This window comes from Microtus pennsylvanicus, chromosome 2 (assembly GCF_037038515.1).
Source record: "Microtus pennsylvanicus isolate mMicPen1 chromosome 2, mMicPen1.hap1, whole genome shotgun sequence".
Taxonomy (NCBI): Eukaryota; Metazoa; Chordata; class Mammalia; order Rodentia; family Cricetidae; genus Microtus; species Microtus pennsylvanicus.
Genome location: NC_134580.1, coordinates 66620189 through 66741082, shown reverse-complemented (window position 1 = coordinate 66741082; position 120894 = coordinate 66620189). Strand labels below are relative to the sequence as shown.

At 40.0% G+C, this 120894-nt stretch overlaps 2 protein-coding genes across 2 annotated transcripts; both read right to left on the bottom strand.

Moving 5' to 3' along the window:
• Positions 1-5165: 5165 nt before the first annotated feature.
• LOC142844845 (olfactory receptor 4F6-like) lies at positions 5166-6104 on the bottom strand. Its single transcript, XM_075963645.1, has one exon. The coding sequence runs from the start codon at positions 6102-6104 to the stop codon at positions 5166-5168; it is 939 nt and encodes a 312-aa protein (XP_075819760.1).
• Positions 6105-26587: 20483 nt separating this feature from the next.
• Positions 26588-78114, bottom strand: LOC142843613 (uncharacterized). The gene is made up of 21 exons (XM_075961241.1): positions 78002-78114; positions 75921-76037; positions 73841-73957; positions 71762-71878; positions 69682-69798; positions 67603-67719; positions 65523-65639; positions 63446-63562; positions 61370-61486; positions 59291-59407; positions 57212-57337; positions 55111-55236; positions 53012-53137; positions 50913-51029; positions 49965-50090; positions 48281-48403; positions 44418-44596; positions 39049-39202; positions 29512-29597; positions 26938-27043; positions 26588-26715 (listed from the first exon to the last, which is right to left on the bottom strand). Exons 1-21 carry the CDS (start codon positions 78104-78106, stop codon positions 26668-26670), a joined length of 2475 nt encoding a protein of 824 aa, XP_075817356.1. The 5' UTR covers positions 78107-78114; the 3' UTR covers positions 26588-26667.
• Positions 78115-120894: the final 42780 nt, after the last annotated feature.

Below are 120894 nucleotides of genomic sequence, written 5' to 3'. Positions count from 1 at the left end.
ACAGAATGTGCTCCAGTACAGACAGAGCTACATAGCAAGACACTGTCTCAAAAATCCAAAAGCCAACCAACCAGTCAACCAACCAAAAGATAAGAATGACGATGAACAGTTGGAGTAGTTTCTTTCTTGGCTCACAGAAATTGAATACTGCTAGTTATAAAACACACATAGACATATTTGCGTACATGCACATACATACATGCATGCATACACACAAACGCACACACACCTGCATACAAGTACATACACACAGACACGCATAAATTCTTATATATACATGCAAATATGTCTGTATATGTGTGTGCATATATACATACACACACACACACATATATATATACACTGATACATAGTCAGTATCAGTGCAACCAGACATACATAAGCAGGTACACACATGCATACATATATGCATGTACACACATATACAGACATATTTGCATATATATGCACATGTTCACACAGACATATCTGCACACATGCACCCACATGGATGCTTATACACATGTATATTGATTTATGTGTATTTAAAGAACTCTATCACTTGAAAATGAGAGCAAAAACATGATATATGTCTTTTGTCCTTCTCTGTCTTTTTTGTTTAATATCATGATGGCCAGTTACATCTATTTCCCACTAAATTGCCTAATTTTATTTTCCTTTATGGCTAAATAAAAGTCCACTCTCTATATGTACACGTTTTCAAATTCTTTTTTATTTCCTGTTAACAGACACCATGGCTCAGCTCTGTAATTTAGTGTGCTAGTTTGGGTTCTGTTGCTGTGATAAAACATTGAACAAAAGCAGCTTGGAGGAAGAAAGACTTTCTTTGGCTTACAGGTTACAGTTCATCATAGGGGAAAGCCACGGCAGGAAGTCAAGGCAAGAAGTTGGAGGCAGGAACTGTAGCAGAGACCATGGAGAAATGCTGCTTCCTGGCTTGCTCTCCACAGCTTCCTCAGCTTGCTTTCTTTTATAAGTGCGGATCACCTGCCAAGGGAAGACACGCCTGCAGTGGTCTGGGCCGTCCCACCTCAATCACTAATCAAGAAAAAGCTTCACAGGCATGGCCACAGGCCAATCTGATGGAGGTAATTCCTCAACTAAGGTTCTGCCTTCCCAGGTAATGCTGACTTGTGTCAAGTTGACAACTAACCAGCACATGAAACTATTGTGAACAAACAGTATTGCAGTATGTATGATGGAAAGGCATCTTGATGGAGATTTGTCCTATAGTCTTTGGAGTGTATATACTCAGAAGCGAAATACCTGGGTCATAGGGTATTTGCCTTTCTAGTGTTCTGAGGAGCTGCCATAGTTCCTAGAACAATCTATACACCTCTTTCTCAGCATTTTTTGTTTGTTTTTCTAATGATAGCCATTATAACTGGGGAGGGATGAAATCTGGATGCAGTTTTAATTTGTATTTCCCCAATATCTAAGGATGTTGAACTTTTAAAGAGCATTTATTGGCCATTTATTTGTACTTGATCTTCTGAGAACTGTGTGTTATTTGTCCCACTTATTGATTGAATTGCTTAGTTTAGTGGGGTCTATATATATTTTGGACATTATTTCTTCGTAAAATGTATGGGTATTGGCTAACTTCTCATGGGTGTGTTGCTCATCTTTCTCCATTTCCTTTTTTGACATCCTCTCACTTCTTTGTTCTGAAGTTCTTTCTCTCACTCTTTGGAATAGCATCTACTTTTTCTTTTCTTTTCTTTTTTTTTTTTAACTTTGTCCTCTGTTAGTTCACATGGAGTCAGCGTCTAGCCAGTCATACTAATCTAAAATTCTCATGGTTGTGTATTTTTAAGCATCATGAGACATTGGCCCTCTGACCCAGTACAATTAAGAAAATGATTGACCCAAATGATTGAGTAAATTTCCACTTTAGAAATTATACTACAGAGAAAAAAGGCAAATTTCTTTCTATGATTCTTGATCTACATTTGAGGTCTTTAATTTATTCATGTAGATATAGTGTTGCATGTTAAAGCTTCATGACAAAACACTGAAATGTCCACTAACACGTAATTAGCCTAAAGGCCCCAGGTGAAACAGGAACATGAGGATCTTGGTAAGATATTTTCCGGCCAAGATAATTCAGTGAGCTCTGTGAGACTTGTAAGTCAACTGATAGGCTTGAAACACAAATGTAAATTCTAAAGGCATAACTAGAGTAATAAAAGGGAGGGAGGCCTAAGTTCTGTTTGGATAGAGGTTTACATTAATAGTGAGAGAATGAGCCAAGAGTACAAATAGACACCATGTATACATTTCCCCTCAATATCCAATCAAATTGGGATGAAGTTGAAATTAACCTTTGCTTGTACTCAAAGTATCCAAATGACAATATTTAGAAATTATAATTCATCATCAAGTTTATAGACATGTTGGGAAGAGATTGATGATCTAAATAGGAAGAAAGAATGCAGATGACATATAATATCTAAGAAGTCACCTCTCCTCTTTAAGGTTGTTAGGCCAAATTCTTTTTATGTGATTAGCATGAATACGACATCATATGGCTGTTATGAACTCAAATATTATCCAATAAATAGTTTTTTCCCTTAGTTTTCCTTGCAAAATCCAGAACCCAAGTCTACTTATGATGAAAAAATTTAGAGAAACTCAAGTATTTCAATGAAGTTTGAAATGTCCAAATGTTCTAAAAATTCACAGCTATGGAAAGAGTCAGATTAAATACTGTCAGGTGAAACTCAGAAGAGATGCTAAGCATGACAGAGTATCTAGAATTGAATATGGACTAAAAATAGATATAAATGAAAAAAAACCCAAGATGAGTGAAATATGAATAAGCTGTAGAGTTTAGAATAATGTTGATGTCTCAGTGACTGGAAAATATGAATAATGTTAATGTCAGGGGATCTAAGTTTAGTTTGGGTAAAAGGTCACAAGGAGACTCTGGTGCCAACTTTGAGTGCTGATGAATCTGAAACAATTTCCAAAAAAGGCTTAAAAACAGAATGAGCAAAGGAAGAAACATCTAGCTGAATATCAGTAAAATCCAAGTAAAAAGCCAACATGAACGTTTGTTGAAATTCACTATTCAAATTAACATGAAAAACACAAGGAGAATAATATACATGGTCATGTCAATGAAAAAGCAGTTGGAAAGCACACCAGACAACTAAGGGAACATGATCTCGAATGACAAATGCCAGGAAAGGACCAGCAATCTGTCAAAATAGATTAACTTTTCTAAGGAACTGCACAGTTTGCAGAATCTTCCTACTTGAAGGAGCTTTCTTTTTTTTTCTGTGATAACAACAGGTGATGGGTCTGTCAACTCCCCCCCCCTTTTTTTTGGCAGTTCCTCCTTGTAGACTCTATTAAAAGGTTCTCAACCTTCCTAATGGCATGGCCCTTTAATATACTTCCTTATGTTGTTGTTACTTACAACCATAGAATTATTTCATTACTACGTCATAACTGTAATTTTGCTACTGTTAGGAATTGTAATGGAAATATCTGATATGCGATCTCTGTAGGGTTTGCGATTCACGGTTTGAGAGTCTCTGTTCTATTACAACTGTATGTCACCTCAGTTTTCTTAATTCCATCCCAAAGGAGTAGTCAAACCTTCCTCATAGACATGTACTAGGCATGGTACCTCCTACTCAGGGTTGTGTCCTGCCCTGTAGCTCTTTCTTTAAACTGGCACACTGGCATCATCAGACTGCCCAATCCACCTGTCCTTCTTCCAAACTTCTTCTTTCTGTAGCTTCGGAGCCTGTCCTGGAACTAGCTCTTTTAGACCAGGCTGGCCTCAAACTCGCAGAGATCTGCTTGCCTTTGCCTCCTGAGTACTAGGATTAAAGACATGTGCCAATACCGCCCAGCTTTCTTCCAAGCTTTTAATCATTCTGCTGATTTACTTTAAATTTTAATAATTCTGATATTTTCTCTTTATTTATTTTGCTATCTCTATGTATGCATTCTGTTTTTAGCCTTTCGAAAAATGCTACTTCTGTGATCATAGATTTATGTCTCTTTCAAATAACTTGCTCAACACTGTTAAAAACAAAAACATCACAAATGTTTTTGGATTTTATTAGAGACATAATTGGTTTTTATTTGTGATTCTGGAATTTGGTAGCACCCCACTTTGAAGTTGAATGAGTGATCTGTTGATCTAAATGGAGAACGTTAGCTTCATGAGGAGAAAAATCCTGAATAAAATATGACTCAAAGGAAAAGGCAAATTTGGAAAGAGGATGCTTTTCATTTCATTTGCTCCATATTTTTCCTTTCCATCTCCTTGCTTTTGTTTGTTTTGTTTTTTTTAAACTGAACTGTTTAGAAATGGAGTTTGAAGATGAAAGGCTCCGTTAGCACTGAGCCCTCTTTGGTCTGGTCTGTGCCACTGGAAACTCATCTGAAGCAATGGCTTCTCGTGAAAGCCATTCAGTGGAGTTTTATATTGAGTCAACAGTTCTTCATATTAAAGTTTGTCTTTAAAAAAAATGATGCAGTTTCAGTCTTACTGGTCTTTGAGGAAGCAGATTAGTAAATAAATGATTGATAAACTGAAGGGGTAGAAAATAAATTATCAGAATAGTAAGAAAAATAAGTTGTAGTAGACACTATAAGTAAGAATTAAATTTGAAAGCAATCTCAAGATTGGAAAGATAAATAGGTAAAAATCACATACCGATTTTTACAAGTTTATCATTATTGCATTCATCATTATACCCATGCAACATCTTTGGTGATGACTGACATGCACAAACTTTAGCTTTTTAGTATGTATATCTTTATTAAGAAAGTTTTATTTTATGTGTATTAATGAATTGTTTACAAGTATGAATGTATACTAATGCATGTTGGTCTCTATCATAGGCCAGAAGCGGCGATTTGATTTATTTATACTGGAATTACAGATAGTTGTGAGCCTCCATGTGAGTTCTGGAAACCAAATCTTGGTCCTATGTAAAAACACTGACTGATCTAAACAACTTAGTCATCTTTTTAAGCCCATCAAGTCTCTTACAGAAACTATGTATTAGTTGGTATTTCACTTTTGGGGAAAGCAAGTGAAGGCATATCAAATTTTGGTACAAAAAACATTCTGGATAAATACAACACAGTCAATGTAGCAATATCCATATGAAATTCTAGTATAATTTGTGTGTTTTATATTAAGAAATTTTATTGTAATTAATAAACTGACTGCATAGTCTTCTCATTGCCACCTTCATCTCTTTATTCCTAAGTGTATAGATCACTGGGTTTAGAAAAGGGGTAATAACTGCATCAAAGAGCGCAAGAAACTTATCCAGATGTGATGTTGGAAATGGCCACATGTAGAAGAAGATTATTGGTCCAAAGAACAAAATGACCACCATGACATGAGCTGACAGAGTGGAGAGGGCCTTAGATAAACTACCCAAAGATTTCTTTTGAACGGTCATCAAAATAAATATGTAAGAGATGATCAGAATTAAAAAGGAGGCCACAGAAATGAACCCACTATTGGCAGTAACCATGAACCCCAAGGTGTATGTGTCCATACAAGCCAGTTTAATAAACCGAGGGAGGTCACAGAAAAAGCTGTCTAGTTCATTAGGGCCACAGAAGGGTAAGTCTATGACAAAAATCAACTGAGTCACTGAGTGGATGAAGCCAATAATCCAGGAAGCAACTAAAACCAAAATGCACTTTTTTGGACTCATGATAGTCAAGTAGTGCAGAGGTTTACATATGGCAACATATCGGTCAAAAGCCATGGCTATGAGCAGCACCATCTCAGTGCCTCCAACTGCATGGATTAGGAAGATCTGAGTGATACAGCCCCCAAAAGAGATGGTTTTGTGCCTTCTGAAAAGGTCGTAAATCATTTTTGGTGCTGTGGAGGAGCTAAATATCAAGTCGAGAAAGGAAAGATTAGCTAAGAGGAAGTACATAGGGGACTGTAAATGGGGGTCTGAAGTCACTGTTAGCACAATGAGAAAATTCCCCAACAGACTTGCCACGTAGAACATACAGGAAAAGAGGAAGAGGAAGAGCTGGGTTGTCCATGAGTTGGAGAGTCCCAGGAAGACAAACTCAGATATCACAGAGCGGTTTGCTTCACTCATTGCTTCTGTTGGCTGTGACAACCCTCATGTCATCTGAAACAGGAGAACGATGAGAAACTGGTTTAGGACAAGCAATGCTCAACTGACAAAGTCACATGAAAGACTAACATGCCTTTGGCGATATTTTAAGTAAAATAGCAATTATTTATCTACTGAAGAATTTTGAGAGCAAGAGAAATAGTCTACTCCATGGAAAAAGTCCCCAGTTGTTGACCCAGTACCAAGTGGTCAGCCCTGAAATCATGTACATACAATACATACAAGTAACAATATATTGACTGAGTGGATTGTACTTATGTATTTATGAACATATATATATATATATATATTTATGTAGAAACAATGAAAGAAAAAGATGTCGGGGGCTTGAAACAAAGCAGGGGGGAAATACATGGAATCAGAGGGAGGAAAGTGAAGTAAATATAATTTCAAAATATAAAAAAAGTCATGCTTCTTCCAGGTCAAATAAATGCAATTAATATTCCTCACATAGATCATTGTTAAAATATACTAAAATAATTAACTCTTTTACTTACTTTGATAACATATTCGTTATATTTTAAAAATATAATTTTGTTGGCATATCTTTGAGATGACTCTAAACTAAAGGTTTTTGGGATATTAAATGTGAAGAAATTATTAAGTGATGGTAGTATCCATGATTTGGATATTCCTTAATATATATTAATATTAAATATATGATTACATTAAATGCCCATATACATATTTCAGGACTAGAGATAAACATTTCTCTTTTCTCTACATTGTGATGACAAGGTGACAAAATGGGGCAGAGGATGCAGGTTTAAGACACTTACTGTGTGACTTGGAGAAATTAAAAAAGTCATGGATACTCTGGAGCAGATTCTGTCTGATCCTCAGTAGAGGAAATAAATGAAAAATATCAAGTGAAAAAGGCAACCAGAATGAGGGCAGTGTGTCATGATCCTCCACACAGAAATGAGAGTGAATATGACCGAGAATGTGGTGAGGACCTGTGTCCTCGTAGGTAAAGATTCTTAAGTTTATTCAAAATTAAATTAAATGCATGTCAAAATATTAATGTAACTGCCATTTCTTAATAATTAGCCAGGAGTTTAAATATTTGACAAAATTCAAGGTTTGGTGGTGGGTAGAGAAGCAAGCATTCTCACATCTGGTTGCAGAAAAGTCAAGAAGTTAGGTTTCAAACACCTTCTAAGTTTTTACTTTGGTGTTTGCTTTGGTTAAGCACTTCTGTCTCTATGACTGAATATTATTGAGTATACTCATATGTATTTCATGTAACTATGTATTTCAGGTAGACAATGAAATAACAATTTTTGTTATTTTTGGATAAAGCACTGTTTTCAAGCTCAATGTCTTGAAAATGCCTTCAGTTTAAGTAGAGGGAGAACACTGACTAGCTGGACAGTCTACAAACAATGCCCATACCTGCTTATCTGAGTTTTACAAACTATAGCAACTTATTTACTTTTAAACCATTGTTAACTTGAAAGTCTAAAAAACACAATTCTAAGAAGAGTTATTTACCTAGGTCCTGTGTCACATTAAATTTAATTTAAAAATCTGGAAATCAGGTGTGGACATTGTTGATGGACTGTCGAGCTGGTTAATTCTCTGCCTCTATTTAAATCTCAGTTCCCCAGGTGTGAAACTTGCTATTTGTTTCTCAGAATGACTATGCTTTAAAGGAGGGCAGAACTGGGACTGAAGCTGATGCTAGGACAGGGGTCGCTCTTCTCAAATTGAAAATGAGCATCATTGAGAGGCCAACATCCACAAACTCACCGAATGTAGAGAGTTTGAGCTCGTGCCTGTATGGAGCCTTCACTCGTATGTTCTAGTCTCTCTGGTGAGGGAAGGTACTCTGAAGGGTACTGAAAGAGAAACATGGACACCAAACCAGTCACAAAATCCTCAATGTAAAATCTGTCCTGCTTGCCAGGTGTGCTGGGGCCATGGTGGCACAGAACTTGTGAGAAGAGCCAACCAATGTCTGATGTCAATGCCATGAGAGAGAGTCAATGCCTTATATTGTGTGGGATGGTTAAGAACCAGAGACTTAGGGCAGAATCAAAATGAATGGGGAAAATATCATTAAAATGATTACTAATAATATTCTTCTCTAATCATAGATTGATGCCTTGTTCAGTCAGTATCTGAGAAGCTTCCTCTGGTAGATGAGAGTGAGTGCTCAACCACAGCAGACAAAACGCAGGAGGAAGAGTCTAAATTGAGGGCCTCCATCAGGTCCGTCCCCTCTGCACTTGGGGAAGGGAAGAAAGATTGTAGGAATCAGAGAGGCTGGAGGATGCAAGGAGAGCATGAGCCACTGAACCAACTAAGTGGATGCATATGGCCTCAGAGAGACTGAAGTGGGAAGTATGGGGTTTGCACGGCTCCTCACCAGGTTCTCTGTGTATGTTAAGGTGTTTTTGTGGGACTTTTAACACTGAGCGTGTATCTCTGACCCCTTTGCCTGCTCTTAGGACTCTCTTCTTTCACAGGGTTGCCTTGTCCAGCCTCCATTTGAGGGCTTTTGCCTCGTCTTATTGTACCTTGCTTTGTCATGTTTGGTTGGTGTCTCTTGGAACCTACTCCCTCCTGCAGGGAACCAAAGGCAGAGGGGACCTAGTGGAGAGGACCTGGGGAAGAAGATAGGTGAGGGAGTGGGGAACAGTCGAGGGAGAGGAAACTGTGACAGGTTGCATTGTCTGAGAGCAGAAATACATCTTCATTTAACAAAAGGGCAGAAAAGTAGTTTAAATCTAATACTTCAGTGAAAACAGATTGAAGACTGAATAGTGTTTATTAATGAGGATTCAGACCTCAGTTCCACTGTCTTACCTGTGTTCATCTGAGTGCAAGAGTCTGTGCTCACACTTCCGCTGCTATGTGTGAAGTGTAACAGGAAAAGCCTCAGGGTTCTCTACAGAGTAGGGCATTCCCTCCTGTGCTCAGGGCAGCTCATCCTTTCCTGGGCCAACATCAACAGGCAATGGACTTTAAATCATGTGAAATTAGCATCGATGGAGCAGCTTGATAATGCTAGAGTTTTTGTTAAAATCACAAGTCAACATTTGAAACAGATCACGAAAAGACTGGCTATTTACTTTTTCTTTTCAATTATTAAAAAATGTTGAAGTAAATTAGAAGTTTCTGGATAGTGCTGAAAAATTTCCTCAAGAGTTCAATATAATCACCAGAAGCTTCTCCACTGTATCCTCTTCCTGGGATGTACAGAGAGAGGTCAGGACATTGCTCAGTGTCCTAGAAGTTATGTAGAGAGGACATTAGACCTGCATGCTTTTACATGAGTCCTTAGTGCTCCTGGAACAGACTGGAAGGCTACTATCACCCCAGTGAAACTTTGCTGCATGTTTGTGACAGTCTTTTGATTCTAAACTAAGATAACAAAGGTCCACGAAGGGTGAGGACTCTGCTTAAGCCTTAGAACAAACTGTTGGAAAATCTGAGTAAGTGTGTTTCCCTCTTGGTCTCATCAGTCCAGATTTATTTATTATTTCATTCCACCCCCTTATTTTTCTATGATTGTCCTACACTTTGTGTCCTGCCTGTGGATCAAGGAATCACAATACATCACTTGGATGAAATTTTAAGAAGAGAAGGTTTTGAAGGTTTTATCACATAGTATAAATCAAGTTTTAATCAATTGTTTGCCAATCATCCCATATTGATGATACAATATGAGTATGTCTCTTAACAGCTTATTGTATATCTATATAAATATTGTATTTACAGTTAGAATTCAGCCCTTCAACATATCTATCTATCTATCTATCTATCTATCTATCTATCTATCTATCTATCTATCATCTATCTATCTATCTAGCTATATGAACCCTAGCTTCTTTACTGTTTTCCAAAATTATTGATATTTTTCCCACCTGGCTACACTTCAGTTCTTATTTTATTCCCTTTGTGGAACACACATGTAAGACTTCCATGAAAATGCCACTGGAGGAATATCTACCATGTTGAACACCTCATGGCTTTGCTCATTCCTCTGATTTGTATATTTTACTTGATATGTTGCAATTTCCACATTGAATTTATTTTTATAGTTGATTAGGTTTTTCTTCTGCTCAATGTGTTTCCATTGAATTTCTGATTTTCTTCAAAGATAGTTCTATCAGTGGGATAGACAGAGGTGCAAGGAAGTGCTGGATAGGTAGGTCAGAACGAGCAAACACACACACACACACACACACACACACACACACACACACACACACGTCAATATAAAACTTAGAATGTTGTGAGCTAACTATAGAAAATAACGGAAAGCCAGCTTCCATCCATCTAACCTACCTGAATCAGTGTTGGGAAGATCACAAGTTAGATAACACAAGCCTGCTGAGCCCCAGGCTGTGCCATAGCTTAGCATAAAAAGTCAAGTGTTGTACCTCCACTGAGGAAAGGCGACTACTTATCAACATGGGAAAGACACTGAAGTGTTGCCATAGAATTTTGGGATTGTTATTTTGTGTACATTTGCCAATGGGAATTGTTTCCAAGGACCACAGAAATTTGGCCAGAGCCAAAGGAAAAATTTGGTAATGGGTCACCTGAGGAGAGAGAAGGCAGACTACAGGGATTTCGTATTTGTGAACAGCACAATCTTTTGCTTAATTTAAAATCCTTTTGATCTATTGCTTTTCTTATTTATAAGAAGAGAAACTCTATAAGATTTAAAGTATATACTTTTAAAAAGTAAAAAGTAATGTATCATTTCCACAGGAAGGTAGGAATGGAGAGATAAAATGAGTAAAATGTCCCTCAGTGTTTACTGTATGGTATAATCTATGTCCCATGACAATGACTGACTGAACTAGATTTGATAAGAGGTACAGCTGTCTGGTTAATATTGAGCCAATTTATTATTATTATTATTATTATTATTTGAGACAGGGTTTCTCTGTAACTTTGGAAACTGTCATGGAACTAGCTCTTGTATACCAGGCTAGCCTCAAACTCACATAAATCTGTCTGCCTCTGCCTCCTGAGTGCAGGGACTAAAGGCATGTGCCACCACCACCTGGTGGCCAATTTGTTATTGATTATTTGATATTCAGAGAAAAAACAGAACTCAATTAGAATAGCTCAAATTGAGGAACGGATAGACCTGGTGGATCAGGTAAAAGGCAAATCATTTACAGTTCACCTTTTCTAGAATAGGATATTTTTTCTTAAAAATATCAATAAAAGCTTAAATTTATAGGTAAAATTTGTTTCTTTATCTAAAACATATGTAGAGAATCGATTATAGGGCCACTGTAAATTAGAAACTTCTTTTGTTGAGAGTTCTCTGTTCAGTACCCCATTTTAATTGGATTAATTAGAGTTTTAATGTCTAGTTTTTTGAGTTCTTTATATATTTTGGAGATCAGACCTTTGTCTGATGCAGGGTTGGTGAAGATCTTCCCCCCTTCAGTAGGTTGCCTTTTTGTCTTAATGACAGTGTCCTTTGCATTACAGAAGCTTCTCAGTTTCAGGAGGTCCCATTTATTCATTGTTGTTTTTATTGTCAGTTTAAATCTTGATAGTACAATAATTTGGTCACATGCTTTTCTAGATTCATTTGTGCTTTTGTTGCTGAGGCTTCTGACCCTCAAATAAATTTCAGGAACATAAAAGAAATGCAGCCTGGTTTCTGAAATGGAAGGGATCCTACTCTATTGCAAAAAAATTCTCAGAATCAATGAATCAGATTATGTATACAAACATATATGTTTTCTTTTTAAAAAATATTTATTTATTTGTTATGTATACAATATTCTGTCTGTGTATATGTCTGCAGGCCAGAAGAGGGCACCAGACCTCATTACCCATGGTTGTGAGCCCCCATGTGGTTGCTGGGAATTGAACTCAGGACCTTTGGAAGAGCAGGCAATGCTCTTAACCACTGAGCCATCTCTTCAGCCCAACATATATGTTTTTACATCATATGTACATGTATATACACACACTTTTATTAGCTGAGGTGTTTACAGAATGGAAGTTTGGAAGATATAAGACAAAAGCTAATGAAGGAGGGTCATCTGTCTATCTGTTGCTTTCTTTGGTTAATTAATAAAGAAACTGCTTGGCCTGATAGGTCAGAACATAGGTGGGTGGAGTAACCAGAACTGGATCCTGGGTAGAAGGCAGTGAGGCAGACGTGATGGAGCTCCAGCCCAAGATGGATGTAGGTTAGAATCTTCCCGGTAAGCCACCACTTTGTGGTGCTACACACATTAATAGAAATGGGTTAAGCAAGATATGAGAGTTAGCCAAGAAGAGGCTAGATATAATAGGACAGGCAGTGTTTAAATGAATACAGGTCATGTGTTGTTATTTCAGGTGTTAAGCTAGTTGTGTGGGAGCCAGGCGGGATGAAAAGCAGGCCTGCCAGCAGCTCTGTCTACAAAAAGCCTTTATGAATCCTCTTGGTGCACTTTTAAATTGATGCATATGAAGTGTCCTTCCCCATCTCTTTTTATTAATCTTGGTTGGAATTTTATTTTGTTAGATATTAGAATAGCTACACTAGCTTGGTTCTTGGGGCTGTTTTCATTTCTTTTTTTTTATTGAAAAAAGGAAAAAAAAAACAAGTTTCCACCTCCTCCCAGCCTCCCATTTCCCTCCCCCTCCTCCCACCCTTCTCCACCTCCCCCCACTCCTTTCCCCCTTCCTCTCCAGTCCAAAGAGCAGTCAGGGTTCCCTGCCCTGTGGTAAGTCCTAGGTCCTCCTCCCTCCATCCATATCTAGGAAGGTGAACATCCAAACTGGCTAGGCTCCCACCAAGCCAGCACATTACGAAGGATCAAAACCCCGTGCCGTTGTCCTTGGCGTCTCATCAGCCCTCATTGTTTGCCATGTTCAGAGAGTCCAGTTTTATCCCATGCTTTTTCAGTCACTGTCCAGCTGGCCTTGGTGAGCTCCCAATAGATCAGCTCCACTGTCTCAGTGGGTGGGTGCACCCCTCGTGGTCCCAACTTCTTTGCTCATGTTCTCCCTCGTTCTGCTCCTCATTGGGACCTTGGGAGCTCAGTCCAGTGCTCCAGTGTGGGTCTCTGTCTCTATCTCCATCCATCTCCAGATGAAGGTTCTATGATGATATGCAAGATATTCGTCAGTATTGCTATAGGATAGGATCATTTCAGGTCCCCTATCCTCAGCTACCCAAGGAACTAACTGGGGACCACGGCTTGGGCACCTGGGAGCCACTCTAGGTTCTAGTCTCTTGCCAACCCTAAGGTGGCTCCCTTAACTAAGAATTGTGCTTCTGTGCTCCCCTATTCAACCTTTCTTTATCCCAATCCTCCTTTTTCCCCAAGTTTCCCCCATCCTCCCCTACTCCCTTTCCTCTCCCCATCTCCCCTTACCCCTATCCCACCCCACCCCCAAGATCTCAATTTTCTCCCCGGCAACTTTGTCTATTTCCCATAGACAAGAGGATAACTATATGTTTTTCCTTTGGTTCACCTTCTTACTTAGCTTCTTTAGGATCACCAATTGCAGACTCCGTATCCCTTTATCTATGGCTAGAAACCAATTATGAGTGAGTACATCCCATATTCATATTTTTGGGTCTAGGTTACCTCACTCAGGATAGTGTTTTCTATTTCCATCCATTTGCATGCAAAATTCGAGAAGTCATTGTTTTTTACCGCAGCGTAGTACTCTAATGTGTAGATATTCCACAGTTTCTTCATCCATTCTTCCATTGAAGGGCATCTAGGTTGTTTCCAGGTTCTGGCTATTACAAATAATACTTCTATGAACATAGTTGAACAAATGCGTTTGTCATATGGTAGGGCATCTCTTGGGTATATTCCCAAGAGTGGTATTGCTGGGTCCAGGGGTAGGTTGATCCTGAATTTCCTGAGAAACCGAAACACTGATTTCCAAAGTGGTTGCACAAGATTGCATTCCCACCAGCAATGGATGAGGGTATCCCTTCCTCCACAGCCTCTCCAGCAAAGGCTATCATTGGAGTTTTTTATTTTAGCCATTCTGACAGGTGTAAGATGATATCTCAAAGTTGTTTTGATTTGCATTTCCCTGATCGCTAAGGAGGTTGAGCATGACCTTAAGTATCTTTTGGCCATTTGAACTTCCTCTGCTGAGAATTCTCTGTTCAATTCAGTGCCCCATTTTTTAATTGGGTTAATTAGCATTTTAAAGTCTGGTTTCCTGAGTTCTCTATATATTTTGGAGATCAGACCTTTGTCTGTTGTGGGGTTGGTGAAGATCTTCTCCGAGTCAGTAGGTTGCCTTTTTGTCTTGGTGACAGTGTCCTTTGCTTTACAGAAGCTTCTCAGTTTTAGTAGGTCCCATTTATTCAATGTTGCCCTTAATGTCTGTGCTGTTGGGGTTACACATAAAAAGCGATCTCCTGTGCCCATCTGATGTAGGGTATTTCCCACTTTCTCTTCTATCAGGTTCAGTGTTATCGGGCTGATATTGAGGTCTTTAATCCATTTGGACTTGAGTTTTGTGCACGGTGATAGATATGGGTCTATTTTCATTCTTCTACAGGTTGACATCCAGTTATGCCAGCACCATTTGCTGAAGATGCATTCTTTCTTCCATTGTATACTTTTAGCTCCTTTATCGAAAATGAGGTGTTCATAGGTTTGTGGGATAAAATCCGGGTCTTCTATACGATTCCATTGGTCGACTTCTCTGTTTTTATGCCAGTACCACCCTGTTTTCATTACTGTAGCTCTGTAATAGAGTTTGAAGCCAGGGATGGTAATGCCTCCAGAAGATCCTTTATTGTATAGGATTGTTTTGGCTATCCTGGTTTTTTTGTTTTTCCATATAAAGTTGATTATTGTCCTCTCAAGATCTGTGAAGAATTTTGATGGGATCTTGATGGGGATTGCATTGAATCTATAAATTGCCTTTGGTAGAATTGCCATTTTTACTATGTTGATCCTCCCAATCCAAGAGCAAGGGATGTCCATCCATTTTTTGATATCCTCTTCAATTTCTTTCTTCAATGCCTTAAAGTTCTTGTCAAATAGATCTTTCACTTCCTTGGTTAAATTTACCCCAAGATATTTTATGCTGTTTGTGGCTATTGTGAATGGAGAAGCTTCTCTAATTTCCCTCTCTGCTTCCATATCCTTTGTGTATAAGAGGGCGACTGATTTTTTTGAAGTTGATCTTGTATCCTGCCACATTACTAAAGCTGTTTATCAGCTGTAAAAGTTCTTTGGTGGAGTTTTTGGGGTCGCTTATGTACACTATCATATCATCTGCAAATAAAGAAAGTTTAACTTCCTCCTTTCCAATTCGAATCCCCTTGATCCCATTATGTTGCTATTGCTAGAACTTCAAGCACTATATTGAAGAGGTATGGCGAGAGTGGACAGCCTTGTCGTGTTCCTGAGTTAAGTGGGATGGCTTTGAGTTTCTCTCCGTTTGAGTTTCTCTCCATTTGAGTTTCTCTCCATTTGAGTTTCTCTCAAATTGATGTTAGCTGTCGGCTTGCTGTATATAGCTTTTATTATATTTAGGTATACCCTTGTATCCCTAATCTCTCCAATACTTTTATCATAAAGGGATGTTGAATTTTGTCAAATGCTTTTTCAGCATCTAATGAGTGGATCATATGGTTTTTTTCATTCAGTTTATTTATATGATAAATTACATTGATAGATTTTCGTATGTTGAACCAGCCCTGCATCTCAGGAATGAAGCCTACTTGATCATAATGGATAATTTTTCTAATGTGTTCTTGGATTCAGTTTGCCAGTATTTTGTTGAGGATTTTTGCGTCGATATTCATGAGTGAGATTGGTCTATAATTCTCTTTCTTAGTTGAGTCTTTGTGCGTTTTTGGTATCAGAGTAACTGTAGCTTCATAAAAGGAATTTGGCAGTGCCTCTTCTGTTTCTATATTGTGAAATACATTGAGGAGTATAGGTATTAGGTCTTCTTGGAAGTTCTGGTAGAATTCCGCATTGAAACCATCTGGCCCTGGGCTTTTTTTGGTAGGGAGGTTTTTGATAACAGCTTCTAATTCTTCGCGACTAACAGGTCTGTTTAGATTGTTCACCTGGTCCTGGTTTAATTTTGGTAAATGGTATTTATCTAAAAAAGTGTCCATTTCTTTTACATTTTCCAGTTTTGTGGCATACAGGCTTTTGTAGTAAGATCTAATGATTCTCTGAATTTCCTCTGTTTGTGGTTATGTCCCTCTTTTCATTTCTGATCTTATTAATTTGCAAATTTTCTCTCTGCGTTTGACTAGTTTGGTTAGGGGTTTGTCAATCTTGTTGATTTTCTCCAGGAACCAGCTTTTTGATTCATTGATTCTTTGGATTGTTTTCTGTGTTTCTATTTTGTTGATTTCAGCCCTCAGTTTGATTATTTCCAGTCTTCTACTCCTCCTAGGTGAGTCTGCTTCTTTTTTTTCTAGAGCTTTCAGGTGGGCTGTTAAGTCTCCAATGTGAGCTTTCTCTGTTTTCTTTAAGTGGGCACTTAGTGCGATGAACTTTCCTCTTAGGACTGATTTCATAGTGTCCCATAAGTTTGAGTATGTTGCTTCTTTATTTTCATTGAATTCCAGGAAGACTTTAATTTCTTTCTTTATTTCTTCCTTAATCCAGGTATGGTTCAGTAGTTGACTGTTCAGTTTCCATGAGTTTGTAGGCTTTCTGGGGGTAGCATTGTTGTTGAATTCTAACTTTAATCCATGGTGATCTGATAAGACACAGGTGGTTACTAATATTTTTTTGTAACTGTGGAAGTTTGCTTTGCTACCGACTATGTGGTCGATTTTCGAGAAGGTTCCATGAGCTGCAGAGAAGAAGGTATATTCTTTCCTCTTTGGGTGGAATGTTCTATAGATGTCTGTTAAGTCCATTTGCTTCATTACCTCCATTAATTCTCTAATTTCTCTGTTAGGTTTCTGTCTGATTGACCTGTCCATTGGTGAGAGAGGAGTGTTGAAGTCTCCTACTATTAGTGTGTGCAGTTTGATGGCTGCCTTGAATTTTAGCAGTGTTTCTTTTACGTACGTGGGTGCTTTTTATTAGGGGCATAGATATTCAGGATTGAGACTTCTTCCTGATGAATCGTTCCTGTTATGAGTATAAAATGTCCCTTTCCATCTCTTCTGATTGATTTAAGTTTGAAGTCAACTTTGTTAGAAATTAGTATGGCCACACCTGCTTGTTTCTTAGGTCCATTTGCTTGATAAGCCTTTTCCCAGCCCTTTACTCTGAGTAGGTGCCTGTCTTTGTGGTTGAGGTGTGTTTCTTGTAGACAGCAGAATGTTGGATCCTGTTTTCGTATCCAATCTCTTAGCCTGTGCCTTTTTATAGGTGAGTTGAGCCCATTGACATTAAGTGATATTAATGACCAGTGGTTATTAACTCCAGTCACTTTTTTAGTAGTAGGGTTTGTGTGTTTCCCTTCTTTGAGTTGCGCTGGTGAAGGGTCTCTAGATGTCTGAGTTATTGTGGTCATTGTTGGACTCCTTGGTTAGTGATTTTCCTTCTATTATTTTCTGTAAGGCTGGATTTGTGGCTACGTATTGTTTAAATTTGTTTTTATCCTGGAAAATTTTGTTTTCTCCATTGATAGTGAACGAAAGCTTGGCTGGATATAGTAGTCTGGGCTTGCATCCATGGTCTCTTAGTTTTTGAAGTACATCTATCCAGGACCTTCTGGCTTTCATGGTTTCCATAGAGAAGTCAGGTGTAAGTCTGATAGGTTTACCTTTATAAGTAAGTTGGCCTTTTTCCTTTGCGGCTCTTAATATTCTTACTTTATTCTGTATATTTTGTGTTTTGATTATTATATGGCGAGGGGATGTTTTTTTTTTTTTTTTTTTTGATCCAGCCTATTTGGTGTTCTGTATGCTTCTTGAACCTTCATAGGTACATCCTTCTTCAGGTTGGGAAAGTTTTCTTCTATAATTTTATTAAGTATATTTTCTGGACCGTTGAGCTGCACTTCTCCTTCTTCTACTCCAATTATTCTTAGTTTGGTCTTTTTATTGTGTCCCATATTTCCTGAATGTTTTGTGATGAGAGTTTGTTGGAATTGCTGTTTTCTTTGATCAGTGCGTTTATTTTCTCTATGTTATCCTCAGAATCTGAGATTCTTTCTTCTGTCTCTCGTATTCTGCTGGTTATGCTCGTTTCTGTAGTCTCTATTCGTTTACCTAGATTTTCCATGTCCAGCCGGCCCTCTGTTTGTGTTTTCTTCTTTGCCTTCATTTCAGTTTTCAAGTCATGAACTGTTTCCATTATCTGCTTGATTGTCTTTCCTTGGTTTCCTAGGGTATCATTCACTGATTTACTCAATTCCTCGAACTTTCTGTTATACTTCTCATACATTTCTATAAGGGCGTTTTTTTATATGCTGTTTAAGGGTGTCAATCCCTGTCATGAAGTCAGTTTTTTCTACTTCTTCTTGATTAAGGTGATCATGTCCTCCTTTTGCGAGGTTGCTGGCTTCTGGTGGTTTTGTGTTGTTTTTCAGATTGTTGGGTGAATTCCTGCCTTGGTGTCACCCCATCTCTTCCTCCCAATACTCTCCTATGGATCTTCTTTTACAGGATCAGGTCTTCTTGCCCACTGATGTACCTTTCCAGTGATGTCACTCCCCAGTGATGTTTCTCCTGGTGTCCAGATCGGATCTCCTTGCTGCTTCGTTAGCTCGCAAACAAAGGGCCCACCCTGCTTGCTGCAGGCAGGCTATGGGGACAAAGGAGCTACCGCCCTCCCCTTTCCCCTAAGCTTCGGGTTTGGTTCCAGTGCCCAAGCAGGCTGAGCTGGGAGGCGCTCTGCAGCCAAAGAGGGGAGGGAAGGAGGGAGACAGGGGGGGGGGATCTGGATGTAAGCTGGGTGGGATAGGAAGAGAGAGGAGGTATTGGGCAGTATAGCCCCTGTAGGATGACCAGGAAGGGTAGGCGGGCTGTTCCCGGGTGCCGCAGCACTCACTCACCACAATGGTGTTTCACTCGGTCGAGAAGGAAAATCTTAAACTGAATATATTGTATGAAGAAGATTTTCATATACTTAAAAAGGATAGAATCATAATACATTGTGTATATTTTGGAATATGCTTTTGAAACTTAGAATGTTACTGCAGGATCATTGTTATCAAGTCATGTTGTGATGATTTATGGAAGATTATGAGTTTTCAGGGTATCTTCTACCAGTATTAAATACAGATTTTTTTTTCTACTATCTTAGCACATTCTAGTGGTTTGTAGAAGCTTTTGAAAGCAAGTGTGTAGGACACAGAGAGCAACGGCTTTAGAGGAGTCTGTGGGAGGAGACTGATGTTCTTTTTTTTTCAAAAGATTTATTTATTATGTATTCAGTATTCTGCCTGCATGTATCCCTGCAGGCCAGAAGAGGGCACTAAATCTCATTACAGATGGTTGTGAACACATGTGGTTGCTGGAATTGAACTCAGGACCTTTGGAAGAGCAGGCAAAGCTCTTAACCACTGAGCCATCTCTCCAGCCCCGAGACTGATGTTCTTACCCTGCTTTGTTGCTGTGTGCACAATCTATTGTGAAGCATTTATGACTTTAAAGGCAGTGTTATGAATTAATGTGCTCTTCTTGAAACTAAAATTCATGCTTGGACAAATGTATCATGAGTTATTGTTCTCTTATTTTTATAATCCGAGTTTAAACTATTTTAATTATTTCTTTTTTAAAAAAATATTTATTTATTTATTTTTTATGTATACAATATTCTGTGTGTGTGTATGTCTGCAGGCCAGAAGAGGGCACTAGACCTCATTCCAGATGGTTGTGAGCCACCATGTGGTTGCCAGGGATTGAACTCAGGACCTTTGGAAGAGCAGGCAATGCTCTTAACCACTGAGCCATCTCTCCAGTCCTTAATTATTTCTTTACACCTGATTTTAGGACTAATTTTTCAGTAGTTATGCAGTTTTGTTTTGTCAAACAGGTATTCATTGGATGTTTAAATCTTGACAGAAACTTGTGGATGTATAGTTATATAAGGCAATGTTCCTTCCCTGGAAAATTTTCTATTATTTAGAGCAATAAAGTAAGAAACAGAGTTCCAGTGTTAGTAGTTTAGCGTGGCAGAGAAGCATATACAAAAAGTCAAGAGACCACAGAGTGGAAGACAGCAGAACACACCTGTGTATCACATTACCTGAGGGACTTGCAAAAATACAGAGAAAACATTTAACATTTTTCAAGAAAATAAAATGTTCAATATATGAGAGTTTTAATTTCCAGAGACAAAAGGTATGAGTTAGCTTAAACAATCCTGAAAACTAAATGACAAACTCTCAAGTAGATCACAGAACTTATCAACCACAGGAAACTACAAAGGAAAACAGAATAAGAGAGTAGGAAGGGATATGACATTGAAGATGGGAGACTTTTGTGCAGTTTCCTCCTCCTAGCATTTTCAAATGGTTAAAATTCTACTTCTAATTCATATCCATCTCAGATTCTTTTATAAACAGTTAATTTCATTTTTAGATATGATATGGATAATTTAAAAACAAAAGAATATCTAAAGTTCCGTGGATTTATATTTATTTTTTGATTTTCTCCTATCAGTTATAGGTTATGTTTGTACTAATTTTATTTTTGAACAGCAACTAGAAAAAATACTGGTAAAGAATTTTGAAAAATAGAAAGTTTTAAAGTGTGGTGTAAAGTGAGAAAGAAAATGAGAAATCATGAAAAGGATTTTTAAGCTATTTGGGCATGTTGGTACACAGCTTAGTTGACTGAGGCAGGAGGATTGCCAGGAGGCCAACCTGGAATACACAAAAGGACATTGTATCAAAAGAACAACTAAACATTTAGTTTATTGAGTCCAGAAAATTTGAGGCTACAAAGTCATTTTCTTTTATTTGTGTATGTATTTATTTGAAAAGGACACAATCATTTAAATTTCCCACAATAATAATTAAAAATAGAGATTTTCCAAACAAATTGAGAAGTTTCAAATATGAAGTATTTCAATTGAGTGTGTGAGTAAGCTTGCAATATTTCTAGACTGAAAAAGAAATAAACATGGAGGATGGTTTACATGAGCACTGCTCAGTGAAGATATTGAACTTGATGACTCTGTATTAGGAACGTCAATACCAAACACCTTGTCCATCATTAAGGACTGAATGTCTTGGAATATGTATTCCTTGGTTCATACTTTTGTATAGGCCAAGGAAAAGCATTAATTACTACACTAGGCAAAGACATGGGATGGTCTTTCTCATCCTGGATATTTCAATAGTTATGAGTGTAAAGAATGTGTTTATGAAACAGCACTTTCAAGTAGGGCTAATGTGTAAGTGAAGACAATTCCAAACACCAGTCTTAGGAGTTTTCTCTGTGGGTAAGTATGGATTCCAAGTAAATGAACATCTTGTCCTTGTGTACAATCTAGAAACTTTTTTAATGTTTGTATTTCATACCTATATTTATTCATTGAAAAGATTCTTCTCTCATACAACACATCCCAACTACAATCTTCTGCCTCCACTCCTCATACCTCTCCCTACCTCCCCTCTCACCTAGAGCCACTCCCTCTCTGTTTCCTCTTCAGAAAGAATAGGTCTCTAAGAGATGAGAGATGACAGCCCAAATCGGACAAAGCAAAATACAATAGGACAAGGCAAAAGCCCTCAGATGAGGCAGGACAAGGCAACTCAACAGAAGGAAAAGCACTGAAGGAGCAGGTAAGAAGAGCCAGAGACCCCCACTCCTGTTAGGTGTCTCACAGAACACGGAGCTGACAGTCATGACATATGCAGAGGACCTCCTGCAGACACATGCAGGCCCAGTGCCTACTGTTTCAGTCTCTATGAGCTCATGTGAGCCCCGCATAATTGATTCAGTGAGCCATGTTCTCCTGGTGTATTCCATCCCCTTTAACTCCTACAGTTTTTACTCCCCCTCTTTGTTGGAGGTCCCCGATCTCTGAGGGGAGGGAGCAGACAGAGACCTCCAATTTACACATTCTCTCCACATAATGTCTGGCTGTGGATCTCTTCACCCACTCACATCTGCTGCCAGAGATGACTGGACAAGACACTGATCTATGACTATAGCAGAATATTATTAGGAATCACTTCATTGATCTTTTTTCCAATTGTGTTTGCTTCTATCCCAAGTCTTTGGGTTATCCAGGCCATCCAGGCACTGTAGGGAATGAGGCTCCCTCTTGTTGCATGGACCTCAAGTTAAACAGGTCTAGACATATTTATATAACTTTCCCTGTACTAAAAATTTAGCTGTTGGCACTGTTGTCTTTTAATTCTAATCTTCCTAATTTATCATATATGATATCTTCTGGTATTTTTGCTGTACTTATATCTCACTCTTCTCTAATTATGAGTTATCATTTTAGGCTAAATTCACTTTCGGTAAATTTTTAGTTCTTACTAGATGAAGGGCATTGCAAATAAAAAAGATAGTCAAATTCACAACTGATAAATTGAGAATGTCTTCAAAGAGTTTTAGAACGTAAAACCCAAAAATACCGTAATAATAATTGTTATCTTATACACATTCAAAAGAATCAAAAAAGAGAATGGATTTATGAAATTTATCACTGTGCAATGAATATATGCAAAATACTTATATATAACATACCTGAAATTATTGTATTTTTATTGTTCTAATTTTATGGTTTCTGAAGGATAGCTCTGAAAATCACTGCTTATCATTCCTCATAAAATATCCATTATTTTGCTACAGGAAACTGCTTTCTTTTTCTCTTTCTAATTGCACAAATGCTGTTCAATTTTCTTAGTTCTTTTAAAGATTTTTTCTTTATTCTTATTTATTTCTACTTTTTCTCCAAATCTTTAATTCTATAATCTTTTATTTTCTAATCCTCTATCACTTTATAATTCTGGTCAGTCTCTTTGCATACCTTCTTTGGCTATATAATAACATTTTAATGTGGTCTTTTGTAGGCTCATACTTTTATATGCTGTGGCAGCCAGGCTCTAAAGCCATAGGCCCCACTTGAGGTAGTCAGGTAGCCTTCCAGACAAGCTGCCCCTGCCCTAACAAAGGGTTAGGATGTTGTTTTGCTCCTTGCTTTGCAATTTGGAGGATGCCTGATAGAGATGCTGAGTCAAGCCTACATGCCAGCTAGCATAGAGAGCACACAGGGAGTTGTGGACATGACTAAAATCCATTCACCTGGATACCTAGGAAACAGAATGCTAATATATTTCCCACTCAGTTTATGTTTTGGAATAAAAAGCTGTTTGGAAAATAAATGAGAGGAATTCTTCAGGATGTGAACTCGGGAATTCATGGGGGATCACTGAGAATCTCCTTCCCAACAAAACCATGTGAGTTGTGTCTTTATTTCTGCACCTCCACGCCAGTCCAGAGAGAGATAGTTTATATTGGAGTCTGGTTCAGAGAAATAATTGAAGGTCCGGGCTAGCATCAGTCTCTGACATAATGGCACCCAATGTGGGGCTGATCTGCAAAATCCAAAAAAAAAAAAAAAAAAAAACAAGGAATAAGCGACCAGATGTGAGGAACCAATGAGAAAAAAGTTGGTGGATATGTGAATATTGAGCACTCAAAAATAGAGATCAGAATTTAAAAAAGTGTAGACAAACGGGACAAAATTTAGATCTGGAGCAAAAATTTGTAAATAATAGAAAAGAGTATTCAGTTACATATGTTGATAGCTAAAGGGAGTTATAAGAGTAGAAGAAAAACAATGGCAAAGATACTTAAAATCTGTAAGTGTGATAGATGCAGAATTGCAACTTTTATCACTTGTTAAAGAGGTAGGAAAACAGCTTTTGGCCCAAGAATCACCTAGGTTACCACTGAGACTGAGACACGATGTGAGCACAGTAGTCACCTGATTCTAACCCACCTTTGGGTATAAGGCAAGCAGGAGCAAAAGTAAGTTTAGAGAGCAAATTTAACCTCCCACAGTCAGTACCCCAGAGTCAATCAATAAAACAAAGGAGAGAATTCAAAAATTCTCCTAATTTTATGATTTACAAGTTAAAATAAAAAAAAGATATTTAAAAATCTGCCCGCCAGAGCTTAGAAAGACAGGTTGGCAGACCGAGAGAGATTGTGTTCTTCCCCCTGCCATGCAGTGCAATTTCAACTGAAAGCTGCAATACAGGTTTAAAATAAGAAGCCTCTGAGAACTACAACTTCAGGTGAATTAAAAGTAAATAATAAGGTTAAATATGTTTCTTTTCCATTTCACAATTTTGCTTCTTTGTCAAAAGTCAGCACTCATTGTCAGCCACATTCAGAGAGTCGGGTTTGATCACATGCTCATTCAGTCCCAGTCCAGCTGGCCTTGGTGAGCTTCCATTAGATCAGTCACACCATCTCCGTCGGTAGACGCACCCCTCGTGGTCGTGACTTCCTTGCTCATGTTCTCCCTCCTTCTGCTCTTCATCTGGACCTTGGGAACTCAGTCCAGTGCTCCAATGTGTTTCTCTGTCTCTATCTCCATCCATCGCCGGACGAAGGTTCTATGGTGATATGCAAGATATCCATAAGTGTGGCTATGGGAGAAGGCCAGTTCAGGCACCCTCTCCTCTGCTGCCAAAGGACCTAGCTGGAGAAATCCCCTTGGACACTTGGGAACCCCTCTAGAGCCAAGACTCTTGCCAACCCTAAAATGGCTCCCTTAGTTAAGATATCTTCTTCCCTGCTCCCATATCCACCCTTCCTCCATCTCAACAATCCCATTTCCCTAAGCTCTCCCCATCCTCCACTTCTCCCTCCCCATCTCCCCTTCCCCCAAACACACCTGACTCCTCTGGCAGCCTGAGGTCCTCAGTGACAAACAGACAGCAAAGAAGTCCCAAGATAATCATAAGAATTTGTTATTGAATCTGACCCAGGCTCTTCTGACCTTGGTGGGCTATGGAATTGTGACCTGATTGGCTTAGAGATAATGAACCCAGAAAGGGTCCCAGACCGGTTTCTCTAATCTTGGACTGAAGAGGCATTTCTACAGAAGAACAGAGCTTTTCTGCAGGAGAACAGACAGCTCCTAAGGTCCCTTCCAGATGGACACTGGACTCGGGACATTTCATTTGTTCTGTTAAAGCTGTTTTAAAGTAGAGACAATGTAGAAAGGGGAAATCTTCTAGCTAACCTGGAATTCTAATCCAATGTCAGAATTAGAAGTATCAGAGCAGACGTTATAACACATCATATGGCAATGCTGTTCTCTGGAGAAACCATAGGACTTTAGAGATGAGACAGAGAAAACTCATTTCCCCTTTACAGATATCCACCGTTCGTCCCTTGAGTGGAGTGTGACATGCAGGAATAGCTTTGAAACCAAAAAGATTTGGTCTGAAATCCACTTGTACAATGAGATAGCCAGCCACCTTTTCCCAAGCAGCAATTTCGTACAAAAGCATAATTATACCCACCCAACCTGCATGAGGTATGAAACTCCTGCACTGCGTGTCCTAGGTGACTGATTTGCTGTTGTGCTGTTTTCTTCTTTGACAGTCTTGCTATGTACCACACGCTATCTTGAACTTAACTAAATGGACAAGACTGACCCCGAACTTATGATCTCCTGTCTCGGCCTTCTGAGTGCTGGAGTTGCAGGCAAGTGCCCAACATTTTCCAGTGTTCTCTCAGAACAATACACAAGGCTTCAGGACTTCACCCCGGCACTCTGCTTCTTTAACTCAGTCTCGGGGTGGATTTCTTCCCCCCACCTCCTCTGCTTTGGCTTCAGCAGCTGAGGCTAGAAGGATGCTCACAGCCCTCTGAGGCTGGTCAGTGAGAAGGGAGGCTTTTCAGAACTTTAGTACTCTGGGAACCATCCCTCCTCCACTCTCCAGAGAGCAGACACAGGTACGTAACAACTGTGCTGACAGACAATCTCACACAAATCTTCATTCCGAAAATAACGCTTTATTATTTTACAATAGTTCAGGAAAGTCCTTGGGAGGTTGTGACTAAAATGGAATCACCATAGAACATAGAGCTGATCGGTGAGCCCATCAGTCTCCCTCTTCAGGTGATGAGCACAGAAGGGAAGATGTGATGTCGGCAATGAGAAAGCCGGCGGCTAGCAAGGGGGGGGGCACAGGCACAGTGGTGTCACTCGAGACCACTGCTCTCAGGTCTGGATCAGGAGTTTCGTCTTCTCTTCCCATTGTCTCAGCCCTGTTCACAGAGCCGGGTGACAATGGCATTGAAGACAGAATAACTTACAACCATGAGCCGTAGCTCAGGGGTTCTTGAGCTAGAAGTTGTGATGCTCCGGCTCCTGAGTGGCTTCAGGACACGCACACATGCCCCAGCCCCAGTGGAGGGACATCCAGAAAACAGGATGCACCAGGCCTTGAGTCCCAACCTGTCCTCTGTTGTTATGGGAACTTTCTAAGATACGGAAGGGTTGGAAGTGGGAAGGCTGTTCTAAAAACTAAAATTCTGACATTAGAGATGAAGGAATTACAAGTTCTGAGAGCTGTTTATATATATAAAGTGAAAAGTTTATTTATAACTTGTGAAAAACAGGATGAGGAGCACATGAGCCATCAGGAATAGATGTTACAGTGAACGCGGAAGAATCCTCTTCCAAAGAGCAGTACTGGGGGTCTGAAACAAACAAAACAAAACAACAACATGAGGAAGTCAGCTCCACCTGAGGCTCTTTCTCTTCACCAGTAATTCTGCATCTTAGCCAGCTGATCCCATCCTCACAGCAGAGGGGCACTCCAGGAGAATGTTTCCTCAGGGGCTGAACACCAATAACATTGCCCATCTCCATACCTCAGCCTGTTCCCACAGCCGAGTTCTCCCTGCGTCCTTCCCTCTTACCCTTCCGCAGCTGCTGTCTGAGACATCTATCAGTATAGATGTTTCGGGAGAGCCACCGGTACCAATCGTAGAAGTCCGGGGTGGATTGACTTCACTGTGCCCCAGCCTGTGTGGAGAGAAAGATACAGCACACATCCCCTGCATGAGCATCTTCCCAGCCATCCTGGGAAGGTGGCTTGGGGACTGGCAGCAGAAATTTCTCCCATAGGCCAGGCCCACACAGTAGTAAAGGAACTGCTTATTGAGGATGCTGGCTTGGGTGCTTCCGGCTGGGAAGCTGGTTAGTGTCTGACCCATGGAAGCACGACTAACAAGGGAACGAGAACCCAATGCCCGTTTGTCTTTATGCCTCATGTTCTCCCCCCCCCCACACACACACTACATTTCATTCAGAAACTCACTCATTTCTCTCTCCCCTTCCGTCTCCACCCCACCCTGGTTTTTTCTTTGTTTTTGAGCAAGGGGCTTACTATGCAGCCCAAACTGGCTTTGAACTTACGATTGTCCTGGCTCTGCTCCCCAGGGCTGGGATTACAGGCATGCTCCATCACGCTCAACATTTTTTTTTTTCAATTTATAATAGGCAAAGAACTCAAGAAATTTTGTAGGACTCTTAGCATGAGGCTGAGCTGCAGCCACTGCAGCGCCTGCAGCTTCTGCTCTGATTTCTGCTGATGTACTTATTACTTCATTCTGGAAATTCTCCATTTAAGGAGAAGCTGCCATTACTCAGTGGCCTCTGTGAACAACAGGGCAAGGCCTGTCTCGTCACTCAGGGCAGACATTTTAACTGGAGTGGGGGGCATGCGAAGCCCCTTCCTCTTCATGTTTCTTCCCCACACAGGGAATCTCCATCAACTGGACACTTCTCTATGGGTTGCTGTCTTCTTCAGCAGAGAGGAAATACCTTAATCTGAACCTGGTTCAGGTGGGCCATATTTAGTGGCCCTGCTCTCCATTCTGGGTTTGTTGTTATCATTGTTTTGTTTTCTGAGACAGGGTTTCTCTATGCACCTAGGGAGTCTGCCCTGGAACTTGCTCAGTAGACCAGGCTGGCTTCAAACTCACAGAGATCCACCTGCCTCTGCCTCCCAAGTGCTGGGATTAAAGGTGTGCATCACCAACACCTGGCCTTCATTCTGCTCTCAGTCCGAAGGAAAGGGGGGAGGGGCTAACCTTAGGTTAACGTGGTCCAGACACAGGCTCCAGACTCATCCTGACTAAGCTGTCTCAAGTGGTCCTGAGCCTCCCCACGGACCAGGTTTCTCATAAGTGGCAGAGAAACGGCCATGAACAAATGTGTCTGAAAGTCTCTGCAAGGCCACTACACAAGCTGCACTGTGTTCCCGTAGAGCCTACCCTCAAGGCTACCTAGACGGCGTTGAGAACAAAAGCTGTATGGAAGCTGGATGGGAAAGAAGGAAATCTCAGCTAAGACCTGCTCCCTGGGGAAGGCATTGCAAGAAGGCACAAACACCCCTAGTGCCGTTCATTCTGAGGGAAGAGACGGCAGACACAGTGACTCGCCCTTACACACATAATGGAGGTGTCTGCTGTTTCTTTCCACGTAAAGGGGATCTCAGCAACAGAACGCTTGCAGCCACACCACCTTCTCACACACAGTGATCTCCAGTTTCCTTGATGTGGAATAAGTAATGAGCAGGACACAGCTGTGTCTTTCCAGTCACATTTGTGGTAGAGTACCCACAATATCACACACATTCATGCCCTCCTAGATGGCCAAAAGCCGGTGACTGGCAAAGGGAAGTTCAGGGTTAGGTAGTGCATTTGCCAATAAATCAAGCCACACTCCTTCTTAAGTGCTCTTCTATTTCCCCTAGGTTACAATCTTTAAAATTTCAATTGGCTAGCTAGGTGCGGTGACATATAGTTTTAATCACAGCACTTGGGAGGCAGAGGCAGGGCATTGCTGTGACTTCAAGGCCAGCCTGGTCTACAAATCAAGTTTCAGGCCAGCCAGAGCTACTCAGAAAGAACTTGTCTCAAAAACAAACAAACAAAATCTGGGAGTCAGACAGGTGATGAGAATGCGTTCATTTGGCCCTTTAAAAGCTCTGACGCTGGGGTCCTGGAGATGGCTCAGTTGGGAAGAGCGCTGGCTTTGCAAGCATGAGGATCTGCATCCCCACCCCCGGCAGCCATGTGAGAGCTGCCTGATTGTGTGCACCTGCAGTCCCCAGGGCTAGGGAGAAGACAGAGGCAGGAGGATGGCTAATGACCCCTGGTCACTGAAAAATGGCAAGTGCCAGGTTCAATGAGAAACTCTGTCTCAGGGGACAATGTTAGAAAGGGTTACACAAAGACACCCAACATTGTCCTCTGACCTTGCCCCCTGCCACACTAAGAGCATATGGCGAACTCTACTCCACCAAGATTACAACCCAATTTCATTAAAATAACATACACTGGCCATACACAACAATAGGTTTCATTACGATGTTTTCATACACGTAGATAATATAGTTTTATCATATTCACCCATCACCCTCTCTTGTCTACCACCCAATTTCTTTGCACACAGTGTATGATGGAGGGCGAATCACGCTCCTGTACCTTGGCTGTGTCTCCCCTGTGGCCTCCGGATCCCTCTTTTCATTGCTTTCCTGGGGCACGCCTGGATTGAGTCCATTTGGTGGCCCCTAGAAACAACAACAGTTGTGAGGGAAGCTCTTCAGACACCATGTGTGTGCAAACTGAGAGCCTTCCACCGTGTAGGGAAGCGACAGTCCCTAGCTATCACTCTGAGCACTTCCCGCCGCTGCCTTACCACCTGCAGCTCCTGCACCTGCTTCTCCAGGACAGCACAGTACTTGAAGAGGTCATTACAGGGGTGCTGTCTCTTGAGGAGACTCTGGCTGGCATTGCTGAGGTGGATGGAGAGGGTATTCTCCTCCTCTAGCAGCTGAGAGAATCGCAGCAGGGGTGAGGATAAGTGCCAGCCCAGACCACATCACTGGAAGCAGTGCTTAGGCAACTGGCCTGAACTTGCAGGACCTACCTGATTTGCAGTGCAGAATCTACCTTAGAGTCCTACCACGGTCTGCTTCTATAAAGGGAAAAATACCTAAGTGTTTCAGCCATGAAAGGAAACTAATTCTGGAAGAAGAGCAGGAAACTGGTTTATTTTTACTGGTTCCAAGGACTATGAACTGAATAACGATTAAAGAGAACCAACCCCCTAACAAAAATTCCAGTAGAACAGGCTATTCCAGGAATGTATGCAAAGCGCAGAAGGTTGGTTCCATGCTAAAATTACTAATAAATAACAAGCCCTAGAACTCAGTATAGACAGAGAGCAAGCTCACACTTAAAAATGTGTGTCATAGTATTACTGGGTGTGCATGTTTCCAAGGGAGCAGACAGAAGTTATATGTCTCTATGTGTACTTGTGAAGCGGAAGTGAGAGCCCAGATGCTCACCAAGTAGAAACAGTATGCCAACCTTTTCTCTAGGTCCCGAGGGATAAGCCACAGTCAGATATGTCCCTGCACAAGTTCAGTCAGGGTACCCACTACCTGGCAAAGCAATCTAACTGCTGGTTTCTAAACCAGAAAACATTTTTACTATGAGTGAAAACATTTAGCTGACTGGGATGGACTCCTCTTGAACCAGAATTGGGCTTCTTCACTTGTGGACTGTCATTTTAAACTTCAGTCACGATTAACACCCAGATACATTGGTAGCCATGGAGACGTCCTCCTGAGTACCCACCACGGAGACACGGGAAGGCTTGGGTCACAGGAAATGGATGGATCTGGCTATGAGTCTTGTGTTCTCTTGATTCTCTTCTACGTGTTTGTTAAGAAAGTTCATCAATGTTTCAGAGAAAACAGTTTTCTAGAGACATCTGGGAAAACGCATTGAATGCACACAGATAGCACACATGATCACAACGTGCTCTGTAACTGAACGTGGCTCCAGATGACTGTGTGTGGTTGTTACTCTAAAGATCAAGTTTCAGTTTATAAAACATTTGGACAAATTCCATCTTCATTGAAAGAAGCAGAGAAAGCACCTCCCTCCTTTTTTACAGATGGAAAAAGGAAGTAAGTTTACACTACTCAAGGCCATGGCAGCAGCAGCTCCCAGAGCAAGGCTTACAGGTGTGGATCTCAGTCTTGAGTCCCACCTACTTTATGATGCTCCCCAATCTAAACTACAGTAAGGGCACTGGAAAGGCATGGGTGTGGGAAGAAAGGCTGTTACTGGAGAAAAGGGTGCGAATTTTGGGGGAGCTAAAGTTATTTGAGGGTGGTGGGCTGAGTACAATAGAACTCCAGGGTGAGGACTAACCCCATGCTCTCCCACCACAGGAGAAGCAATCCTAGCTGGAATGAACAGCCCCCAGGTACACCAAACACAAGTAAACGCAAGCAAAACAAATCTCCCCATTTTAAAATTGTTTCTCCCAAGGTCCCAATGAGGAGCAGAAGGAGTGAGAACATGAGCAAAGATGTCGGGACCACGAGGAGTGCACCCACCCACTGAGACAGTGGAGATGATCTACTGGGAGCTCACCAAGGCCAGCTGAACTGTTACCACAAAAAGCATGGGATAAAACTGGACTCTCGGAACATGGCGAACAATGAGGGCTGATGAGACGCCAAGGACATTGGCACGCGGTTTTGATCCTACGCAATGTGCTGGCTTGGTGGGAGCCTAGCCAGGCTGGATGTTCACCTTCCTAGATATGGATGGAGGGGGGAGGACCTAGGACTTACCACAGGGCAGGGAACCCTGACAGCTCTTTGGAGTGGAAAGGGAGGGGGAGAGGAGTAGGGGGAAGGCGAGAGGGGTGGGAGGAGGGGGAGAAGAGTGGGAGGAGGGGGAGAAGAGTGGGAGGAGGGGGAGGGAAATGGGAGGCTGGGAGGAGGTGGAAATTTGTTTTTCTTTTTTTTCTTTTCTTTATTCTCCTTTTATCAATAAAAAAAATTTAAAAAAAAGTAAATAAAATTGTTTCTCATTTTGTCTCTAGTAAATCTAGAAACAGAAGTCAGACCCATAAACTTGTTGGAAGCAAAGGCTTATGAACTACAAAGACAAATAGTCGATCACTAATCAGCCACTCGTAACCCGTCTTGGCTGTCTGCATTCTGTCTAGGTTTCTGGGGTTAGGAGCAGGCATAGGATCCAGGGGCACGGCCCTCCCAGTGTACATGGAGTCTCACTGGAGCAACCACTGCTCATAGGAACGGCTGCTGTGGGGCTGCCACTACAGAGATGTGCAGTGCACAGACCACTTAGGCTCCTCAGTTTCTGCCGCTACTTTACTCACAGGCTAACTGAATTCAGTCCACTAAGGCTAGACTAACATTATACCATTAGTCACGTTTTAAGGTTTCTATCACATTCCTACACTGCACAGAGACATTGAGCTAAGCAGGTAGAACTGTGTAGAACACCTTAGCATTTAGCAAAGGAGCGAGGGCAGACAGGGTTAGAGAGAAACACGTGTGGCGGCCCCTCAACTTCATCTCAAGTGAGAAGCTGGGACCCACAGGGAGTGAGACTAAGCTCACATGACTTAAGGTTTTATGTGTGTCCTCAGTGCCTACCACATGACCAGACTCTCAGCCGGCAAATGACAGTTACTTGTTAACGAGTGGATGAGTGAGGCTAGGGAGGTGCCTTCCTTGTAGCCAGATTCCAAAGAGAACTATTTCTTATCCAGAGTGATGATGGACTATAGCAGTATGTTCATACTGCAAACGGCTCCACTTAGTTCTAAGCCTGTGATTAGAAGAGGAATGACGGACTTGCCGGGGTGTGAGACATCCTGGTTCTTTATCTTGACTGCTTGTAACACATCTCTTTGTGAACACGTAGCCTTCTATGCCAATGATCTGTTACTTTTGTGTGTTAACTGTTGTAGAATATTACTTTAATGTGTGTGACTTTAGTTTATGTTGCATTTGTTTAACTCCGTGAAGCTGTGATTCTTGGCCTGTCTAAAACAACTGATGGTCTAATCAAGAGATGAATGGCCAGTAGCAAGGCAGACGAAAGGACAGGCGGGGCTGGCAGGCAGGCCGAGAGAATACATAGAAGGAGAAATCTGAGGGAGGATCAAGAGAGAATAAGGAGAGGAGGATGGCAGAGGCCACCCCCCACCCCTACATAGCAAGACGCAGAGTAAGAGGGAAAGTACGGTACACGGAAGTGAGAAAAGTAAAAAGCCCAGAGGCAAAGTTAGTCAGAATAATATAAGTTAAAGAAAAGCTGGATACACCCAAATAGGGAAGAATATACCTTCTTCTCTGCAGCTCATGGAACCTTCTCAAAAATTGACCACATACTCGGTAACAAAGCAAACCTTCACAGTTACAAAAAAATATTAGTAACCACCTGTGTCTTATCAGATCACCATGGATTAAAGTTAGAATTCAACAACAATGCTACCCCCAGAAAGCCTACAAACTCATGGAAACTGAACAGTCAACTACTGAACCACATCTGGATCAAAGAAGAAATAAAGAAAGAAATTAAAGTCTTCCTGGAATTCAGTGATAATAAAGAAACAACATACTCAAACCTATGGGACACTATGAAAGCAGTCCTAAGAGGAAAGCTCATAGCACTAAGTGCCCACTTAAAGAAGACGGAGAAAGCACATATTGGAGACTTAACAGCCCACCTGAAAGCTTTAGAAAAAAAAAAAGAAGCAGACTCACCTAGGAGGAGTAGAAGACTGGAAATAATCAAACTGAGGACTGAAATCAGTAAAATAGAAACACAGAAAACAATCCAAAGAATCAATGAAACAAAAAGCTGGTTTCTGGAAAAAATCAACAAGATTGACAAACCCCTATCCAAACTAATCAAACGGCAGAGAGAGAATATGCAAATTAATAAGATCAGAAATGAAAAGGGGGACATAACCACAGACACAGAGGAAATTCAGAGAATCATTAGATCTTACTACAAAAGCCTGTATGCCACAAAACTGGAAAATGTAAAAGAAATGGACACTCTTTTAGATAAATACCATATACCAAAGTTAAACCAGGAGCAGGGGAACAATCTAAATAGACCTGTTAGTCGCGAAGAATTAGAAGCTGTTATCAAAAACCTCCCTACCAAAAAAAGCCCAGTACCAGATGGTTTCAATGCAGAATACTACCAGAACTTCCAAGAAGACCTAATACCTATACTCCTTAATGTATTTCACAATATAGAAACAGAAGAGGCATTGCCAAATTCCTTTTATGAAGCTACAGTTACTCTGATACCAAAACCACAAAAGACTCAACCAAGAAAGAGAATTACAGGCTAATCTCGCTCATGAACACCGATGCAAAAAATCCTCAACAAAATACTGGCAAACTGAATCCAAGAACACATTAGAAAAATTATCCATTATGATCAAGTAGGCTTCATTCCAGAGATGCAGGGCTGGTTCAACATAGGAAAATCTATCAATGTAATTTATCATATAAATAAACTGAAAGAAAAAAACCATATGATCATTTCATTAGATGCTGCAAAAGCTTTTGACAAAATTCAACATCCATTTATGATAAAAGTCTTGGAGAGATCAGGGCTACAAGGGTCATACCTAAATGTATAAAAGCTATTTACAGCAGGCCGACAGCTAACATCAAATTAAACGGAGAGAAACTCAAAGCCATCCCACTAAAATCAGGAACAGGACAGGGCTGTCCACACTCTCCATACCTCTTCAATATAGTGCTTGAGGTTCTAGCAACAGCAATAAGACAACATAAGGGGATCAAGGGGATACGAATTGGAAAGGAAGAAGTTAAACTTTTGTTATTTGCAGATGATATGATAGTATACATAAGCGACCCCCAAAACTCCACCAAAGAACTCCTACATCTGATAAACACCTTTAGTAATGTGGCAGGATACAAGATCAACTTCAAAAAAATCAGTCGCCCTCCTATACACAAAGGATAGGGAAGCAGAGAGGGAAATCAGAGAGCCTTCTCTATTCATGATAGCCACAAACAGCATAAAATATCTTGGGGTAAATCTAACCAAGGAAGTGAAAGATCTATTTGACAAGAACTTTAAGGCATTGAAGAAAGAAATTGAAGAGGATACCAAAAAATGGATGGACATCCCTTGCTCTTGGATTGGGAGGATCAACATAGTAAAAATGGCAATTCTACCAAAGGCAATTTATAGATTCAATGCAATCCCCATCAAGGTCCCATCAAAATTCTTCACAGATCTTGAGAGGACAATAATCAACTTTATATGGAAAAACAAAAAACCCAGGATAGCCAAAACAATCTTATACAATAAAGGATCATCTGGAGGCATTACTATCCCTGACTTCAAACTATATTACAGAGCTACAGTAATGAAAACAGTGTGGTATTGGCATAAAAAGAGAAAAGTCGACCAATGGAATCATATAGAAGACCTGGATTTTAACCCACAAACCTATGAACACCTCATTTTTGATAAAGGAGCTAAACGCATACAATGGAAGAAAGCATCTTCAATAAATGGTGCTAGCAGAACTGGATGTCAACCTGTAAAAGAATGAAAATAGACCCATATCTATCACCATGCACAAAACTCAAGTCCAAATGGATCAGAGACCTCAATATCAACCTGAACACACTGAACTTGATAGAAGAGAAAGTGGGAAGTACACTACAACAGATGGGGACAGGAGATCGCTTCTTATGTATAACACCAGCAGCACAGACATTAAGGGCAACATTGAATAAATGGGACCTCCTGAAACTGAGAAGCTTCTGTAAAGCAAACACACTGTCACTAAGACAAAAAGGCAACCTACTGACTCGGAGAAGATTGTCACCAACCCTGCAACAGACAAAGGTCTGATCTCCAAAATATATAAAGAACTCAAGAAGCTAGACTTTAAAATGCTAATTAACCCAATTAAAAAATGGGGCACGGAACTGAACAGAGAATTCTCAACAGAAGAAGTTCAAATGGCCAAAAGACACTTAAGATCATGCTCTACCTCCTTAGCAATCAGGGAAATGCAAATCCAAACAACTTTGAGATATCATCTTACACCTGTCAGAATGGCTAAAATCAAAAACACCAATGATAGCCTTTGCTGGAGAGGCTGTGGAGGAAGGGATACCCTCATCCATTGCTGGTGGGAATGCAAACTTGTGCAACCACTTTGGAAAGCAGTGTGGCGGTTTCTCAGGAAATTCGGGATCAACCTACCCCTGGACCCAACAATACCACTCTTGGGAATATACCCAAGAGATACCCTATCATATGACAATAGCATTTGTTCAACTATGCTCATAGCAGCATTATTTGTTATAGCCAAAACCTGGAAAAAAACCTAGATATCCTTCAATAGAAGAATAGATGAAGAAAGTGTGGAATATATACACATTAGAGTACTACTCAGCGGTAAAAAACAATGACTTCTCGAATTTTGCATGCAAATGGATGGAAATAGAAAACACTATCCTGAGTGAGGTATCCCAGACCCAAAAAGAGGAACAAGGGATGTACTGACTCTTAATTGGTTTCTAGCCACAAATAATGGTCATTGAGTCTATAATCTGTGATCCTAAAGAAGCTAAGTAAGAAGGTGAACCCAAAGAAAAACATATAGTTGTTATCCTGCGTATGGGAAGTAGACAAGATTGCCGGGCAAAAAATTGGGAACTTGGGAGTGGGTTGGGAGGGGAGTAAGGGGAGATGGGGAGAGAAAAGTAAGAAGGGGATAATGGGGGGGGGGGAACTTGGGGAAACGGGATGATTGGGAGAAAGGAAGGTTGGATAGAGGAGCAGGGAATCACATAACTTAATTAAGGGAGCCATCTTAGGGTTGGCAAGAGACTTGAACCTAGAGGGGCTCCCAGGTGCCCAGGGTGATGTCCCCAGTTAGCTCCTTGGGCAGCTGAGGATAGGGAACCTGAAATGACCCTATCCTATAGCCATACTGGTGAATATCTTGCATATCACCATAGAACCTTCATCTGGCGATGGATGGAGATAGAGACAGAGACCCACACTGGAGCATCGGACTGAGCTCCCAAGGTCCCAATGAAGAGCAGAAGGAGGGAGAACATGAGCAAGGAAGTCAGGACCACGAGAGGTGCACCCACTCACTGAGACAGTGGGGCTGATCTATTGGGAGCTCACCAAGGCCAGCTGGACAGTGACCGAAAAAGCATGGGATGAAACCGGACTCTTTGAACATGGCAGACAATGAGGGCTGAAGAGAAGCCAAAGACAATGGCACTGGGTTTTGATCCTACTTCATGTTCTGGCTTTGTGGGAGCCTAGCCAGTATGGATGTTCACCTTCCTAGACCTGCATGGAGGGGGAAGGACCTTGGACTTTCCACAGAGCAGGGAATCCTGACTGCTCTTCGGACTGGAGAGGGAGGGGGAGAGGAGTGGGGGGAGGAGGAGAGGAGTGGGAGGAGGGGGAGGGAAATGGGAGGCTGGGAGGAGGCGGAAATTTCTTTTTTTTTCTTTCAATAAAAAAAAGAAAAGCTGGATAGAGACAAGATAAGGTTGGGATTTTATAAGTAATAATAAGCCTCTGTGTGTGTATTTATTTGGGAGCTGGATGGTGGGCTCCCAAAAGAGCTAGCATAAAAAGAGTAGAAGACAACCAATTACATTTTACTTTGATAAATCATTAAAAAATTTCAGCTGTTATTATCTACCAAAATAATTTATTTCATCATCTATAAACACCTGTTTCTGTTTATATGTCATATAAATATGACATATAAATATGTCATAGGAGGAAAAGCCCCGACAGAGCTACAGACTAGCATTTAGAGAGGGACAAGAGCTGAGGTGTGACCGGAAGGAGTCACTGGGTCTTCACAGCCACAGAGCTACAAAGGTCAGAACCTCTGTAATAGGTAGGTGAGAGGAGACCCCTCCCCACCAAACAAAACTAAGCCATTTAGTTTATCAGTTCATTTGAATCCAAAGCCTATGGAGTCTGACATTCTAGTGATGGTTGAATTTATCCCTCTAACAAGTCCCTTGTATGTGTGGTAAACACACTAGTCACACACATGACCACTGACTTCAGAATGACTGCAGCCTTGAGCAAGTGGGCTTTTCTCCTCATCAGGGAAAATCATCTCCTGATTTTTATGATTTTTGAATCACAATGTAATTAGTATTTGCGTGTGTTTGTGTGCATGTGTGAAATACACATGCATGAGTGTAGGAATGTTCATTCTACAGCACACATGTAGAGAACACAGAAGAGCGGCGCTCAGGAGCTGATGCTATCTTTCCACTGTGGGATCCAGAGATGAAACGGAAGTCATCAGGATTGTGAGGTAAGCACTTTCACCCGTGTTCTGTGACTTCCTGTGAGAAGATGCACGCACCCACCCCACACTGTGCAGACATTTGCGGGCATTCACAACTTTTCTCACAGACCCCTGGACTCACTAACCACTAGCTTCATGCATGACGTCTAATTTTGGCAGACCCTACCTATCTATGTTTCTCTGAAGAGGGCAGGACTGGGAGGAGCCATTGAGAACACTTGGACCAGTCAAAGCAGCAGGAAGACAGTGACTGATGGAGATGCATGAGGAGATGCTGACACATTACTAACACGTGATAAGATGGGGTGAAGTTTCTGCATTGGTTTCCCCAAGTCACTCTCAAAGACCGGCCAAGGGCGAGGGGAATGTGGCCTGTGTCCTCTGCTCTGGAATAAACACTCGCTCTTATAACTTTTGTTCCTAAGTTCTGCTGGAGCTGGTGCCTGTGCTGAATCTTACCACCAGGAAGAGAAAAAAAGAAACTGAATTTCAGTCTAGCACAAAACACGTACCTTGCTGTTCAGCTGCTCAGTTCTTGATTCTTTCTGGTGAATTTCGTCTAAGCTGTTATTAAGCTGAGCCCTGAGAAGTTCTGTCTCAAAGTTTTGTGAGCCATCGACGGAGACTGATGTTTCTGGGGATGCTTGCCAGGAAACAAACGTCCGTGGCATTGTCTCCTCAGACAGTTCATACTTAACTCCTCCCCCTAGAAGAAATCATGCCCACTGTAGAAGTTGAGAGATGGGCAGTTACTTATAGGAGGAGGATGTTTTTCTGGATCGTGGCACCCTGCGCAAACTACATGATCTCCTCACCTGTCTCTGGTACTGTGCAGAGAGAATAGGGATTTGTGAGGAAGACCGCAGGAGACTCTGCAGATGACCGAGCTTCTCATCTTTATCTGCGATTGCCATAATGTACTGCTCCTTCATCCACTTCTCATGAAGTTCCCAGGTATTTTTTTCCATTCTACACCATGAAAAAAATGGCTCAAATATACTCATGGTGCAAAGAAGAAAAATTCTATATTCCAAACATTCTTAGGCAATGTTAGCAATGTAGCAAAACTAATACATATCAGAGTAAAATTTATTTTGCAAGTGGAAGCACCCAGTAAGGGGTGAGAGCGGGCTGTGACAGAACTGGAGGAGGAGCTCCTATTGGCAGGACTGGAGGACCTTCATAGGAAAGAGCTAGGTTTCCAAACGGGAAACACAATTCAAAATTGGCAAGAAAACTCAGCAGAATGAATGCAGAGTGATGTCCAGAACTGCAGGAGTCAGTGTGTACAACAGTGAGTACGGATGTGGATGGCGAGACCAGGGAGTCAGTGTGTACAACAGTGAGTACTGAATGTGGATGGCGAGACCAGGGAGTCAGTGTGTACAACAGTGAGTACGGATGTGGATGGTGAGACCAGGGAGTCAGTGTGTACAACAGTGAGTACGGATGTGGATGGCGAGACCAGGGAGTCAGTGTGTACAACAGTGAGTACTGAATGTGGATGGCGAGACCAGGGAGTCAGTGTGTACAACAGAGAGTACTGAATGTGGATGGCGAGACCAGGGAGTCAGTGTGTACAACAGTGAGTACGGATGTGGATGGGGAGACCAGGGAGTCAGTGTGTACAACAGTGAGTACGGATGTGGATGGTGAGACCAGGGAGTCAGTGTGTACAACAGTGAGTACTGAATGTGGATGGCGAGACCAGGGAGTCAGTGTGTACAACAGTGAGTACGGATGTGGATGGCGGGACCAGGGAGTCAGTGTGTACAACAGTGAGTACGGATGTGGATGGCGGGACCAGGGAGTCAGTGTGTACAACAGTACTGAATGTGGATGGCGAGACCAGGGAGTCAGTGTGTACAACAGTACTGAATGTGGATGGCGAGACCAGGGAGTCAGTGTGTACAACAGTGAGTACTGAATGTGGATGGCGAGACCAGGGAGTCAGTGTGTACAACAGTGAGTACTGAATGTGGATGGCGAGACCAGGGAGTCAGTGTGTACAACAGTGAGTACTGAATGTGGATGGCGAGACCAGGGAGTCAGTGTGTACAACAGTGAGTACGGATGTGGATGGGGAGACCAGGGAGTCAGTGTGTACAACAGTGAGTACGGATGTGGATGGTGAGACCAGGGAGTCAGTGTGTACAACAGTGAGTACTGAATGTGGATGGTGAGACCAGGGAGTCAGTGTGTACAACAGTGAGTACGGATGTGGATGGCGAGACCAGGGAGTCAGTGTGTACAACAGTGAGTACTGAATGTGGATGGCGAGACCAGGGAGTCAGTGTGTACAACAGTGAGTACGGATGTGGATGGCGAGACCAGGGAGTCAGTGTGTACAACAGTGAGTACGGATGTGGATGGCGAGACCAGGGAGTCAGTGTGTACAACAGTGAGTACGGATGTGGATGGCGGGACCAGGGAGTCAGTGTGTACAACAGTGAGTACGGATGTGGATGGCGGGACCAGGGAGTCAGTGTGTACAACAGTACTGAATGTGGATGGCGAGACCAGGGAGTCAGTGTGTACAACAGTACTGAATGTGGATGGCGAGACCAGGGAGTCAGTGTGTACAACAGTGAGTACTGAATGTGGATGGCGAGACCAGGGAGTCAGTGTGTACAACAGTGAGTACGGATGTGGATGGCGAGACCAGGGAGTCAGTGTGTACAACAGTGAGTACTGAATGTGGATGGCGAGACCAGGGAGTCAGTGTGTACAACAGTGAGTACGGATGTGGATGGGGAGACCAGGGAGTCAGTGTGTACAACAGTGAGTACTGAATGTGGATGGCGAGACCAGGGAGTCAGTGTGTACAACAGTGAGTACTGAATGTGGATGGCGAGACCAGGGAGTCAGTGTGTACAACAGTGAGTACTGAATGTGGATGGCGAGACCAGGGAGTCAGTGTGTACAACAGTGAGTACTGAATGTGGATGGCGAGACCAGGGAGTCAGTGTGTACAACAGTGAGTACGGATGTGGATGGCGAGACCAGGGAGTCAGTGTGTACAACAGTGAGTACTGAATGTGGATGGCGAGACCAGGGAGTCAGTGTGTACAACAGTGAGTACTGAATGTGGATGGCGAGACCAGGGAGTCAGTGTGTACAACAGTGAGTACTGAATGTGGATGGCGAGACCAGGGAGTCAGTGTGTACAACAGTGAGTACTGAATGTGGATGGCGAGACCAGGGAGTCAGTGTGTACAACAGTGAGTACTGAATGTGGATGGCGAGACCAGGGAGTCAGTGTGTACAACAGTGAGTACTGAATGTGGATGGCGAGACCAGGGAGTCAGTGTGTACAACAGTGAGTACGGATGTGGATGGCGAGACCAGGGAGTCAGTGTGTACAACAGTGAGTACTGAATGTGGATGGCGAGACCAGGGAGTCAGTGTGTACAACAGTGAGTACTGAATGTGGATGGCGAGACCAGGGAGTCAGTGTGTACAACAGTGAGTACGGATGTGGATGGCGAGACCAGGGAGTCAGTGTGTACAACAGTGAGTACTGAATGTGGATGGCGAGACCAGGGAGTCAGTGTGTACAACAGTGAGTACGGATGTGGATGGCGGGACCAGGGAGTCAGTGTGTACAACAGTGAGTACGGATGTGGATGGCGGGACCAGGGAGTCAGTGTGTACAACAGTGAGTACGGATGTGGATGGCGAGACCAGGGAGTCAGTGTGTACAACAGTGAGTACTGAATGTGGATGGCGAGACCAGGGAGTCAGTGTGTACAACAGTGAGTACTGAATGTGGATGGCGAGACCAGGGAGTCAGTGTGTACAACAGTGAGTACGGATGTGGATGGCGAGACCAGGGAGTCAGTGTGTACAACAGTACTGAATGTGGATGGTGAGACCAGGGAGTCAGTGTGTACAACAGTGAGTACTGAATGTGGATGGCGAGACCAGGGAGTCAGTGTGTACAACAGTGAGTACGGATGTGGATGGCGAGACCAGGGAGTCAGTGTGTACAACAGTGAGTACTGAATGTGGATGGCGAGACCAGGGAGTCAGTGTGTACAACAGTGAGTACTGAATGTGGATGGCGAGACCAGGGAGTCAGTGTGTACAACAGTGAGTACGGATGTGGATGGGGAGACCAGGGAGTCAGTGTGTACAACAGTGAGTACTGAATGTGGATGGTGAGACCAGGGAGTCAGTGTGTACAACAGTGAGTACGGATGTGGATGGGGAGACCAGGGAGTCAGTGTGTACAACAGTGAGTACTGAATGTGGATGGCGAGACCAGGGAGTCAGTGTGTACAACAGTGAGTACTGAATGTGGATGGCGAGACCAGGGAGTCAGTGTGTACAACAGTGAGTACTGAATGTGGATGGCGAGACCAGGGAGTCAGTGTGTACAACAGTGAGTACTGAATGTGGATGGCGAGACCAGGGAGTCAGTGTGTACAACAGTGAGTACTGAATGTGGATGGCGAGACCAGGGAGTCAGTGTGTACAACAGTGAGTACGGATGTGGATGGCGGGACCAGGGAGTCAGTGTGTACAACAGTGAGTACGGATGTGGATGGCGGGACCAGGGAGTCAGTGTGTACAACAGTACTGAATGTGGATGGCGAGACCAGGGAGTCAGTGTGTACAACAGTGAGTACGGATGTGGATGGTGAGACCAGGGAGTCAGTGTGTACAACAGTGAGTACGGATGTGGATGGTGAGACCAGGGAGTCAGTGTGTACAACAGTGAGTACTGAATGTGGATGGTGAGACCAGGGAGTCAGTGTGTACAACAGTGAGTACTGAATGTGGATGGCGAGACCAGGGAGTCAGTGTGTACAACAGTGAGTACGGATGTGGATGGGGAGACCAGGGAGTCAGTGTGTACAACAGTGAGTACGGATGTGGATGGTGAGACCAGGGAGTCAGTGTGTACAACAGTGAGTACTGAATGTGGATGGTGAGACCAGGGAGTCAGTGTGTACAACAGTGAGTACGGATGTGGATGGCGAGACCAGGGAGTCAGTGTGTACAACAGTGAGTACTGAATGTGGATGGTGAGACCAGGGAGTCAGTGTGTACAACAGTACTGAATGTGGATGCGAGACCAGGGAGTCAGTGTGTACAACAGTGAGTACGGATGTGGATGGCGAGACCAGGGAGTCAGTGTGTACAACAGTGAGTACGGATGTGGATGGCGAGACCAGGGAGTCAGTGTGTACAGCAACACATACGGAATGTTGATGGCAGGACTAGGTAGGGCACTGGAAACCACCACAGTCCTTCATCGGCATCATGCCCCATTGCAGAATCAACACCAGGGTTGACTCTCAAGGACTTAGAACTTTGGTTCTTGCATATATTAGGTATGAGAACTGAGCAAATGGTAGTCTTGCCAAGTTCCTTCAATAAACTAGGAATAAGCTAGTTATTTCTTAGGACTATTGAAAGATTAAATGAGACACCACACATCACTCATCAAACACGAAGCCTGGCACATGTAAAATATCAAATAATAGGCATTAGTTGTTATTTTATTTACTTATTTTCTTGAATTTGGTAAAGAGTGGAGTTTCTAATGAACACCAGCTATTTTTTTGGTATGCATAAAAGAAGCTGCGTGTGACATGTATCACATCACATAGGATGCTGGGTGTGACAGGTACATGTCACATAGGATGCTGAGTGTGAAAGGTACATATCACATAGGATGCTGGGTGTGACGGGTACACGTCACATAGGAAGCTGGGTGTGACGGGTACATGTCACATAGGATGCTGGGTGTGACGGGTACATGTCACATAGGATGCTGGGTGTGACATGTTCATGTCACATAGGATGCTGGGTGTGACGGGTACATGTCACATAGGATGCTGGGTGTGGCATATTCATGTCACATAGGATGCTGGGTGTGACAGGTACATGTCACATAGGAAGCTGGGTGTGACAGGTACACATCACATAGGATGCTGGGTGTGACGGGTACATGTCACACAGGATGCTAGGTGTGGCATGTAACATGTCACATAGGATGCTGGGTGTGACGGGTACATGTCATATAGGATGCTTTCACTGAAGGAAGCTAAGTGAAGTGTACATACATGCTCTCTCACTGTTTCCTCAGTATTCTATAAAGCAGCAACTATTTCAAAATAAAGTGTTAAAATAATAATAGTAAAGGGTCAAAATGCAGATGCAGGAATCATCCTACCTGAGCTGATGTAGCTCTTGCTGCCAGGCCAGGCTTTCCCGCCTAAGTTCCTCCTGCATCATCTGCATGGCTTCTGCCTGCTCTTGATACTCCTGGAGCTGAGCCTTCAGTGGCAGTAGCTCAATGACCTCCTGATTCCTCAGTAAGTACTGCTGCTGCAGGGTCTTCAGTTCCTCCAGCTTTAACCAGAGGGAACAAAGGGTGACTTCCCATTCCTTACTGACCAGTCGCTCTTGTCACACAGGCACCACAGACTGTGAGCACCTTCCCACAGTCCACAGACAGCCAAGGAGCTGCCATCAAGGCTCCAGGGCCTAACCATCCCTTCCATTCTACCCCATAGCTCCACCTCTGAGGTCCAGAGCTCCGACTTTGACCTGAGACAGACTTAAGGGACCTACAGGTTATTGTGAAGGGGGATGTAAAGAGTGGCTTCCCACTTACACATGTGCCCGCCATAAACTTCTGTATTTATACATGAACACCAGCCATTTTCCTTGTTGGTGCTGTTGTTGTTGTTGACTTGTTTATCTTGTCTTTGTTTCTCAATTCTCGGGCAGAACTCAGGCACATAGGCAAGGGCTCTATCACTAAGCCAATCTCAGCTGGACTCCAGCCTTAACTCAAGCTGAGCTGATGTCCACTATTATAAAGAAGGTGCACACCCTACCGTTAAGGACACTTGGGCTCTAGAATTGGATACCCTGTTTCTTGGATGAGAGTTGATCTAAGTCTTTGTTTCCCTCACCTATTAAATGAAGATAATCAGCACTTTTCCTCATACAAACATGAGAATTAAATAAGAAAACAATGCGTCTCACACACAAGGTTAATGGATGTTAGGATGGACTCACCTTTAGAAAACTGCGATCCGTTTAAAACTCTTTCCCAATACCCACTAAGAGCTTGATGCAGAAATGATGTCAGGACACCTGGGTAGACAACAGCCTTCAACACACACCTTTCACCCAATCACAAATATTAATGCTACCGTACCAGTAGCTCTTTAAAAAGCAGCAAACACAAGAGCGGGAAGACAACAAAGGACAGCAGCAACACACACTTGAGGCCCAGAAGCAGATGACACATTAGCCGGGGAAACCACAGGCGCTGAGACAGGTGAGAATGCAGGCAATCAGATCATTATAGCATCAATAAAGAGTTACCAAGAGAAACTCACCAAAAGAAGCAACCAGTCAGGTGTGGAGGCACATACCTGTAACCCTGGCCTTTGCGAGACTGGTGCATGAGGATGTGAATTTGGGGGCAGCCTGGCCCACACTGAACGCTCTAGGCAAGCTTCAGTTATATAATAAGACCTTGTCTCAATAGCAAAATGGGAGGTGGAGAAGTAGTTCAGCAGTTAAGAGCCCTCACTGCTCTTCCAGAGGACCCCAGTTCAATCCCCATGTTGGGCAATTCAAAATTGCCTGTAATTCCAGCGCCCTCTCCTGGCCTCCACAGGCACTTGCACATGTCATACACTCACAGTAGAATTAACAACAAAGCAAAATACCACCATTCTTGGAAAGGTAAGTTAGAAAATTTACCCGTGAAACAAGAAAAAAAATACATAAAACAACGAGAAAAGAGAAATTTCTTTCAAATTAAGAAGCAGGGCTGGAAAGATGGCTCAGTGGTTAAGAGTACTGTCTGCTCTTCCAGAGGAATTCGGCTGGGGTCAATTCTAGCACCCACATGATGGTAATAACTGTTACCACAGTCTGAGGACATCCAAGACCACCAGGTATGCATGTGTTACAGACCAAATAGCTAACTATACATCGTTAACAACACCAAGAACAAAGAACACCAACAACAAGGTGACAAAAACAAAATTATCAAATGGGGTCAAAAGATAGGGCCGAGAGCATAGGCACTTGTGTGCAGGCAGCGCGAGTCAAACGGGATGACAAGCACTTTGGAAGTAAGAAGGCAAAACAGAAGCAAGCAACTGGGAAGTGTGGCAGGAGAATCTGAGATCTGGAGTGGCCCCCAAAAGGAAGCAACGAGGAATACATTCCCACCAATAAGATGGTGATGTGGGTAGAAGGTCCTCAAGGCCATCACTGTTTGCTGAAGAGCTGGGTCTGATGACCTGCAGGCTTAAGATCAAGTAAAGGGCTGAAAAGATGAGGACAAATAATCAGGCCTTGCATGGCAGATCAAGGGAGGGATCCTAAGCTTCTCCCAGACAATCGTGTACCTTTTAAAGGTTCCTAAGCAGGCAGTTATACGAACGGGAGAGTTTGGGAATGACTTGTACACAAGCACATTTATTCTCTGCTGGAGAGGTTATGCGATGGGAGCACTGGTGTCAGAACTGCTGAAGGGAAAGAAGCTTCTCGTGGGTGTGAGAAGAAGGTGAAAGGATGGACATTTGAGCGCATTCAGAACAGAATAAAATACCTTGCTCATTAGGTGATAAAAACCAGAGTGACAGCTTTAAGAAACACTATCACAGCACGTTACAGAAGCAGAGGAAGGGCTTCTTAAAAGACTTGTCTCATCAATATTCAGTGGACAGAAAGTGTGCAATAGTGCCGAGAGAACAAAGCAGTGCCAGGGTTTCCAATGCATAAACTCAGAGTGCATGGTCCCTGGATGAAGCAGAGCTAACTTGGAATCGGCTGGAACAACCCAGGACAAGGATTCTGACTCAGAACAGAGTGAATCCCAGCATGACATAAGCTACTGCTTTTAGGCATAAACATGTATAGGCATATGCATGTTCATGTGGGTGCAGGCACATGTGTGTATAAGGGCCTGAGTCAGCCTGGGTGCCAGGGGACAACTTTGGGTCTATTCCTCTGGTGCCATATAGCTTTCCCCCCAATTGTGTCTTCTTTCAGCAAACAGCGCCAAGCCTGACACTAGTGAGACTTTGGGCTCCCACAATGACATCAGTGACCACCTCCAGCAGCCTGAGCAACTCAAGGGAAGAATTGCTGAGTTAGAGATGGAGAAACAGAGTGACAGGGGGCTCAGCCAGACACTAGAAAACGAGAAAAATGCCCTCCTGAGTCAAATCTCGGCAAAGGATGGCGAACTAAAACTACGTGAGGAATCTTCAAGTTTAACGCTCACACTCTGAGTATCTTGCTCTTGCGATTTGCCTGCCAGAGCTTGTGTTTCTTGTTCAGTGATGCCATCCGTTTGTTGAGGGAATTTCTCAGTGGCCTCTAGGCTAGCTTGTTTTAGTACACTATCTTCTCCTTGAAGCTCCAGATCTTCTCTCAGAAGGTTTTTCTTTGCCATTAAAGCCTCAAACTCCTTAGAAAGGGTTTTATTCTCTAACTTTACCCTTTCTAGTTCTTCCTTCAGGCTGGAATTCTTTTGGAATTCCTCCAAAAGAAGGAATGACATTCAAAGTTGTCCTCTGGCCATCATACACATTCTAAGTACACACAATGTGAGTTAGTACAGGGTAAGCTCAAATACAAGAAAGTCAATTTTCAATACACCTTAAAAATACAGATTTAATAAAAGAATGTGCCTTTGAAATCTCTTTTTACCTCTTTTATTTTTTTTAAATACAAAACTGACTTCATCTATTTGAAGTTTTAGATCAGGGTTAGGACATGAATGGTCGCAGTAAATCTGCAAATGAGAAAGAAACCAGCCCATTGCTGACTCCCACAAGTCCTCAAGAAGTTCCGACCTGATGAGATAAGGAAAAAGGGAAAGTATGGACAAGACAGAAAATGATGTGCAACGAAAGAGAGGACACCAATAAGAAGCCAAGGAATACATGGAGGATGTGTGGAGCGCAGCAGGGAAGGGCAGGGCATGGAAAGTGGCTGAGAGGTCTGGATTAAATGTTAACAAAACAAGAGTCATTCCATGGAGTGTGAGCAACACACCTGCTGCATCTCTGTCTCCACATCTGCCTGGGTTACTAACGGAAGCAGCTCATCTTCATGGAGGCGGACCTGGGTTTCAAAGCGGGCGTCTTTTTCATGGACCATCTGCTGCATGGAACTCAACTGAAGACACATGCCAGAGAAACTAGACAAGGTACGCTCCAGAGTAGCTCAGAGACAATTCTTTCAGCCTAACCTCCAAAGATGGGCACACAGCACCGACGGACAGTGCTTCTCTAAACCTCAGCTCTGAGGGGCAAGGGTGAGAATGTCAGAAGAACAAGAGGCCCAGCAGTAACTTCCAGACAAGAACGAAAGCCTACTATCAAACTCCAATCAATTCATATATAACTTTAATTAAAAAAATCTTCATCGATACTAAAAATGTTATAAATATGGGAGAAGATATTTTTTAATTCTGAAATGATTAGAAAATTAAACATACAAGTGAAGTTAAATTTCTGTTAGCTCCTTCAGTACCAGACTCATGCTCAAAAATGGTCCTGGACCCTCACTCCTATAAATTAGCAGTTCAAGCCATGGACATTATTCGAAATGTTCTACAAATAGAAATACAAGGCTAGTCTATTTTGTGTGCTTATCTGTTTGTGTTTTCAAGGGCACACCACCTCCCCAGAGAGCCATGACCAGCTGTCACTCCTGCAGGCTGTTCTCTTTAATGCGTTCTGTCTTTCCCAACTCTTCCCCACAAGAACGCAGCTTGTCTAGAGTGTTGCTTAGCTCCCAGGATTCCTCTCTGTCTTCCCCACAAGAACATGGCTTATCTGGAGTGTTACCAAGCTCTCAGGGTTCTGTTTAAATCCCATCGTTTTTTCCTCTATGTTTCTATAATTACCATGTTCACAAAATACTTTAAAGCTGAGGCTACTTTTATCAATTTTACTTTTTGAGATAGGTCTTCCTGTATAGCTTGGGCTAGCTTGGAACTTGTCATGCAGCCAACACTGGTGTCAAACCCATAATCTGTACACATCAGTCTCCTGCATGCTAGGGCAATGACTTTTGTTAACACATTTAGCCTTTGGTATTGTGTTTGGAGTGACTTGCTCCACAACGGAACTGTTACCATATTCATATGTCTTCGCTGCCTTTGTTTTAAGTACGTAAAAGAATAAAAAATGTGTAAAATTTCCCTAGTCTACACTATATATGAAGCATGAAAGCTTCAATAAAAGTTAATAGGATAAGATTATCAATTTCTGGGTATAAAACTCTCTGTGTTCAACTGTCAGCCATCAATACATGGAAGACACCTCTGTTACCAATATGTCTGATGGCTAAGATCAGCTGCATGTTGTGTGCAAAGGTCTCCAGGGATGAAAATGCGGCATGGCACAAAAGCATCCTCAAAGGAGAACAACGAGAAACTGAGAAAAACAGAGTTGAGGGAGCCCGCGCAAACAGGGTGGCACTGGATTGAGAATGACCAAAAAGAAGAACGCTGCATACTAGAGTCATTAGCAATGAGCTTCATACCCTCCACTTCTTTAGTCTATGTTCAGAAAGTAGCTTCTTCAGCCACACCCTCCTAGGCTTGGCTTTAATATCCTAGCTAACATACTTTCATCTACCAAGCTTTTCAAGTGACTGCCGGGATTGACTTGCCACCTGCACCATTCTGGACCCCATGGATACTATCCTAATGGAGGCGCCATCATCTTACCTGTGCATCTTGCTCTTCCTGTGTCTGCCTGAGATCAGTCCTCAAAGTACTAATAAGTTCTTCCTTTTCTTGAAGCTGCTTCTTCATCAGGCTGAAATCCTCGATCTCAAACAAATTCTTATGCAACTGAAGGAGGAAAATATTTAGTTAAGCAATGGGATTGGCAACTTTTAGTTCTTTTGACTTTCTCATTTGCCTTGAATACCTACCCTATTTTTTTCTAATTTCCACTTTAATAAAGCAAAAAGAATTTTATTTGCTAATTTATAAAGCAATAAAAAATACACTGAATATGTGCAAATATCAAGACCGTCACACACACACATGCAAACTCTAATAAATGAGTAGACCAGGAAGCAAGTGGGGGGGGGGCAGGCAGGGAGGGACAGACTGACAGGAGAGCACTAATGGTCTGGCTCTGGCTTCAGAATGACCATGAAGAAGAACGCTGCATACTAGAGTCATTAGCAATGAGCCTCATACCCTCTCCACTTCTTTAGTCTATGTTCAGTAAGTGGCTTTAAGGCTAAGATATATCTTCCTAACAAGATTTTAATCAGAAAAGAATGGAGGCAATGATTTGATTTCTTTTGTTGTATCTATCCGTTTCCTTTGAGTTCCGCCATGAGCCCGTTCCTGAGATACAGAATCTCTGTGTGCGTTTAAATTGGAGTATCTTGACTCAAGGAATAAAAACAGTCATCATAAAGCTATGGCAAGTTCACCAACCTAAGGCATTTTTGAGGGGTTCTGATGTTTCCTACTAAGATATGAACCACTTACCATACTTGTGGCTTCTTCTGCCACACCCTCCTAGGCTTGGCTTTAATATCCTAGCTACTATACTTTCATCTACCAAGCTTTTCAAGTGACTGCCGGGATTGACTTGCCACCTGCACCATTCTGGACCCCATGGATTCTATCCTAATGGAGGCGCCATCATCCTACCTGTGCAGCTTGCTCTTCCTGTTTCTGCCTGAGCTCAGTCTGCAAAGTACTAACGACTTCTTCCTTTTCTTGAAGCTGCTGCTTCATCAAGACAATCTCCTCCATCGCAGTCGATTTCTTATTCAACGGAAGGGGAAAAATATTTAGTTAAGCAATGGGATTGGCAACTTTTAGTTCTTTTGACTTTCTCATTTGCCTTGAATACCTACCCTATTTTTTTCTAATTTCCACTTTAATAATGCAAAAAGAATTTTACTTGCTAATTTATAAAGTATCATTGAATTGCCAAAACTTTTCAGAAGAAGACAGAAGCAATAGCAATACGCTTTTCAATTTCTTTGAAAGCTAACATAGCAAAGAGACAGACCAAATAGACAGTGAGCAGAAAAACATGGAAAACAGTAACAATATGTAAAAACTATCCTAAAAACCTTGCACTAAACAAGTTAAGGGCAAACAATAAAAATTGGGATTTTCTTGGCATTAGAGACTATAAAATAATAATGATGAAAAAAAGACAGCAATAGAGCTACATCTGATGTTCCTTTGGAATAGGGAAAAATCCAAGGTAACCAAGAAGTATTTGCAGGATTAGGTGGCAACTAGTATTAGAAGAGATGCAACACTTCCCGTTCTTTGATCATGGCTAAATGCAGGCCATCCACAGGAAAAAAAAACCCAAATGCGATCTGTATAGAGGTTTAGCAATGGTTCAGTGGCAACTAGCATTTGCTGCTCTTGTGAAAAGATCCAGGTTCCATCACAGCACCCACGCTATCTGTAACTCCAGTTGCAGGGGATCTGATGTCCTCGTCTGACCTCTGGGGTTATGTAGTGCATATACATACATGTAAGCAAAAACATTCACACAAAAGATGCATAAACAATTACATAATACCATTCAAAAGTCAGGCATGGTGGCTCATGCCTATAATTCCAGCACTCAAGAGGCTGAGACAGGAGGACTGCCACAAGTTCAAGGTAAAACTGGGCTACATTGTGAGACCTTCCTTCAAAAACAACAACAAAAATCACGAGGAATAAGGAGCAGAAAAATATGCTGAAAAACACTGTAACTTATTTCATCGTTAAACATGTTTAAGAAAAATGAAGAGGACATGAAAAGAACGATAGAGTTAGAAAAGTTTGGAAAATTAATAAAATTCAGGAAGTTGATAGAAAAGAAAACTCGTTTCAGAAGAAAAAGCCCAACACAAAACAGAATGCCTTGAGTTAAATAAGAAAAATAATGAATCAAAACAATATTAATCAAAATTGGTAAAAAAAATACACAACCAAAAATAAAGGTCAAGAGAAACTTGCAAGGAAAAAAATGAAAGCATCGGAGCTGACCGAATGCTATGCATCATGTAATTCAAGAGTTTCTGTAAACACACGCTCCATACATGAAGAATACACTGAGTATGTGCAAATAACAACCAAGAACGCCACACACACACACACATACACACACATGCAGACTCTAATAAATGAGTAGACCAGGAAGCAAGGGAGTGGGGGGGGGCAGGCAGGGAGGGACAGACTGACAGGAGAGCACTACTGATCTGGCTCTGGCTTCAGAATGACCATGAAGAAGAACGCTGCATACTAGAGTCATTAGCAATGAGCCTCATACCCTCCACTTCTTTAGTCTATATTCAGTAAGTGGCTTTAAGGCTAAGATATATCTTCCTAACAAGATTTTAATCAGAAAAGAATGGAGGCAATGATTTGATTTCTTTTGTTGTATCTATCCGTTTCCTTTGAGTTCCGCCATGAGCCCGTTCCTGAGATACAGAATCTCTGTGTGCGTTTAAATTGGAGTATCTTGACCTAAGGAATAAAAACAGCCACCATAAAGCTATGGCAAGTTCACCAACCTAAGGCATTTTTGAGGGGTTCTGGTGTTTCCTACTGAAATATGAACCACTTACCATACTTGTAGCTTCTTCTGCCACACCCTCCTAAGCTTGGCTTTAATATCCTAGGTACCATACTTTCATCTACCATGCTTTTCAAGTGACTGCCGGGATTGACTTGACCCCTGCACCATTGTGGGCCTCATGGATTCTATCCTAATGGAGGCGCCATCATCCTACCTGTGCAGCTTGCTCTTCCTCCTTCTGCCTGAGCTCAGTCTGCAAAGTGCTAATGAGTGCTTTATTTTCTTGAAGCTGCTGCTTCATCAGGTTGTTCTCCTCTATCTCAACCAAATTCTTATGCAACTGAAGGGGAAAAATATTTACTTAAGCAATGGGATTGGCAACTTTTAGTTCTTTTGACTTTCTCATTTGCCTTGAATACCTACCCTATTTTTTTCTAATTTCCACTTTAATAATGCAAAAAGAATTTTACTTGCTAATTTATAAAGTATCATGGAATTGCCAAAACTTTTCAGAAGAAGACAGAAGCAATAGCAATACGCTTTTCAATTTCTTTGAAAGCTAACATAGCAAAGAGACAGACCAAATAGACAGTGAGCAGAAAAACATGGAAAACAGTAACAATATGTAAAAACTATCCTAAAAACCTTGCACTAAACAAGTTAAGGGCAAACAATAAAAATTGGGATTTTCTTGGCATTAGAGACTATAAAATAATAATGATGAAAAAAAGACAGCAATAGAGCTACATCTGATGTTCCTTTGGAATAGGGAAAAATCCAAGGTAACCAAGAAGTATTTGCAGGATTAGGTGGCAACTAGTATTAGAAGAGATGCAACACTTCCCGTTCTTTGATCATGGCTAAATGCAGGCCATCCACAGGAAAAAAAAACCCAAATGCGATCTGTATAGAGGTTTAGCAATGGTTCAGTGGCAACTAGCATTTGCTGCTCTTGTGAAAAGATCCAGGTTCCATCACAGCACCCACGCTATCTGTAACTCCAGTTGCAGGGGATCTGATGTCCTCGTCTGACCTCTGGGGTTATGTAGTGCATATACATACATGTAAGCAAAAACATTCACACAAAAGATGCATAAACAATTACATAATACCATTCAAAAGTCAGGCATGGTGGCTCATGCCTATAATTCCAGCACTCAAGAGGCTGAGACAGGAGGACTGCCACAAGTTCAAGGTAAAACTGGGCTACATTGTGAGACCTTCCTTCAAAAACAACAACAAAAATCACGAGGAATAAGGAGCAGAAAAATATGCTGAAAAACACTGTAACTTATTTCATCGTTAAACATGTTTAAGAAAAATGAAGAGGACATGAAAAGAACGATAGAGTTAGAAAAGTTTGGAAAATTAATAAAATTCAGGAAGTTGATAGAAAAGAAAACTCGTTTCAGAAGAAAAAGCCCAACACAAAACAGAATGCCTTGAGTTAAATAAGAAAAATAATGAATCAAAACAATATTAATCAAAATTGGTAAAAAAAATACACAACCAAAAATAAAGGTCAAGAGAAACTTGCAAGGAAAAAAATGAAAGCATCGGAGCTGACCGAATGCTATGCATCATGTAATTCAAGAGTTTCTGTAAACACACGCTCCATACATGAAGAATACACTGAGTATGTGCAAATAACAACCAAGAACGCCACACACACACACACATACACACACATGCAGACTCTAATAAATGAGTAGACCAGGAAGCAAGGGAGTGGGGGGGGGCAGGCAGGGAGGGACAGACTGACAGGAGAGCACTACTGATCTGGCTCTGGCTTCAGAATGACCATGAAGAAGAACGCTGCATACTAGAGTCATTAGCAATGAGCCTCATACCCTCCACTTCTTTAGTCTATATTCAGTAAGTGGCTTTAAGGCTAAGATATATCTTCCTAACAAGATTTTAATCAGAAAAGAATGGAGGCAATGATTTGATTTCTTTTGTTGTATCTATCCGTTTCCTTTGAGTTCCGCCATGAGCCCGTTCCTGAGATACAGAATCTCTGTGTGCGTTTAAATTGGAGTATCTTGACCTAAGGAATAAAAACAGCCACCATAAAGCTATGGCAAGTTCACCAACCTAAGGCATTTTTGAGGGGTTCTGGTGTTTCCTACTGAAATATGAACCACTTACCATACTTGTAGCTTCTTCTGCCACACCCTCCTAAGCTTGGCTTTAATATCCTAGGTACCATACTTTCATCTACCATGCTTTTCAAGTGACTGCCGGGATTGACTTGACCCCTGCACCATTGTGGGCCTCATGGATTCTATCCTAATGGAGGCGCCATCATCCTACCTGTGCAGCTTGCTCTTCCTCCTTCTGCCTGAGGTCAGTCTGCAAAGTGCTAATGAGTGCTTTATTTTCTTGAAGCTGCTGCTTCATCAGGTTGTTCTCCTCTATCTCAACCAAATTCTTATGCAACTGAAGGGGAAAAATATTTACTTAAGCAATGGGATTGGCAACTTTTAGTTCTTTTGACTTTCTCATTTGCCTTGAATACCTACCCTATTTTTTTCTAATTTCCACTTTAATAATGCAAAAAGAATTTTACTTGCTAATTTATAAAGTATCATGGAATTGCCAAAACTTTTCAGAAGAAGACAGAAGCAATAGCAATACGCTTTTCAATTTCTTTGAAAGCTAACATAGCAAAGAGACAGACCAAATAGACAGTGAGCAGAAAAACATGGAAAACAGTAACAATATGTAAAAACTATCCTAAAAACCTTGCACTAAACAAGTTAAGGGCAAACAATAAAAATTGGGATTTTCTTGGCATTAGAGACTATAAAATAATAATGATGAAAAAAAGACAGCAACAGAGCTACATCTGATGTTCCTTTGGAATAGGGAAAAATCCAAGGTAACCAAGAAGTATTTGTAGGAATAGGTGGCAGCTAGTATTAGAAGAGATGCAACACTTCCCGGTCTTTGATCATGGCTAAATGCAGGCCATCCACAGGAAAAAAAAACCCAAATGCGATCTGTATAGAGGTTTAGCAATGGTTCAGTGGCAACTAGCACTTGTTACTCTTGTGAAAAGATCCAGGTTCCATCACAGCACCCACGCTATCTGTAACTCCAGTTCCAGGGGATCTGATGTCCTCGTCTGACCTCTTGGGGTTATGTAGTGCATATACATACATGTAAGCAAAAACATTCACACAAAAGATGCATAAACAATTACATAATACCATTCAAAAGTCAGGCATGGTGGCTCATGCCTATAATTCCAGCACTAAAGAGGCTGAGACAGGAGGACTGCCACAAGTTCAAGGTAAAACTGGGCTACATTGTGAGACCTTCCTTCAAAAACAACAACAAAAATCACGAGGAATAAGGAGCAGAAAAATATGCTGAAAAACACTGTAACTTATTTCATCGTTAAACATGTTTAAGAAAAATGAAGAGGACATGAAAGGAACGATAGAGTTAGAAAAGTTTGGAAAATTAATAAAATTCAGGAAGTTGATAGAAAAGAAAACTCGTTTCAGAAGAAAAAGCCCAACACAAAACAGAATGCCTTGAGTTAAATAAGAAAAATAATGAATCAAAACAATATTAATCAAAATTGGTAAAAAAAATACACAACCAAAAATAAAGGTCAAGAGAAACTTGCAAGGAAAAAAATGAAAGCATCGGAGCTGACCGAATGCTATGCATCATGTAATTCAAGAGTTTCTGTAAACACACGCTCCATACATGAAGAATACACTGAGTATGTGCAAATAACAACCAACAACGCCACACACACACACACACATACACACACATGCAGACTCTAATAAATGAGTAGACCAGGAAGCAAGTGGGGGGGGCAGGCAGGGAGGGACAGACTGACAGGAGAGCACTAATGGTCTGGCTCTGGCTTCAGAATGACCATGAAGAAGAACGCTGCATACTAGAGTCATTAGCAATGAGCCTCATACCCTCTCCACTTCTTTAGTCTATGTTCAGTAAGTGGCTTTAAGGCTAAGATATATCTTCCTAACAAGATTTCAATCAGAAAAGAATGGAGGCAATGATTTGATTTCTTTTGTTGTATCTATCCGTTTCCTTTGAGTTCCGCCATGAGCCCGTTCCTGAGATACAGAATCTCCGTGTGCTATTAAAATGGAGTATCTTGACCTAAGGAATAAAAACAGCCACCATAAAGCTATGGCAAGTTCACCAACCTTAATGGCATTTTTGAGCGGTTCTGGTGTTTCCTACTGAAATATGAACCACTTACCATACTTGTAGCTTCTACTGCCACACCCTCCTAAGCTTGGCTTTAATATCCTAGGTACCATACTTTCATCTACCATGCTTTTCAAGTGACTGCCGCGATTGACTTGACCCCTGCACCATTGTGGGCCTCATGGATTCTATCCTAATGGAGGCGCCATCGTCCTACCTGTGCAGCTTGCTTTTCCTGTGTCTGCCTGAGATCAATCCGCAAAGTACTAATAAGTTCTTGCTTTTCTTGAAGAAGCTTCTTCATCAGGCTGAAATCCTCGATCTCAAACAAATTCTTATGCAACTGAAAAAGGAAAATATTTACTTAAGCAATGGGATTGGCAACTTTTAGTTCTTTTGACTTTCTCAATTGCCTTGAATACCTACCCTATTTTTTTCTAATTTCCACTTTAATAATGCAAAAAGAATTTTACTTGCTAATTTATAAAGTATCATTGAATTGCCAAAACTTTTCAGAAGAAGACAGAAGCAATAGCAATACGCTTTTCAATTTCTTTGAAAGCTAACAAAGCAAAGAGACAGACCAAATAGACAGTGAGCAGAAAAACATGGAAAACAGTAACAATATGTAAAAACTATCCTAAAAACCTTGCAAAAAACAAGTTAAGGGCAAACCATAAAACCTGGGATTTTCTTGGCATTAGAGACTATAAAATAATAATGATGAAAAAAAGACAGCAATAGAGCTATATCTGATGTTCCTGTGGAATAAGGAAAAATCCAAGGTAACCAAGAAGTATTTGCAGGAATAGGTGGCAGCTAGTATTAGAAGAGATGCAACACTTCCCGTTCTTTGATCATGGGTAAATTCAGGCCATCCACAGGAAAAAAAAACCCCAAATGCGATTTGTAAAGAGGTTTAGCAATGGTTCAGTGGCAACTAGCACTTGCTACTCTTGTGAAAAGATCCAGGTTCCATCACAGCACCCACGCTATCTGTAACTCCAGTTGCAGGGGATCTGATGTCCTCGTCTGACCTCTGGGGTTATGTAGTGCATATACATACATGTAAGCAAAAACATTCACACAAAAGATGCATAAACAATTACATAATACCATTCAAAAGTCAGGCATGGTGGCTCATGCCTATAATTCCAGCACTAAAGAGGCTGAGACAGGAGGACTGCCACAAGTTAAAGGTAAAACTGGGCTACATTGTGAGACCTTCCTTCAAAAACAACAACAAAAATCACGAAGAATACAAAGCAGAACAATATGCTGAAAGACACTGTAACTTATTTCATAGTTAACCGTGATTAACAAAAATGAAGAGGACATGAAAGGAACATAAGAATTAGAATAGTTTTAAGAAGTAATAAAATTCATGAGGTTGATATAAAAGAAAACTCGTCTCAGAAGAGGAAGCCAAACACAAAACAGAATGCCTTGAGTTAAATAAGAAAACGGATAAATCAAAAAAATATTAATCAAAATTGGGAAAAAAAATACACAACCAAAAATAATGGTTAACAGAAACCTGTAAGGAAAAAAATGAAAGCATCGGAGCTGACCGAATGCTATGCATCATGTAATTCAAGAGTTTCTGAAAACACACGGTCCATACAGGAAAAATACACTGAATATGTGCAAATATCAAGACCGTCACACACACACATGCAAACTCTAATAAATGAGTAGACCAGGAAGCAAGTGGGGGGGGCAGGCAGGGAGGGACAGACTGACAGGAGAGCACTAATGGTCTGGCTCTGGCTTCAGAATGACCATGAAGAAGAACGCTGCATACTAGAGTCATTAGCAATGAGCCTCATACCCTCTCCACTTCTTTAGTCTATGTTCAGTAAGTGGCTTTAAGGCTAAGATATATCTTCCTAACAAGATTTTAATCAGAAAAGAATGGAGGCAATGATTTGATTTCTTTTGTTGTATCTATCCGTTTCCTTTGAGTTCCGCCATGAGCCCGTTCCTGAGATACAGAATCTCTGTGTGCGTTTAAATTGGAGTATCTTGACTCAAGGAATAAAAACAGTCATCATAAAGCTATGGCAAGTTCACCAACCTAAGGCATTTTTGAGGGGTTCTGATGTTTCCTACTAAGATATGAACCACTTACCATACTTGTGGCTTCTTCTGCCACACCCTCCTAGGCTTGGCTTTAATATCCTAGCTACTATACTTTCATCTACCAAGCTTTTCAAGTGACTGCCGGGATTGACTTGCCACCTGCACCATTCTGGACCCCATGGATTCTATCCTAATGGAGGCGCCATCATCCTACCTGTGCAGCTTGCTCTTCCTGTTTCTGCCTGAGCTCAGTCTGCAAAGTACTAACGACTTCTTCCTTTTCTTGAAGCTGCTGCTTCATCAAGACAATCTCCTCCATCGCAGTCGATTTCTTATTCAACGGAAGGGGAAAAATATTTAGTTAAGCAATGGGATTGGCAACTTTTAGTTCTTTTGACTTTCTCATTTGCCTTGAATACCTACCCTATTTTTTTCTAATTTCCACTTTAATAATGCAAAAAGAATTTTACTTGCTAATTTATAAAGTATCATTGAATTGCCAAAACTTTTCAGAAGAAGACAGAAGCAATAGCAATACGCTTGTCAATTTCTTTGAAAGCTAACATAGCAAAGAGACAGACCAAATAGACAGTGAGCAGAAAAACATGGAAAACAGTAACAATATGTAAAATCTATCCTAAAAACCTTGCACTAAACAAGTTAAGGGCAAACAATAAAAATTGGGATTTTCTTGGCATTAGAGACTATAAAATAATAATGATAAAAAAAAAGACAGCAATAGAGCTACATCTGATGTTCCTGTGGAATAGGGAAAAATCCAAGGTAACCAAGAAGAATTTGTAGGAATAGGTGGCAACTAGTATTAGAAGAGATGCAACACTTCCCGGTCTTTGATCATGGCTAAATGCAGGCCATCCACAGGAAAAAAAAACCCAAATGCGATCTGTATAGAGGTTTAGCAATGGTTCAGTGGCAACTAGCACTTGCTACTCTTGTGAAAAGATCCAGGTTCCATCACAGCACCCACGCTATCTGTAACTCCAGTTGCAAGGGATCTGATGTCCTCGTCTGAACTCTGGGGTTATGTAGTGCATATACATACATGTAAGCAAAAACATTCACACAAAAGATGCATGAACAATTACATAATACCATTCAAAAGTCAGGCATGGTGGCTCATGCCTATAATTCCAGCACTCAAGAGGCTGAGACAGGAGGACTGCCACAAGTTCAAGGTAAAACTGGGCTACATTGTGAGACCTTCCTTCAAAAACAACAACAAAAATCACGAAGAATACAAAGCAGAACAATATGCTGAAAGACACTGTAACTTATTTCATAGTTAACCGTGATTAACAAAAATGAAGAGGACATGAAAGGAACATAAGAATTAGAATAGTTTTAAGAAGTAATAAAATTCATGAGGTTGATATAAAAGAAAACTCGTCTCAGAAGAGGAAGCCAAACACAAAACAGAATGCCTTGAGTTAAATAAGAAAAATAATAAATCAAAAAAATATTAATCAAAATTGGGAAAAAAAATACACAACCAAAAATAAAGGTCAAGAGAAACTTGCAAGGAAAAAAATGAAAGCATCGGAGCTGACCGAATGCTATGCATCATGTAATTCAAGAGTTTCTGAAAACACACGGTCCATACAGGAAAAATACACTGAATATGTGCAAATATCAAGACCGTCACACACACACATGCAAACTCTAATAAATGAGTAGACCAGGAAGCAAGTGGGGGGGGCAGGCAGGGAGGGACAGACTGACAGGAGAGCACTAATGGTCTGGCTCTGGCTTCAGAATGACCATGAAGAAGAACGCTGCATACTAGAGTCATTAGCAATGAGCCTCATACCCTCTCCACTTCTTTAGTCTATGTTCAGTAAGTGGCTTTAAGGCTAAGATATATCTTCCTAACAAGATTTTAATCAGAAAAGAATGGAGGCAATGATTTGATTTCTTTTGTTGTATCTATCCGTTTCCTTTGAGTTCCGCCATGAGCCCGTTCCTGAGATACAGAATCTCTGTGTGCGTTTAAATTGGAGTATCTTGACTCAAGGAATAAAAACAGTCATCATAAAGCTATGGCAAGTTCACCAACCTAAGGCATTTTTGAGGGGTTCTGATGTTTCCTACTAAGATATGAACCACTTACCATACTTGTGGCTTCTTCTGCCACACCCTCCTAGGCTTGGCTTTAATATCCTAGCTACTATACTTTCATCTACCAAGCTTTTCAAGTGACTGCCGGGATTGACTTGCCACCTGCACCATTCTGGACCCCATGGATTCTATCCTAATGGAGGCGCCATCATCCTACCTGTGCAGCTTGCTCTTCCTGTTTCTGCCTGAGCTCAGTCTGCAAAGTACTAACGACTTCTTCCTTTTCTTGAAGCTGCTGCTTCATCAAGACAATCTCCTCCATCGCAGTCGATTTCTTATTCAACGGAAGGGGAAAAATATTTAGTTAAGCAATGGGATTGGCAACTTTTAGTTCTTTTGACTTTCTCATTTGCCTTGAATACCTACCCTATTTTTTTCTAATTTCCACTTTAATAATGCAAAAAGAATTTTACTTGCTAATTTATAAAGTATCATGGAATTGCCAAAACTTTTCAGAAGAAGACAGAAGCAATAGCAATACGCTTTTCAATTTCTTTGAAAGCTAACATAGCAAAGAGACAGACCAAATAGACAGTGAGCAGAAAAACATGGAAAACAGTAACAATATGTAAAATCTATCCTAAAAACCTTGCACTAAACAAGTTAAGGGCAAACAATAAAAATTGGGATTTTCTTGGCATTAGAGACTATAAAATAATAATGATAAAAAAAAGACAGCAATAGAGCTACATCTGATGTTCCTGTGGAATAGGGAAAAATCCAAGGTAACCAAGAAGAATTTGTAGGAATAGGTGGCAGCTAGTATTAGAAGAGATGCAACACTTCCCGGTCTTTGATCATGGCTAAATGCAGGCCATCCACAGGAAAAAAAAACCCAAATGCGATCTGTATAGAGGTTTAGCAATGGTTCAGTGGCAACTAGCACTTGCTACTCTTGTGAAAAGATCCAGGTTCCATCACAGCACCCACGCTATCTGTAACTCCAGTTGCAAGGGATCTGATGTCCTCGTCTGAACTCTGGGGTTATGTAGTGCATATACATACATGTAAGCAAAAACATTCACACAAAAGATGCATGAACAATTACATAATACCATTCAAAAGTCAGGCATGGTGGCTCATGCCTATAATTCCAGCACTCAAGAGGCTGAGACAGGAGGACTGCCACAAGTTCAAGGTAAAACTGGCTACATTGTGAGACCTTCCTTCAAAAACAACAACAAAAATCACGAGGAATAAGGAGCAGAAAAATATGCTGAAAAACACTGTAACTTATTTCATCGTTAAACATGTTTAAGAAAAATGAAGAGGACATGAAGGAACGATAGAGTTAGAAAAGTTTGGAAAATTAATAAAATTCATGAAGTTGATGAAAAAGAAAACTCGTTTCAGAAGAAAAAGCCCAACACAAAACAGAATGCCTTGAGTTAAATAAGAAAAATAATAAATCAAAAAAATATTAATCAAAATTGGGAAAAAAAATACACAACCAAAAATAAAGGTCAAGAGAAACTTGCAAGGAAAAAAATGAAAGCATCGGAGCTGACCGAATGCTATGCATCATGTAATTCAAGAGTTTCTGAAAACACACGGTCCATACAGGAAAAATACACTGAATATGTGCAAATATCAAGACCGTCACACACACACATGCAAACTCTAATAAATGAGTAGACCAGGAAGCAAGTGGGGGGGGCAGGCAGGGAGGGACAGACTGACAGGAGAGCACTAATGGTCTGGCTCTGGCTTCAGAATGACCATGAAGAAGAACGCTGCATACTAGAGTCATTAGCAATGAGCCTCATACCCTCTCCACTTCTTTAGTCTATGTTCAGTAAGTGGCTTTAAGGCTAAGATATATCTTCCTAACAAGATTTTAATCAGAAAAGAATGGAGGCAATGATTTGATTTCTTTTGTTGTATCTATCCGTTTCCTTTGAGTTCCGCCATGAGCCCGTTCCTGAGATACAGAATCTCTGTGTGCGTTTAAATTGGAGTATCTTGACTCAAGGAATAAAAACAGTCATCATAAAGCTATGGCAAGTTCACCAACCTAAGGCATTTTTGAGGGGTTCTGATGTTTCCTACTAAGATATGAACCACTTACCATACTTGTGGCTTCTTCTGCCACACCCTCCTAGGCTTGGCTTTAATATCCTAGCTACTATACTTTCATCTACCAAGCTTTTCAAGTGACTGCCGGGATTGACTTGCCACCTGCACCATTCTGGACCCCATGGATTCTATCCTAATGGAGGCGCCATCATCCTACCTGTGCAGCTTGCTCTTCCTGTTTCTGCCTGAGCTCAGTCTGCAAAGTACTAACGACTTCTTCCTTTTCTTGAAGCTGCTGCTTCATCAAGACAATCTCCTCCATCGCAGTCGATTTCTTATTCAACGGAAGGGGAAAATATTTAGTTAAGCAATGGGATTGGCAACTTTTAGTTCTTTTGACTTTCTCATTTGCCTTGAATACCTACCCTATTTTTTTCTAATTTCCACTTTAATAATGCAAAAAGAATTTTACTTGCTAATTTATAAAGTATCATGGAATTGCCAAAACTTTTCAGAAGAAGACAGAAGCAATAGCAATACGCTTTTCAATTTCTTTGAAAGCTAACATAGCAAAGAGACAGACCAAATAGACAGTGAGCAGAAAAACATGGAAAACAGTAACAATATGTAAAATCTATCCTAAAAACCTTGCACTAAACAAGTTAAGGGCAAACAATAAAAATTGGGATTTTCTTGGCATTAGAGACTATAAAATAATAATGATAAAAAAAAAGACAGCAATAGAGCTACATCTGATGTTCCTGTGGAATAGGGAAAAATCCAAGGTAACCAAGAAGAATTTGTAGGAATAGGTGGCAGCTAGTATTAGAAGAGATGCAACACTTCCCGGTCTTTGATCATGGCTAAATGCAGGCCATCCACAGGAAAAAAAAACCCAAATGCGATCTGTATAGAGGTTTAGCAATGGTTCAGTGGCAACTAGCACTTGCTACTCTTGTGAAAAGATCCAGGTTCCATCACAGCACCCACGCTATCTGTAACTCCAGTTGCAAGGGATCTGATGTCCTCGTCTGAACTCTGGGGTTATGTAGTGCATATACATACATGTAAGCAAAAACATTCACACAAAAGATGCATGAACAATTACATAATACCATTCAAAAGTCAGGCATGGTGGCTCATGCCTATAATTCCAGCACTCAAGAGGCTGAGACAGGAGGACTGCCACAAGTTCAAGGTAAAACTGGCTACATTGTGAGACCTTCCTTCAAAAACAACAACAAAAATCACGAGGAATAAGGAGCAGAAAAATATGCTGAAAAACACTGTAACTTATTTCATCGTTAAACATGTTTAAGAAAAATGAAGAGGACATGAAGGAACGATAGAGTTAGAAAAGTTTGGAAAATTAATAAAATTCATGAAGTTGATGAAAAAGAAAACTCGTTTCAGAAGAAAAAGCCCAACACAAAACAGAATGCCTTGAGTTAAATAAGAAAAATAATAAATCAAAAAAATATTAATCAAAATTGGGAAAAAAAATACACAACCAAAAATAAAGGTCAAGAGAAACTTGCAAGGAAAAAAATGAAAGCATCGGAGCTGACCGAATGCTATGCATCATGTAATTCAAGAGTTTCTGAAAACACACGGTCCATACAGGAAAAATACACTGAATATGTGCAAATATCAAGACCGTCACACACACACATGCAAACTCTAATAAATGAGTAGACCAGGAAGCAAGTGGGGGGGGGCAGGCAGGGAGGGACAGACTGACAGGAGAGCACTAATGGTCTGGCTCTGGCTTCAGAATGACCATGAAGAAGAACGCTGCATACTAGAGTCATTAGCAATGAGCCTCATACCCTCTCCACTTCTTTAGTCTATGTTCAGTAAGTGGCTTTAAGGCTAAGATATATCTTCCTAACAAGATTTTAATCAGAAAAGAATGGAGGCAATGATTTGATTTCTTTTGTTGTATCTATCCGTTTCCTTTGAGTTCCGCCATGAGCCCGTTCCTGAGATACAGAATCTCTGTGTGCGTTTAAATTGGAGTATCTTGACTCAAGGAATAAAAACAGTCATCATAAAGCTATGGCAAGTTCACCAACCTAAGGCATTTTTGAGGGGTTCTGATGTTTCCTACTAAGATATGAACCACTTACCATACTTGTGGCTTCTTCTGCCACACCCTCCTAGGCTTGGCTTTAATATCCTAGCTACTATACTTTCATCTACCAAGCTTTTCAAGTGACTGCCGGGATTGACTTGCCACCTGCACCATTCTGGACCCCATGGATTCTATCCTAATGGAGGCGCCATCATCCTACCTGTGCAGCTTGCTCTTCCTGTTTCTGCCTGAGCTCAGTCTGCAAAGTACTAACGACTTCTTCCTTTTCTTGAAGCTGCTGCTTCATCAAGACAATCTCCTCCATCGCAGTCGATTTCTTATTCAACGGAAGGGGAAAATATTTAGTTAAGCAATGGGATTGGCAACTTTTAGTTCTTTTGACTTTCTCATTTGCCTTGAATACCTACCCTATTTTTTTCTAATTTCCACTTTAATAATGCAAAAAGAATTTTACTTGCTAATTTATAAAGTATCATTGAATTGCCAAAACTTTTCAGAAGAAGACAGAAGCAATAGCAATACGCTTTTCAATTTCTTTGAAAGCTAACATAGCAAAGAGACAGACCAAATAGACAGTGAGCAGAAAAACATGGAAAACAGTAACAATATGTAAAATCTATCCTAAAAACCTTGCACTAAACAAGTTAAGGGCAAACAATAAAAATTGGGATTTTCTTGGCATTAGAGACTATAAAATAATAATGATAAAAAAAAAGACAGCAATAGAGCTACATCTGATGTTCCTGTGGAATAGGGAAAAATCCAAGGTAACCAAGAAGAATTTGTAGGAATAGGTGGCAGCTAGTATTAGAAGAGATGCAACACTTCCCGGTCTTTGATCATGGCTAAATGCAGGCCATCCACAGGAAAAAAAAACCCAAATGCGATCTGTATAGAGGTTTAGCAATGGTTCAGTGGCAACTAGCACTTGCTACTCTTGTGAAAAGATCCAGGTTCCATCACAGCACCCACGCTATCTGTAACTCCAGTTGCAGGGGATCTGATGTCCTCGTCTGACCTCTGGGGTTATGTAGTGCATATACATACATGTAAGCAAAAACATTCACACAAAAGATGCATGAACAATTACATAATACCATTCAAAAGTCAGGCATGGTGGCTCATGCCTATAATTCCAGCACTCAAGAGGCTGAGACAGGAGGACTGCCACAAGTTCAAGGTAAAACTGGGCTACATTGTGAGACCTTCCTTCAAAAACAACAACAAAAATCACGAGGAATAAGGAGCAGAAAAATATGCTGAAAAACACTGTAACTTATTTCATCGTTAAACATGTTTAAGAAAAATGAAGAGGACATGAAGGAACGATAGAGTTAGAAAAGTTTGGAAAATTAATAAAATTCATGAAGTTGATGAAAAAGAAAACTCGTTTCAGAAGAAAAAGCCCAACACAAAACAGAATGCCTTGAGTTAAATAAGAAAAATAATAAATCAAAAAAATATTAATCAAAATTGGGAAAAAAAATACACAACCAAAAATAAAGGTCAAGAGAAACTTGCAAGGAAAAAAATGAAAGCATCGGAGCTGACCGAATGCTATGCATCATGTAATTCAAGAGTTTCTGAAAACACACGGTCCATACAGGAAAAATACACTGAATATGTGCAAATATCAAGACCGTCACACACACACATGCAAACTCTAATAAATGAGTAGACCAGGAAGCAAGTGGGGGGGGGGGCAGGCAGGGAGGGACAGACTGACAGGAGAGCACTAATGGTCTGGCTCTGGCTTCAGAATGACCATGAAGAAGAACGCTGCATACTAGAGTCATTAGCAATGAGCCTCATACCCTCTCCACTTCTTTAGTCTATGTTCAGTAAGTGGCTTTAAGGCTAAGATATATCTTCCTAACAAGATTTTAATCAGAAAAGAATGGAGGCAATGATTTGATTTCTTTTGTTGTATCTATCCGTTTCCTTTGAGTTCCGCCATGAGCCCGTTCCTGAGATACAGAATCTCTGTGTGCGTTTAAATTGGAGTATCTTGACTCAAGGAATAAAAACAGTCATCATAAAGCTATGGCAAGTTCACCAACCTAAGGCATTTTTGAGGGGTTCTGATGTTTCCTACTAAGATATGAACCACTTACCATACTTGTGGCTTCTTCTGCCACACCCTCCTAGGCTTGGCTTTAATATCCTAGCTACTATACTTTCATCTACCAAGCTTTTCAAGTGACTGCCGGGATTGACTTGCCACCTGCACCATTCTGGACCCCATGGATTCTATCCTAATGGAGGCGCCATCATCCTACCTGTGCAGCTTGCTCTTCCTGTTTCTGCCTGAGCTCAGTCTGCAAAGTACTAACGACTTCTTCCTTTTCTTGAAGCTGCTGCTTCATCAAGACAATCTCCTCCATCGCAGTCGATTTCTTATTCAACGGAAGGGGAAAATATTTAGTTAAGCAATGGGATTGGCAACTTTTAGTTCTTTTGACTTTCTCATTTGCCTTGAATACCTACCCTATTTTTTTCTAATTTCCACTTTAATAATGCAAAAAGAATTTTACTTGCTAATTTATAAAGTATCATTGAATTGCCAAAACTTTTCAGAAGAAGACAGAAGCAATAGCAATACGCTTTTCAATTTCTTTGAAAGCTAACATAGCAAAGAGACAGACCAAATAGACAGTGAGCAGAAAAACATGGAAAACAGTAACAATATGTAAAATCTATCCTAAAAACCTTGCACTAAACAAGTTAAGGGCAAACAATAAAAATTGGGATTTTCTTGGCATTAGAGACTATAAAATAATAATGATAAAAAAAAAGACAGCAATAGAGCTACATCTGATGTTCCTGTGGAATAGGGAAAAATCCAAGGTAACCAAGAAGAATTTGTAGGAATAGGTGGCAGCTAGTATTAGAAGAGATGCAACACTTCCCGGTCTTTGATCATGGCTAAATGCAGGCCATCCACAGGAAAAAAAAACCCAAATGCGATCTGTATAGAGGTTTAGCAATGGTTCAGTGGCAACTAGCACTTGCTACTCTTGTGAAAAGATCCAGGTTCCATCACAGCACCCACGCTATCTGTAACTCCAGTTGCAGGGGATCTGATGTCCTCGTCTGACCTCTGGGGTTATGTAGTGCATATACATACATGTAAGCAAAAACATTCACACAAAAGATGCATGAACAATTACATAATACCATTCAAAAGTCAGGCATGGTGGCTCATGCCTATAATTCCAGCACTAAAGAGGCTGAGACAGGAGGACTGCCACAAGTTCAAGGTAAAACTGGGCTACATTGTGAGACCTTCCTTCAAAAACAACAACAAAAATCACGAGGAATAAGGAGCAGAAAAATATGCTGAAAAACACTGTAACTTATTTCATCGTTAAACATGTTTAAGAAAAATGAAGAGGACATGAAGGAACGATAGAGTTAGAAAAGTTTGGAAAATTAATAAAATTCATGAAGTTGATGAAAAAGAAAACTCGTTTCAGAAGAAAAAGCCCAACACAAAACAGAATGCCTTGAGTTAAATAAGAAAAATAATAAATCAAAAAAATATTAATCAAAATTGGGAAAAAAAATACACAACCAAAAATAAAGGTCAAGAGAAACTTGCAAGGAAAAAAATGAAAGCATCGGAGCTGACCGAATGCTATGCATCATGTAATTCAAGAGTTTCTGAAAACACACGGTCCATACAGGAAAAATACACTGAATATGTGCAAATATCAAGACCGTCACACACACACATGCAAACTCTAATAAATGAGTAGACCAGGAAGCAAGTGGGGGGGGCAGGCAGGGAGGGACAGACTGACAGGAGAGCACTAATGGTCTGGCTCTGGCTTCAGAATGACCATGAAGAAGAACGCTGCATACTAGAGTCATTAGCAATGAGCCTCATACCCTCTCCACTTCTTTAGTCTATGTTCAGTAAGTGGCTTTAAGGCTAAGATATATCTTCCTAACAAGATTTTAATCAGAAAAGAATGGAGGCAATGATTTGATTTCTTTTGTTGTATCTATCCGTTTCCTTTGAGTTCCGCCATGAGCCCGTTCCTGAGATACAGAATCTCTGTGTGCGTTTAAATTGGAGTATCTTGACTCAAGGAATAAAAACAGTCATCATAAAGCTATGGCAAGTTCACCAACCTAAAAGGCATTTTTGAGGGGTTCTGATGTTTCCTACTAAGATATGAACCACTTACCATACTTGTGGCTTCTTCTGCCACACCCTCCTAGGCTTGGCTTTAATATCCTAGCTACTATACTTTCATCTACCAAGCTTTTCAAGTGACTGCCGGGATTGACTTGCCACCTGCACCATTCTGGACCCCATGGATTCTATCCTAATGGAGGCGCCATCATCCTACCTGTGCAGCTTGCTCTTCCTGTTTCTGCCTGAGCTCAGTCTGCAAAGTACTAACGACTTCTTCCTTTTCTTGAAGCTGCTGCTTCATCAAGACAATCTCCTCCATCGCAGTCGATTTCTTATTCAACGGAAGGGGAAAATATTTAGTTAAGCAATGGGATTGGCAACTTTTAGTTCTTTTGACTTTCTCATTTGCCTTGAATACCTACCCTATTTTTTTCTAATTTCCACTTTAATAATGCAAAAAGAATTTTACTTGCTAATTTATAAAGTATCATTGAATTGCCAAAACTTTTCAGAAGAAGACAGAAGCAACAGCAATACGCTTTTCAATTTCTTTGAAAGCTAACATAGCAAAGAGACAGACCAAATAGACAGTGAGCAGAAAAACATGGAAAACAGTAACAATATGTAAAAACTATCCTAAAAACCTTGCACTAAACAAGTTAAGGGCAAACAATAAAAATTGGGATTTTCTTGGCATTAGAGACTATAAAATAATAATGATAAAAAAAAAGACAGCAATAGAGCTACATCTGATGTTCCTGTGGAATAGGGAAAAATCCAAGGTAACCAAGAAGAATTTGTAGGAATAGGTGGCAGCTAGTATTAGAAGAGATGCAACACTTCCCGGTCTTTGATCATGGCTAAATGCAGGCCATCCACAGGAAAAAAAAACCCAAATGCGATCTGTATAGAGGTTTAGCAATGGTTCAGTGGCAACTAGCACTTGCTACTCTTGTGAAAAGATCCAGGTTCCATCACAGCACCCACGCTATCTGTAACTCCAGTTGCAGGGGATCTGATGTCCTCGTCTGACCTCTGGGGTTATGTAGTGCATATACATACATGTAAGCAAAAACATTCACACAAAAGATGCATGAACAATTACATAATACCATTCAAAAGTCAGGCATGGTGGCTCATGCCTATAATTCCAGCACTCAAGAGGCTGAGACAGGAGGACTGCCACAAGTTCAAGGTAAAACTGGGCTACATTGTGAGACCTTCCTTCAAAAACAACAACAAAAATCACGAGGAATAAGGAGCAGAAAAATATGCTGAAAAACACTGTAACTTATTTCATCGTTAAACATGTTTAAGAAAAATGAAGAGGACATGAAGGAACGATAGAGTTAGAAAAGTTTGGAAAATTAATAAAATTCATGAAGTTGATGAAAAAGAAAACTCGTTTCAGAAGAAAAAGCCCAACACAAAACAGAATGCCTTGAGTTAAATAAGAAAAATAATAAATCAAAAAAATATTAATCAAAATTGGGAAAAAAAATACACAACCAAAAATAAAGGTCAAGAGAAACTTGCAAGGAAAAAAATGAAAGCATCGGAGCTGACCGAATGCTATGCATCATGTAATTCAAGAGTTTCTGAAAACACACGGTCCATACAGGAAAAATACACTGAATATGTGCAAATATCAAGACCGTCACACACACACATGCAAACTCTAATAAATGAGTAGACCAGGAAGCAAGTGGGGGGGGGCAGGCAGGGAGGGACAGACTGACAGGAGAGCACTAATGGTCTGGCTCTGGCTTCAGAATGACCATGAAGAAGAACGCTGCATACTAGAGTCATTAGCAATGAGCCTCATACCCTCTCCACTTCTTTAGTCTATGTTCAGTAAGTGGCTTTAAGGCTAAGATATATCTTCCTAACAAGATTTTAATCAGAAAAGAATGGAGGCAATGATTTGATTTCTTTTGTTGTATCTATCCGTTTCCTTTGAGTTCCGCCATGAGCCCGTTCCTGAGATACAGAATCTCTGTGTGCGTTTAAATTGGAGTATCTTGACTCAAGGAATAAAAACAGTCATCATAAAGCTATGGCAAGTTCACCAACCTAAAAGGCATTTTTGAGGGGTTCTGATGTTTCCTACTAAGATATGAACCACTTACCATACTTGTGGCTTCTTCTGCCACACCCTCCTAGGCTTGGCTTTAATATCCTAGCTACTATACTTTCATCTACCAAGCTTTTCAAGTGACTGCCGGGATTGACTTGCCACCTGCACCATTCTGGACCCCATGGATTCTATCCTAATGGAGGCGCCATCATCCTACCTGTGCAGCTTGCTCTTCCTGTTTCTGCCTGAGCTCAGTCTGCAAAGTACTAACGACTTCTTCCTTTTCTTGAAGCTGCTGCTTCATCAAGACAATCTCCTCCATCGCAGTCGATTTCTTATTCAACGGAAGGGGAAAATATTTAGTTAAGCAATGGGATTGGCAACTTTTAGTTCTTTTGACTTTCTCATTTGCCTTGAATACCTACCCTATTTTTTTCTAATTTCCACTTTAATAATGCAAAAAGAATTTTACTTGCTAATTTATAAAGTATCATTGAATTGCCAAAACTTTTCAGAAGAAGACAGAAGCAATAGCAATACGCTTTTCAATTTCTTTGAAAGCTAACATAGCAAAGAGACAGACCAAATAGACAGTGAGCAGAAAAACATGGAAAACAGTAACAATATGTAAAAACTATCCTAAAAACCTTGCACTAAACAAGTTAAGGGCAAACAATAAAAATTGGGATTTTCTTGGCATTAGAGACTATAAAATAATAATGATAAAAAAAAAGACAGCAATAGAGCTACATCTGATGTTCCTGTGGAATAGGGAAAAATCCAAGGTAACCAAGAAGAATTTGTAGGAATAGGTGGCAGCTAGTATTAGAAGAGATGCAACACTTCCCGGTCTTAGATCATGGCTAAATGCAGGCCATCCACAGGAAAAAAAAAACCCAAATGCGATCTGTATAGAGGTTTAGCAATGGTTCAGTGGCAACTAGCACTTGCTACTCTTGTGAAAAGATCCAGGTTCCATCACAGCACCCACGCTATCTGTAACTCCAGTTGCAGGGGATCTGATGTCCTCGTCTGACCTCTGGGGTTATGTAGTGCATATACATACATGTAAACAAAAACATTCACACAAAAGATGCATGAACAATTACATAATACCATTCAAAAGTCAGGCATGGTGGCTCATGCCTATAATTCCAGCACTCAAGAGGCTGAGACAGGAGGACTGCCACAAGTTCAAGGTAAAACTGGGCTACATTGTGAGACCTTCCTTCAAAAACAACAACAAAAATCACGAGGAATAAGGAGCAGAAAAATATGCTGAAAAACACTGTAACTTATTTCATCGTTAAACATGTTTAAGAAAAATGAAGAGGACATGAAGGAACGATAGAGTTAGAAAAGTTTGGAAAATTAATAAAATTCATGAAGTTGATGAAAAAGAAAACTCGTTTCAGAAGAAAAAGCCCAACACAAAACAGAATGCCTTGAGTTAAATAAGAAAAATAATAAATCAAAAAAATATTAATCAAAATTGGGAAAAAAAATACACAACCAAAAATAAAGGTCAAGAGAAACTTGCAAGGAAAAAAATGAAAGCATCGGAGCTGACCGAATGCTATGCATCATGTAATTCAAGAGTTTCTGAAAACACACGGTCCATACAGGAAAAATACACTGAATATGTGCAAATATCAAGACCGTCACACACACACATGCAAACTCTAATAAATGAGTAGACCAGGAAGCAAGTGGGGGGGCAGGCAGGGAGGGACAGACTGACAGGAGAGCACTAATGGTCTGGCTCTGGCTTCAGAATGACCATGAAGAAGAACGCTGCATACTAGAGTCATTAGCAATGAGCCTCATACCCTCTCCACTTCTTTAGTCTATGTTCAGTAAGTGGCTTTAAGGCTAAGATATATCTTCCTAACAAGATTTTAATCAGAAAAGAATGGAGGCAATGATTTGATTTCTTTTGTTGTATCTATCCGTTTCCTTTGAGTTCCGCCATGAGCCCGTTCCTGAGATACAGAATCTCTGTGTGCGTTTAAATTGGAGTATCTTGACTCAAGGAATAAAAACAGTCATCATAAAGCTATGGCAAGTTCACCAACCTAAAAGGCATTTTTGAGGGGTTCTGATGTTTCCTACTAAGATATGAACCACTTACCATACTTGTGGCTTCTTCTGCCACACCCTCCTAGGCTTGGCTTTAATATCCTAGCTACTATACTTTCATCTACCAAGCTTTTCAAGTGACTGCCGGGATTGACTTGCCACCTGCACCATTCTGGACCCCATGGATTCTATCCTAATGGAGGCGCCATCATCCTACCTGTGCAGCTTGCTCTTCCTGTTTCTGCCTGAGCTCAGTCTGCAAAGTACTAACGACTTCTTCCTTTTCTTGAAGCTGCTGCTTCATCAAGACAATCTCCTCCATAGCAGTCGATTTCTTATTCAAAGGAAGGGGAAAATATTTAGTTAAGCAATGGGATTGGCAACTTTTAGTTCTTTTGACTTTCTCATTTGCCTTGAATACCTACCCTATTTTCTTCTAATTTCCACTTTAATAATGCAAAAAGAATTTTACTTGCTAATTTATAAAGTATCATTGAATTGCCAAAACTTTTCAGAAGAAGACAGAAGCAACAGCAATACGCTTTTCAATTTCTTTGAAAGCTAACATAGCAAAGAGACAGACCAAATAGACAGTGAGCAGAAAAACATGGAAAACAGTAACAATATGTAAAAACTATCCTAAAAACCTTGCACTAAACAAGTTAAGGGCAAACAATAAAAATTGGGATTTTCTTGGCATTAGAGACTATAAAATAATAATGATAAAAAAAAAAGACAGCAATAGAGCTACATCTGATGTTCCTGTGGAATAGGGAAAAATCCAAGGTAACCAAGAAGAATTTGTAGGAATAGGTGGCAGCTAGTATTAGAAGAGATGCAACACTTCCCGGTCTTTGATCATGGCTAAATGCAGGCCATCCACAGGAAAAAAAAACCCAAATGCGATCTGTATAGAGGTTTAGCAATGGTTCAGTGGCAACTAGCACTTGCTACTCTTGTGAAAAGATCCAGGTTCCATCACAGCACCCACGCTATCTGTAACTCCAGTTGCAGGGGATCTGATGTCCTCGTCTGACCTCTGGGGTTATGTAGTGCATATACATACATGTAAGCAAAAACATTCACACAAAAGATGCATGAACAATTACATAATACCATTCAAAAGTCAGGCATGGTGGCTCATGCCTATAATTCCAGCACTCAAGAGGCTGAGACAGGAGGACTGCCACAAGTTCAAGGTAAAACTGGGCTACATTGTGAGACCTTCCTTCAAAAACAACAACAAAAATCACGAGGAATAAGGAGCAGAAAAATATGCTGAAAAACACTGTAACTTATTTCATCGTTAAACATGTTTAAGAAAAATGAAGAGGACATGAAGGAACGATAGAGTTAGAAAAGTTTGGAAAATTAATAAAATTCATGAAGTTGATGAAAAAGAAAACTCGTTTCAGAAGAAAAAGCCCAACACAAAACAGAATGCCTTGAGTTAAATAAGAAAAATAATAAATCAAAAAAATATTAATCAAAATTGGGAAAAAAAATACACAACCAAAAATAAAGGTCAAGAGAAACTTGCAAGGAAAAAAATGAAAGCATCGGAGCTGACCGAATGCTATGCATCATGTAATTCAAGAGTTTCTGAAAACACACGGTCCATACAGGAAAAATACACTGAATATGTGCAAATATCAAGACCGTCACACACACACATGCAAACTCTAATAAATGAGTAGACCAGGAAGCAAGTGGGGGGGGGGCAGGCAGGGAGGGACAGACTGACAGGAGAGCACTAATGGTCTGGCTCTGGCTTCAGAATGACCATGAAGAAGAACGCTGCATACTAGAGTCATTAGCAATGAGCCTCATACCCTCTCCACTTCTTTAGTCTATGTTCAGTAAGTGGCTTTAAGGCTAAGATATATCTTCCTAACAAGATTTTAATCAGAAAAGAATGGAGGCAATGATTTGATTTCTTTTGTTGTATCTATCCGTTTCCTTTGAGTTCCGCCATGAGCCCGTTCCTGAGATACAGAATCTCTGTGTGCGTTTAAATTGGAGTATCTTGACTCAAGGAATAAAAACAGTCATCATAAAGCTATGGCAAGTTCACCAACCTAAGGCATTTTTGAGGGGTTCTGATGTTTCCTACTAAGATATGAACCACTTACCATACTTGTGGCTTCTTCTGCCACACCCTCCTAGGCTTGGCTTTAATATCCTAGCTACTATACTTTCATCTACCAAGCTTTTCAAGTGACTGCCGGGATTGACTTGCCACCTGCACCATTCTGGACCCCATGGATTCTATCCTAATGGAGGCGCCATCATCCTACCTGTGCAGCTTGCTCTTCCTGTTTCTGCCTGAGCTCAGTCTGCAAAGTACTAACGACTTCTTCCTTTTCTTGAAGCTGCTGCTTCATCAGGACAATCTCCTCCATCGCAGTCGATTTCTTATTCAAAGGAAGGGGAAAATATTTAGTTAAGCAATGGGATTGGCAACTTTTAGTTCTTTTGACTTTCTCATTTGCCTTGAATACCTACCCTATTTTCTTCTAATTTCCACTTTAATAATGCAAAAAGAATTTTACTTGCTAATTTATAAAGTATCATTGAATTGCCAAAACTTTTCAGAAGAAGACAGAAGCAACAGCAATACGCTTTTCAATTTCTTTGAAAGCTAACATAGCAAAGAGACAGACCAAATAGACAGTGAGCAGAAAAACATGGAAAACAGTAACAATATGTAAAATCTATCCTAAAAACCTTGCACTAAACAAGTTAAGGGCAAACAATAAAAATTGGGATTTTCTTGGCATTAGAGACTATAAAATAATAATGATAAAAAAAAAAAAGACAGCAATAGAGCTACATCTGATGTTCCTGTGGAATAGGGAAAAATCCAAGGTAACCAAGAAGAATTTGTAGGAATAGGTGGCAGCTAGTATTAGAAGAGATGCAACACTTCCCGGTCTTTGATCATGGCTAAATGCAGGCCATCCACAGGAAAAAAAAACCCAAATGCGATCTGTATAGAGGTTTAGCAATGGTTCAGTGGCAACTAGCACTTGCTACTCTTGTGAAAAGATCCAGGTTCCATCACAGCACCCACGCTATCTGTAACTCCAGTTGCAGGGGATCTGATGTCCTCGTCTGACCTCTGGGGTTATGTAGTGCATATACATACATGTAAGCAAAAACATTCACACAAAAGATGCATGAACAATTACATAATACCATTCAAAAGTCAGGCATGGTGGCTCATGCCTATAATTCCAGCACTCAAGAGGCTGAGACAGGAGGACTGCCACAAGTTCAAGGTAAAACTGGGCTACATTGTGAGACCTTCCTTCAAAAACAACAACAAAAATCACGAGGAATAAGGAGCAGAAAAATATGCTGAAAAACACTGTAACTTATTTCATCGTTAAACATGTTTAAGAAAAATGAAGAGGACATAAAGGAACGATAGAGTTAGAAAAGTTTGGAAAATTAATAAAATTCATGAAGTTGATGAAAAAGAAAACTCGTTTCAGAAGAAAAAGCCCAACACAAAACAGAATGCCTTGAGTTAAATAAGAAAAATAATAAATCAAAAAAATATTAATCAAAATTGGGAAAAAAAATACACAACCAAAAATAAAGGTCAAGAGAAACTTGCAAGGAAAAAAATGAAAGCATCGGAGCTGACCGAATGCTATGCATCATGTAATTCAAGAGTTTCTGAAAACACACGGTCCATACAGGAAAAATACACTGAATATGTGCAAATATCAAGACCGTCACACACACACATGCAAACTCTAATAAATGAGTAGACCAGGAAGCAAGTGGGGGGGGGCAGGCAGGGAGGGACAGACTGACAGGAGAGCACTAATGGTCTGGCTCTGGCTTCAGAATGACCATGAAGAAGAACGCTGCATACTAGAGTCATTAGCAATGAGCCTCATACCCTCTCCACTTCTTTAGTCTATGTTCAGTAAGTGGCTTTAAGGCTAAGATATATCTTCCTAACAAGATTTTAATCAGAAAAGAATGGAGGCAATGATTTGATTTCTTTTGTTGTATCTATCCGTTTCCTTTGAGTTCCGCCATGAGCCCGTTCCTGAGATACAGAATCTCTGTGTGCGTTTAAATTGGAGTATCTTGACTCAAGGAATAAAAACAGTCATCATAAAGCTATGGCAAGTTCACCAACCTAAGGCATTTTTGAGGGGTTCTGATGTTTCCTACTAAGATATGAACCACTTACCATACTTGTGGCTTCTTCTGCCACACTCTCCTAGGCTTGGCTTTAATATCCTAGCTACTATACTTTCATCTACCAAGCTTTTCAAGTGACTGCCGGGATTGACTTGCCACCTGCACCATTCTGGACCCCATGGATTCTATCCTAATGGAGGCGCCATCATCCTACCTGTGCAGCTTGCTCTTCCTGTTTCTGCCTGAGCTCAGTCTGCAAAGTACTAACGACTTCTTCCTTTTCTTGAAGCTGCTGCTTCATCAAGACAATCTCCTCCATCGCAGTCGATTTCTTATTCAACGGAAGGGGAAAATATTTAGTTAAGCAATGGGATTGGCAACTTTTAGTTCTTTTGACTTTCTCATTTGCCTTGAATACCTACCCTATTTTCTTCTAATTTCCACTTTAATAATGCAAAAAGAATTTTACTTGCTAATTTATAAAGTATCATTGAATTGCCAAAACTTTTCAGAAGAAGACAGAAGCAACAGCAATACGCTTTTCAATTTCTTTGAAAGCTAACATAGCAAAGAGACAGACCAAATAGACAGTGAGCAGAAAAACATGGAAAACAGTAACAATATGTAAAATCTATCCTAAAAACCTTGCACTAAACAAGTTAAGGGCAAACAATAAAAATTGGGATTTTCTTGGCATTAGAGACTATAAAATAATAATGATAAAAAAAAAAGACAGCAATAGAGCTACATCTGATGTTCCTGTGGAATAGGGAAAAATCCAAGGTAACCAAGAAGAATTTGTAGGAATAGGTGGCAGCTAGTATTAGAAGAGATGCAACACTTCCCGGTCTTTGATCATGGCTAAATGCAGGCCATCCACAGGAAAAAAAAACCCAAATGCGATCTGTATAGAGGTTTAGCAATGGTTCAGTGGCAACTAGCACTTGCTACTCTTGTGAAAAGATCCAGGTTCCATCACAGCACCCACGCTATCTGTAACTCCAGTTGCAGGGGATCTGATGTCCTCGTCTGACCTCTGGGGTTATGTAGTGCATATACATACATGTAAGCAAAAACATTCACACAAAAGATGCATGAACAATTACATAATACCATTCAAAAGTCAGGCATGGTGGCTCATGCCTATAATTCCAGCACTCAAGAGGCTGAGACAGGAGGACTGCCACAAGTTCAAGGTAAAACTGGGCTACATTGTGAGACCTTCCTTCAAAAACAACAACAAAAATCACGAGGAATAAGGAGCAGAAAAATATGCTGAAAAACACTGTAACTTATTTCATCGTTAAACATGTTTAAGAAAAATGAAGAGGACATGAAGGAACGATAGAGTTAGAAAAGTTTGGAAAATTAATAAAATTCATGAAGTTGATGAAAAAGAAAACTCGTTTCAGAAGAAAAAGCCCAACACAAAACAGAATGCCTTGAGTTAAATAAGAAAAATAATAAATCAAAAAAATATTAATCAAAATTGGGAAAAAAAATACACAACCAAAAATAAAGGTCAAGAGAAACTTGCAAGGAAAAAAATGAAAGCATCGGAGCTGACCGAATGCTATGCATCATGTAATTCAAGAGTTTCTGAAAACACACGGTCCATACAGGAAAAATACACTGAATATGTGCAAATATCAAGACCGTCACACACACACATGCAAACTCTAATAAATGAGTAGACCAGGAAGCAAGTGGGGGGGCAGGCAGGGAGGGACAGACTGACAGGAGAGCACTAATGGTCTGGCTCTGGCTTCAGAATGACCATGAAGAAGAACGCTGCATACTAGAGTCATTAGCAATGAGCCTCATACCCTCTCCACTTCTTTAGTCTATGTTCAGTAAGTGGCTTTAAGGCTAAGATATATCTTCCTAACAAGATTTTAATCAGAAAAGAATGGAGGCAATGATTTGATTTCTTTTGTTGTATCTATCCGTTTCCTTTGAGTTCCGCCATGAGCCCGTTCCTGAGATACAGAATCTCTGTGTGCGTTTAAATTGGAGTATCTTGACTCAAGGAATAAAAACAGTCATCATAAAGCTATGGCAAGTTCACCAACCTAAGGCATTTTTGAGGGGTTCTGATGTTTCCTACTAAGATATGAACCACTTACCATACTTGTGGCTTCTTCTGCCACACTCTCCTAGGCTTGGCTTTAATATCCTAGCTACTATACTTTCATCTACCAAGCTTTTCAAGTGACTGCCGGGATTGACTTGCCACCTGCACCATTCTGGACCCCATGGATTCTATCCTAATGGAGGCGCCATCATCCTACCTGTGCAGCTTGCTCTTCCTGTTTCTGCCTGAGCTCAGTCTGCAAAGTACTAACGACTTCTTCCTTTTCTTGAAGCTGCTGCTTCATCAAGACAATCTCCTCCATCGCAGTCGATTTCTTATTCAACGGAAGGGGAAAATATTTAGTTAAGCAATGGGATTGGCAACTTTTAGTTCTTTTGACTTTCTCATTTGCCTTGAATACCTACCCTATTTTCTTCTAATTTCCACTTTAATAATGCAAAAAGAATTTTACTTGCTAATTTATAAAGTATCATTGAATTGCCAAAACTTTTCAGAAGAAGACAGAAGCAATAGCAATACGCTTTTCAATTTCTTTGAAAGCTAACATAGCAAAGAGACAGACCAAATAGACAGTGAGCAGAAAAACATGGAAAACAGTAACAATATGTAAAATCTATCCTAAAAACCTTGCACTAAACAAGTTAAGGGCAAACAATAAAAATTGGGATTTTCTTGGCATTAGAGACTATAAAATAATAATGATAAAAAAAAAAGACAGCAATAGAGCTACATCTGATGTTCCTGTGGAATAGGGAAAAATCCAAGGTAACCAAGAAGAATTTGTAGGAATAGGTGGCAGCTAGTATTAGAAGAGATGCAACACTTCCCGGTCTTTGATCATGGCTAAATGCAGGCCATCCACAGGAAAAAAAAACCCAAATGCGATCTGTATAGAGGTTTAGCAATGGTTCAGTGGCAACTAGCACTTGCTACTCTTGTGAAAAGATCCAGGTTCCATCACAGCACCCACGCTATCTGTAACTCCAGTTGCAGGGGATCTGATGTCCTCGTCTGACCTCTGGGGTTATGTAGTGCATATACATACATGTAAGCAAAAACATTCACACAAAAGATGCATGAACAATTACATAATACCATTCAAAAGTCAGGCATGGTGGCTCATGCCTATAATTCCAGCACTCAAGAGGCTGAGACAGGAGGACTGCCACAAGTTCAAGGTAAAACTGGGCTACATTGTGAGACCTTCCTTCAAAAACAACAACAAAAATCACGAGGAATAAGGAGCAGAAAAATATGCTGAAAAACACTGTAACTTATTTCATCGTTAAACATGTTTAAGAAAAATGAAGAGGACATGAAGGAACGATAGAGTTAGAAAAGTTTGGAAAATTAATAAAATTCATGAAGTTGATGAAAAAGAAAACTCGTTTCAGAAGAAAAAGCCCAACACAAAACAGAATGCCTTGAGTTAAATAAGAAAAATAATAAATCAAAAAAATATTAATCAAAATTGGGAAAAAAAATACACAACCAAAAATAAAGGTCAAGAGAAACTTGCAAGGAAAAAAATGAAAGCATCGGAGCTGACCGAATGCTATGCATCATGTAATTCAAGAGTTTCTGAAAACACACGGTCCATACAGGAAAAATACACTGAATATGTGCAAATATCAAGACCGTCACACACACACATGCAAACTCTAATAAATGAGTAGACCAGGAAGCAAGTGGGGGGGGGGCAGGCAGGGAGGGACAGACTGACAGGAGAGCACTAATGGTCTGGCTCTGGCTTCAGAATGACCATGAAGAAGAACGCTGCATACTAGAGTCATTAGCAATGAGCCTCATACCCTCTCCACTTCTTTAGTCTATGTTCAGTAAGTGGCTTTAAGGCTAAGATATATCTTCCTAACAAGATTTTAATCAGAAAAGAATGGAGGCAATGATTTGATTTCTTTTGTTGTATCTATCCGTTTCCTTTGAGTTCCGCCATGAGCCCGTTCCTGAGATACAGAATCTCTGTGTGCGTTTAAATTGGAGTATCTTGACTCAAGGAATAAAAACAGTCATCATAAAGCTATGGCAAGTTCACCAACCTAAGGCATTTTTGAGGGGTTCTGATGTTTCCTACTAAGATATGAACCACTTACCATACTTGTGGCTTCTTCTGCCACACCCTCCTAGGCTTGGCTTTAATATCCTAGCTACTATACTTTCATCTACCAAGCTTTTCAAGTGACTGCCGGGATTGACTTGCCACCTGCACCATTCTGGACCCCATGGATTCTATCCTAATGGAGGCGCCATCATCCTACCTGTGCAGCTTGCTCTTCCTGTTTCTGCCTGAGCTCAGTCTGCAAAGTACTAACGACTTCTTCCTTTTCTTGAAGCTGCTGCTTCATCAAGACAATCTCCTCCATCGCAGTCGATTTCTTATTCAACGGAAGGGGAAAAATATTTAGTTAAGCAATGGGATTGGCAACTTTTAGTTCTTTTGACTTTCTCATTTGCCTTCAATACCTACCCTATTTTTTTCTAATTTCCACTTTAATAATGCAAAAAGAATTTTACTTGCTAATTTATAAAGTATCATTGAATTGCCAAAACTTTTCAGAAGAAGACAGAAGCAATAGCAATACGCTTTTCAATTTCTTTGAAAGCTAACATAGCAAAGAGACAGACCAAATAGACAGTGAGCAGAAAAACATGGAAAACAGTAACAATATGTAAAATCTATCCTAAAAACCTTGCACTAAACAAGTTAAGGGCAAACAATAAAAATTGGGATTTTCTTGGCATTAGAGACTATAAAATAATAATGATAAAAAAAAAGACAGCAATAGAGCTACATCTGATGTTCCTGTGGAATAGGGAAAAATCCAAGGTAACCAAGAAGAATTTGTAGGAATAGGTGGCAGCTAGTATTAGAAGAGATGCAACACTTCCCGGTCTTTGATCATGGCTAAATGCAGGCCATCCACAGGAAAAAAAACCCAAATGCGATCTGTATAGAGGTTTAGCAATGGTTCAGTGGCAACTAGCACTTGCTACTCTTGTGAAAAGATCCAGGTTCCATCACAGCACCCACGCTATCTGTAACTCCAGTTGCAGGGGATCTGATGTCCTCGTCTGACCTCTGGGGTTATGTAGTGCATATACATACATGTAAGCAAAAACATTCACACAAAAGATGCATGAACAATTACATAATACCATTCAAAAGTCAGGCATGGTGGCTCATGCCTATAATTCCAGCACTCAAGAGGCTGAGACAGGAGGACTGCCACAAGTTCAAGGTAAAACTGGGCTACATTGTGAGACCTTCCTTCAAAAACAACAACAAAAATCACGAGGAATAAGGAGCAGAAAAATATGCTGAAAAACACTGTAACTTATTTCATCGTTAAACATGTTTAAGAAAAATGAAGAGGACATGAAGGAACGATAGAGTTAGAAAAGTTTGGAAAATTAATAAAATTCATGAAGTTGATGAAAAAGAAAACTCGTTTCAGAAGAAAAAGCCCAACACAAAACAGAATGCCTTGAGTTAAATAAGAAAAATAATAAATCAAAAAAATATTAATCAAAATTGGGAAAAAAAATACACAACCAAAAATAAAGGTCAAGAGAAACTTGCAAGGAAAAAAATGAAAGCATCGGAGCTGACCGAATGCTATGCATCATGTAATTCAAGAGTTTCTGAAAACACACGGTCCATACAGGAAAAATACACTGAATATGTGCAAATATCAAGACCGTCACACACACACATGCAAACTCTAATAAATGAGTAGACCAGGAAGCAAGTGGGGGGGGGGCAGGCAGGGAGGGACAGACTGACAGGAGAGCACTAATGGTCTGGCTCTGGCTTCAGAATGACCATGAAGAAGAACGTTGCATACTAGAGTCATTAGCAATGAGCCTCATACCCTCTCCACTTCTTTAGTCTATGTTCAGTAAGTGGCTTTAAGGCTAAGATATATCTTCCTAACAAGATTTTAATCAGAAAAGAATGGAGGCAATGATTTGATTTCTTTTGTTGTATCTATCCGTTTCCTTTGAGTTCTGCCATGAGCCCGTTCCTGAGATACAGAATCTCTGTGTGCGTTTAAATTGGAGTATCTTGACTCAAGGAATAAAAACAGTCATCATAAAGCTATGGCAAGTTCACCAACCTAAGGCATTTTTGAGGGGTTCTGATGTTTCCTACTAAGATATGAACCACTTACCATACTTGTGGCTTCTTCTGCCACACCCTCCTAGGCTTGGCTTTAATATCCTAGCTACTATACTTTCATCTACCAAGCTTTTCAAGTGACTGCCGGGATTGACTTGCCACCTGCACCATTCTGGACCCCATGGATTCTATCCTAATGGAGGCGCCATCATCCTACCTGTGCAGCTTGCTCTTCCTGTTTCTGCCTGAGCTCAGTCTGCAAAGTACTAACGACTTCTTCCTTTTCTTGAAGCTGCTGCTTCATCAAGACAATCTCCTCCATCGCAGTCGATTTCTTATTCAACGGAAGGGGAAAAATATTTAGTTAAGCAATGGGAATTGGCAACTTTTAGTTCTTTTGACTTTCTCATTTGCCTTGAATACCTACCCTATTTTTTTCTAATTTCCACTTTAATAATGCAAAAAGAATTTTACTTGCTAATTTATAAAGTATCATTGAATTGCCAAAACTTTTCAGAAGAAGACAGAAGCAATAGCAATACGCTTTTCAATTTCTTTGAAAGCTAACATAGCAAAGAGACAGACCAAATAGACAGTGAGCAGAAAAACATGGAAAACAGTAACAATATGTAAAATCTATCCTAAAAACCTTGCACTAAACAAGTTAAGGGCAAACAATAAAAATTGGGATTTTCTTGGCATTAGAGACTATAAAATAATAATGATAAAAAAAAAGACAGCAATAGAGCTACATCTGATGTTCCTGTGGAATAGGGAAAAATCCAAGGTAACCAAGAAGAATTTGTAGGAATAGGTGGCAGCTAGTATTAGAAGAGATGCAACACTTCCCGGTCTTTGATCATGGCTAAATGCAGGCCATCCACAGGAAAAAAAAACCCAAATGCGATCTGTATAGAGGTTTAGCAATGGTTCAGTGGCAACTAGCACTTGCTACTCTTGTGAAAAGATCCAGGTTCCATCACAGCACCCACGCTATCTGTAACTCCAGTTGCAGGGGATCTGATGTCCTCGTCTGACCTCTGGGGTTATGTAGTGCATATACATACATGTAAGCAAAAACATTCACACAAAAGATGCATGAACAATTACATAATACCATTCAAAAGTCAGGCATGGTGGCTCATGCCTATAATTCCAGCACTCAAGAGGCTGAGACAGGAGGACTGCCACAAGTTCAAGGTAAAACTGGGCTACATTGTGAGACCTTCCTTCAAAAACAACAACAAAAATCACGAGGAATAAGGAGCAGAAAAATATGCTGAAAAACACTGTAACTTATTTCATCGTTAAACATGTTTAAGAAAAATGAAGAGGACATGAAGGAACGATAGAGTTAGAAAAGTTTGGAAAATTAATAAAATTCATGAAGTTGATGAAAAAGAAAACTCGTTTCAGAAGAAAAAGCCCAACACAAAACAGAATGCCTTGAGTTAAATAAGAAAAATAATAAATCAAAAAAATATTAATCAAAATTGGGAAAAAAAATACACAACCAAAAATAAAGGTCAAGAGAAACTTGCAAGGAAAAAAATGAAAGCATCGGAGCTGACCGAATGCTATGCATCATGTAATTCAAGAGTTTCTGAAAACACACGGTCCATACAGGAAAAATACACTGAATATGTGCAAATATCAAGACCGTCACACACACACATGCAAACTCTAATAAATGAGTAGACCAGGAAGCAAGTGGGGGGGGGCAGGCAGGGAGGGACAGACTGACAGGAGAGCACTAATGGTCTGGCTCTGGCTTCAGAATGACCATGAAGAAGAACGTTGCATACTAGAGTCATTAGCAATGAGCCTCATACCCTCTCCACTTCTTTAGTCTATGTTCAGTAAGTGGCTTTAAGGCTAAGATATATCTTCCTAACAAGATTTTAATCAGAAAAGAATGGAGGCAATGATTTGATTTCTTTTGTTGTATCTATCCGTTTCCTTTGAGTTCCGCCATGAGCCCGTTCCTGAGATACAGAATCTCTGTGTGCGTTTAAATTGGAGTATCTTGACTCAAGGAATAAAAACAGTCATCATAAAGCTATGGCAAGTTCACCAACCTAAGGCATTTTTGAGGGGTTCTGATGTTTCCTACTAAGATATGAACCACTTACCATACTTGTGGCTTCTTCTGCCACACCCTCCTAGGCTTGGCTTTAATATCCTAGCTACTATACTTTCATCTACCAAGCTTTTCAAGTGACTGCCGGGATTGACTTGCCACCTGCACCATTCTGGACCCCATGGATTCTATCCTAATGGAGGCGCCATCATCCTACCTGTGCAGCTTGCTCTTCCTGTTTCTGCCTGAGCTCAGTCTGCAAAGTACTAACGACTTCTTCCTTTTCTTGAAGCTGCTGCTTCATCAAGACAATCTCCTCCATCGCAGTCGATTTCTTATTCAACGGAAGGGGAAAATATTTAGTTAAGCAATGGGATTGGCAACTTTTAGTTCTTTTGACTTTCTCATTTGCCTTGAATACCTACCCTATTTTCTTCTAATTTCCACTTTAATAATGCAAAAAGAATTTTACTTGCTAATTTATAAAGTATCATTGAATTGCCAAAACTTTTCAGAAGAAGACAGAAGCAACAGCAATACGCTTTTCAATTTCTTTGAAAGCTAACATAGCAAAGAGACAGACCAAATAGACAGTGAGCAGAAAAACATGGAAAACAGTAACAATATGTAAAATCTATCCTAAAAACCTTGCACTAAACAAGTTAAGGGCAAACAATAAAAATTGGGATTTTCTTGGCATTAGAGACTATAAAATAATAATGATAAAAAAAAAGACAGCAATAGAGCTACATCTGATGTTCCTGTGGAATAGGGAAAAATCCAAGGTAACCAAGAAGAATTTGTAGGAATAGGTGGCAGCTAGTATTAGAAGAGATGCAACACTTCCCGGTCTTTGATCATGGCTAAATGCAGGCCATCCACAGGAAAAAAAAAACCCAAATGCGATCTGTATAGAGGTTTAGCAATGGTTCAGTGGCAACTAGCACTTGCTACTCTTGTGAAAAGATCCAGGTTCCATCACAACACCCACGCTATCTGTAACTCCAGTTGCAGGGGATCTGATGTCCTCGTCTGACCTCTGGGGTTATGTAGTGCATATACATACATGTAAGCAAAAACATTCACACAAAAGATGCATGAACAATTACATAATACCATTCAAAAGTCAGGCATGGTGGCTCATGCCTATAATTCCAGCACTCAAGAGGCTGAGACAGGAGGACTGCCACAAGTTCAAGGTAAAACTGGGCTACATTGTGAGACCTTCCTTCAAAAACAACAACAAAAATCACGAGGAATAAGGAGCAGAAAAATATGCTGAAAAACACTGTAACTTATTTCATCGTTAAACATGTTTAAGAAAAATGAAGAGGACATGAAGGAACGATAGAGTTAGAAAAGTTTGGAAAATTAATAAAATTCATGAAGTTGATGAAAAAGAAAACTCGTTTCAGAAGAAAAAGCCCAACACAAAACAGAATGCCTTGAGTTAAATAAGAAAAATAATAAATCAAAAAAATATTAATCAAAATTGGGAAAAAAAATACACAACCAAAAATAAAGGTCAAGAGGAACTTGCAAGGAAAAAAATGAAAGCATCGGAGCTGACCGAATGCTATGCATCATGTAATTCAAGAGTTTCTGAAAACACACGGTCCATACAGGAAAAATACACTGAATATGTGCAAATATCAAGACCGTCACACACACACATGCAAACTCTAATAAATGAGTAGACCAGGAAGCAAGTGGGGGGGGGGCAGGCAGGGAGGGACAGACTGACAGGAGAGCACTAATGGTCTGGCTCTGGCTTCAGAATGACCATGAAGAAGAACGTTGCATACTAGAGTCATTAGCAATGAGCCTCATACCCTCTCCACTTCTTTAGTCTATGTTCAGTAAGTGGCTTTAAGGCTAAGATATATCTTCCTAACAAGATTTTAATCAGAAAAGAATGGAGGCAATGATTTGATTTCTTTTGTTGTATCTATCCGTTTCCTTTGAGTTCCGCCATGAGCCCGTTCCTGAGATACAGAATCTCTGTGTGCGTTTAAATTGGAGTATCTTGACTCAAGGAATAAAAACAGTCATCATAAAGCTATGGCAAGTTCACCAACCTAAGGCATTTTTGAGGGGTTCTGATGTTTCCTACTAAGATATGAACCACTTACCATACTTGTGGCTTCTTCTGCCACACCCTCCTAGGCTTGGCTTTAATATCCTAGCTACTATACTTTCATCTACCAAGCTTTTCAAGTGACTGCCGGGATTGACTTGCCACCTGCACCATTCTGGACCCCATGGATTCTATCCTAATGGAGGCGCCATCATCCTACCTGTGCAGCTTGCTCTTCCTGTTTCTGCCTGAGCTCAGTCTGCAAAGTACTAACGACTTCTTCCTTTTCTTGAAGCTGCTGCTTCATCAAGACAATCTCCTCCATCGCAGTCGATTTCTTATTCAACGGAAGGGGAAAAATATTTAGTTAAGCAATGGGAATTGGCAACTTTTAGTTCTTTTGACTTTCTCATTTGCCTTGAATACCTACCCTATTTTTTTCTAATTTCCACTTTAATAATGCAAAAAGAATTTTACTTGCTAATTTATAAAGTATCATTGAATTGCCAAAACTTTTCAGAAGAAGACAGAAGCAATAGCAATACGCTTTTCAATTTCTTTGAAAGCTAACATAGCAAAGAGACAGACCAAATAGACAGTGAGCAGAAAAACATGGAAAACAGTAACAATATGTAAAATCTATCCTAAAAACCTTGCACTAAACAAGTTAAGGGCAAACAATAAAAATTGGGATTTTCTTGGCATTAGAGACTATAAAATAATAATGATAAAAAAAAAGACAGCAATAGAGCTACATCTGATGTTCCTGTGGAATAGGGAAAAATCCAAGGTAACCAAGAAGAATTTGTAGGAATAGGTGGCAGCTAGTATTAGAAGAGATGCAACACTTCCCGGTCTTTGATCATGGCTAAATGCAGGCCATCCACAGGAAAAAAAAACCCAAATGCGATCTGTATAGAGGTTTAGCAATGGTTCAGTGGCAACTAGCACTTGCTACTCTTGTGAAAAGATCCAGGTTCCATCACAGCACCCACGCTATCTGTAACTCCAGTTGCAGGGGATCTGATGTCCTCGTCTGACCTCTGGGGTTATGTAGTGCATATACATACATGTAAGCAAAAACATTCACACAAAAGATGCATGAACAATTACATAATACCATTCAAAAGTCAGGCATGGTGGCTCATGCCTATAATTCCAGCACTCAAGAGGCTGAGACAGGAGGACTGCCACAAGTTCAAGGTAAAACTGGGCTACATTGTGAGACCTTCCTTCAAAAACAACAACAAAAATCACGAGGAATAAGGAGCAGAAAAATATGCTGAAAAACACTGTAACTTATTTCATCGTTAAACATGTTTAAGAAAAATGAAGAGGACATGAAGGAACGATAGAGTTAGAAAAGTTTGGAAAATTAATAAAATTCATGAAGTTGATGAAAAAGAAAACTCGTTTCAGAAGAAAAAGCCCAACACAAAACAGAATGCCTTGAGTTAAATAAGAAAAATAATAAATCAAAAAAATATTAATCAAAATTGGGAAAAAAAATACACAACCAAAAATAAAGGTCAAGAGAAACTTGCAAGGAAAAAAATGAAAGCATCGGAGCTGACCGAATGCTATGCATCATGTAATTCAAGAGTTTCTGAAAACACACGGTCCATACAGGAAAAATACACTGAATATGTGCAAATATCAAGACCGTCACACACACACATGCAAACTCTAATAAATGAGTAGACCAGGAAGCAAGTGGGGGGGGGCAGGCAGGGAGGGACAGACTGACAGGAGAGCACTAATGGTCTGGCTCTGGCTTCAGAATGACCATGAAGAAGAACGTTGCATACTAGAGTCATTAGCAATGAGCCTCATACCCTCTCCACTTCTTTAGTCTATGTTCAGTAAGTGGCTTTAAGGCTAAGATATATCTTCCTAACAAGATTTTAATCAGAAAAGAATGGAGGCAATGATTTGATTTCTTTTGTTGTATCTATCCGTTTCCTTTGAGTTCCGCCATGAGCCCGTTCCTGAGATACAGAATCTCTGTGTGCGTTTAAATTGGAGTATCTTGACTCAAGGAATAAAAACAGTCATCATAAAGCTATGGCAAGTTCACCAACCTAAGGCATTTTTGAGGGGTTCTGATGTTTCCTACTAAGATATGAACCACTTACCATACTTGTGGCTTCTTCTGCCACACCCTCCTAGGCTTGGCTTTAATATCCTAGCTACTATACTTTCATCTACCAAGCTTTTCAAGTGACTGCCGGGATTGACTTGCCACCTGCACCATTCTGGACCCCATGGATTCTATCCTAATGGAGGCGCCATCATCCTACCTGTGCAGCTTGCTCTTCCTGTTTCTGCCTGAGCTCAGTCTGCAAAGTACTAACGACTTCTTCCTTTTCTTGAAGCTGCTGCTTCATCAAGACAATCTCCTCCATCGCAGTCGATTTCTTATTCAACGGAAGGGGAAAATATTTAGTTAAGCAATGGGATTGGCAACTTTTAGTTCTTTTGACTTTCTCATTTGCCTTGAATACCTACCCTATTTTCTTCTAATTTCCACTTTAATAATGCAAAAAGAATTTTACTTGCTAATTTATAAAGTATCATTGAATTGCCAAAACTTTTCAGAAGAAGACAGAAGCAACAGCAATACGCTTTTCAATTTCTTTGAAAGCTAACATAGCAAAGAGACAGACCAAATAGACAGTGAGCAGAAAAACATGGAAAACAGTAACAATATGTAAAATCTATCCTAAAAACCTTGCACTAAACAAGTTAAGGGCAAACAATAAAAATTGGGATTTTCTTGGCATTAGAGACTATAAAATAATAATGATAAAAAAAAAGACAGCAATAGAGCTACATCTGATGTTCCTGTGGAATAGGGAAAAATCCAAGGTAACCAAGAAGAATTTGTAGGAATAGGTGGCAGCTAGTATTAGAAGAGATGCAACACTTCCCGGTCTTTGATCATGGCTAAATGCAGGCCATCCACAGGAAAAAAAAACCCAAATGCGATCTGTATAGAGGTTTAGCAATGGTTCAGTGGCAACTAGCACTTGCTACTCTTGTGAAAAGATCCAGGTTCCATCACAACACCCACGCTATCTGTAACTCCAGTTGCAGGGGATCTGATGTCCTCGTCTGACCTCTGGGGTTATGTAGTGCATATACATACATGTAAGCAAAAACATTCACACAAAAGATGCATGAACAATTACATAATACCATTCAAAAGTCAGGCATGGTGGCTCATGCCTATAATTCCAGCACTCAAGAGGCTGAGACAGGAGGACTGCCACAAGTTCAAGGTAAAACTGGGCTACATTGTGAGACCTTCCTTCAAAAACAACAACAAAAATCACGAGGAATAAGGAGCAGAAAAATATGCTGAAAAACACTGTAACTTATTTCATCGTTAAACATGTTTAAGAAAAATGAAGAGGACATGAAGGAACGATAGAGTTAGAAAAGTTTGGAAAATTAATAAAATTCATGAAGTTGATGAAAAAGAAAACTCGTTTCAGAAGAAAAAGCCCAACACAAAACAGAATGCCTTGAGTTAAATAAGAAAAATAATAAATCAAAAAAATATTAATCAAAATTGGGAAAAAAAATACACAACCAAAAATAAAGGTCAAGAGGAACTTGCAAGGAAAAAAATGAAAGCATCGGAGCTGACCGAATGCTATGCATCATGTAATTCAAGAGTTTCTGAAAACACACGGTCCATACAGGAAAAATACACTGAATATGTGCAAATATCAAGACCGTCACACACACACATGCAAACTCTAATAAATGAGTAGACCAGGAAGCAAGTGGGGGGGGCAGGCAGGGAGGGACAGACTGACAGGAGAGCACTAATGGTCTGGCTCTGGCTTCAGAATGACCATGAAGAAGAACGCTGCATACTAGAGTCATTAGCAATGAGCCTCATACCCTCTCCACTTCTTTAGTCTATGTTCAGTAAGTGGCTTTAAGGCTAAGATATATCTTCCTAACAAGATTTTAATCAGAAAAGAATGGAGGCAATGATTTGATTTCTTTTGTTGTATCTATCCGTTTCCTTTGAGTTCCGCCATGAGCCCGTTCCTGAGATACAGAATCTCTGTGTGCGTTTAAATTGGAGTATTTTGACTCAAGGAATAAAAACAGTCATCATAAAGCTATGGCAAGTTCACCAACCTAAAAGGCATTTTTGAGGGGTTCTGATGTTTCCTACTAAGATATGAACCACTTACCATACTTGTGGCTTCTTCTGCCACACCCTCCTAGGCTTGGCTTTAATATCCTAGCTACTATACTTTCATCTACCAAGCTTTTCAAGTGACTGCCGGGATTGACTTGCCACCTGCACCATTCTGGACCCCATGGATTCTATCCTAATGGAGGCGCCATCATCCTACCTGTGCAGCTTGCTCTTCCTGTTTCTGCCTGAGCTCAGTCTGCAAAGTACTAACGACTTCTTCCTTTTCTTGAAGCTGCTGCTTCATCAAGACAATCTCCTCCATCGCAGTCGATTTCTTATTCAACGGAAGGGGAAAAATATTTAGTTAAGCAATGGGATTGGCAACTTTTAGTTCTTTTGACTTTCTCATTTGCCTTGAATACCTACCCTATTTTTTTCTAATTTCCACTTTAATAATGCAAAAAGAATTTTACTTGCTAATTTATAAAGTATCATTGAATTGCCAAAACTTTTCAGAAGAAGACAGAAGCAATAGCAATACGCTTTTCAATTTCTTTGAAAGCTAACATAGCAAAGAGACAGACCAAATAGACAGTGAGCAGAAAAACATGGAAAACAGTAACAATATGTAAAATCTATCCTAAAAACCTTGCACTAAACAAGTTAAGGGCAAACAATAAAAATTGGGATTTTCTTGGCATTAGAGACTATAAAATAATAATGATAAAAAAAAAGACAGCAATAGAGCTACATCTGATGTTCCTGTGGAATAGGGAAAAATCCAAGGTAACCAAGAAGAATTTGTAGGAATAGGTGGCAGCTAGTATTAGAAGAGATGCAACACTTCCCGGTCTTTGATCATGGCTAAATGCAGGCCATCCACAGGAAAAAAAAACCCAAATGCGATCTGTATAGAGGTTTAGCAATGGTTCAGTGGCAACTAGCACTTGCTACTCTTGTGAAAAGATCCAGGTTCCATCACAGCACCCACGCTATCTGTAACTCCAGTTGCAGGGGATCTGATGTCCTCGTCTGACCTCTGGGGTTATGTAGTGCATATACATACATGTAAGCAAAAACATTCACACAAAAGATGCATGAACAATTACATAATACCATTCAAAAGTCAGGCATGGTGGCTCATGCCTATAATTCCAGCACTCAAGAGGCTGAGACAGGAGGACTGCCACAAGTTCAAGGTAAAACTGGGCTACATTGTGAGACCTTCCTTCAAAAACAACAACAAAAATCACGAGGAATAAGGAGCAGAAAAATATGCTGAAAAACACTGTAACTTATTTCATCGTTAAACATGTTTAAGAAAAATGAAGAGGACATGAAGGAACGATAGAGTTAGAAAAGTTTGGAAAATTAATAAAATTCATGAAGTTGATGAAAAAGAAAACTCGTTTCAGAAGAAAAAGCCCAACACAAAACAGAATGCCTTGAGTTAAATAAGAAAAATAATAAATCAAAAAAATATTAATCAAAATTGGGAAAAAAAATACACAACCAAAAATAAAGGTCAAGAGAAACTTGCAAGGAAAAAAATGAAAGCATCGGAGCTGACCGAATGCTATGCATCATGTAATTCAAGAGTTTCTGAAAACACACGGTCCATACAGGAAAAATACACTGAATATGTGCAAATATCAAGACCGTCACACACACACATGCAAACTCTAATAAATGAGTAGACCAGGAAGCAAGTGGGGGGGGGGGCAGGCAGGGAGGGACAGACTGACAGGAGAGCACTAATGGTCTGGCTCTGGCTTCAGAATGACCATGAAGAAGAACGCTGCATACTAGAGTCATTAGCAATGAGCCTCATACCCTCTCCACTTCTTTAGTCTATGTTCAGTAAGTGGCTTTAAGGCTAAGATATATCTTCCTAACAAGATTTTAATCAGAAAAGAATGGAGGCAATGATTTGATTTCTTTTGTTGTATCTATCCGTTTCCTTTGAGTTCCGCCATGAGCCCGTTCCTGAGATACAGAATCTCTGTGTGCGTTTAAATTGGAGTATCTTGACTCAAGGAATAAAAACAGTCATCATAAAGCTATGGCAAGTTCACCAACCTAAGGCATTTTTGAGGGGTTCTGATGTTTCCTACTAAGATATGAACCACTTACCATACTTGTGGCTTCTTCTGCCACACCCTCCTAGGCTTGGCTTTAATATCCTAGCTACTATACTTTCATCTACCAAGCTTTTCAAGTGACTGCCGGGATTGACTTGCCACCTGCACCATTCTGGACCCCATGGATTCTATCCTAATGGAGGCGCCATCATCCTACCTGTGCAGCTTGCTCTTCCTGTTTCTGCCTGAGCTCAGTCTGCAAAGTACTAACGACTTCTTCCTTTTCTTGAAGCTGCTGCTTCATCAAGACAATCTCCTCCATCGCAGTCGATTTCTTATTCAACGGAAGGGGAAAAATATTTAGTTAAGCAATGGGAATTGGCAACTTTTAGTTCTTTTGACTTTCTCATTTGCCTTGAATACCTACCCTATTTTTTTCTAATTTCCACTTTAATAATGCAAAAAGAATTTTACTTGCTAATTTATAAAGTATCATTGAATTGCCAAAACTTTTCAGAAGAAGACAGAAGCAATAGCAATACGCTTTTCAATTTCTTTGAAAGCTAACATAGCAAAGAGACAGACCAAATAGACAGTGAGCAGAAAAACATGGAAAACAGTAACAATATGTAAAATCTATCCTAAAAACCTTGCACTAAACAAGTTAAGGGCAAACAATAAAAATTGGGATTTTCTTGGCATTAGAGACTATAAAATAATAATGATAAAAAAAAAAGACAGCAATAGAGCTACATCTGATGTTCCTGTGGAATAGGGAAAAATCCAAGGTAACCAAGAAGAATTTGTAGGAATAGGTGGCAGCTAGTATTAGAAGAGATGCAACACTTCCCGGTCTTTGATCATGGCTAAATGCAGGCCATCCACAGGAAAAAAAAACCCAAATGCGATCTGTATAGAGGTTTAGCAATGGTTCAGTGGCAACTAGCACTTGCTACTCTTGTGAAAAGATGCAGGTTCCATCACAGCACCCACGCTATCTGTAACTCCAGTTGCAGGGGATCTGATGTCCTCGTCTGACCTCTGGGGTTATGTAGTGCATATACATACATGTAAGCAAAAACATTCAAACAAAAGATGCATGAACAATTACATAATACCATTCAAAAGTCAGGCATGGTGGCTCATGCCTATAATTCCAGCACTCAAGAGGCTGAGACAGGAGGACTGCCACAAGTTCAAGGTAAAACTAGGCTACATTGTGAGACCTTCCTTCAAAAACAACAACAAAAATCATGAGGAATAAGGAGCAGAAAAATATGCTGAAAAACACTGTAACTTATTTCAACCTTAATCATGTTTAAGAAAAATGAAGAGGACATGAAAGGAACGATAGAGTTAGAAAAGTTTGGAAAATTAATAAAATTCATGAAGTAGATAAAAAGAAAACTCGTTTCAGAAGAAAAAGCCCAACACAAAACAGAATGCCTTGAGTTAAATAAGAAAAATAATAAATCAAAAAAATATTAATCAAAATTGGGAAAAAAAAATACACAACCAAAAATAAAGGTCAAGAGAAACTTGCAAGGAAAAAAATGAAAGCATCGGAGCTGACCGAATGCTATGCATCATGTAATTCAAGAGTTTCTGAAAACACACGGTCCATACAGGAAAAATACACTGAATATGTGCAAATATCAAGACCGTCACACACACACATGCAAACTCTAATAAATGAGTAGACCAGGAAGCAAGTGGGGGGGGGGGCAGGCAGGGAGGGACAGACTGACAGGAGAGCACTAATGGTCTGGCTCTGGCTTCAGAATGACCATGAAGAAGAACGCTGCATACTAGAGTCATTAGCAATGAGCCTCATACCTTCTCCACTTCTTTAGTCTATGTTCAGTAAGTGGCTTTAAGGCTAAGATATATCTTCCTAACAAGATTTTAATCAGAAAAGAATGGAGGCAATGATTTGATTTCTTTTGTTGTATCTATCCGTTTCCTTTGAGTTCCGCCATGAGCCCGTTCCTGAGATACAGAATCTCTGTGTGCGTTTAAATTGGAGTATCTTGACTCAAGGAATAAAAACAGTCATCATAAAGCTATGGCAAGTTCACCAACCTAAGGCATTTTTGAGGGGTTCTGATGTTTCCTACTAAGATATGAACCACTTGCCATACTTGTGGCTTCTTCTGCCACACCCTCCTAGGCTTGGCTTTAATATCCTAGCTACTATACTTTCATCTACCAAGCTTTTCAAGTGACTGCCGGGATTGACTTGCCACCTGCACCATTCTGGACCCCATGGATTCTATCCTAATGGAGGCGCCATCATCCTACCTGTGCAGCTTGCTCTTCCTGTTTCTGCCTGAGCTCAGTCTGCAAAGTACTAACGACTTCTTCCTTTTCTTGAAGCTGCTGCTTCATCAAGACAATCTCCTCCATCGCAGTCGATTTCTTATTCAACGGAAGGGGAAAAATATTTAGTTAAGCAATGGGAATTGGCAACTTTTAGTTCTTTTGACTTTCTCATTTGCCTTCAATACCTACCCTATTTTTTTCTAATTTCCACTTTAATAATGCAAAAAGAATTTTACTTGCTAATTTATAAAGTATCATTGAATTGCCAAAACTTTTCAGAAGAAGACAGAAGCAATAGCAATACGCTTTTCAATTTCTTTGAAAGCTAACATAGCAAAGAGACAGACCAAATAGACAGTGAGCAGAAAAACATGGAAAACAGTAACAATATGTAAAATCTATCCTAAAAACCTTGCACTAAACAAGTTAAGGGCAAACAATAAATATTGGGATTTTCTTGGCATTAGAGACTATAAAATAATAATGATAAAAAAAAAAAGACAGCAATAGAGCTACATCTGATGTTCCTGTGGAATAGGGAAAAATCCAAGGTAACCAAGAAGAATTTGTAGGAATAGGTGGCAGCTAGTATTAGAAGAGATGCAACACTTCCCGGTCTTTGATCATGGCTAAATGCAGGCCATCCACAGGAAAAAAAAACCCAAATGCGATCTGTATAGAGGTTTAGCAATGGTTCAGTGGCAACTAGCACTTGCTACTCTTGTGAAAAGATCCAGGTTCCATCACAGCACCCACGCTATCTGTAACTCCAGTTGCAGGGGATCTGATGTCCTCGTCTGACCTCTGGGGTTATGTAGTGCATATACATACATGTAAGCAAAAACATTCAAACAAAAGATGCATGAACAATTACATAATACCATTCAAAAGTCAGGCATGGTGGCTCATGCCTATAATTCCAGCACTCAAGAGGCTGAGACAGGAGGACTGCCACAAGTTCAAGGTAAAACTAGGCTACATTGTGAGACCTTCCTTCAAAAACAACAACAAAAATCATGAGGAATAAGGAGCAGAAAAATATGCTGAAAAACACTGTAACTTATTTCAACCTTAATCATGTTTAAGAAAAATGAAGAGGACATGAAGGAACGATAGAGTTAGAAAAGTTTGGAAAATTAATAAAATTCATGAAGTAGATAAAAAGAAAACTCGTTTCAGAAGAAAAAGCCCAACACAAAACAGAATGCCTTGAGTTAAATAAGAAAAATAATAAATCAAAAAAATATTAATCAAAATTGGGAAAAAAAAATACACAACCAAAAATAAAGGTCAAGAGAAACTTGCAAGGAAAAAAATGAAAGCATCGGAGCTGACCGAATGCTATGCATCATGTAATTCAAGAGTTTCTGAAAACACACGGTCCATACAGGAAAAATACACTGAATATGTGCAAATATCAAGACCGTCACACACACACATGCAAACTCTAATAAATGAGTAGACCAGGAAGCAAGTGGGGGGGGGGGCAGGCAGGGAGGGACAGACTGACAGGAGAGCACTAATGGTCTGGCTCTGGCTTCAGAATGACCATGAAGAAGAACGCTGCATACTAGAGTCATTAGCAATGAGCCTCATACCTTCTCCACTTCTTTAGTCTATGTTCAGTAAGTGGCTTTAAGGCTAAGATATATCTTCCTAACAAGATTTTAATCAGAAAAGAATGGAGGCAATGATTTGATTTCTTTTGTTGTATCTATCCGTTTCCTTTGAGTTCCGCCATGAGCCCGTTCCTGAGATACAGAATCTCTGTGTGCGTTTAAATTGGAGTATCTTGACTCAAGGAATAAAAACAGTCATCATAAAGCTATGGCAAGTTCACCAACCTAAGGCATTTTTGAGGGGTTCTGATGTTTCCTACTAAGATATGAACCACTTGCCATACTTGTGGCTTCTTCTGCCACACCCTCCTAGGCTTGGCTTTAATATCCTAGCTACTATACTTTCATCTACCAAGCTTTTCAAGTGACTGCCGGGATTGACTTGCCACCTGCACCATTCTGGACCCCATGGATTCTATCCTAATGGAGGCGCCATCATCCTACCTGTGCAGCTTGCTCTTCCTGTTTCTGCCTGAGCTCAGTCTGCAAAGTACTAACGACTTCTTCCTTTTCTTGAAGCTGCTGCTTCATCAAGACAATCTCCTCCATCGCAGTCGATTTCTTATTCAACGGAAGGGGAAAAATATTTAGTTAAGCAATGGGAATTGGCAACTTTTAGTTCTTTTGACTTTCTCATTTGCCTTCAATACCTACCCTATTTTTTTCTAATTTCCACTTTAATAATGCAAAAAGAATTTTACTTGCTAATTTATAAAGTATCATTGAATTGCCAAAACTTTTCAGAAGAAGACAGAAGCAATAGCAATACGCTTTTCAATTTCTTTGAAAGCTAACATAGCAAAGAGACAGACCAAATAGACAGTGAGCAGAAAAACATGGAAAACAGTAACAATATGTAAAATCTATCCTAAAAACCTTGCACTAAACAAGTTAAGGGCAAACAATAAATATTGGGATTTTCTTGGCATTAGAGACTATAAAATAATAATGATAAAAAAAAAAAGACAGCAATAGAGCTACATCTGATGTTCCTGTGGAATAAGGAAAAATCCAAGGTAACCAAGAAGAATTTGTAGGAATAGGTGGCAGCTAGTATTAGAAGAGATGCAACACTTCCCGGTCTTTGATCATGGCTAAATGCAGGCCATCCACAGGAAAAAAAAACCCAAATGCGATCTGTATAGAGGTTTAGCAATGGTTCAGTGGCAACTAGCACTTGCTACTCTTGTGAAAAGATCCAGGTTCCATCACAGCACCCACGCTATCTGTAACTCCAGTTGCAGGGGATCTGATGTCCTCGTCTGACCTCTGGGGTTATGTAGTGCATATACATACATGTAAGCAAAAACATTCAAACAAAAGATGCATGAACAATTACATAATACCATTCAAAAGTCAGGCATGGTGGCTCATGCCTATAATTCCAGCACTCAAGAGGCTGAGACAGGAGGACTGCCACAAGTTCAAGGTAAAACTAGGCTACATTGTGAGACCTTCCTTCAAAAACAACAACAAAAATCATGAGGAATAAGGAGCAGAAAAATATGCTGAAAAACACTGTAACTTATTTCAACCTTAATCATGTTTAAGAAAAATGAAGAGGACATGAAGGAACGATAGAGTTAGAAAAGTTTGGAAAATTAATAAAATTCATGAAGTAGATAAAAAGAAAACTCGTTTCAGAAGAAAAAGCCCAACACAAAACAGAATGCCTTGAGTTAAATAAGAAAAATAATAAATCAAAAAAATATTAATCAAAATTGGGAAAAAAAAATACACAACCAAAAATAAAGGTCAAGAGAAACTTGCAAGGAAAAAAATGAAAGCATCGGAGCTGACCGAATGCTATGCATCATGTAATTCAAGAGTTTCTGAAAACACACGGTCCATACAGGAAAAATACACTGAATATGTGCAAATATCAAGACCGTCACACACACACATGCAAACTCTAATAAATGAGTAGACCAGGAAGCAAGTGGGGGGGGGGGCAGGCAGGGAGGGACAGACTGACAGGAGAGCACTAATGGTCTGGCTCTGGCTTCAGAATGACCATGAAGAAGAACGCTGCATACTAGAGTCATTAGCAATGAGCCTCATACCTTCTCCACTTCTTTAGTCTATGTTCAGTAAGTGGCTTTAAGGCTAAGATATATCTTCCTAACAAGATTTTAATCAGAAAAGAATGGAGGCAATGATTTGATTTCTTTTGTTGTATCTATCCGTTTCCTTTGAGTTCCGCCATGAGCCCATTCCTGAGATACAGAATCTCTGTGTGCGTTTAAATTGGAGTATCTTGACTCAAGGAATAAAAACAGTCATCATAAAGCTATGGCAAGTTCACCAACCTAAGGCATTTTTGAGGGGTTCTGATGTTTCCTACTAAGATATGAACCACTTGCCATACTTGTGGCTTCTTCTGCCACACCCTCCTAGGCTTGGCTTTAATATCCTAGCTACTATACTTTCATCTACCAAGCTTTTCAAGTGACTGCCGGGATTGACTTGCCACCTGCACCATTCTGGACCCCATGGATTCTATCCTAATGGAGGCGCCATCATCCTACCTGTGCAGCTTGCTCTTCCTGTTTCTGCCTGAGCTCAGTCTGCAAAGTACTAACGACTTCTTCCTTTTCTTGAAGCTGCTGCTTCATCAAGACAATCTCCTCCATCGCAGTCGATTTCTTATTCAACGGAAGGGGAAAAATATTTAGTTAAGCAATGGGATTGGCAACTTTTAGTTCTTTTGACTTTCTCATTTGCCTTCAATACCTACCCTATTTTTTTCTAATTTCCACTTTAATAATGCAAAAAGAATTTTACTTGCTAATTTATAAAGTATCATTGAATTGCCAAAACTTTTCAGAAGAAGACAGAAGCAACAGCAATACGCTTTTCAATTTCTTTGAAAGCTAACATAGCAAAGAGACAGACCAAATAGACAGTGAGCAGAAAAACATGGAAAACAGTAACAATATGTAAAATCTATCCTAAAAACCTTGCACTAAACAAGTTAAGGGCAAACAATAAAAATTGGGATTTTCTTGGCATTAGAGACTATAAAATAATAATGATAAAAAAAAAAGACAGCAATAGAGCTACATCTGATGTTCCTGTGGAATAGGGAAAAATCCAAGGTAACCAAGAAGAATTTGTAGGAATAGGTGGCAGCTAGTATTAGAAGAGATGCAACACTTCCCGGTCTTTGATCATGGCTAAATGCAGGCCATCCACAGGAAAAAAAAACCCAAATGCGATCTGTATAGAGGTTTAGCAATGGTTCAGTGGCAACTAGCACTTGCTACTCTTGTGAAAAGATGCAGGTTCCATCACAGCACCCACGCTATCTGTAACTCCAGTTGCAGGGGATCTGATGTCCTCGTCTGACCTCTGGGGTTATGTAGTGCATATACATACATGTAAGCAAAAACATTCACACAAAAGATGCATGAACAATTACATAATACCATTCAAAAGTCAGGCATGGTGGCTCATGCCTATAATTCCAGCACTCAAGAGGCTGAGACAGGAGGACTGCCACAAGTTCAAGGTAAAACTGGGCTACATTGTGAGACCTTCCTTCAAAAACAACAACAAAAATCACGAGGAATAAGGAGCAGAAAAATATGCTGAAAAACACTGTAACTTATTTCATCGTTAAACATGTTTAAGAAAAATGAAGAGGACATGAAGGAACGATAGAGTTAGAAAAGTTTGGAAAATTAATAAAATTCATGAAGTTGATGAAAAAGAAAACTCGTTTCAGAAGAAAAAGCCCAACACAAAACAGAATGCCTTGAGTTAAATAAGAAAAATAATAAATCAAAAAAATATTAATCAAAATTGGGAAAAAAAATACACAACCAAAAATAAAGGTCAAGAGGAACTTGCAAGGAAAAAAATGAAAGCATCGGAGCTGACCGAATGCTATGCATCGTGTAATTCAAGAGTTTCTGAAAACACACGGTCCATACAGGAAAAATACACTGAATATGTGCAAATATCAAGACCGTCACACACACACATGCAAACTCTAATAAATGAGTAGACCAGGAAGCAAGTGGGGGGGGGCAGGCAGGGAGGGACAGACTGACAGGAGAGCACTAATGGTCTGGCTCTGGCTTCAGAATGACCATGAAGAAGAACGCTGCATACTAGAGTCATTAGCAATGAGCCTCATACCCTCTCCACTTCTTTAGTCTATGTTCAGTAAGTGGCTTTAAGGCTAAGATATATCTTCCTAACAAGATTTTAATCAGAAAAGAATGGAGGCAATGATTTGATTTCTTTTGTTGTATCTATCCGTTTCCTTTGAGTTCCGCCATGAGCCCGTTCCTGAGATACAGAATCTCTGTGTGCGTTTAAATTGGAGTATCTTGACTCAAGGAATAAAAACAGTCATCATAAAGCTATGGCAAGTTCACCAACCTAAGGCATTTTTGAGGGGTTCTGATGTTTCCTACTAAGATATGAACCACTTACCATACTTGTGGCTTCTTCTGCCACACCCTCCTAGGCTTGGCTTTAATATCCTAGCTACTATACTTTCATCTACCAAGCTTTTCAAGTGACTGCCGGGATTGACTTGCCACCTGCACCATTCTGGACCCCATGGATTCTATCCTAATGGAGGCGCCATCATCCTACCTGTGCAGCTTGCTCTTCCTGTTTCTGCCTGAGCTCAGTCTGCAAAGTACTAACGACTTCTTCCTTTTCTTGAAGCTGCTGCTTCATCAAGACAATCTCCTCCATCGCAGTCGATTTCTTATTCAACGGAAGGGGAAAAATATTTAGTTAAGCAATGGGAATTGGCAACTTTTAGTTCTTTTGACTTTCTCATTTGCCTTCAATACCTACCCTATTTTTTTCTAATTTCCACTTTAATAATGCAAAAAGAATTTTACTTGCTAATTTATAAAGTATCATTGAATTGCCAAAACTTTTCAGAAGAAGACAGAAGCAATAGCAATACGCTTTTCAATTTCTTTGAAAGCTAACATAGCAAAGAGACAGACCAAATAGACAGTGAGCAGAAAAACATGGAAAACAGTAACAATATGTAAAATCTATCCTAAAAACCTTGCACTAAACAAGTTAAGGGCAAACAATAAAAATTGGGATTTTCTTGGCATTAGAGACTATAAAATAATAATGATAAAAAAAAAGACAGCAATAGAGCTACATCTGATGTTCCTGTGGAATAGGGAAAAATCCAAGGTAACCAAGAAGAATTTGTAGGAATAGGTGGCAGGTAGTATTAGAAGAGATGCAACACTTCCCGGTCTTTGATCATGGCTAAATGCAGGCCATCCACAGGAAAAAAAAACCCAAATGCGATCTGTATAGAGGTTTAGCAATGGTTCAGTGGCAACTAGCACTTGCTACTCTTGTGAAAAGATGCAGGTTCCATCACAGCACCCACGCTATCTGTAACTCCAGTTGCAGGGGATCTGATGTCCTCGTCTGACCTCTGGGGTTATGTAGTGCATATACATACATGTAAGCAAAAACATTCACACAAAAGATGCATGAACAATTACATAATACCATTCAAAAGTCAGGCATGGTGGCTCATGCCTATAATTCCAGCACTCAAGAGGCTGAGACAGGAGGACTGCCACAAGTTCAAGGTAAAACTAGGCTACATTGTGAGACCTTCCTTCAAAAACAACAACAAAAATCATGAGGAATAAGGAGCAGAAAAATATGCTGAAAAACACTGTAACTTATTTCAACCTTAATCATGTTTAAGAAAAATGAAGAGGACATGAAAGGAACGATAGAGTTAGAAAAGTTTGGAAAATTAATAAAATTCATGAAGTAGATAAAAAGAAAACTCGTTTCGGAAGAAAAAGCCCAACACAAAACAGAATGCCTTGAGTTAAATAAGAAAAATAATAAATCAAAAAAATATTAATCAAAATTGGGAAAAAAAATACACAACCAAAAATAATGGTTAACAGAAACCTGTAAGGAAAAAACTGAAAGCATCGGAGCTGACCGAATGCTATGCATCATGTAATTCAAGAGTTTCTGAAAACACACGGTCCATACAGGAAAAATACACTGAATATGTGCAAATATCAAGACCGTCACACACACAACATGCAAACTCTAATAAATGAGTAGACCAGGAAGCAAGTGGGGGGGGCAGGCAGGGAGGGACAGACTGACAGGAGAGCACTAATGGTCTGGCTCTGGCTTCAGAATGACCATGAAGAAGAACGCTGCATACTAGAGTCATTAGCAATGAGCCTCATACCCTCTCCACTTCTTTAGTCTATGTTCAGTAAGTGGCTTTAAGGCTAAGATATATCTTCCTAACAAGATTTTAATCAGAAAAGAATGGAGGCAATGATTTGATTTCTTTTGTTGTATCTATCCGTTTCCTTTGAGTTCCGCCATGAGCCCGTTCCTGAGATACAGAATCTCTGTGTGCGTTTAAATTGGAGTATCTTGACTCAAGGAATAAAAACAGTCATCATAAAGCTATGGCAAGTTCACCAACCTAAAAGGCATTTTTGAGGGGTTCTGATGTTTCCTACTAAGATATGAACCACTTACCATACTTGTGGCTTCTTCTGCCACACCCTCCTAGGCTTGGCTTTAATATCCTAGCTACTATACTTTCATCTACCAAGCTTTTCAAGTGACTGCCGGGATTGACTTGCCACCTGCACCATTCTGGACCCCATGGATTCTATCCTAATGGAGGCGCCATCATCCTACCTGTGCAGCTTGCTCTTCCTGTTTCTGCCTGAGCTCAGTCTGCAAAGTACTAACGACTTCTTCCTTTTCTTGAAGCTGCTGCTTCATCAAGACAATCTCCTCCATCGCAGTCGATTTCTTATTCAACGGAAGGGGAAAAATATTTAGTTAAGCAATGGGATTGGCAACTTTTAGTTCTTTTGACTTTCTCATTTGCCTTGAATACCTACCCTATTTTTTTCTAATTTCCACTTTAATAATGCAAAAAGAATTTTACTTGCTAATTTATAAAGTATCATTGAATTGCCAAAACTTTTCAGAAGAAGACAGAAGCAATAGCAATACGCTTTTCAATTTCTTTGAAAGCTAACATAGCAAAGAGACAGACCAAATAGACAGTGAGCAGAAAAACATGGAAAACAGTAACAATATGTAAAATCTATCCTAAAAACCTTGCACTAAACAAGTTAAGGGCAAACAATAAAAATTGGGATTTTCTTGGCATTAGAGACTATAAAATAATAATGATAAAAAAAAAGGTGGCAGCTAGTATTAGAAGAGATGCAACACTTCCCGGTCTTTGATCATGGCTAAATGCAGGCCATCCACAGGAAAAAAAAACCCAAATGCGATCCGTATAGAGGTTTAGCAATGGTTCAGTGGCAACTAGCACTTGCTACTCTTGTGAAAAGATCCAGGTTCCATCACAGCACCCACGCTATCTGTAACTCCAGTTGCAGGGGATCTGATGTCCTCGTCTGACCTCTGGGGTTATGTAGTGCATATACATACATGTAAGCAAAAACATTCACACAAAAGATGCATGAACAATTACATAATACCATTCAAAAGTCAGGCATGGTGGCTCATGCCTATAATTCCAGCACTCAAGAGGCTGAGACAGGAGGACTGCCACAAGTTCAAGGTAAAACTGGGCTACATTGTGAGACCTTCCTTCAAAAACAACAACAAAAATCACGAGGAATAAGGAGCAGAAAAATATGCTGAAAAACACTGTAACTAATTTCAACCTTAAACATGTTTAAGAAAAATGAAGAGGACATGAAAGGAACGATAGAGTTAGAAAAGTTTGGAAAATTAATAAAATTCATGAAGTTGATGAAAAAGAAAACTCGTTTCAGAAGAAAAAGCCCAACACAAAACAGAATGCCTTGAGTTAAATAAGAAAAATAATAAATCAAAAAAATATTAATCAAAATTGGGAAAAAAAATACACTACCAAAAATAAAGGTCAAGAGAAACTTGCAAGGAAAAAAATGAAAGCATCGGAGCTGACCGAATGCTATGCATCATGTAATTCAAGGGTTTCTGAAAACACACGGTCCATACAGGAAAAATACACTGAATATGTGCAAATATCAAGACCGTCACACACACACATGCAAACTCTAATAAATGAGTAGACCAGGAAGCAAGTGGGGGGGGGGGCAGGCAGGGAGGGACAGACTGACAGGAGAGCACTAATGGTCTGGCTCTGGCTTCAGAATGACCATGAAGAAGAACGCTGCATACTAGAGTCATTAGCAATGAGCCTCATACCCTCTCCACTTCTTTAGTCTATGTTCAGTAAGTGGCTTTAAGGCTAAGATATATCTTCCTAACAAGATTTTAATCAGAAAAGAATGGAGGCAATGATTTGATTTCTTTTGTTGTATCTATCCGTTTCCTTTGAGTTCCGCCATGAGCCCGTTCCTGAGATACAGAATCTCTGTGTGCGTTTAAATTGGAGTATCTTGACTCAAGGAATAAAAACAGTCATCATAAAGCTATGGCAAGTTCACCAACCTAAGGCATTTTTGAGGGGTTCTGATGTTTCCTACTAAGATATGAACCACTTACCATACTTGTGGCTTCTTCTGCCACACCCTCCTAGGCTTGGCTTTAATATCCTAGCTACTATACTTTCATCTACCAAGCTTTTCAAGTGACTGCCGGGATTGACTTGCCACCTGCACCATTCTGGACCCCATGGATTCTATCCTAATGGAGGCGCCATCATCCTACCTGTGCAGCTTGCTCTTCCTGTTTCTGCCTGAGCTCAGTCTGCAAAGTACTAACGACTTCTTCCTTTTCTTGAAGCTGTTGCTTCATCAAGACAATCTCCTCCATCGCAGTCGATTTCTTATTCAACGGAAGGGGAAAATATTTAGTTAAGCAATGGGATTGGCAACTTTTAGTTCTTTTGACTTTCTCATTTGCCTTGAATACCTACCCTATTTTTTTCTAATTTCCACTTTAATAATGCAAAAAGAATTTTACTTGCTAATTTATAAAGTATCATTGAATTGCCAAAACTTTTCAGAAGAAGACAGAAGCAATAGCAATACGCTTTTCAATTTCTTTGAAAGCTAACATAGCAAAGAGACAGACCAAATAGACAGTGAGCAGAAAAACATGGAAAACAGTAACAATATGTAAAATCTATCCTAAAAACCTTGCACTAAACAAGTTAAGGGCAAACAATAAAAATTGGGATTTTCTTGGCATTAGAGACTATAAAATAATAATGATAAAAAAAAAGACAGCAATAGAGCTACATCTGATGTTCCTGTGGAATAGGGAAAAATCCAAGGTAACCAAGAAGAATTTGTAGGAATAGGTGGCAGCTAGTATTAGAAGAGATGCAACACTTCCCGGTCTTTGATCATGGCTAAATGCAGGCCATCCACAGGAAAAAAAAACCCAAATGCGATCTGTATAGAGGTTTAGCAATGGTTCAGTGGCAACTAGCACTTGCTACTCTTGTGAAAAGATCCAGGTTCCATCACAGCACCCACGCTATCTGTAACTCCAGTTGCAGGGGATCTGATGTCCTCGTCTGACCTCTGGGGTTATGTAGTGCATATACATACATGTAAGCAAAAACATTCACACAAAAGATGCATGAACAATTACATAATACCATTCAAAAGTCAGGCATGGTGGCTCATGCCTATAATTCCAGCACTCAAGAGGCTGAGACAGGAGGACTGCCACAAGTTCAAGGTAAAACTGGGCTACATTGTGAGACCTTCCTTCAAAAACAACAACAAAAATCACGAGGAATAAGGAGCAGAAAAATATGCTGAAAAACACTGTAACTTATTTCATCGTTAAACATGTTTAAGAAAAATGAAGAGGACATGAAGGAACGATAAAGTTAGAAAAGTTTGGAAAATTAATAAAATTCATGAAGTTGATGAAAAAGAAAACTCGTTTCAGAAGAAAAAGCCCAACACAAAACAGAATGCCTTGAGTTAAATAAGAAAAATAATAAATCAAAAAAATATTAATCAAAATTGGGAAAAAAAATACACAACCAAAAATAAAGGTCAAGAGAAACTTGCAAGGAAAAAAATGAAAGCATCGGAGCTGACCGAATGCTATGCATCATGTAATTCAAGAGTTTCTGAAAACACACGGTCCATACAGGAAAAATACACTGAATATGTGCAAATATCAAGACCGTTACACACACACATGCAAACTCTAATAAATGAGTAGACCAGGAAGCAAGTGGGGGGGGGCAGGCAGGGAGGGACAGACTGACAGGAGAGCACTAATGGTCTGGCTCTGGCTTCAGAATGACCATGAAGAAGAACGCTGCATACTAGAGTCATTAGCAATGAGCCTCATACCCTCTCCACTTCTTTAGTCTATGTTCAGTAAGTGGCTTTAAGGCTAAGATATATCTTCCTAACAAGATTTTAATCAGAAAAGAATGGAGGCAATGATTTGATTTCTTTTGTTGTATCTATCCGTTTCCTTTGAGTTCCGCCATGAGCCCGTTCCTGAGATACAGAATCTCTGTGTGCGTTTAAATTGGAGTATCTTGACTCAAGGAATAAAAACAGTCATCATAAAGCTATGGCAAGTTCACCAATCTAAAAGGCATTTTTGAGGGGTTCTGATGTTTCCTACTAAGATATGAACCACTTACCATACTTGTGGCTTCTTCTGCCACACCCTCCTAGGCTTGGCTTTAATATCCTAGCTACTATACTTTCATCTACCAAGCTTTTCAAGTGACTGCCGGGATTGACTTGCCACCTGCACCATTCTGGACCCCATGGATTCTATCCTAATGGAGGCGCCATCATCCTACCTGTGCAGCTTGCTCTTCCTGTTTCTGCCTGAGCTCAGTCTGCAAAGTACTAACGACTTCTTCCTTTTCTTGAAGCTGCTGCTTCATCAAGACAATCTCCTCCATCGCAGTCGATTTCTTATTCAACGGAAGGGGATAATATTTAGTTAAGCAATGGGATTGGCAACTTTTAGTTCTTTTGACTTTCTCATTTGCCTTGAATACCTACCCTATTTTTTTCTAATTTCCACTTTAATAATGCAAAAAGAATTTTACTTGCTAATTTATAAAGTATCATTGAATTGCCAAAACTTTTCAGAAGAAGACAGAAGCAACAGCAATACGCTTTTCAATTTCTTTGAAAGCTAACATAGCAAAGAGACAGACCAAATAGACAGTGAGCAGAAAAACATGGAAAACAGTAACAATATGTAAAATCTATCCTAAAAACCTTGCACTAAACAAGTTAAGGGCAAACAATAAAAATTGGGATTTTCTTGGCATTAGAGACTATAAAATAATAATGATAAAAAAAAAGACAGCAATAGAGCTACATCTGATGTTCCTGTGGAATAGGGAAAAATCCAAGGTAACCAAGAAGAATTTGTAGGAATAGGTGGCAGCTAGTATTAGAAGAGATGCAACACTTCCCGGTCTTTGTTCATGGCTAAATGCAGGCCATCCACAGGAAAAAAAAACCCAAATGCGATCTGTATAGAGGTTTAGCAATGGTTCAGTGGCAACTAGCACTTGCTACTCTTGTGAAAAGATCCAGGTTCCATCACAGCACCCACGCTATCTGTAACTCCAGTTGCAGGGGATCTGATGTCCTCGTCTGACCTCTGGGGTTATGTAGTGCATATACATACATGTAAGCAAAAACATTCACACAAAAGATGCATGAACAATTACATAATACCATTCAAAAGTCAGGCATGGTGGCTCATGCCTATAATTCCAGCAATCAAGAGGCTGAGACAGGAGGACTGCCACAAGTTCAAGGTAAAACTGGGCTACATTGTGAGACCTTCCTTCAAAAACAACAACAAAAATCACGAGGAATAAGGAGCAGAAAAATATGCTGAAAAACACTGTAACTTATTTCATCGTTAAACATGTTTAAGAAAAATGAAGAGGACATGAAGGAACGATAGAGTTAGAAAAGTTTGGAAAATTAATAAAATTCATGAAGTTGATGAAAAAGAAAACTCGTTTCAGAAGAAAAAGCCCAACACAAAACAGAATGCCTTGAGTTAAATAAGAAAAATAATAAATCAAAAAAATATTAATCAAAATTGGGAAAAAAAATACACAACCAAAAATAAAGGTCAAGAGGAACTTGCAAGGAAAAAAATGAAAGCATCGGAGCTGACCGAATGCTATGCATCATGTAATTCAAGAGTTTCTGAAAACACACGGTCCATACAGGAAAAATACACTGAATATGTGCAAATATCAAGACCGTCACACACACACATGCAAACTCTAATAAATGAGTAGACCAGGAAGCAAGTGGGGGGGGCAGGCAGGGAGGGACAGACTGACAGGAGAGCACTAATGGTCTGGCTCTGGCTTCAGAATGACCATGAAGAAGAACGCTGCATACTAGAGTCATTAGCAATGAGCCCCATACCCTCTCCACTTCTTTAGTCTATGTTCAGTAAGTGGCTTTAAGGCTAAGATATATCTTCCTAACAAGATTTTAATCAGAAAAGAATGGAGGCAATGATTTGATTTCTTTTGTTGTATCTATCCGTTTCCTTTGAGTTCCGCCATGAGCCCGTTCCTGAGATACAGAATCTCTGTGTGCGTTTAAATTGGAGTATCTTGACTCAAGGAATAAAAACAGTCATCATAAAGCTATGGCAAGTTCACCAACCTAAGGCATTTTTGAGGGGTTCTGATGTTTCCTACTAAGATATGAACCACTTACCATACTTGTGGCTTCTTCTGCCACACCCTCCTAGGCTTGGCTTTAATATCCTAGCTACTATACTTTCATCTACCAAGCTTTTCAAGTGACTGCCGGGATTGACTTGCCACCTGCACCATTCTGGACCCCATTAATTCTATCCTAATGGAGGCGCCATCATCCTACCTGTGCAGCTTGCTCTTCCTGTTTCTGCCTGAGCTCAGTCTGCAAAGTACTAACGACTTCTTCCTTTTCTTGAAGCTGCTGCTTCATCAAGACAATCTCCTCCATCGCAGTCGATTTCTTATTCAACGGAAGGGGAAAATATTTAGTTAAGCAATGGGATTGGCAACTTTTAGTTCTTTTGACTTTCTCATTTGCCTTGAATACCTACCCTATTTTTTTCTAATTTCCACTTTAATAATGCAAAAAGAATTTTACTTGCTAATTTATAAAGTATCATTGAATTGCCAAAACTTTTCAGAAGAAGACAGAAGCAATAGCAATACGCTTTTCAATTTCTTTGAAAGCTAACATAGCAAAGAGACAGACCAAATAGACAGTGAGCAGAAAAACATGGAAAACAGTAACAATATGTAAAATCTATCCTAAAAACCTTGCACTAAACAAGTTAAGGGCAAACAATAAAAATTGGGATTTTCTTGGCATTAGAGACTATAAAATAATAATGATAAAAAAAAAGACAGCAATAGAGCTACATCTGATGTTCCTGTGGAATAGGGAAAAATCCAAGGTAACCAAGAAGAATTTGTAGGAATAGGTGGCAGCTAGTATTAGAAGAGATGCAACACTTCCCGGTCTTTGATCATGGCTAAATGCAGGCCATCCACAGGAAAAAAAAACCCAAATGCGATCTGTATAGAGGTTTAGCAATGGTTCAGTGGCAACTAGCACTTGCTACTCTTGTGAAAAGATCCAGGTTCCATCACAGCACCCACGCTATCTGTAACTCCAGTTGCAGGGGATCTGATGTCCTCGTCTGACCTCTGGGGTTATGTAGTGCATATACATACATGTAAGCAAAAACATTCACACAAAAGATGCATGAACAATTACATAATACCATTCAAAAGTCAGGCATGGTGGCTCATGCCTATAATTCCAGCACTCAAGAGGCTGAGACAGGAGGACTGCCACAAGTTCAAGGTAAAACTGGGCTACATTGTGAGACCTTCCTTCAAAAACAACAACAAAAATCACGAGGAATAAGGAGCAGAAAAATATGCTGAAAAACACTGTAACTTATTTCATCGTTAAACATGTTTAAGAAAAATGAAGAGGACATGAAGGAACGATAGAGTTAGAAAAGTTTGGAAAATTAATAAAATTCATGAAGTTGATGAAAAAGAAAACTCGTTTCAGAAGAAAAAGCCCAACACAAAACAGAATGCCTTGAGTTAAATAAGAAAAATAATAAATCAAAAAAATATTAATCAAAATTGGGAAAAAAAATACACAACCAAAAATAAAGGTCAAGAGAAACTTGCAGGGAAAAAAATGAAAGCATCGGAGCTGACCGAATGCTATGCATCATGTAATTCAAGAGTTTCTGAAAACACACGGTCCATACAGGAAAAATACACTGAATATGTGCAAATATCAAGACCGTCACACACACACATGCAAACTCTAATAAATGAGTAGACCAGGAAGCAAGTGGGGGGGGCAGGCAGGGAGGGACAGACTGACAGGAGAGCACTAATGGTCTGGCTCTGGCTTCAGAATGACCATGAAGAAGAACGCTGCATACTAGAGTCATTAGCAATGAGCTTCATACCCTCTCCACTTCTTTAGTCTATGTTCAGTAAGTGGCTTTAAGGCTAAGATATATCTTCCTAACAAGATTTTAATCAGAAAAGAATGGAGGCAATGATTTGATTTCTTTTGTTGTATCTATCCGTTTCCTTTGAGTTCCGCCATGAGCCCGTTCCTGAGATACAGAATCTCTGTGTGCGTTTAAATTGGAGTATCTTGACTCAAGGAATAAAAACAGTCATCATAAAGCTATGGCATGTTCACCAACCTAAGGCATTTTTGAGGGGTTCTGATGTTTCCTACTAAGATATGAACCACTTACCATACTTGTGGCTTCTTCTGCCACACCCTCCTAGGCTTGGCTTTAATATCCTAGCTACTATACTTTCATCTACCAAGCTTTTCAAGTGACTGCCGGGATTGACTTGCCACCTGCACCATTCTGGACCCCATGGATTCTATCCTAATGGAGGCGCCATCATCCTACCTGTGCAGCTTGCTCTTCCTGTTTCTGCCTGAGCTCAGTCTGCAAAGTACTAACGACTTCTTCCTTTTCTTGAAGCTGCTGCTTCATCAAGACAATCTCCTCCATCGCAGTCGATTTCTTATTCAACGGAAGGGGAAAATATTTAGTTAAGCAATGGGATTGGCAACTTTTAGTTCTTTTGACTTTCTCATTTGCCTTGAATACCTACCCTATTTTTTTCTAATTTCCACTTTAATAATGCAAAAAGAATTTTACTTGCTAATTTATAAAGTATCATTGAATTGCCAAAACTTTTCAGAAGAAGACAGAAGCAATAGCAATACGCTTTTCAATTTCTTTGAAAGCTAACATAGCAAAGAGACAGACCAAATAGACAGTGAGCAGAAAAACATGGAAAACAGTAACAATATGTAAAATCTATCCTAAAAACCTTGCACTAAACAAGTTAAGGGCAAACAATAAAAATTGGGATTTTCTTGGCATTAGAGACTATAAAATAATAATGATAAAAAAAAAGACAGCAATAGAGCTACATCTGATGTTCCTGTGGAATAGGGAAAAATCCAAGGTAACCAAGAAGAATTTGTAGGAATAGGTGGCAGCTAGTATTAGAAGAGATGCAACACTTCCCGGTCTTTGATCATGGCTAAATGCAGGCCATCCACAGGAAAAAAAAACCCAAATGCGATCTGTATAGAGGTTTAGCAATGGTTCAGTGGCAACTAGCACTTGCTACTCTTGTGAAAAGATCCAGGTTCCATCACAGCACCCACGCTATCTGTAACTCCAGTTGCAGGGGATCTGATGTCCTCGTCTGACCTCTGGGGTTATGTAGTGATATACATACATGTAAGCAAAAACATTCACACAAAAGATGCATGAACAATTACATAATACCATTCAAAAGTCAGGCATGGTTGCTCATGCCTATAATTCCAGCACTCAAGAGGCTGAGACAGGAGGACTGCCACAAGTTCAAGGTAAAACTGGGCTACATTGTGAGACCTTCCTTCAAAAACAACAACAAAAATCACGAGGAATAAGGAGCAGAAAAATATGCTGAAAAACACTGTAACTTATTTCATCGTTAAACATGTTTAAGAAAAATGAAGAGGACATGAAGGAACGATAGAGTTAGAAAAGTTTGGAAAATTAATAAAATTCATGAAGTTGATGAAAAAGAAAACTCGTTTCAGAAGAAAAAGCCCAACACAAAACAGAATGCCTTGAGTTAAATAAGAAAAATAAAAAATCAAAAAAAATATTAATCAAAATTGGGAAAAAAATTACACAACCTAAAATAAAGGTTAACAGAAACCTGCAAGGAAAAAAATGAAAGCATCGGAGCTGACCGAATGCTATGCATCATGTAATTCAAGAGTTTCTGAAAACACACGCTCCATACATGAAGAATACACTGAGTATGAGCAAATAACAACCTAGAATGCCACACACACACACACACAGACACACACACACACACACATGCAGACTCTAATAAATGAGTAGACCAGGAAGCAAATGGGTGGGGGGGCAGGCAGGGAGGGACAGACTGACAGGAGAGCACTAATGGTCTGGCTCTGGCTTCAGAATGACCATGAACAATAACGCTGCATACTAGAGTCATTAGCAATGAGCCTCATACCCTCTCCACTTCTTTAGTCTATGTTCAGTAAGTGGCTTTAAGGCTAAGATATATCTTCCTAACAAGATTTTAATCAGAAAAGAATGGAGGCAATGATTTGATTTCTTTTGTTGTATATATCCTTTTCCTTTGAGTTCCGCCATGAGCCCGTTCCTGAGATACAGAATCTCTGTGCGTTTAAATTGGAGTATCTTGACTCAAGGAATAAAAACAGTCATCATAAAGCTATGGCAAGTTCACCAACCTAAGGCATTTTTGAGGGGTTCTGATGTTTCCTACTAAGATATGAACCACTTACCATACTTGTGGCTTCTTCTGCCACACCCTCCTAGGCTTGGCTTTAATATCCTAGCTACCATACTATCATCTACCAAGCTTTTCAAGTGTCTGCCTGGATTGACTTGCCACCTGCAACATTCTGGACCCCATGGATACTGTCCTAATGGAGGCGCCATCATAGTACCTGCGCAGCTTGCTCTTCCTGTTTCCTCCTGAGCTCAGTCAGCAAAATACTAATGAGTTCTTTATTTTCTTGAAGCTGCTGCTTCATCAAGACACACTCCTCCATCGCAGCCGATTTCTCCTGCAACTGAAGGGGAAAAATATTTACTTAAGCAATGTGATTGACAACTTTTAGTTCTTTTGACTTTCTCATTTGCCTTGAATACCTACCCTATTTTTTTCTAATTTCCACTTTAATAATGCAAAAAGAATTTTATTTGCTAATTTATAAAGTATCATTGACTCGCCAAAACTTTTCAGAAGAAGACAGAAGCAATAGCAATACGCTTTTCAATTTCTTTGAAAGCTAACATAGCAAAGAGACAGACCAAATAGACAGTGAGCAGAAAAACATGGAAAACAGTAACAATATGTAAAAACTATCCTAAAAACCTTGCACTAAACAAGTTAAGGGCAAACAATAAAAATTGGGATTTTCTTGGCATTAGAGACTATAAAATAATAATGATAAAAAAAAAAGACAGCAATAGAGCTACATCTGATGTTCCTGTGAAATAGGGAAAAATCCAAGGTAACCAAGAAGTATTTGCAGGAATAGGTGGCAACTAGTATTAGAAGAGATGCAACACTTCCCGTTCTTTGATCATGGGTAAATGCAGGCCATCCACAGGAAAAAACCCCAAATGCGATCTGTATAGTGGTTTAGCAATGGTTCAGTGGCAACTAGCACTTGCTGCTCTTGTGAAAAGATCCAGGTTCCATCACAGCACCCACACTATCTGTAACTCCAGTTCCAGGGGATCTGATGTCCTCGTCTCACCTCTTGGGGTTATGTAGTGCATATACATACATGTAAGCAAAAACATTCACACAAAAGATGCATGAACAATTACATAATAGCATTCAAAAGTCAGGCATGGTGGCTCATGCCTATAATTCCAGCACAAAGAGGCTGAGACAGGAGGACTGCCACAAGTTCAAGGTAAAACTGGGCTACATTGTGAGACCTTCCTTCAAAAACAACAACAAAAATCACGAAGAATACAAAGCAGAACAATATGCTGATAGACACTGTAACTTATTTTATAGTTAACCATGATTAACAAAAATGACGAGGACATGAAAGGAACATAAGCATTAGAATAGTTTTAAAAAGTAATAAAATTCATGAGGTTGATAGAAAAGAAAACTCGTTTCAGAAGAGGAAGCCAAACACAAAACAGAATGCCTTGAGTTAAATAAGAAAACGGATAAATCAAAAAAATATTAATCAAAATTGGGAAAAAAATTACACAACCAAAAATAAAGGTCAAGAGAAACTTGCAAGGAAAAATATGAAAGCATCGGAGCTGACCGAATGCTATGCATCATGTAATTCAAGAGTTTCTGAAAACACACGATCCATACACGAAAAATACACTGAATATGTGCAAATATCAAGACCGTCACACACACACATACAAACTCTAATAAATGAGTAACCAGGAAGCAAGGGAGAGCGGGAGGGGCAGGCAGGGTGGGACAGACTGAAAAGAGCACTACTGATCTGGCTCTGGCTTCAGAATGACCATGAAGAAGAAGGCTGCATACTAGAGTCATTAGCAATGAGCCTCATACCCTCCAATTCTTTAGCCTATGTTCAGTAAGTAGCTTTAAGGCTAAGATATATCTTCCTAACAAGATTTTAATCAGAAAAGAATGGAGGCAATGATTTGATTTCTTTTGTTGTATCTATCCATTTCCTTTGAGTTCCGCCATGAGCCCTTTCCTGAGCTACAGAATCTCTGTGTGCTATTAAAATGGAGTATCTTGACCTAAGGAATTAAAACAGCCACCATAAAGCTATGGCAAGTTCACCAACCTTAATGGCATTTTTGAGGGGTTCTGATGTTTCATACTAAGATACGAACCACTTACCATACTTGTGGCTTCTTCTGCCACACCCTCCTAGGCTTGGCTTTAATATCCTAGCTACCATACTTTCATCTCCCAAGCTTTTCAAGGGACTGCCGGGATTGACTTGCCACCTGCACCATTCTTGACCCCATGTATACTATCCTAATGGAGGCGCCATCATCCTACCTGCGCAGCTTGCTCTTCCTGTTTCCTCCTGAGCTCAGTCAGCAAAATACTAATGAGTTCTTTATTTTCTTGAAGCTGCTGCTTCATCAAGACAAACTCATCCATCGTAGCCGATTTCTCATGCAACTGAAGGGGAAAAATATTTAGTTAAGCAATGTGATTGGCAACTTTTAGTTCTTTTGACTTTCTCATTTGCCTTGAATACCTACCCTATTTTTTTCTAATTTCCACTTTAATAATGCAAAAAGAATTTTACTTGCTAATTTATAAAGTATCATTGAATTGCCAAAACTTTTCAGAAGAAGACAGAAGCAATAGCAATACGCTTTTCAATTTCTTTGAAAGCTAACATAGCAAAGAGACAGACCAAATAGACAGTGAGCAGAAAAACATGGAAAACAGTAACAATATGTAAAATCTATCCTAAAAACCTTGCACTAAACAAGTTAAGGGCAAACAATAAAAATTGGGATTTTCTTGGCATTAGAGACTATAAAATAATAATGATGAAAAAAAGACAGCAACAGAGCTACATCTGATGTTCCTGTGGAATAGGGAAAAATCCAAGGTAACCAAGAAGTATTTGCAGGAATAGGTGGCAACTAGTATTAGAAGAGATGCAACACTTCCCGTTCTTTGATCATGGCTAAATGCAGGCCATCCACAGGAAAAAAAAAACCCAAATACGATTTGTATAGAGGCTTAGCAATGGTTCAGTGAAAACTAGCACTTGCTACTCTTGTGAAAAGATCCAGGTCCATCACAGCACCCACACTATCTGTAACTCCAGTTCCAGGGGATCTGATGTCCTCGTCTCACCTCTTGGGGTATGTAGTGCATATACATACATGTAAGCAAAAACATTCACACAAAAGATGCATGAACAATTACATAATACCATTCAAAAGTCAGGCATGGTGGCTCATGCCTATAATTCCAGCACGCAAGAGGCTGAGACAGGAGGACTGCCACAAGTTCAAGGTAAAACTGGGCTACCTTGTGAGACCTTCCTTCAAAAACAACAACAAAAATCACGAAGAATACAAAGCAGAACAATATGCTGAAAGACACTGTAACTTATTTCATAGTTAACCATGATTAACAAAAATGAAGAGGACATGAAAGGAACATAAGCATTAGAATAGTTTTAAAAAGTAATAAAATTCATGAGGTTGATAGAAAAGAAAACTCCTTTCAGAAGAGGAAGCCAAACACAAAACAGAATGCCTTGAGTTAAATAAGAAAACGGATAAATCAAAAAAATATTAATCAAAATAGGGAAAAAAAATACACAACCAAACATAAAGGTTAACAGAAACCTGCAAGGAAAAAAATGAAAGCATCGGAGCTGACCGATCATGTAATTCAAGAGTTTCTGAAAACACACGACCCATACAGAAAAAATACATTGAATATGTGCAAATATCAAGACCGTCACACACACACATGCAAACTCTAATAAATGAGTAGACCAGGAAGCAAGGGAGAGCGGGATGGGCAGGCAGGGAGTGACAGACTGACAGGAGAGCACTACTGGTCTGGCTCTGGCTTCAGAATGACCATGAAGAAGAAAGCTGCATACTAGACTCATTAGCAATGAGCCTCATACCCTCCACTTCTTTAGTCTATGTTCAGTAAGTAGCTTTAAGGCTAAGATATATCTTCCTAACAAGATTTTAATCAGAAAAGAATGGAGGTAATGATTTGATTTCTTTTGTTGTATCTATCCGTTTCCTTTGAGTTCCGCCACGAGCCTGTTCCTGAGATACAGAATCTCTGTGTGCTATTAAAATGGAGTATCTTGACCTAAGGAATAAAAGCAGCCACCATAAAGCTATGGCAAGTTCACCAACCTTAATGGCATTTTTGAGGGGTTCTGGTGTTTCCTACTGACATATGAACCACTTACCATACTTGTAGCTTCTTCTGCCACACCCTCCTAAGCTTGGCTTTAATATCCTAGGTACCATACTTTCATCTACCATGCTTTTCAAGTGACTGCCGGGAATGACTTGCCACCTGAACATTGTGGGCCTCATGGATTCTATCCTAATGGAGGCGCCATCATCCTACCTGTGCAGCTTGCTCTTCCTGTTTCTGCCTGAGCTCAGTCCGCAAAGTGCAAATGAGTTCTTTATTTTCTTGAAGCTGCTGCTTCATCAAGACAAACTCCTCCATTACAGCTGATTTCTCATCCAACTGAAGGAGAAAATATTTAGTTAAGCAATGGGATTGGCAACTTTTAGTTGTTTTGACTTTCTCATTTACCTTGAATATCTACCCTATTTTTTTCTAATTTCCACTTTAATAATGCAACAAGAATTTTACTTGCTAATTTATAAAGTATCATTGAATTGCCAAAACTTTTCAGAAGAAGACAGAAGCAATAGCAATACGCTTTTCAATTTCTTTGAAAGCTAACATAGCAAAGAGACAGACCAAATAGACAGTGAGCAGAAAAACATGGAAAACAGTAACAATATGTAAAAACTATCCTAAAAACCTTGCACTAAACAAGTAAAGGGCAAACAATAAAAATTGGGATTTTCTTGGCATTAGAGACTATAAAATAATAATGATGAAAAAAAGACAGCAACAGAGCTACATCTGATGTTCCTTTGGAATAGGGAAAAATCCAAGGTAACCAAGAAGTATTTGCAGGAATAGGTGGCAGCTAGTATTAGAAGAGATGCAACACTTCCCGTTCTTTGATCATGGCTAAATGCAGGCCATCCACAGGAAAAAAAAACCCAAATGCGATCTGTATAGAGGTTTAGCAATGGTTCAGTGGCAACTAGCACTTGCTACTCTTGTGAAAAGATCCAGGTTCCATCACAGCACCCACGCTATCTGTAACTCCAGTTCCAGGGGATCTGATGTCCTCGTCTGACCTCTTGGGGTTACGTAGTGCATATACATACATGTAAGCAAAAACATTCACACAAAAGATGCATAAACAATTACATAATACCATTCAAAAGTCAGGCATGGTGGCTCATGCCTATAATTCCAGCACTAAAGAGGCTGAGACAGGAGGACTGCCACAAGTTCAAGGTAAAACTGGGCTACATTGTGAGACCTTCCTTCAAAAACAACAACAAAAATCACGAAGAATAAAAAGCAGAACAATATGCTGAAAGACACTGTAACTTATTTCATAGTTAACCATGATTAACAAAAATGAAGAGGACATGAAAGGAACATAAGAATTAGAATAGTTTTAAAAAGTAATAAAATTTAATGAGGTTGATATAAAAGAAAACTCGTTTCAGAAGAGGAAGCCAAACACAAAACAGAATGCCTTGAGTTAAATAAGAAAACGGATAAATCAAAAAAATATTAATCAAAATTGGGAAAAAAAATTACACAACGAAAAATAAAGGTTAACAGAAACCTGCAAGGAAAAAAAATGAAAG

Excerpts from the sequence above, each read along its gene's own strand:
- LOC142843613 (XM_075961241.1), bottom strand. The coding sequence starts at position 78,106 with ATGGAGGAGATTGTCTTGATGAAGCAGCAGCTTCAAGAAAAGGAAGAA. Across the intron at positions 71,879-73,840 it reads AGGAAGAGCAAGCTGCACAG|AAATCGACTGCGATGGAGGA; the intron begins GTAGGATGATGG and ends CCGTTGAATAAG. Across the intron at positions 51,030-53,011 it reads AGGAAGAGCAAGCTGCACAG|AAATCGACTGCGATGGAGGA; the intron begins GTAGGATGATGG and ends CCGTTGAATAAG.
- LOC142844845 (XM_075963645.1), bottom strand. The coding sequence starts at position 6,104 with ATGAGTGAAGCAAACCGCTCTGTGATATCTGAGTTTGTCTTCCTGGGA.